General features: G+C 45.3%; 2 protein-coding genes across 5 annotated transcripts; one reads left to right on the forward strand and one right to left on the reverse strand.

Annotated features, from left to right (window-relative positions):
* Positions 1 to 60236: 60236 nt before the first annotated feature.
* GDAP2 (ganglioside induced differentiation associated protein 2) lies at positions 60237 to 88945 on the reverse strand. 4 transcript variants are annotated; one of them, XM_008147229.3, is made up of 14 exons: positions 88797 to 88945; positions 84981 to 85214; positions 83659 to 83798; positions 83077 to 83230; positions 82582 to 82670; positions 80665 to 80741; positions 78382 to 78541; positions 77387 to 77543; positions 75425 to 75501; positions 74517 to 74593; positions 72946 to 73085; positions 71159 to 71213; positions 62533 to 62676; positions 60237 to 60694 (listed from the first exon to the last, which is right to left on the reverse strand). In XM_008147229.3, exons 2-14 carry the CDS (start codon positions 85145 to 85147, stop codon positions 60647 to 60649), a joined length of 1485 nt encoding a protein of 494 aa, XP_008145451.2. In that variant the 5' UTR covers positions 85148 to 85214; positions 88797 to 88945; the 3' UTR covers positions 60237 to 60646. The 4 variants fall into 4 exon arrangements, with proteins under 4 accessions (XP_008145451.2, XP_054567578.1, XP_054567579.1 ...); XM_054711603.1 differs by lacking the exon at positions 88797 to 88945 and having other exon boundaries at positions 84981 to 85250; XM_028154176.2 differs by lacking the exon at positions 60237 to 60694 and having other exon boundaries at positions 62601 to 62639.
* Positions 88946 to 89094: 149 nt separating this feature from the next.
* WDR3 (WD repeat domain 3) lies at positions 89095 to 119861 on the forward strand. Its single transcript, XM_008147230.3, has 27 exons — positions 89095 to 89136; positions 92218 to 92419; positions 93468 to 93677; positions 96376 to 96494; positions 98185 to 98263; positions 99382 to 99477; positions 100616 to 100729; positions 100900 to 101001; positions 101418 to 101515; positions 102620 to 102727; positions 103249 to 103479; positions 105717 to 105810; positions 107630 to 107731; positions 109019 to 109104; positions 109269 to 109404; positions 110549 to 110605; positions 111595 to 111695; positions 112130 to 112241; positions 112375 to 112509; positions 112791 to 112841; positions 113304 to 113369; positions 113788 to 113880; positions 114343 to 114390; positions 115234 to 115277; positions 116620 to 116748; positions 118180 to 118273; positions 118509 to 119861. The coding sequence occupies exons 2-27, from the start codon at positions 92249 to 92251 to the stop codon at positions 118662 to 118664; spliced, it is 2832 nt and encodes a 943-aa protein (XP_008145452.2). The 5' UTR covers positions 89095 to 89136; positions 92218 to 92248; the 3' UTR covers positions 118665 to 119861.
* The last annotated feature ends 2035 nt before the right edge of the window (positions 119862 to 121896 follow it).

Consider the following 121896-nt stretch of genomic DNA (forward strand, 5'->3'; position numbering starts at 1 on the left):
AACAGATATCATCCCGACGGACGTGCATGGGCCTTCACAGTTTGCAAGGCACTTTTCCGAAGAGATAACCCTTTTGGAGACTCTGAGCTAACACGGTATGTGTTGTTCTATAATCGCCTGTTCCCATCTCATTCTCCCAGTAATCCTCCAAGCTAGACGCCATGCCATTCTGCTGACAAGGAGACGGACACTCCAGAAGAGTCACTAAACTGTGAGCGGCCCCCACAGCCAGGACGTGGCAGAGCGAGGTGCCTCTGACCTTAGGGCCTACGCCAGATCTTGGGCACGGAGAGGCTGGCGGCACCCGCTCACAGGTGCTCAGGCTCCGTGGGACGCAGCGTGCCAGAGGTGAGTGCCGGCCTGTGGGACGACGTGGCATCCACGGTGGAGGCGATTCGCATTTGCCCCACGCAGGGCTCCTTCCACCCCAGCCCACGTGAATGGAGATCGGGGCTCTGCCCAAGTGCGTTTGGGCTCCGGGGCACTTTCGGCACCGTGGGCCAACCCGCCCCAGGGCTGGACTCGGACAGTCCCACAGCCCTTCCCGTCTGCGAGGAATCCTCCTGTAACTTACCCACCTCCATCCCATCGGGGGATCTTTTCCTCCAACACCACCCCGCCCAACGCGGCTCTGGTTTGCTTTTTTGTCCCCCCAAAGCCAACATATCCCGGACGGGGTGTGGTGCCTCTTCTGCCCGCACATCTGATGCATCGCTTAGACCTGTCTCGTGCCTGCCTATAGTATAGGCCTATACCCGCCCCATCCTCTAGCACATTACCGCACCACGAGGGGCTCGGCCAGTGGTCATGAGCACGTGTTGAAGGAACTGGTGACTTTTAGCCAGTCTTAGTTGCATGGAGAGACTGGGCTGGTTATTATGTGGCCACAGCTGCCTCACAAAAGAGAAAAGTTTCTCTTCATTTTTCCTACAGTCCGGGTCATGACGTCAGTGTGGCCTCTGGTATCCAGCAAATATTTGTGGCCTCCGAGTATTGTTGCTTGAAGGCATTTCTGGAGGCTTTGGGGCCCTGGCCCCCCTGAACTGGACACCGAGTGTGAGATGGCTGGGGGTCTGCGCCAGCTGAGGCGTCTTGGTATCTTAGCCACACCCGCCCACCTGCTAACGAAACTGAGGATTTGGGGATGTGCAGGAGGACACAGAGGGAGGTGCCTCGGGGCCATGTGAGATGCCAAGATAATGGACGTGTCTGTGGCTCTGCGGCTTGGTCCTCTGTGAGGCTGCTCCGTCCCAGGAGACCAACCTTGACAATCAGCAGTGCGCCTGTCATTGGGGTGGCCCTGGGGTTGGCTTTCCCGGGAGGGTCCGCCGGGCCACAGGGAGATTGCTGCTCAAACAGCTCCCCGTGAGCGTCCCTTGCACAGACCCCATGACAGAGGGCCAACAGCCAAGGAAAACACACCTGTGGATTCTCCAACACCAAGGTTTGGTTGGGTAATCTCTTTACCGTAAATCTCTGGTCCCGCCCCACCCGATAAAAGTCTATTTTTGTCTACAATTCTACTTTAGGGCGATCCTCATCTAACTGGTGGCCTGAGGGCTAACTAAGGTCAAAGGACTCTTTTTTTTTTTTTTGGTCCAGAACACGATTTTTTTTTTTTTTTTTTATGAAATGCTTTCAGGCAGGATAAGCTCTTTCCAGTTGTCCCAGTTCCCACCGGCCCCTCCCATGTTGTACAGAGTGTGTTAGAAGCAGGCAAGTGGCTGGGAGCATGGCCACATCACCTGTGTCTGAGCCCTGGGTCCACCCCTCAGCTCTCTGTTCTCCAGCCTTTTCACCTGCAAAGTGGAGATAATAATAAATATCTCATAGGTGTGTTGTGAGGATTACTGCGTTAGTACATCTAAGTGTTTAGTGCAGTGCCTGACCTTGGGTTATACAGTGAGTATTTACTGGGCATGTACTAGGGCCAATAGTATGGGGGATACATCAGGGAACAAAACAGACAAATCTTTGCTCTTATGGGGGCAGAGTGGGGGACAGAAAATAAAAAAGTAGATTATAGCCCTGGCCAAGTGGCTCCGTTGGTTGGGGCTTTGTTCTGTGCACCAAAAGGTTTCGGGTTCAATTCCCCATTGGGGCACATACCCAGGTTGCAGGTTCAATCCCCCGTCGGAGCACACAGAGGAGGCAACTGATCCATGCTTCTCTCTCACATTGATGTTTCTCTCTCTCTCTCTTTCTCTCTCTCTCTCTCTCTCTCTCTCTCTCTCTCTCTCTCAACCAGTGGAAACATATCCTCAGGTGAGGATTATTTTTTTAATAGATTATATAGTAAACATCATGACAAATGCTGTGGAGGCAGATAAATCAGGGAATGGGGTGGAGAACGCTGGGGGTGCAATTTGAAAAGGCCAGTCAGGGAGACCCCGCTGAGAAGAAGGCCTCCACAAGACTCCAGGGGGGTGAAGTGTGAGCCAAGGGGAGCTCGGGGCAGCTATTTTTATTGCTACCTGCCTGGTCCCCTGAGGCCTTTGAGTTTGTGACACTGCTCTTCACTTTTGTGGACAGAGGCTGTGGACGCCGGTCCAGTGATTCTGATCTTGATTGGAAAGGGCAAGGGCGGTGGGGTGCGGATAGGAGCGTGGACAGTGCAAAAGAAATAGCCCGAGAGCTGTGTCTATCTCCTCTTCTTGAGGGAGGGCCGGGGACCATGCCCCCCAGGCCTGGGCTTGACCGATGCCATCTATCACTACTAATGAGGGCCCGTGGGCAGGTGTAAGAGCAGGAGTCCCGGACTGCGGACTGGAAACGAGTGAGGAAGAGTGATGGAGAGGGCAGGGTGGACACAGCCAAAGGCCCCGGGCTTCTGGTTGAGCTGATGATCCCGGGCCAGAGGCTGGGAGCCGTAAAGGGAGCTCTGTTCCCAGCTCATTAGAAGCATCAGTGGTTTGACTGCAGGGCCGGCTCCTGATGGGACGCACATCCAAGCAGATGGAGACGTTTCCGCCCGAGCTGCTATTTTAACAGGCAACAATTTGTGTGCCCACCAGGAAGCCGGGTTTGGTATGAAAATAGAGCCTTTCCCTGGCGTCTTGTACTTGGGGACCAGCAGTAGCTGGCTTCCTGTCCGTGCTGTTCTGGTGTAGAAAACAAGGCCCCAGTGCAGGCGGGGGGGGGGGTGGGAGCCACGACTGCCAAGGCTGCTGCTTTTTTTTTCTTTCTTTTTCAGACACAAGAGAAGCAGGAGGAATAAGGAGGCTGACCATCCCTGCCTCGCGCGGTGACTGTCGGGATTACAGGAGATGTCCCACAGAAAGGTGCTGTTCCCTTTTCTCCCCTCAGACCCCACATACAGCAGAGGAACCCCTTCTCTGGGATAGGCAAGCCCTGGGGGGTGGGGGGGGCGGGGGAGGCAGACGGATAGAGAGTGACAATCAGCCTGGAGCTGCAGGTCTGTGGGATCCTCTGGCAAGGCCAGTCCCCTGAACCCCACTCTAAGGATGAGACCTATAATTGGGAGCAGAGTGAGCAGGGAAAAGCGGTGGGGGGGGAGGGGGAGAGCGGGGAGGGGGAGGATGTTTCACATCCTGGCTGGCAGTGGCTTTCCCATCTTTCCTCTCCTCCTCTGCCTTCGGCCCTGCCTTGTGTAAAAATGTCACTGGGCTGTTATCCAAAAGATCCCATTGTTTCTCAGTGCCTCCCTACGTCAGGAGCTGCGCTTGCTCACAGGAACTGCAAAGGGTTCCCCCCTGCGAACCACGAGGGCGGGGCGCAAAGCGCCAGGTGCGGAGCGCACAGCCGGACATGGCAGTGGGGCCTCGGGTGCCGAAGGGCCCAAAAGAGTGTGATCACTCCAGCCCCGGCCGGGGAAGGGGCCCGTAGAGCGTGAGCTCCTGTCTCCGCTCCTGGGCCAGCACCTCCTTTCTGCTCTGCTTTAGCGAGTTGTCTCACTCTGTTGGCGCCGAGGGCCCTGGGCAGAAGGACCTTGGTTTGGGTCCCCGCCCGGAAGGCTCCGTAATGAAGACAGTTGTCCCAGGTGTAGACGCTGAGAAGGCGCACGGGAGGTTTGCAGGAATGATGCCGGGTCTCTCGCACGATCCCAGGAAGCTGTGGGACGGGCAGAGCAGGGCAGCTCTTAAACTCCGGAGCAGTTCATGCACTTGGACTCTGGTGTGGTTCTCACCCAGCTCAGCATCCATGCCTCTAACCCCATGTCTAACCCTCAGCCCACAGGTCACATTGCCAGCACTGATGGGTCACAGCCGGCTCAGGTATGGGCCTCAGACCAACCGGTCAGTGATTTTCTTGGCATCTTAGACACCTGGAGTAGATCTTTTTATTTTTATTTCTCCTCATCTGCGGATATTTTTTCCATTGATTTTTAGAGAGAATGGAAGGGAACAAGGGAGGAGGGAGAGAGAGGGAGAGAGAGAAGAGAGAGAGAGAGAGAGAGAGAGAGAGAGAGAGAGAGAGAAACATCGATGTGAGAGAGAGACATGAATTGGTACCCAAATGGGGAGGGGGAGATGGGGGGACTGACCCTGCAACCCAGTTATGTGCCCTTGACAGGAAATTGAACCGGAGCCCAAGACCCTTCTGTGTGAGGGCCAACACTCTACCCACTGAGCCTCACCAGGCCAGGGTGGAGTGGATCATTTTTAACATCCTCCTCAACAAAGTTATTTTCAGTAATAATCATGAAATACAGCTAGTAATAGTAATAGCATAAAAGAAGCACAGTGAAAAAGGTTTATTATTGAACTTTGTATGTGTATTCATGCTAATAAAATGTAATTTTAAAAGCAAGATGCAAACTAAAATACCTACTGCAGTGTAATAAAAGAAAAAAGATAATGAAATAGTACTCTTGATTACATTACTGTGCTTTTTGGAAAAAAGGAAAATAAATTTGTACTTGCATATTGGTCTGTCACCAGTGATGAGTAATAATATTTCAGTATTTATTTTCAGTTGTAACTTTCATAAACTTGTAAGTAATTTTGTTAAAAATTAATATTTACATATTCATGTTCAACAGGCAGTGTAAGATAGGTCCATCTATCTTTGCTCATGGTTGACCAAAATACAGTTTTTATTAATTTTAATTTAAAATTTTTTCTTTCATATGAAGTAATATATAAAATAAGGATAAATTTAGCAAAGATTCCCAAAAATCCCATTTCACAATAAATTCAAGGAATTGCAATACTATTCATGTCTGTGTCTTAGGTATTAATTCTAGGAGCTTTCAAATTTGACACAGTTGAAAATTTTTCTAGTAAAATAGAAATTTCATCAAACATCTTAATCATTTTTCATTAAATCTCCCAACGTTCTTGTTTCACATAAATCAGAGTAAATGTCTGGATAATAGCAAACATTAACCTTATTTGACCCATTCATTGCTTTATATTAGGTATCCCGTTCTAATATAACGGGTGGTCACGATCAAGCCATTCAAACACGGCCCTTTGGATTTCTTCTGTCTCCTAAGACCAACATCTTTCCTCTTGGCATTCACGACAGGACAAAATTAAAGTAATTCAAGTCCTGTTTCTTCCTGTTGGTAATCACTGTGCTATTATTGCTTCTTTTGAGTCTGCAGTGAGATAAGGAGTTGGTAGCACTGCAGCGCTGGGCACACCGAGTGGGCTTGAATGATTCCCAACTGTTGAGGACGTACTTGAAACAAGCTGTGTGGTTGGATCTGCGTACTGCGTGACTGAGCAAGAGGGAGTCCTGCAATTAGCTTTCATGTAGAATGTAAGTTCTAAAGGTAAGTAATAAAAATGTGCTAATTGGAAGCTGGATACATATGATTAAAACACAGCAGCAGGGTGGCAATTGTTTAGAACTTAGGCCAACAAAGGATTTTTTTCAGGAAGGGGCTCTTTATCATGGACGTTGTTTAGCATTGCCAGCACATGGTGGTAATAAAAAGCACATTGACTTCAGTTAGTTGTATTATTGCTTTTCAATTCCGTGCCGACTTCCTCATTGCCGGCACCCAGGAAGGTTCCTCCCCTTGCCCAGCCGTTGGCACACCACGGCATGCAGCTACTGGTGCTGGTGGAGCGTGTTGGTGGGTGATAGAGACAAAGACGGCATGGCCCACCCTGAGTTTTCGGGGCTGTACTCAGAGAAGGGGGCGCTGTTATGACTTAGGTAACTGCTCCACGTGGTGTCTATTACATTCTCCCCCTTAGTTGCTTAGCATAGAACACACACACACAGAGTTCACTTCAACCCATATGTCCTCCTGCCCAACATGATCTGACACGCCCACAGACAACCACAAATGCAAAGGGCTCTGAGCAAAGTTACATTAGCTGCTGCATCCAAGGGGATGCCACGGGGCCATGTTCTCCATTCCTTCGCTAGTTAGATTGAGATCCCAGCTGATAGTCATCAGGCTAACAAACAAAGCCAGTAATAACACACCCCATCCTCAAAGTCTACACCAACACAATTTCTCTCATCTTAGCAGTAACCCTCAGCCAGTTCTTGTGTACAACTTCTTTCTTCTCTACGTTAATTCCACAGAACGCCCTCCAGACCGCATGGAGTTCAAATGCTTGCCATAGAGTGGGCCTTGCTGGCGGTGGAGCCCAGTAGGGTAGATGGTGGGTTTCCTCCAGTGAGTGGGAGTGGGGTGCAGTGAGGAATGTTCCAGAGAGGCTTGAAGACTTAGGTACACCAGTTCCTCTATAGCTCCTCCTGTATGTCACAGCTTCCTCTGCCAGGATCCCATTTTTCCCTGATCATGTACGAAACCTAGTGAGTTCATAAATGCAATTGTCTGGAATATCAGTTTCTGAACTTGGTTTTTAGTGGTTTCAGACCAATAGCGAGTGGGATCACATGAAGACCTTGGCTTTGGATTTAGGCCTACAGGGAAGGTCTCTGGGACTGAGTTTGCAGTAGGTGTTCCGAGGCACTCAGAAGCATCGCTGTGTGAGACAAGCAAAACTGGGAGAGGAGAGTCACATCGCAGGCCCTCAGTCAAACAAAGAGTCTCACAGTCCTGTCCCCACCCACCTCCACGTTTCTCTCTCCCCAGACTTTTCCCTGAAGCTTGCTCTTCTTAGAGTAGCATGGGCAGATTTAGAGTATCTGCAGTCTGCCTTTGAGTAAAGACAGCCCATTTGGAGACAATGTTGGGGCTTAAACCTCACATTACTAATTCTTACCTGTGTTCTTTCTCTGTGCCTCAGTCTCCCATCTGTAAATGAAGATAATAGTTCCTATCTTTTAGGGTTATTAAAGATCTAAAGAGCACTTGGCACATATGAGTACTCAATACACATTAGCTCTCATTTTTATTGGGCACCTAATTATTGGGTACTCACTATGTGACAGTTACTGTGTGTGTGTGTGTGTGTACACACAGTGTATATATAGACACCCACACACCATGTAATATTTCTTTGCTCATCAAGGTAGGTACATAGTCTGTTTTATTTACTGCTGGGTCTTGGTATCACAATGCCTTGGCATAGAACGCACCCAAAAACATTATTTGAGTAAATAAATGTTTCGAGAAATCCCTAAACATACACACATATACGTGCGCACACACATATGATTCCACAGCATCCAATTTCAGGAAATATTTCAATATACAAACTCTGAGGTTTCAAGAGAAGACATTAACTCAGCAACTTGGAAGGACTGGAGGAGGGAGTGGGAAGTTGTCCCCAGGGAGGAGATAATGCAGAAGAGAGAGAGAGAGAAAGTCGCCAGGGGAGTCCTGGGAATCTGGACTGTTAGCACCTTGGTGCTGATTGGCTGGCCACCCCTAATGGGCCCCTGACTCAGGCCCCCCAGGGGAGGCTGCCCTGACTCTCACAGGGTGGGGTGCAGGTTTCCAGCGCTTCCTCTGGACCATGTGTCTAGTGAAACAGTAGTTGCTTCCCTCTAGACATCCAGAAGCTGCTTTTCTATTTAGGCCGCTCAGTGTTCCAGAGCCCTAGGGGTTGCTTTTAATGACAATTCCCGGGCATTCTGTCATTTGCTGAGTCACTGCTTAAGCACATTCCTGCAAAGGAGTCTGGGACTCGTCTAACTAAAGCCACAGGCTCAAACTCACCGCAGCTGATCTCCAGGGTTAGTCCTGCCAGGTGAGCTTCCCACTTCCCATCTGGTGCTTTTCCCAGGACTCACAGGCCGCCGTGACCTTCAGCTGGAGCACTCCACCGTCCCGCTCAGCTTCTCCTAGGACAGTGGTCGGCAAACTCATTAGTCAACAGAGCCAAATATCAACAGTACAACGATTGAAATGTCTTTTGAGAGACAAATTTTTTAAACTTAAACTTCTTCTAATGCCACTTCTTCAAAATAGACTCGCCCAGGCCGTGGTATTTTGTAGAAGAGCCACACTCAAGGGGCCAAAGAGCCACATGTGGCTCGCGAGCCGCAGTTTGCTGACCACGGTCCTAGGACCTTCTGCCCATCCACTTCTCCATCCTAGTCTCTGGAGACAGTCCAAGCCTGAGCGCTCAAACGGAAGAATGTGAGGGGCTGGTGTGGATCACTTCTTTCTATCTGCTCTCTAGAGAAACAGCAGGCACCCCCATAAAATGGAGTTTAGCAATCTCACACTAAGTCACAAATCCTTAATAACGTAGTCCTTCTCATTTGGGAATTTTTAAGGCTTAAGAGGTATTCAGGATAATTCTGTTAGTTTGGCATATGGTTGATGTAGACAGAAAGCTCTTTATCCATTAATCAGTACACTACTTGAGCAGCAAGCTTTCATCCAACAGCAATAAATAAGCAAATTACAAATGGCTTTATGTAGTTAGAAATGATGGGCCTGCAAAATGAACTCATTCATTTAAGCATTCGGTCATCAAAAATATAGTGAGAACTTGCTTGCTATATGGAAGGCTGCTAGGCAAGTAGGAAATACTGAGACAAATTAGGAGGAACAAATATTGATTTTGCTGCACATAATCTTGGGTGCTTTCCCAATCTTTGCATTTACACTTTGCAACAACTTTGTAAAGTCGATGTGGCAAAAACTGGTACTTGTCCCCTCCATAGTCATTCTTCCAAAATATTTCTTAATAGGATGATGGAAGAATCAGATACTCAGGTCTGCTAAATATTTCCTAAGCCTCCCTTGCAGCTAGGTGTGGTTATGTGACTAAGTTCTGGTCGACAGGATTGGAACTAAAGTGATACGTGCAATTTTGAGGTGAAGCCCTTACTAAGGGAGCTATTTCCTCTCTCCCCCACCTTCCTGGGAATTGGAAATAGATGTGGCTAAAGGGCTGGTGAGTAAGCTTTAGTTCACCTGCACAGCATTAGAGTGATGAGGCAAAAAGAACCTGGGTCCCTGGCTGGCCTCAGAGAACAGTCTCCTACCTGTCCTCAACCACCTGCCCACCAATGGGTCGTTACATAAAAGGACATTAAACGTCTATCTTATTAGAGCTATTCTACTTGGAAGGAAAATGAAGAAGTTAAGCAAATTTTCTAAGATCACTGAGGTACTGCGTGACAGACCCAGGTCTGACGTGTTCTGCTACCTCATGCCACTGGCCCTAATGTAAGCAGAGAGCCTCAATTGTGAAACCCCTGAGTTTCTCAAGAAAAGCAGTTGTCCTGCAGGGATTTTAGTGGGTCATCTTGGAAAAAGCTCGATGCAAAAGGGGAGACCAGCATTCCCTGAATACCTGCTAGTGCCAGACATCCTGATGTGCACCTTACATACGCTGTTGCGTGAAGACCCAGGTGTCACTCTCAAAATGTGCACAATCTCAGACAACATGTGCTTAAACGACAGTGAGTTCTACCCAAGAAAGAGCCAAGTAAGTGCTCAGTGAGTGGAGAGCGTGGAAACGGCGTGTCTGGCTGCACAGGATCGGGAACAGCTTCAAGAAGGAGGGGGCACCGAGCCTGGGCTTGCAGAACAGGCAGCATTAGGGAGACAGAGCATCGCACGTAGAGAGAGAGGAGCCTGAACAAAGGACAAGAAGCTGGGCAGCACCAGAAGCTGTCCCTCAGTGTGGCCGGAATGGAAGATCCATGAGGGTGACAATGACAGATGGGCTGGGTCAGATTAGGGTGGGCTTCCGGGGGCAGGCCAAAGAGCTCAGACTTCACGTGCAGGGTCCAGGGACGCCTGTAGAGTTCTGAAAAAGATGATAGAAAATTCAGAATTTGGGGACTATATCCTAAGCCCCTCCTGGACCCCAGGCACTGAATAAAGATGAACACGTCTGTCATGTGGATGGCAACGACACCGTGGAGGAGGCCAGACAGGAAACCAGGAGACCAGCTAGGAGGCCAACTAGGGAAGCAGCAGCGGGAGGGAGAGAAGAGGCCGGACGGATGTAAGAGACGTAGGGAGGGCAGCACCCACGATGCTTGGCAGCCCACTGGGAGTGGGAAGCAAGGGAGAGAGAGGAGCCTGTGACAACTAAGAGGTTTGTTTTCATCTAGAAACTGGAAGGAAAGAAAATGACTTAAAGAGGCTCTGACCAGCTTTTTTCTTAATTAACAGGGTAAATGAGACGTTCCGCACTGAACTGGAAAGACCTCCCTTTTCTGGGGAATGGTTTACAAGTAGATAAGTAAGAAGGGTACAGACGTGGGTGGCGTATTGCACTTCTCTGAAGACGAAAGTGGTGGTGGGACGCGGGGATTAACTTCTGAGGAGAATTCCCGCGGGGCCTGGGAGCTGTCAGGGCTGAGCCGAGGAGCAGTGTTTCCGAAGCCCTTCTCTCTAGGACTCTGCTTGACTCTTTTTTTAGCTGTCAGATACCTTTTTAATCTGTGAACGTATTCAAAGCTTGAAAATACCTTGAGGAATCTTAGGAATCCCAGTAATCAGCGAGAGGGCTAGCTATCTGCATAGACAGGCTCCCAGGCACCCACTCAGCACGCTTCCCCGGGGGTAAATGAGAAGTCAGTCCTTCTCCTTATGCCCGGAGGCCTCTCTCTTTGCCCTTCTCTCTCCGGACTCCCGATCACCTGGTATCCCAGGACACGGACGGGTAGTTGGGCAGGGGTCAACTCTGGCAGCAAAGCAAAATCAGAGCTCAAGGCAGATGTCGAAGCCATCCTGTTCACACACCAGCTAGTAAATGAGGAGTGTGAGGCTCCAAGAGCCAAATATTCTGCATTCCTGAGAAATCTAATCAGTTTCTCATTCTGGTAGACATTTTCACATTGCACTTTGCTGCCACAAACCAAGTGGGCGTACCTTTTGTAAAAAAAAAAAATGTTTTTATTGATTTTTAGAGAGAGAGGAAGGGGACAGGGAGAGACAGAAACATCAATGAGAGAGAAATATGGATCAGGTGCCTCCTGCACGCCCCCTTCTGGGGATTGAGCCCAAAACCCAGGCATGTGAATTGAACCAGCAACCTCTTGGTGCATGAGACGATGCCCCACCAACTGGCCCACACCAGCCGGGCAAGGGAGTACCTTTTTGACTTTTGACTTATCACTAAAAGATTTGAATTGGGAAACTGAAGTATAATAGTTTTATCTCTTTGTATTTTTTAAAAATTCGTCCACAAAAAAGAAGCCAGGCATCAGCTTTCGATGTAAGGGACGTCCTCTTGGAGGCTCCATAAAGCCAAGTCCACATACTTTATTTCTTGTTCTTTAACAGAATCTGTGGGGCCACCGTTGTCCTGTTCGGGATCAGGAAGCTTATTCAGTGGCATTGCCACATCCTTAAGGCATCTTGTCTTCCTGCTGAGGCTTGTCCATCAAACCCATCTCTGTATCTCACAGTTCAGTCGCACGCAGTTTTCATCTTGTCAGATTGGCCCCTGGCCCACCACAGCACGTGCTTCCCCCGAGCCTGCTCTGGTCGGTTTGTGTCCCCTCTCATGCGTCCTCCACTGTCCAACGACTAGACTCCTGCATCTCAGCTACGGTCACACTGGAGCTGGGGCCTCATCTCTGCTGGGTTAGGGAAGCGTGGGCACGGGGGTGGGGAGCAACTGGCTTTGTTTCTTCAGCAATCATTATTTTATACTTTCCACTCTGCCACTTTGTTCTTATAGGGAACCTAGTGCTCATGCAATAACTGTCTCTCAGTACAATTGACTCAGCCCAGGAGACCCGGAGCCAAGAGCTCAATCATTGGACACCATCCCTCTTTCTGCAGCCTCAGCATGTACCGCCATTATGACAAGAAACTCGTCCCTAGACTTGCGGTCCTCCTAACTGGCTTCTCTCCTTCCACTCATGGCGGCCAGAGTAAACTGTTAAAATGTAAATAAGATCTGGAAACACGCCAAGTGCCCATCAGGAGATGAGTGGATAAAAAAGCGGTGGTCCATGTACACAGTGGAATACGATGCAGTTGTAAAAAAGAACGCTCTCTTACCCTTTTGCAATAGCATGGATGTGCTATAGGCAGTTAGACAGACATGAGCAGAGCAAGGTCGATGGGCCAGGTACAGAAGGTCTCCAAGGATGGAAAGTCCAGGTGCCTAGCGATGGGCAATCAATTATAGGGGGGACCTTGCCTCCAGGGTGACCTTCCCTCCCCTAGCACTTCGCTGGTCATGCAGTTTGGAACCCTTGACCTTTCCTCCCTAGAGATAGCATCTATCCCTCGGTTGTATTTCAGCTCCAGGCCCAGATAAGCAATAAACCCAGCCATGGCTGACCTCAGGGCCAGCTGAATTGCATAATGACCCCCTGCGCTGGTGTCGGCCAATCTATCAGTGGAGACCACAACCCTAAAAGGACACACCTGGAAAACCGCTGAATATTAAGATCTTTCCCCTCAGATCTCCCCTAAAATCGACACCCCTAAAGCCCTTAGGACGGAGGACCCAGAGGACCCAGGATCCTGAAGCACGCTGTGCCTTTCCCTCCCCCCACCCGCAGGCTGTTGCCTTGAGCTTCCCCACTCCCAAGCTCCCAGGGCGCTTCCTTTACCTCTATAACGTGTTTCCTAAGCCCATTCCTTCTAGGAGTTACTTCTGCCTCTGTCATTTACCCAGCACGCGTTCTCTTACCGTTTGGCTCTTGCTCTGAAACCTTTCCGAGCCAGAACCCAAGTACCGAGGTTGCTGAACCCAGGTTTGGTCTGACGGGTCATGATGCCGTTCCTGCTGCCTACAACATGTTGGCGTGTGCTCGCCACTCTCACCGCCCATGCAGAAAGCCAGGTGTCAGCTCTGATAGCTCCTTCTCCTCCGCGTCCTGTTCTATTACCTCCTCCATTCCGCGCGCTCCCCCTTCATGCCCAAAGCCCTGGTCCAAGCCACCATCACCTGCCAACTGGACTACTACACCTGTCCCTGACTGGCCTCCCCCCTCCCATCCACTCCCGTCCGTTTCACACTACAACCAAAGGGACCTTTCCAAAACGCTCATCGGATCGTTTCACCGCGCCTACCACACCTGCAGGGCGGCCAGCCTCCGCTCACAGCCCATTCCCCTTTGCTCTCTGCTCCACCACCAGAGACAACATTGACATTTCAAATCAGAGCATCCTTTGTTGTAGGGGCTTGTCCCGTGCACGGTAGGGTAACGGGCACCATCTCCGACGTCTGCCTACTAAAGGTCAGCAGCAGCTCTCCCCCCAAGTTGGGACACACAAATATTTCCCGACATGGTCAAGTGTTCCCTGGGGGGCAAAGTCTACTACCCGCACTGAGAACCTCCCCTGTGCAGTTCTGTCTTCTCTCCTGAAACGAGGGACCACGCTTCCCCCTCTGCCTGCAGCTCTCTCTGGGTCTGGCCCCTGTTCCTAGTTAACCTCTTCTTGGCCTCCCATCCCCATGCCACCAGCACTTCCTCAGGAGAAGCCTCTCTGGCCCCCCATCCTGAGCTCTCCTCCTGTGGGGTACGGCTCCTGTTTGGTTCTTACTGCATGGTCATCAGATCAGACGGTTACTGACATAGTTGTAATTTTGCTTTTACTCACATGGGTATTTGATTAACACCTGTCTCACCCAACGGACCACAAGCTCCCCGAGGGCAGGACCGGGGTTGTGTTTGCTGTCACTGTACCCCTGGGATGCACTGTATCCCCTCGTTCCTGACCCACGGTGGGCAGTCCCTCAGTGTTTGTGGAATGAATTAATGCATGAAGATGCAGCCCCTGCCCTCACAGAGGCGTTTTCGGGGAGACGCTGGGCAAATAAGCAAATTCAACACAAAATTCTGTGGTGAAGTCATTATACACTGGGAGTGTGCAGGGTGCCTACCACCACCTCAGGGAGGCTGGGGTGATCCTGTCAGGAGATCTGAAGGGAGCTGAAGAGGTAAGTGAATGAGGGATGGAAGAGAGCCATGGGGAAGGCAGGGGACGCCAGGTAGAAGGTCAGCTGGGCAGAGACAGAAGTGAGACCCCATGGCTCTCAAGTCCCACCACCTTCTTTCCTGCTTGTCCCAGACCAAGGCCCCATCAGGAGGGGGGAGCCCCTGCTGCCTCACAAGTAAGTAACCAGCCACCCCTGTTTGTCCAGAGCGGCCTTGATTTTAGCACTAAAAGTCCACATCCGGGGAAAGCCCTGGTCCCTGAATAAACCAGGCATCTGGTCACCATGCTCAGAGCTTGGACGGCTGTCCCAGCCACCTGGGAGAAACAACTGCAGTAGGCAGTTAGACCTGAGCAGAGCAAGGACAACGGGGCAGGCACAGAAGGTCATCGGAGTGGAAAGCCCAGGTGCCTAGCCATGGACAATCAATTGTAGGGTGGAACCGTGCCCCGAGGGTGACTTCTCCTCCCCCAGCATTTCCCTGGTCATGGGGTGGGACCCCCTGACCTTTCCTCCCTAGAGATAACATCTATCTCTAGGTTGTATTTCAGCTCCAGGCCCAGATAAACAATAAAACCAGCCACGGCTGACCTCAGGCCCAGCTGCAAGGAATAATGACCCCCCCCCCCCCTGCCCTGGTGCAGGCCGATCCATCAGTGGAGACCACAACCCTAAAAGGACACACCTGGAAAGCTGCTGAACTATTCTATCGAGAGCTTTCCCTGGGACCGCCCCTAAACTCTCCGCCCTTAAAACCCCTAAGGAGCGAGGCCCACTGCTCTCCCTGCAGCAAGCACGCCAGTGCTTTCCCCTTCCTCTCCCTCCCCCCAGGCTTCTTACCATTAGCTTCTCACTCACAAGCCTCGATGGCCTTTCCTGCACCTCCATAACTCGTTTCCTAAGCCCATTGCTTCTCGGAATTACTTCTGCCTCTGTGACTTAACCAGACTGTGTTCTCTTACAGTTTGGGTCTGGCTCTGAATCCTTTCCTAGCTAGAACCCAAGAACTATGGTTGCTGAAGCCAGGTTTGGTCAGCCACATGGGCCCGTTCTCGCTGCCTACAACACAACGAGGCATCTGACCACCTTGGAAAGGTCTCTGGACTGAGGCCCAGGCGCCTGGGTTTGAGTCCCGGCTCCATTCCTCACAGACTCCTAATTCCAGGGAAGTCACGGCTCCCTCTCCTCGGGCTCCCTGCCTCACACCTGCTAGAAGGGCTACTGAGAATGCCTATAAAGAACGCTTTGTCCGCTTTGAAGTGGAAGGAATTTTTATTATCATTCCTTTCTGCATCATTTGGGCCTGAAAGGACCTGAAATCTCTGCCAGTCCCTGTCCCGGGCTCCGGGAGGCTGCTCGGGTCAGCGACCTCCCTCCAGGCGGCCGCAGCCAAAGCCCTTGGAAGGCCGGCTCCTGGGCTCCTGGGCTTGCGCCTCCTTTTCCTTTAACAAACACATTTAAGAGTTTAGAGCGATGAAACCACTCTATAAAGTGCTCCTCTGAGGGAAGAACAGCTTCCCATTTCTTCCGAGAGCACACATGCCCCAGAGCAGCGCTTCCCGGTGTGATTCTCCAAGAAAAACACGGGGGAGACCTGGAGCCAAGATCTCGCACTCGGGCGGGCCCGCTCATAAAAGCAGGAGCCAGCATCCTCTCCTCTCTCCTCTCTTCCTGGAAAGCCCGGGCTGTTGTCTCGGGTTCCCCTCCCCAAGGGGGTGCTGCACATCCACGCAGCCCACAAGGAGGTGGTGTGTGACCCGGGCCTGCCTCTCAGGCGCCGGGCTGGGGAACAGACCCTGAGCACCCGGCAGGTCTGCGGCTCCCTTGAGTGCCACGTGGGCTTGGCAGCAGCTCCTAGGCCTGGGGACAGGGTGGCCTGAGCCATCACGGCAAGCTCAAACACCACACCGGCCACGCTTATCCTAAAATGCGTGTGTTGTTTATCTGAAATTCAAGTCTAGCTGGGCAGCCTGCATTTTTATTTGTCAAATCTGATAGCCCACGTCAGGAGCCGGTTCCTGAGTCCATGTTTTACTTCCTGGTGGGACAGGCCATCCTAGCAAAGGACAATCAATTGTAGGGTGACCTTTCCTCCCCTAGGGTATCGCTGGTCATTGGGTTTGGACCCCCTGACCTCTCCTCCCTAGAGATAACATCTAGGCCTCAGTGGTATTTCAGCCCCAGGCCCAGTTAAGCAATAAAACCAGCCACCAGGCCCAGCTGCATGGAATAATGACCCGCTGCCCTGCTGCTGGCCAATCAGTCAGTGGAGACCACACCCTGAATGGACACACCTGGAAAGCTGCTGAAGATTCTATTGAGATCTTCCCCCTGGGACCTCCCCTAAAATCTCCACCCTTAGAACCCTAAGAGGAGGACCCAGAGCTCTCCCTCCAGGGGGCACACCTGTGCCTTTCCTCCCGACCCCCCCACCCCGCTGAGCTTTCTGGGCCCAGTCTTGGGCTTGTATTGCCTGGGTCAGCAGACTCCCCGGCAATGCCAGGGGGCTCCAGGGGTAACCTGCTCTGAGGGCTACACCTCATGAGCAGATAGGCGAGCTGAATGTGGGCTTGGAGGCCATCAGACCTGAGCATCGTGCCAGGTGTTGAAGACACACACAAGAATGGTTGTGGTTGGGTTCGGTGAGGGAGCCTTCCTGGGGAAGAAGTGAGGCAGGGCCTTTGGCCGGGCAGCAGCCTGCTGCTGAGATGCTGGAGAAGTGAGGGTTAGACATCACCGGGTTGTAACACGTCTTTGGCATCGGGTTTCAGCTACTGTCAAATGGAGCTTCGAGTACCCACGACTTTGCAAGGGCCTGGGGGGCAAGGTGTTGGCATTGCACCCTCTTTTCCTGAACTTTCAAAATAACGAAGGCTTGTCTGATGAACTAAGGTAGGCTTGGCTGAGGCCAGGTAGCAGGAAAGGCAATGGTGGTGGGGGGACCGGGAGGGAGCCCCACGAAGAAACACTCCACCAAAGAAGGAGGTGGGAAGAGACAGAGCCAATGAAGGAAAGTGCTGATTCTAGACACAGCGTGTAGCTGACAGGGGACTCCATCTTGCCTCTCACCCAACTGGCGCGTCTTGGAGGGTGGGGGACAAGGCTACGTGTGTGAACTAGAGCTGGGCCACTAAGCGTGTACACCTAGGGCGCAGGCAGTTTTCCGGTTGAAGTCCTCATGGTGGCTACCTCCTCCCATTCCTGAGGCTGGACAAACAGACATAACCTCTCCAAGCAGCTGTAGAGACCAAGCTGGGCTCTGGGGACAGCGGGAGTGGTGACTCCATCAGTGCACGTCTGTACCACCACGTACAGCATTGCTAACGGATCGCTGTCAGGGAGTCCCGGTTACCAGAGAGAAGCCACATGCCTGGTTAGCTCGGAGTTTTTGTTTGGTAATCAACAGCAAGGGGAAAGTCACCCCATGTTCAAGATGCCTAGCGTCTGTAGAGTATCAAGTTCAAGGCAGAAGTACAGCTATTTGCAGAACTAAGATAAAAAGGGGGTATTACCAGTCGGTCTTCGAAGAGCCACTTATCCAAGGTCTCACAGCTGCTCAGCCAGAATGTCGACCCCAAAGATAGGCCCAGAACCCACAACCTCAGGCGCGGCCCACACTGCCTGTGGAGCTGGACCGGGTGCTCTTACCGTGTGTGTTGAATGAATACGCGACCGTCCCGGGGACCTGGGACAGTTCAGGAGTGTCTGGGGCAGCGGGAGGGCAGCTGGATGTTGTGGTGGCCACTCTGAGGGAAGAGTCGTTGATGAACTCTGTGTATATGCCTCAGGGGCTGCCTGTATGGATATTAGCCTGAACACACTCGCAAATGGCAAAGCAAATGAACTAAGTGCGTTTCCTGGGAAAGGCAGCATGAACAGCTAGTGTGTGTCTCTCTTTCCTTCAGAACCTAAGAATGTGCTTAGACTCAACTGATGTGAATGAAATTTCACTTACAGGAGTTCCGTAAAGACTCAACCATATTCATATTCTCTTTCCTCCTCTTCCTTCTCCTCCTCCTCCTCCTCCTACTGCCCGAGACTGAGATGCACAGAAGGCCTGACATCTTCTAGACGTAGAGAGAGAATATTATTAAAAGCATAAAACTGGTTATAAAATTCTTAACAGCAACTGTAAAAAACATTGGAGACATTAGCAGCTAAATCCCAGTCCAGCTTACACGTCATTAAATAAAATATCCTTCAAACATGATAATCATTCAAAGAGGCCTGTGTCTGGCTGCGACATCTGTCACCCCATTGATCGCCAGGGTTGATTCGGCTGATCTGGCTGGCTAGGCGGGTGTCCCCCTCCTCCCTCACCGATCCATGTGCGTCCCTCCCGAAGCTGCGCGCTCGGTCGAAGAGGACGACCTTCCCCCCAGAGGAGAGGACCGGTCTTCGGTCAAGGGTATACGAGTAGCTGCGCTCCCCTGCTAGAACCTCCAAAACAAGCTCTCAAAGAGGCCCGTGCTCAGCAGAGCCGAGCAGACCCAAACCCACAGCAAGCGGGAAGGGAGCCGACGGCCTCAGACCCAGAAAAACCCAGAGCTCCACAGCCGAGCTTCTGCTTTCACCACACGGTGCCTAAGGCCTGGGTCGCACCTCTTCAACCGAGTGCCCGGAACGAAGGCGTGTGGAGAGAGACTACGGCCTGGCTACAGTCTGGCCCCGTTTCTGTTTTTTTTTCACACACACACCCTCCCTGGGGACCCACACAGCCCTGGTATTTAGGTTGGGCAGATAAAATTATCCCAGTTTTTACAGTTCAGAACACGGGCTCAGGGAGAGAAAGGAAGTTGCCGGAGGTTATAAGTGAGCAGGGACCCTCCTGAGAACAGCCCTACACCCAGAATTCAAGCCTGGACCCTCTGCACTCCTGTGCTCTGCTCTCTGACCTCTGACCTCCATTGAAGACGTGAATCCCCTCCCGCTAGAAGGTTGGAGAACTCTGATGGCAAAAGGGATGCCAGGTGCCAACTGAGCCCAGCTCCACATCTTCCCATAAACCTGCTTTTGTCTGGCCGGTGTGGCTCAGTGGTTGAGCATCTACCTATGAACCAGGAGGTCACGGTTCTATCCTGGTCAGGGCACATGCCCGGGTTGCAGGCTCAATCCCCAGTGGGGGGCATGCAGGAGGCAGCCAATCAATGATTCTCTCTCATCATTGATGTTTTTATCTCTATCTTTTCCTTTCTAAAATCAATAAAAATATTTTTTAAAAACAACAAAGACCTGCTTTCCCTGCTGGTGAGGAAGAGACATAATATCCACCTGTGTCTAGCCTTCGCCATCGACGATGTAAAGCACCGAGAGATTGCGCTGCTGAGCACACCTGGGTTGTTCACAAACCTGCCCGCGTATTAAGTCCTTAAAGAAGCCACCAGAATCAGCCTCATTCAGGTTATGTTCTCTAACAACGTATGCAAGAAAATTAGAAATGAATAACAAAAAGATTTTGTTTTTAAACACATGTATATGTCGGAAACTAAAGAGCGTCCCTTGGGTTAAACACTAACTCCTGAAGAAATAACAAAAGATTTAGAACTGACACTGAAACACTGTGGAACTTAAAGGAAAATGTGTTGTTGAAAACATTTATTAGAATGGAAAAAAAAAAAAAAGGAGTGAGCTAAGCCACCAACTCAGAAAATAGAAAAGCAGCAACAGAGCCAACTTCAAAGAAAAAAGATAGTAGGAAATAATAAAAACCAGAGCAGAGATCGGTGAAATAGAGAGTGACAATTACAACGTCAAAAAAGATTAGTAAACTAAAACCTAGTTCTTTCAAAAAAATTAGTAAGATCTCTGTTAAGACAGATCAAGAAAAATAATATAAACAAATAAATACAATACAGACAGATGTAACAGGAATTTTTAAGTCTAGTGAGCCCTCCCCTCCGCCCCCGCCAGATACAGTCCCGCAGGTGACGGTAATTGGAGGTGGACCCTTTGCGATGTAATTAGGATTAAATGAGGTCGGGAGGGTTAGAATCCCTGTCATCAGGGCACATGCCCGGGTCTCAGGCTCGATCTCCAGTAGGAGGGGGTGTGCAGGAGGCAGCTGATCAATGATTCCCTCTCATCATTGATGTTTCTATCTCTCTCTCCCTCTCCCTTCCTCTCTGAAATCAATAAAATATATATATATTTTTTTTAATTAGCAGAAGACACCAACGAAGTAACCCAAAACCATGCCTCTCTATCTGCTCCCTCTGGTGAGAGCTTCTTCGACATTCCCAAGCGGAGACTGGGTACCGGGAGCTCGCTCTCCATGTGGGTTTACCTTGGTGCGTGTTTATTTCCACAATCAGGTGGCAGGTTCCCCTGAGGACACCTCCAGGGCTCGCTTCCAACGACTTGAACAGAACCGGGCGCGTGTGCATGCTCAGGAATATTTGCTTTCCAAACACGGATCCCATTATCCCTCCGGAGGGCCGCTCTGCTCAGCCCCTCCTTGTGGCCCCGACCTTGGACACCGGTGCAGAGAGAGCCTCTGTAGGGTCCTTTTAAAGCAGCGTGCCCAGTGTACATTTTGATTTCCACGTTACCCTTAAGAAAGTGATACCAGAAATGCTATTGGCAATGCCTGGGGGAAACCTCTCCCTTTGTCTAAATATACGGTGTTCAACCTTCTCTGTCTCTTTTGCCTCACTCATTCGCCCCTCAGTGTGTCCTCCTATGTGCACACCTCTGTGTCAATGATAATTTTGTGCATCTCCCTGTCCCCAAGGAGAGTTTACACTGCCCTCCAATGTGGCAGGGGAGGCCGCTGCATAAACACAGACTTGATACTGTAGAAACCTTAGAGGGTGGCCAGGTGCCTCTGCCTTGATCAGATTCATGGGTCTGCTGAAAATAAGACCTGTTTTGTCAAATAAGTCGTGTCCTCTCGCCGCTGCCCGCTGCTCGCTCGGAGATCTCTTTCCTGCATGTCTGACTTACGCTGCCTTGACGACAGCTCCTGGGATTCTGGCTCTCAGTTCCCTGCCGGCCCCAGCCCCTCCTCTGCTTTGCGTAGTTCACCATCCGTGAACAATGGCCTGGTCACTCCCCTAAGAAAGGAATCCTTTGTGAGGCCAGAGGGCCGTGCACGCGCCGTCTCTTTGGTAGAAAAGAGGCGCTGAAGCACCTGGCTCAGGAGCAGGGCACCCTGCAGCCTCCACCCCTGGCAGTGCCTCCGGGCCTGGCCGCCCCACACCCCGACCCTCTGATTCTGAGCTTTGCCCAGCAGACCTGTCCGTCACGTGTAGCCACCTCCGTCATCAGCTCGACTGTCTCAGTCCCACAGGGTCTGTGTTTAAATCACCCTTATTTTGCCCTGACCGGTTTGGCTCAGCGGATAGAGCGTCGGCCTGCGGATGAAGGGTCCCAGGTTCGATCCCGGTCAGGGCATGTACCTTGGTTGTCAGGGTGCCTCCCCAGTGCAGCGGGGTGCGGGGGAGTTGCAGGAGGCAAGTGATAGATGTTTCTGACTCTATCCCTCTCCCTTTCTCTCTGTGGAAAATCAATAAAATATACTTTTAAAAATCACCCTTATTTTACTTAATAATGGCCCCAACATGCCAGAGCAGTGATGCTGGCAACCCCTATGTGCCACAGAGAGGCCGTAAGGTGCTTTCTTTAAGTGAAAAGGTGAGCACAGCACAATAAGATCTTGAGAGGGAGAGAGAGACCACATTCGCATGACTTTGATTCTAGTATCCTGTTAGAATTGTTCTCTTTTATTATTGTTGTTGTCAATCTCCTCCTGTGCCTAGTTTATAAATTAAACCTTATCACAGGTGTGTATGTATAGGGAAAATACATAGTACACATAGGATTCAAGGCCTCCTGCCATTTCGGGCATCCACTGGGGGTCTTGGAACATAATCCCCGATGGATAAGGGAGGGCCACTGTATCTCATATTTCTTCTTCTTCTCCCTTTAGGCTGAGCTACCATCCTTCCTTGCCTGACCTACCGCCACACTCTTCTAACAGGTGTCCTGACCCTTTTGTTCCTTTACAATCCCTTTGTCAAAGTGATATTTAGAAATATAAACAAGATCGTGTTCCTTTTTAGTGTCCCTTCCGTGACCTCTCGTTGGCACTAGGAGAACAATGCAAACCTTGGCCTGGCCTACAAGGATCTGAGCGCTGCGCCTTCTTCCCTCTCCAGCTCTGCCTCGCGCTGCTCAGCTCTCCCTTCACGTCCCGCAGGCGCTTGGCCCTTGTCGTCCCCTGAGAGGTCACTCTCCAGGCCCAAGATCTGTTCCCTTATAAACGCCAAGAGAACAGGGACTCTGTTTTTTTTTTCTTTTTATCAGTTATACTGTGATATTCATTATGACATTTACTATTGTAATCCAGGGATGTGTAAATATTTGCTACCTAAACGAGTGAGTGATGTTTCCTTTATTTAGCATGTTCCTTCCTCGCTTATTACCTGCTTAAATCTTACTTATCTTTTAGGTCTCCTGTCGCTTTAAATATTACCTCCTCAAAAAAGTCTGCTGGTGATCCCCCTCGCCGTACTTTTTCTTCTTTCGGCAACAGCCCTGCTGTCTGGCTACAGGGACAGGCACTGACCCTGGCTGGACCAACCTGACGGTATCCCATTTCTCTGGTCCGTCAAGTCCTCTCCGAGGTTTTCCTACCTGGAACTGCTAGGGAAGGTTCTCTTGTCCTGGGGTCAGAGAGCTACTTGGCCATAGATCTTGTTCTCTGGTGTGTGGAGTGGGAGAGAATGAGGCTGATCAGAGAGACAGAGAGAGTTCAGGTGGTGTGCCAGTCCCTGGACTCGCCCTCCGCCCTCGAAGCCTTCTCCAAGCCTGGACTGTCAGCTCTTCCTTGCTTCACCGAGTTACCCCAATATCTTTTCAATCCATTCCTCCTTTTGGCTTAAACTATTCCCAATTGCCTTTCTGCTATTTGTAATGTAAAGACTCCTCAGTACACATTCCTTAGCCTCCCAATCTGAATGTGGTTCTCCTGTGACACTCCTTAAAGCACCCTATGCTTTTCCATCCTGACACTTATCAGAAAGTATAAATATGTATTAATCTGTATGTTTATTTGTTTAATGTCTGTCTCCCCATAGCTGAGAGAAGCCATATTTATATCCAACACACAGTGTGGTGCTTGACCCATAGCAAGCACTCAATTAATACCTGTTGAACTGATGACCACATCGATGACTCTGTGGTTGACTAGATAGGAAGGAAGGGGGGAAGATTAGGAGGAGGCTTTGGATGGCTCTGCATTTTCTGGCTTTGCCAAGAGGGTGGAGGAGGATGGCCGTGACTCCTGTTGGGAACGTAGGAGGAGGAGTCAGTGTAAGGGAGGAGGGACAGGAGTGAAGGTGGGACATGAGTTTGGGGTGCCCTTGTGCCCATGGTACAGTAGAGCTTTCCAGCAAATGGGTCCATCTCCAGCTTCCAAGGGAGGACATATTGGAGCTGGGACCTGGGGCCGTGGGTAACAGGGAGCAGTGAAAGTTTTGGGTCTTCATGGGAGAGACCTGCTGGCTGAGGAGAGGCCCCTGAGGACGACCCTGGAGGTGGGCCTAGACCCAGAGCTGCCAGGCGGTCCTCGGCGTCTGCTTGATGCCTGCTTCCAGCTGGGCCACAGGAGCCACCGCCAGGAAGTCCAGTGCTAGGTTTTGGGGAGTCTCTGGGAAGAAGGAGGCGTGGGGCTGACCTCTTTGGCAGACCAATGCCCTGCAGAGCAAGGCAGCGCTTCCCACCTCCTCAAAGCCCCTGCCTCTCAGCTCAGATCTGAGCAGCCTCCACCCAGGACTGCCGAAGGCCTCTGACAAGCGTCAGGAACTTTTAAAACTTTTCCATGTGTGCCCCGGCCATTGGGGCTCAGTTGGTTGAGCATCCTCCTGTGCACCGGCTCCATTCCCCCTCAGGGCACCTGCCCACATGCCCGGGTTGTGGCTCAATCCCCAGTAGGGGGCATGCAGGAGGCAGCCTATCCATGATGTTTCCATCTACCTCTCCCTTCCTCTCCCTGAAATCAATAAAAACATGAAAAGGAAAACAACTTCTCCACATGTGATCTCACTTCAACGTTAACCTTCTGAGGTATACACTGTGATGTACATTACACAGAAGCTCAGGGGTTGAGAAGGTAAAACACTTGCCCTGGGTCCAGCCTCGGGGCCAGCGCAGGCAGAGCCCCATGGGAGGCCGTGATGGCCCAGGTCCCAGGCTTCCTTCTGATCTCAGGTCTGTGCCATCGGCTGAGGGATCACAGATCTGTCCCACAGGAGCTGTGGGGACACCAGGTCCAGAGGGCGGGCAGCAGCCTGAGCGCTAACCGATGGTCCATTCTTGCCAAACCCACTTTTCAGAGGAGTGACGTCATGGCCTGCAGATCCTTCTCGCGCTGGCATTGCTCCCTTTGGGGCCGCCGGTGGGTCTAGATGGTAACTCCCCGTGGCCCTGGCTCCAGGGGGGTCCCCTCAGCCTGTCTCTGTAGCTCTGCAGGCTTCTCTCTGCCCAGGGGCCCAGCAGTACCTCAATGCGCCTCCTCCGTTTCCCCTGGGAAGTCCTGGCCATGGACACCCAGCACTCGGAACGGAGCTGCTCTCAGGATCCTTTGGCCCGTTCCGGAGTAGAGTCATTCACCTGGAGAAGCAAAGTTTCTGGAAACAGAAAAAGCAACAGACCAAAGAAAATCCTCTTAAAAGGAAAAGCAAATTTTTTTTGGGAAAAAAAAAATGACCATGCCTTCAAGTACTTTTTGGATGTCATTGCTGACCTAAAGCTATTTTATTAACTTAGAGCCATAAAACATATTAAAACTGAGTTTAAACGAAAAATATCGATCACATCTGGTATAGTTGGAGATGAGCGGGCCTGGAGAAAAATAGAAAAAATACAGGAGAGAACAGGGGATTCCCATATTTCTCCTTGAGATTTCCAAGAAAACAAAAGTTCTTCTCGGAAAATAAAAAATCCCCTCTGATGTTGTGACCCCACTTTTATGGTGATCCAGAAAACGATACTCACAAAAGCACTCTCTTGTGGTCAATACGTACCCTGTGTTTCCACATGGGAAGTAATATCATATTATTCACTGACTAGAGGCCTGGTGCACGAAATTTGTGCATGGATGGGGGGGAGGGTGTATCCCTCAGCCCAGCCTGCACCCTCTCCAAGCTGGGGCCCCTCAAGGGATGTCCGACTGCCCTCTCACAATCCAGGACTGCTGGCTCCCAACCGATCACCTGCCTGCCTGCCTGATTGCCCCTAACCACTCCCCTGCCAGCCTGATTGCCCCTAACTGCCCTCCCCTGCAGGCCTGGTCACCCCCAACTGCCCTCCCCTGCAGGCCTGATCGCCAACAACTGCCTTCCCCTGCAGGCCCGGTCCCCCCCAACTCCCTCCCCTGCAGTCCTGATTGCCCCCAGTTGCCCTCCCCTGCAGGCCTGGTCACCCCAAACTGCCCTCCTCTGCTGGCCTGGTCACCCCTAACTGCCCTCCCCTGCATGCCTGGTCGCCCACAACTGCCCTCCCCTGCTGGCCATCTTGTGGTGGCCATCTTGTGTCCACATAGGGGCAGCCATCTTGTGTGTTGGAGTGATGGTCAATTTGGTGGGGGAGGGAGGGGAAACCACACCCAAGCCCAGGTGTCTTCCAGAAACGAAGAGGGTTGAATCCTGGGCTGGAGTCACAGTTGAAGATTCTTGCTAAGACACACATAAGATACATTTCCTAGGAAATTCTTATTGTCATTTTATAGATTCATTTTTCAATAAAGATGTTCTAGGTTTCTTCCATGGTAGGAGTCAAATGAAGGGAGGGAGGTATAAAGGTGAACATGCCACAGTGCTCTCCCTGGAGGATCCTGATGTAACCCTTGGGAGAAACCAACAAGCAAACCAGCAATGCTGGGGGGTGGGGGGGGTGCACCTGCCTGAGACCCTGGGGAGGAAGGGGGGACAGTCAGGGAAGATTTCCCGGAGTAGGAGCTGTTTTCTGTCGGACCAAAAGTGATTGGCCCAGCAGAGTGAGGAGAAGGGCACTCGTGAGAGAGGAAGCAGCATGTGGAAAAAAAAAAAAAGTAGAAGAGAAAGCATTTGGCCCTTTGCTGGAGCCATCAATAGATAGTTGGAGTTGATGGAGGAAGTGAGGGAGGAAGGAGTCAAGATGAGGCTGGAGAGGAGGTAGAGGGCTCAGGATGAAGGGTTTGGGTGGTTGGATTTTATCTTATAAATCAGGCGTCAGTAAATGCTCTCTGTGAGGGGACAAAGCATACATAGTTCACATTTTGTGGTTCATCTAGTCTCGGTCACAACTCCTCCGCTCTGCTACTGCAGCATAAAGGCAGCCAGAAACAACATGTAAACAAATGAGCGTGAGGTTGTTCCAAGAGAACTTTATTTACAAAAACAGGCGGGAGGGAGGCTGGGTTCGCCGGCGGGATCCCGCGTGCCGGCGCCTGCTGTAAACCAAAATCACCCCCACATAGGCTAACCACCTTGCCATGATGTGCCCAGCACATCCCCAACGTCAGCACTGAAAACCCCGCTGCGTGGGAAACCCCTCAGTTCCAGGTGAACCAGGACGCTTGGCTGATCACCCTACCTCGAAGGCTGTTTAAAAACACAGACTCCAGTTGCGGGTCAAAAATCTACTGGGGTTGGGGGAGCTATAGCTGATGGGGCGCCATCTGTGGGCATGCCGGTGATCAGATTAGTAAATGAGATGGTTTGCTCTCAGGGCAGGAATACCTCAGACCCTCGCCGCCCCCCCCCCCCCTCCCCTGCCCACATGGCATGAGAGCAGGATCCCCTGGCCCTTTGAGAGGACACATTAGCCGAGGCCGGACCGTCCCTGGTTTCTACAAATGGCTTTTCGCTAAGTAGGCATCGCCTCTAGGGAGAGAGGAGGGTCCCCAGAAGCCACTTGATGGGACACTTGATTGGACCAGAGGAGCCACCCAGCCTGCCCCCCCCCCCCCCCCAGAGACCAAGGCTGATCGAGCCTAGGCAGGGCTGGGGGTTCGGGGGAGGGGCCGGGGTGGTGTGGGGCTCACAGTTTATCTGGAGCAGCCATTCCCAAGCATGGGCCGAGCCAATGCTCCTTCCAGAAAGAAAGAAAGAGGGTTGCTAGCCCTGGACCGGAGTCACGTTTATGTTTCCAGCTAAGGCACACACACAGATAAAGAAAACAAGCCGAGGGGAAGATAAACTTTTGGGCCCAGATGTCCATTTTTGGAAGCTTTTCACGGCCAGCCCTTATCAGCAATAGCTCCGAAAAGCCAGCTCTGAAATGTTCCTTTCTGAAGCAACAGGTGTTTGACTTCTGTTCAGAAATGGCAACTCTCTGGCTTGGGCAAACAAAGGGTTTTCCCTAAAAGAACTAATCGTACTCTTTCTACGGCGCTTAATCAGTTCCTACTTTAACTTCACAGCCACGGGGGAATTTTCCACGTAATTACAAATATTGCTTCCTATCGTTTGGACGGCTTGTTTCCAAGACAGGTGTGTCTGCTTCTAAGCCGGTCAGTGCGTGAAAACCCGGGCTCCCGGCACCAATAACTTGAATTACGTAAAAATCGTAATGTTGAGCATAGGGGGTTGATGTACGCTGGAGAGTTTATGAACCATTAAGCCCTTTAACTGTTTGGCCAGCATTCTTTAGCTATTGCCACGTGAAGAGCTATCAGAAATAACAACACAATATGGGGATGTAAAGTACAGCATAGGAAATATCGTCAATAATATCGTAATAAATATGTATGGGGCCAGGTGGGCATTGAAAAGGATATAATTGTCAACCACTACGCTGGCCGCTGACACAGAGCGGATGAGACAGCCCAGGGAGAGTAGGTGGGGAAAAATAAACAGAAGGTGGAGGGTCCGCCAAGAGCAAACCAAGAAGAGAGGAGGGGAGAGGTATCCAGAGAAGGGAGGAGCAAACCAGGACCGTGGTCACGAGCAATCGAGAAAGGCAGGGTTCCAGGGAGGAGGCCAACAGTGTCCAAGTGCTGGACTCAGCGATGTTCTGGGGATGTTCATGGGCTAGAGACTGGATACTTCGATGCGAGAAGAGGACAGGGCCCTCCAGCCACACCCTTTCTGAGAAATGCATGAGGGTGGGGAGCCCCAGGCAATGGAGAGTGGCCCGGGGACAGGGCTAGAGCCTCTGAAAACACCTGCCAGCTGCCGAATGTCCAAAAAGACAGCTTTTGATCTAGGAAAGAGTCGTGCCAATGGAGTGAGAGGGACAAGCCAGACTGCAGTGGGCTGAGGGGTGAGGGGTGGGGGGGTGGGGGATCAGGAAGTAGAGACAAAACATAGGCTGCTCTCAAGAGGCTTAGCTGTGAAGGCAAGGACAGATGTAAAGAGATACTGGGTAACGGGAGAATATCTTAAAAAGAATTTTAAAAATGTTTATGTTGAACAAAGAGACATCGAGAGGACTGAGCACATTAATAGGAAGGGGGAGAAGTTGTCCAAGAGGGAGAAGCTGAAGACAGAGGCTGGATGCAAGGGAACCCTCTCTGGCAACGGCCGTGCTGTCTGTCCCTCAAGGACATGAGCGCCCTGTCACTCTTGGAGCCCACCCGCTGTCCGCGATGCTGAGCCCACTGATACCTGCTAACTTCGATTCTTCAACGCGACAATGATCTGTTGCCCTGTTTGTGTGTGTACTGCCGTGCGCTGACCCAGGGTGGGGCATTCAGAGAGACTGAGGCTACATCGTGGATTCGATGGCCCAGTTCCGCCGTGGGGCTACCTGGCCCGGGGGGCCACCCCCCTGCCCCCGATTCAGGGTCACAATGAATGAATTCAGGACGGAGGTCATTCTGAGGGCAGCCATCTCCTTACCCACCTTCCCGCGTCTACCTTGGGGAGAAGCCAGGCAGAGCCATTTCTCTCCAACTTCTAAAGCAAGGCTTGGCTTCCAAGTCTGTCATTTTAATTCAACGCTACTCGAGTCGATCCATCAAAAACCCACTGAGTGCGTACTGTTTGCCAAGGTTGTGCGATGACAGGAGCAGGCTTCCTGCCCCAAGAAATGCAATCCTGCCCAAGCCATTCATCTTTCCTATGAACTGAAGATAAATAGAAGCTAAATTATTACCACAATCAGGGGCGTGTTTATCAAACGATGTTTACAGAGCCCTCGGAATTTAAGGAAGTTTTCCCTGACCCGGGAATGGGCGGAGGGAGAAGGTTAGGTTCCAGGCCTTCCCTTCAACTCCCAGCTTCAACTCCAGTAGCTCTACTTCCCTGTGTTACAAATTCGATGGTCAGAGGTTTTCGTTTGAATCGAGAGTTCCATTGCTAAGGAAGCTGAAAACCCCAACCAAAGTAATACTCCTGGATCAAAATTTTAAAAGGCATCACCCGTAACACAAAGAGTTAAGGCAGATCAAAAGCATACAATAAAGAGATGGACTTGGTCTTCCCACACTCTATTCATCAGTTAACTCATCCGAAAAACAAATATGCGGCAGCAGGCCTTGCCCCAGCCCTGGGTTAGGCTTTGGGGAAACAGGAAGAGGGAACCCGGTCTCTGTTATCAAGGACTTCCTAACCCGGTAATGGGGACAGACGGGTGTCACGATCAGGGTGTGGATCAAAGGTGGCGGAGAGATAGAGGTGACCAGAACACTGAGAAGAGGGGGGAGGGTTTGTCAGGGAAAGCTTCGCAGGGACCTGTGGGAGCTGAGCCCTGAGGATGAGGAGGGGTTTGCCCAGCGAGGATGGAAGAGGGGGGTGTGCCTATTCCTGTGACTGAGCAGGGGGTGCAGGGAGGAGGAGCGGGGAGAAGATGGCCAAGCGCCGGTGCTCTGTGACTGCGTGGGGACCGCTGAGTGTGTGATCTCGGCAGCTCTCGCCTCAGGCTGCACCTGGGCAGCCAGCCCTCGGTGTCCTTCCCAGTACTGCCACCTAGTGGCCACGCACAGCGCCCACGTTTCCCTGGGGAGTCTTGAACCTGGATGCAGACCAGGAGTCGTCTTAGTCTTCTTCCCACGGATGTTAGAGTTGAGGGGGCAGTGGACGTATACCAGTGACAGGCGACTTCCCCGGGAGCACATGCTCCGTGAGAGCTGGGGCTCAACTAGAACTTCGCTGTGGCGCCCGAGCCGGTTTGGTTCCGTGGACAAAGTGTCAGCCTGCCGACTGAAGGGTCCTGGGTTTGATTCTGGTCAAGGGCACATGCCAGGGTTGTGGGCTCAATCCCCAGTAGGGGGCGGGCAAGAGGCAGCTGATCAATGATTCTCATCACTGATGTTTCTCTCTGAAATCAATGGAAATATATTGTTCGACCCCAGCCACGCTGGCTCTGGCAGGCCTCTGCTGAAGGGCGAGTAAGACTCAACTGAGTAGATGCCTTGGAGTGTGCCTAAAGCCCCGGTCCCAGGCGTTTGTCCGGTGGGGACAGTTTCTGTGGGAATAAGGGGAAGCCAGAGAGAGCAGAAGAGCATCCAGCCTTCAACCACTTCCCTGAGCAATGAGAACATGTGGCTGGGATGCTGTGGGGACGCACAGAGACTGGGCCCTTCAGTGAGAGAAGGGGAGAGGGCTCTCCAGCCACATCCTCTCTGAGAGATGGATGGGGTGGGGAGCCCCAGGGCCATGGGCAAAGGAGAATAGCCCGGGGACAGAGCTAGAGGCCTCTGGAAACACATGCCAGCTGCTGAATGTCCAAAAAAGTGCATTCAAATAGCATTCTCTATTGAAGCTGCCCATTTACATGCAACTTGTTTCAGAAGCCCACCTGGGGTAACAAAACCTACTGTGGTTTCCACCTGGACTGTGACAGAGCCATGTGTGGGCAGGCGGGGCGGGGCAGGGGTGCGCGGAGATGAGCTTACTGTGCTGCCCTTGCAGATATTTTGCATATATGCAAATAAATAATGCATACATATAATTGTTTTATAACCAGCACCAATGCAGAATGGATTTTTAAGTCTTTGCAATAGGAAGAGGAAGACTAGCTGTGTCAAAAGAAAATAGGAACTAGATAGAGATAGCAAAGGAGGTGGGAGGAGAAAATCCCTACATTAACCAACAACAACTTTGGGCAGAGGACTTCAAGGCTGAGCCTCAGCTTGGACCCCTTAGCCTGGGAGAGGAAGGCATTGCCTCTGTCGAGTGCCAGGCATTTCATACATCATTGCACAACGTACTATCAGGTGGGTCTCTTGAGCTTTCTTTGCAGAGGAGTAAACCACAGCTCACAGGGGTTACTGGGTTTCCTGAGGTCATGCGGAGTCACGGTGAAATGGGGGGGGGGGGCCTGAAGTATTTCACCGGCACCCTAATCTGTTTACCTCTGAAACTCCGGGCCGTCTCTACTCCCTCTTCCTTTTCTTCCCCAAGCACCCCCAGCACGAGGGCTCTGGCACAAAGACAGGCTGGCAGCAGGCAGAGCTGGGCTTGCTGAGAGCTCGTGGGAGAGCCCTGGCCAGGGTGGGCGCCCAGAGGAACTCCCACAGCCACTCCCCGTGGAAAAGCTCCTTGAGTTGTTTTGCATGTCCCGCCCTGGAGGCTGGTGGCATGGCCAGGCGTCAGGGTCCCCGAAGCCCTCCGTGTCCCCATCAAACTGCCTTCCCAGAGAGAGGGAAGGAGGAAGGGGCGAGAGTGGGGGCTGCTTCTGAGTAGCTTACATCTTCTGCCAAAGTGGGATGTCCCCTCTCTGTGGACAATTAAGTGGTTCTCACGGACCCGCCATCTGGGCTCAGCAAAGTGTGGAGTGGCTGCCCCCTCTGTCCACCCTACCCTACCCTACCCCAGCCCGGCCCGGGGACCAGGCCCGTGCAATTCAGAAAACCTAGCCCTCTCCCCACCCTTCCTCCTTTCCTGGGACGGCTGCTGTCACCCAGTCCTCCAGCCCAGGAGCACACTCCTCCGGCGGTCCTTAAAGCAGCCAGGGAGCCACCCTGTCCCTGGACTGGACCTTGGGACAGGGACTGGTGGCCCCAAAGACGAAGGCAGCCTCAACTTTTCCAATCACTCCCAGGGAGGTTCTTAGGGAAGCGAAGCCCTGACTCAGTCACCGTTGACAGAGCAAACGTGTGCCCTGCTATTGCCGTTGCTGTGACTGGCACGTGGGTTACAGGGGAGGCCAGCCAGGGGAGGTGCCCCCAGCCAGGCTGAGGCAGAGTCCTCAAGTGCAGAAGGAGCACCCGACTCCCTTGTCCTGTCTTCTCAGGCCTCTTCGTCCTCCCCGACAGCCTCAGGCCCATTCGTTAGCAACCATCCACTTGATTGACTCCCTTTGGACCAGGCAGCAGCCCTGAGCTGGCCGTCTCCTGGCCAGAGGGGAGAGACGGCAGGTAAACAGACAGGACCGGAGAGATCTATAGAGAGGGCGCCCTGAGACCACGGAGGAAGACGTGAGAACAACCTCTGAGACGCATCTTACGGGTGCAGAGGAGTCTGTCTGGCTCAGGAGGGGAGAGATCAGTGCAAGAAAACAAAATACCACTGTAGGAGCTTTGGTTTCGCACAACGCTTCCTGCTAAAACTAAATAATCCAATTCGATCCTCAAAACAACCCTGGGGAGTAGCGGAAGGCAGGCATGATAGTCCTGGCCCGCAACAGGTGCCTCGTAAAAGCTTTCCAGGTGGATCAGTCTCCCTGTTACAGGCGCGGAAACGGAGGCTCCGATGAAGGTCATCTTCGTCCAGGATCACAGCACAGGAGTCAGGGAGCCGGGCGCCAACCTGGCCTCTGGCGCCGAGTCCCGGGTCCTTCCCACCACGTCGTGTTTTCAATGAGGCCCACAGACCCCCGAGTTCTCTCGAGGGTACATGCGTTCCCTTTGAAGATCTTCAAGTGCTGTGCTGATTTTGTTGACAACTTAACAGGCAAAACTGGGCATCTTCTGCGTCACCACGAGGACTCCTCATGGCCAAGTAGACAGAGGGGTTGGTGCCACATCTGTGTCTGTGTCTGCACACCGATCAGAGACACCGTAGAGCCCACCTTGTTGCTTCTAAGGAAAGAAGGAGGAGTAGACTTGGTGCATGAATGAAGCTGGTCACCCCTGAAGGCCAAGGGCCCACTGGGAGCACCGGGGTTCCCGGGAGTCTGAAAGGAGAAGCAGAGTAGAAGGAACACGATAGTACTAGTCATGCTCAACGCAAAAACCCAACACCACAGTAGAAATTAACGTATTTATGTTGCCAGTGCCAATTGCATTTTTTGCAAAACAACATCATTAGTCACATTAAATTAACCCCAACTGGCTTAAACAATAAAGGGAAAATTTTTTTGGTTCCCACAGCTGAAAACTCCCAAAGCCATTCCGACTTCAGGATCAGTTTGCGCAGGCCCAGCTCCGTTGCTCTCTAAGTCTCGGCTCGGCCCTTCCCGTGTGTCTGCCCTGACAGCAGCGTGTCCACCAGCAGGAACTGGGCCGGCCATGTGCTTCTTTATTCACATCTGGGGAGAGAGAGAAAGGACCTCTCCACAAACATGGAATGAAGGGCCCCGTCAACCTATAAACCGGGAGTCACATACCCAGGTTTCGGGCTCAATTTTTTTTAAATGGGCCTTTCCTCTGAGCTGCTGACTTGGGAGTTAAGGAAAGCAATGAATCTCAGCTGGGTCCTTCCAAACAGAGCTAGAAACCCTGTTGGGGCAGGTACACAAGAAAGTAAGGTTTGCTCCTCGGTGACCAGTCCCTTAGCCAAAGTCAGGTACCAGCAGGCATCGTAGATGCACTACAATTCCATTTTCATAGGCAGGAAAGGGGCGGGGGGGGGGGGGGGGCAGAGCAGAAGGTGAGACAGCCATCACTGTTTGCTTAAAACCCGTCTGTTCCTGGCTCTTTTTCTTCCAACCACAGAGTCCCCAAATCTCAAAGGTGGGAGTGTCTTTAGCAGCAACCCTCACCCCATTTCACTCAGTGATCTCAGATATACTGAGAATTCTCCAGAGCTTCCTTTCTTGTTCCCATAGTCACTGAGCATCTACCCTGTGTCAGGTTCAGGGCTGGGTTATGGGACTTCAAACATTCTAGGGGTCTGACCCAGGACGGCACAGCTATGCACCCTTAGGACGTGAATATTCTGGGTAAATGTCTGAAGACCGATCTGCACACTCCTGCCGTCTTTCTTTCCCCTGAACCCCAATGAATGGGTCCGTTATGTCCCATTTGTTGAACCACAGCCATAGATTTGCAGACCTCAAAACGGAACCTCTGTTCTGTGGACTTCCTCATTTCCATGTTATGTAGTTAAACGTTATGGGTCCCCTGCGGCCGCTTTTGGCCACCCTTACTTCCGATCCCTCCACCCCACCCCCACCCCTTCCCAGGCCAACCTGGGAGGGTGGCTGGTCTCCTGTTTCAGATCACTCTCCAGGCTGCCCTGACCTAGGCGATTTCCAGCTCCCTTAGGGGGTTGCTCTCATACATGTCCTTGCTGGTGGGTGTGTGCATCTCACCTACAGTGCCTGTGCTTTTTACATTGGCTGGGCCTTTGTTTGTTCCTGCTTTTAAGTCATTAGCAAAGATGTTAACTAAAACCAGACCCAGTCATCCTGCTCCCTGGGGAAGCGCCCTCAGCCCCCCACTCTCCTCACTGGAGCTCTTTCTGGGTATTTATGTCATTATCCTTCATTTCTGGTGGCCCAGCCAGTTGTTGAGTCCATGTGACCACGTTCTCCTCCAAAGCTATCTGAGCCGGGCAGGGAGTAGACATGGCGTGGCAGGCGGAGCAAAACCTTTTACCCGGTTCCAAATCCTTCACTAAAGCCCTGGCCTCCCTCTCGCTTTGTCTTCTGCCGAGTCTCTTGAACTCGCTCCTTTCCATAAATCCTTGGTGACTTTATCCTTTCCAGATGCTGATGGATGTTCCCTGTTAACATCTGTTTTATTGCTATGACTATCCAATTGACTGGCCAGTAATTTCCACAATTAGCTTTCTCTTTTAAACATCAACACTATATTTATGGCCTCTCCTCAGGCTCTGCCTTGGACTTTCAACTCTCTTTTTAGATCCCCGATGATTTTCCACACTTTTTATACTTTAATCCAGGAGAGCGGGGCTCAGGGCACCACTGCGGTGACAGATCTGAGCATTCACAGGGGTGTGGCTTATTCTGGATGTGGAGTGATTGTTGCTTAAATCTATGTTGCCCATTCATTGTCCAGGATTTTTTTTTTTAAACTCATTCAGATAAAGAGAGAGCAAAAAATAACTTTAATGATATTAATTGTAGTTCTACTTCTCTAGAAGCCACTGATCTAGTCACTCAGGTATCTATATATATAAAAGCCTAAGCGACTGGATGACTGGTTGACCGGTCACTATGATGCACACTGACCACCAGGGGCAGACGCTCAATGCAGGAGCTGCCCCTTGGTGGTCAGTGTGCTCCCACAGTGGGAGCGCCGCTCAGCTGACCGACGGGTGCCAGATGCAGTGCTCACGGCTGGCTCACTGTGGCGGTGGGAGCCTCTCCCTATCGGGACTGACTGGGCGCGAGCTGCAGCAGGCGCAGCAGGGCTGGGATGAGCGGGAGCAGCAGGCAGGAGCGGTAGGCAGCGTTGGATTGCCCGTTTCAGCCCGATCCCTGCAGGCCATGCTGAGGGACCCCACCAGTGCATGAATCTAGTCCAAAATAAGCAAAAAATATGCAAAAATCTAAACCAAAACCTAAAAATAAGCAGAAAAACCACATAGAGGCTGAAAAGGGTATCATGAAGTCCACATGTTGATGACACTGATCTTCGTCACTTTCCTAGCTCCTAGGTTTTATCTTAGCATTTTTCCAGGGACAGAGAGATACCGGTTATCTCTAGTTTTCCTAGGCATTGCCTCTAGCAGGTCACTACTTGTGTCCGTTAGGCCTGCCCCGCCCAAGGACCCGCCATCTGAAGGCTCAGCACCCTAGGATTTATGAGTGAAAGAAAGGTAAGGCTGGTGTTAGATTAGAACACCATTCAACCTAATCCACTTTATTACAACCGTAGTCCTCACAGCTGATAGCATTTTTTAAAACTGGAATTCTCATCTTCCCATCTCTGCTCACTGAATCCTATTTATCATCTGCAATCATCTGACTTCCAAGTCTCATCAGAACAAATAAGCGAATCAGATGGAAGGGCAGTGGTTGCTGTAAGGAGTCGCTATGAGAACAACAGACACTGGTGGCAGCTGGGGAAGAGAGAGAAAATCTAAAGGCTAAACCAAACCCCAAACCTCTGGAGACTCAGAAGTTTGGGAGCCATTTTGGAAAGGGACAGTGACTCTATAACCCCTATCACCCAATATCCTCTGTTGGAATGATGCTATTTAGGGACAAACCAATCAAATAATAATGATGACCTTGATTCAGACAGAAAGTTAAATTAGGTTCAGCAGCTATATTTACTGTAAGGAGGTGCCATTCGTTTAAAATTAGTAGGTAAAAGATGTACATCACTCAAAATTCAAACGGCACAAAAGGGTACATGGTGAAAAACAGGTTTCCTCCCTCTTCTATTCCTTAATCTGCAAATTGTCCTCCATGGATACAACCTCTGTAACCAATCTCTTTGGGACCTCTCCAGAGATATTCTAAATGCTTTTAGAAAAGTATGTTTTGGCTGAAACCAGTTTGGCTCAGTGGATAGAGCGTCAGCCTGCGGACTGAAAGGTCCCAGGTTTGATTCTGGTCAAGGGCATGTACCCTGGTTTCAGGCACATCCCCAGTGGGGGGTGTGAAGGAGGCAGCTGATCGATGTTTCTAGCTCTCTATCCCTCTCCCTTCCTCTCGGTAAAAAAATCAATAAAATATATATATATATTTTTTTAAAAGTATGTTTTGTAATTCATGTTTAATTTTTGGATTCTAATAAGCTCCAGTGATCTAGAGAATTCACTTTGGCGGAACTCAGGGTGAATTAGGCATCACTGAGTGTGAATTGAGTTTCCTAATTTTTTAGATTATTGGGACAGAAAGGGCTGTGGTTGACCTCCTAGAGACCAGAGGAGAGGCCTGGTCATGGCCTCTGCAGGAATGGGAAGGTTCTGAGTGTTCCTACAGACTGCTCTAAAACCCGTTTTCTCAACTCATTTCCCCAGCCTATTAGTCCTACCACGTGCAAATGCAGGTGGCTGGGCGGGAATGCATCCTGCTTTAAGGGCGGGGTGAGAAGTAAAAGGAGAATTAGCCATGATCTCTAAGTTACTTGGAATTCAATTTTTAATTAAAAATGTACTTCTTACAACATTCTGCAATGTCAGTCATACTGTTGACTACCGGATGCTGTGAGAAGAGAGAGTACCTGGAGCTGAAGGAATCCAGGAAAGCTCCAGGAAAGGGTGGCCCTTACAGTAACGCTGGGAAAAGAGCTGGGCTTCCCCAGGACAGAAGGCAGAGAACGTCCCAGGAAGAAGGCGGACGCAAGAGGACGCTTTGGGCACAACTGCTCATGGCGTGGTGACCTCGTGTCCATTCACTCTCTGAAACGCTTCCAGCCTGCTCCCAGGTATCAGAGCTGCAACTGGTCCTGGACTGCAGACCCCAGGGGTGTCTTTGGGCGGGAGCAGTGAGCACGTCCAGCAAGGCGGGGGAATCCAAGTGGTTTGTTTGTAGGAGAAGCCAACGATCTCCTCCAGCCTGACTCCGGCCAGTCTGCTCTGGGGACTCAGTGCTGGTCTGTGTGCCGAAGCCATGAGCCTCGTTACAGCTCCCCGTTTTCCTGGAACTGTCCTTGTTCTGTGGAATTCTTGGAGGGCTATGCCTAGAATGTCCCCGGAATGCCAGGCCATCTGCACACGACGGCTTGGGTTGGCTCACGGCCGCCTCACTCTCCCCGAGCAGAGGGTCCCGAGGCAGCATCCGGAGCCAGGGAAAGGGGACAAGGCCAGAAGGTGGGCTTTCCTGGAAGTGGGTTTGCGTTTTCTGACCAAGTCCCTTCCACGCTTTCCCGGGGGGTAAGAATGGCCTGAGCCCATGTGTTAGACATTTCCCTCTGGCGGAGGCTCACAAGAGCTCTCGTGTGCAAGATGGATTTGATTAATGAGGGAGCCAGGCACGTTCTGTTGTTTTAGGCCGGAGGGGTGCTTTCGGAGGTGTTGGGGTTCTTCCTTCCTTTGCACTCAGTCTCCCACCGTCAAACCCCAAACAGAGGAGGGCACAAGAGAACCATTTGCCTTTCTAGACAAAGGTCTGTTTTGGTTTTTGTGGATCCACCTCGTCTAAACCTCTACGCTCTGTGAGCCTGGTTATGCTTCTACACGTTAAGCCCCGTGAGGATAGGAGGCCATGTCTGCCTTATTTCCCGCTTGTATCCCCAGCGCCTGGTTCGTGGTAGGTGTTTGTGAGTGAGGGTGGAATGAAGACAGTGCAGTTTCTCTTGAATGTTTCCAGGGACCGAGTTCAGTCTCTTCCAAGGCAGCCCATCCTGTTTTTGAACATTCTTTTTCCTGGGGGGAGATATTTTGAAACTGATAAATTGATGTACTTTTTTTATTTCGAATCACACACAATTGTGTCTCTTGGCAACCACCATTACAATTCTAGGGAAAGGAGGGAGCCAGATACTAGCTTGGGAAGAAGAAGAAGATGCAGTAGGACTCCCACAGAAGTGCAAATAAAAAGGAAAGGGGAAAAAATAAACACGAACAAAACTTGTGGTTCAGGTTAGGGGTGAGGCTGTGGAGGGAAAATGTTACATGTCAATGTTTAAATTATTTTTACTGCCATGTAATTGACATTGCAGTAAGTTTAAGGTGTACAACATGTTGATTTGATACACGTATCTCAACTTTGGAATCAGGAAGTTTCTACAGCAAATCCTGCTGGGATTTTGTTTGCGATGGTGTTGATTCTTACAGATCAATTTGGTGAAAATGGGCATTTTCATAATGTTGACTCTTCCCATCCATGAGTATGGCATATCTCTTCATTTATTTAGGTCTTTAATCTTGCTCAGCAATGTTTTGTAGTTTTCAGTATACGGATCTACACATCTTTTGTCAGATTTATTCCTATTTCATATTTTGATGTTATTACAAATGGCCGTTTAATTTCTGTTTGTGTTTTGTTTATAGTATTGGGAAATACAACTGATTTTTGTAAATTAACCTTGTGTCCTGCATACTTGCTAAACTCAGTTATTTGTTTTTGTAGATTCCTTACGATTTGGTACATGAATGATCATGTAATTAGTGAATAAAGGCAGTTTTTACTGCCTTTCCAACGCTATACCTTTTAACTTATTTTTCCTCTATTATTGCACTGACCAGGATCTCCACTACAGTGTTGAAGAAGTGAAAGTAGACATTCTTACATTTTCCTCAATTTCAAGAGAGAAGCATTCAATCTTTCACCATTAAGTGTGATGTTTTGCTGTAAGTTCTTGCAGATGCCCCTTATCAGATTGAGAACGTTCCCTTCAATTTATAGTTTGTTAAGGGTTTTAATTCTTGATGGATGCTAATTTTTTTCCAAGTGCATCTTCTGCATGTATTGAGATAAAAACATGGATTTGTTTTTGTTAGCATGGTGAATTGTAGTGATTGATTTTCAAATGTTAAGTCAACCTTGTGCAAGATGGATTCGAGTAATGAGGGAGTCTGGCCCCCATTCTGCTCATTCATAGATGAAATGTGTTGCTCTGTAAGGAAATAAGCCAGTGAGAGAGAAAGCCCACTGGTGAGGGGTTAGCCTTCGAGAAGAAGGCCCAGGAAAGACCAAGCCTCCTGGAGGACCGCTGAACAGGGCACGTGATGCGGGTCTGAGGCCTGGACACAGACCAGGCTCTGGCTGACTGGTACAGCCTGCATCCTATCTGGAGTATGCCCTGAATCAGCCCCACTTCCCTAATCCTTTTGGGATGGGCATTGGGTGACCCTGCAGCTGACCCACAGTCTGGGAGGAGCCATTAGCACAGCACCTACATATACGAAGATGGAGACTTTGAAGTCTTTAGGAAGGAGACTGCTGTGCCAAGACAACCAAGCCATGGGCTGAGCAGCCTCCCCACATTCTCTGTATGTCAGACCCCTCACCCCTCTTGGGCGTGGCAGTCTCGGCCCCAGTTAAATCAATTCTGACCTTTCCAATGGTTTCTAAACCAAGTCCTTCAGACACTTGCAGTCATAGTTCATTCTTTGCGCTCTTGCCTGGCAGCGATGGTAGCCTCAGGCATTCCCGGACCTTCCTGGGCAGCTGAGTCCTCTAGAGTAGCGGTCCACGGACCACCGGTTGGCGACCGCTGCTCCAAAGGTTTCCTTAAACCAGTGGTCGCCAACCTTTCAGACCTCATGGACCACCAGTGGTCCACGGACCACCGATTGGCGGCCGCTGCTCTAGAGGACCCTTGTACAATTCTTCCTTTTGTCTCCTATTTGTAAAAAGCCCTTGCTTCCTCCAGGACATCTGCATTTCCTCCCTACTCAGAGGAGGAAACTCTTGCCCTCCACCCACACAAAGGGCTGCGAGGGGTAGGGTCACAGCAGGACAACTGGTTTAGTCATGCAATTCAAAATTGCTAGGTAGTCCAATTAAACTTAGGCCAGTGAAATATGAAATGTGCGCTCGTGTTTGGCATTATATAAGCTTCTATTATCATAGAATTTAGAATTTACATTCTTGTAGGATGGCATAAAGCCCCAAAGAAGCAGAGAACTGAAAATCCAAACCAGCTTGGCCTGTTTGAGGTGAACATGTGACTCTCACACAGGCCACCAGTCCAGCCAGGAGTGGCCGGCAGGGGATGAGCTCACACATGGTCTCACCTAGTGGCATGGAGATAAATGCCGCTCACACCGACGCCCAACTGGCTGTGTCTTTCTTTCAGAACCAAAGGCTCTCAAATAGACCATCCATATGGCAGGCCTATGACTTCCTATCCCGGAGTATGAAATGGCTTCTTGTCAAACATTTATGAGCAACATAAATTTTCAGTTTGCTTTCCCAAGTGAATCATCAACGCCTCTTGATGAGAAGGATTCATCCAGAGAAATAAAAATATCCCAAGTCATTTAATTAAAAGGAAATATACTAAGACATATTTCACGTTGGCGAGGAAGAAATCACATTTCAACTCTGAACTATAACAGAGCCTGCCAACTCTCAGTGGAAAGGGGGATTAATTTGATCCAGAAAAGTGTCTACCAGTTCTTCAAAGAAATTGGTGTGGAAGAGCAAGAGTTAAGGTGAGAACGCTCCCAGAGAGGTTTCCTGAGGTCAGCACTAGCATGCTGAAGACAAAGAGACTCATCCGGACAAGAGAATTCAAGATTACTAAAGATTGACACACCCAGATTCAACAAATGAGCACAGTAAGTGAAAGATTAACACAGGATTTTAGTAAATTCTTATCAAGGGTCTGTTGGATGATATGTGCTATGTTTTGTTGACAAAGGTCAAGTAGACTAAGGACTAGGGCGAATATGTGCTAACTCAAAACTTCTCCAGAAGGTGAAAACAACTCAAATATTCATCGACAGATGAAGAGATAAGCAGAAAGTGGTATATACATCGAAAGGAACATTATTCAGCTTTAAAAAGGAAGGAAATCCTGATGCATGCGACAACATGGATGAACTCTGAGCACATTGTGCTAAGTGAAATCAGTCGCAAGGAGACAAGCAATGTATGAGTGCACGTGCCTGAGATCTCTAGTCGGAGTCATAAACACAAAGTAGAATGAATGGTGGTTGCCAGGGGTTGGGGGGAGAGGGGAATGCAGTGTTATGAACTGAATGTTTGTGTCCTTCCGAAATTCCTATGTTGGAACCCTAACCCCCAATGTGATGGTATTAGGAAATGGGACCTTTGGGATAAAGGGTTGGAGAGAGGCAGAGACAGGAGGAAGAAATGGATATTTACTCCCAGTTCAACCTGAGGAAATGGCCCCCTAGGGCTGCTAAAAGAGCTGTAAGACTCACACTCTACTTTGCACATGTCTAGAATGTGCCTGGAGTTCAAGCCCAGTTTTGGACACCGGATTTGAAGAGGATGTTGACCAACTAGAGAAACTCCTAGAGGCAGGTCGACGGGGTATGAGTCACACCAGAAAGAGGTGAAGGGATTTTAGGATTTTATTTTGCTTAGAGAGGAAAAACCTTGGGGTGTGGTGACTACTCTTAAATATTTAACCTTGCCAAAGCCGGTTTGGCTCAGTGGATAGAGCGTCGGCCTGCGGACTCAAGGGTCCCGGGTTCGATTCCGGTCAAGGGCATGTGCCTTGGTTGCGGGCACATCCCCAGTGGGGAGTGTGCAAGAGGCAGCTGATCAATGTTTCTCTCTCATCGATGTTTCTAGCTCTCTGTCCCTCTCTCTTCCTCTCTGTAAAAAATCAATAAAATATATTTAAAAAAAAAACAAAAAAAAAAACATTTAACCTACTATCACATGGGAAAGGGATTAGACTTATTTCAGCTCCAGAGACTCTAACTTGCTTTGGTAAAAGGAATTTTCAGGAAGGCAGATTTTCTTTCCGCAAAACCAAAGAGACCTTGCTAACAATACCATCGGAAGGCTGACCTGCCTTCTCACAGAAGTGAGTTCCCATCCCTGGAAGCAATCAAGCAGCTCTGGGTGGTTTGGGGGGAGAATTCCACCACTTGGGGGAAGGAAGATTTGACTAGATGACCATCAAGATCTTTCCCACTGGTAAGGTTCAGGGCATCTACACCTACCCCTTCCCTACACTCTCAGCTGTGCTACTTCGATGACAGCGGAGAAACAGCATTTGGTGATCAGTGGACTACAGGATTCCATCTTCCGAGAACAGTTGCTTTGGGAGTAACAAGCTTTAAGCAAATAGCATGTAACCCTAACCTAATGTATCAAAGATTGGCAATATAGTCGACTCAAAAATCTGGAGGGAAAGAGAAAGAAATAAAAATATATCACTTTTATTAACAAAATATGATCATAATCACTGTAAAGGAATTTTTATGGCAGGAAAAGAAGTCACCCTTGCCCTATTGTCTTAAAACTGATTTCACTCCGACATTTCCTGCATCTGTCCCTCGGCACATTGGGGTTTTCTGGTGTGTGTTTTTGTGAGGATTTTTGTGTGTGTTTTGTTTTGTTTTGTTTTTGTAAATAGTGGTAGTCAAGAAATCTTTTTATGGGAGAAGGTTGGGGCATAGGCTTAGAGTTAAGAGTTAACATCCTGGCTCAGAGCAGAAGAGCTCTAAGAGCCCAGAAGTAAAGGAGTGGGGAGGTGAAGGAAGAAGGGAACTGCCTGGTGAAAGGACAGAACAGTGCAAAGGACCTGCTCTTGGCGGCAATTCTCTACTTGCTGGGTCCAGTGCTAAGCCGATGGAATGGCTGCTCCGTCCTTAGACAAAACCACAGGCCCTGCCCTCGGACACCCTTGCACCCTCTGTTGCTCCACCTCCTGCAGGGAAACCCAGCCAAGGGAGCCTCCTTTTATTGCAATGTGACAAGACACACTCCCAGTTCCAGATGTTGCTGGCATCAATTGAACAAAACTCACGGAAACCATAAAGCCAAGCACAAACCCCAGATGAACGTTTTCGCTGTTTTCTCTCTCTGAGAACTGGGACAGGGGTCTCGGTCTTCTTTAAGCCTTTCTCAAGTTAAAGCTATGCGATGGCAGGACAAGTCATCGTTTTCGACCAGTTGTGTTAGAATAGTGCAGGGCCAGTAGAGTCTAGTGAACATTACCAAGGGTTCCATAGGTGGTGCTGGTGGCGGGGGTGACGGGGAATTGGGCTTATTCTAGTTCGGTACAGTGGGGTGGTGGTCTAGGTCTATGGAGCTTCTGAAGACGTGACAAAAAGGCATTTTAAGACTCGTTTCCTTACGTTAAGCTAGTGAAATTCATCGGAGCGGTTTAGGGAAATATCCCTCGGTTAACGGAAGGGCCAACCCATGCCAGGATCAGGGGGACCCACAGTCTGTGTCAGGGGCAGTAGGAGGAGGAAGGAACAGCGCCACATGGTACAACCCAGGGGTCTGCGTTCCCCTGGGGGACACTGTCACCTGTAATGCTCAGCTTCTGGTGGGGTCCAGAGTCTTGGGCACTATGGGTGCATCTGAGTGCATCTTGGGCACTAAGGGTGCATTAGGCCCCGTAAGTCAAGGAAAACAGAGATAAACTTTTTTCAGACCTCTGTCTCCTATGCCTTCGGTCAACGTATAAATTGCTGCTCCTCCTGCCTGTAACTCTACCCCTACCCTCCATCCCTTTGCCTGGCTCCTGCTCATCCTTTAAAATGCCTCTCGATGTTAGCCCCGTGGGAAGTCCTCCTGAGCCATCACTCCAAGTCCAAGTTCCCACTGCACCCAATCCTCTATGCCTCCCGTGTGTTTTGGTCTCTCCCCTACCTAGCCTGCAGCCTCCTCGGAGGTCGGGACTGTGCCCTGTCCACTCTGTCCACACAGAAAGTGCTGGGCACTGTTCTTTGAATAAACAAATAAAGCAATGCATCCCAGGAGTCTGCGGAGCAGCAGCAACAGCAGCAGAGTCGTCCTAAAGACAGTATCTTATCAGAAAGGAGCAGTGAGGCTTCTCCCAAGGACCCCGAGACCAACAGTTCCCATCAAGGTCAAAGATGCTAAAGAGAGTGGAGCCCCAGGGAAGGCTCGGCGACCATCATACTGTTAGAACTGAATGTGCAGGTGGTGTAGCAGCTCAGAAGCAAATTCCAGAGCAATGATAATGAGGGCCCGTGGTAAGTTATGGTGTGGCTTCAAAACAGCATTGGGTGAGGCCCCCGAGACATCTGACTACGGCAGTGCCTCAGAGATGCTTCCAGAGCAGGACTAGTAGGAGCCCCAGTTGATCGGGATTCTGTTGTCAGATACAGGGCAGAGTCCGAGCAACCATGGGCATAGTCACTGAGGAGGGGGCGTGGCTTGATGTGACAAAGCGATGGGTGGAATCTGGCAGTACCCGAGTCATGTGGTAAAGTACGTAATTTCTGGCAGAGTAAGTCCCATGTGTGAGAGAATAGTAGTAGTAGTAATTATATCATCTATAATAATAAAAGCATAATATGCTAATTAGACCGGACGACCTTCTGGATGAAGCCACGGCTGCAGGGGCTGAAGCCAAGGCAGCCACTGTGGCTGCGAGAGCCGAGCCCCTTGCACGAATTTCGTGCATTGGGCCTCTAGTTATTAATATTGTGAATGAAAAAGGAGCCACATACTAACCCTGACAAGCTCCAGGGAGGCCAGCATGGCAGGCCCTACAAACTCAAAGACCAAAAGTAACCACAGAGGATAATGGTCTGAACATAAAAATCCCTAACTAAGAGCGGGTCATGGCAGGTTGGCAGGTCCTAGGCCTGCAGCTTCTTTGACAAAGGTCAATCCTAACTGAGCCTGTCTATTTGTTGTCTTTTGCATTTAAGATAATATACCCTTGAATGTCAGAGAAATCCCTTTTTTTCTGGACTCACCGTATCAGAGCATGAGACCACAGAACCCCTCATTGTTACCTTGTTCCCCAAATATCATTTCCACGTGCTGTAAATGTTGATTGTTAACTATCCTGTACCCACCAATGTGAAAGACATTTGCGTCTCTCCGCTTTTCTCTCTATCCAATCTCAGAGATTTCCCTGCTTTGCTTTCTCCCACCTCCCTAATCTACCACCAGTGGATTTCCTGTAACTTCCCCTTACATTTCCCACTTTGATTCTACTGGATCAAAATAAGCTGTAAAACTGCCATTCTCCAGAGCATTTTCTCAGTCTGTTGAGATTTTGCTTCCCAGCAATTGTCGTCAGTTTGGCTCAAGTAAACTCATAAAACTTCTCTACAGCTTTTTTTTTTTATTATTATTCATCAACAATATTATCATCAAGCCCACAATGAAAACGGCCCTACCCCTAAATGGCCAGTCCTGTGTGGGTGGAAGGGTTGACCATTCTTGACTCTCATAGTTGCATTGTGAGATGAGAGGAACAGGGAGCAAGTAGAAGTCCTGAACCCTTGATGAGACCTGGTCGCCAAAGGGCAGAGAGATCTAGTATTACACCAATCAAGGTGGCTTACTTTAGACAAAAGTCACAGATTTGTGTTACTGAGGACACTTTTGTTTCTGTCCCAGTGGCACCAAGAGGCTCTCACCGAGAGTAGTGGTGAGAAAATGGGGGAATTGTTGCCCTAGTCCAACTCCAGACCAGACTTCCACCCCCAGCTCACTCTCCTGGAGCAAGAATATCTATCCTCTTCACTATTGGGGTGACTGTGCTGTTTTGTGGGTGCAAGGTGGCAACTGTGTCTTCTTTTGCTACCAACTGTCTGTGGTAAGGCACTCACTCACTGATGTCTTTCAAAGGCTCAAGCGACTTCTGAAGAAAACGACCAAGAGCCACTTCCTCGGACACAACCACAGGACCTCATTCCAACAAGACTTCAGACCAGGCTGGGGATATTCTAGGTCAGAAGCTGCGAATGTTTCCTGTAAATAGCCCGAGAGTGAATATCGTAGGCTTTTTGCCGACCTTGTAGGCTCTGTCACCACTACTCAACTCTGCCATTGAAGCACACAGTAGCCCAGACACTATGCAAATGAATGGGTGTGACTGTGTTTCAACAAAATTTCACTTAGAGGAGGGCGGGCTGGATTTGACCTGTGGGCCATACCGGCTGCTGACCCCTGAGTTAGAACCACAGAAGGCTGAAATCGTACTTCCATCTTGGGGCAGGTTACTGGAGCGTTCTGGGTTCCTCTGGGGAGTGAGGCTGAGGATGGTTGACCCGGAGGGCTGTAGGTCAAAGGCAGGTCAATAGCTCCCAAGGCCATCTTGCTGAAGGGAGCAAAAGGAAGAGGGACTGGTCAAGGGCGTGAGGGAGAGGGAGAGGAAAAATCAAAATGCATGATGATAAAGGGACCCTGCTACCCGAGATCTGAGATGGTGGGACACTACAGGGATGGGGAAGAAGTTCGTGGGGGTGCGGGATAAGACAGGTTGGTGGCTGGGGACTTCTGCTCTAGCCAAATTAGCTCTGCAACCACGGAGAGCGTTTGCCTGGGCCTGGGCTGAGGGTGGCGGGGTGAAGAGAACATTTTTCTGGGACTTCCCCCAGATGACTTCTCCCAGCTCCTCCTGACCAAAGCCTCCACAAAGCGGGGCCAACCCTCAGCTGGTCAATGGTCTTGGGGGGTAAAGACCTGGTCCAATCTTCCTGCCATGTCCGTTCCTGCACTCCTTCCTAGACCCTGCACACTCACTCTCACAGATTTACTTTCATCTGAAGTCAATCAAACAGAAGGTGTGCTCAGAGGTGCCAGAGGGCAGGGCCTCTTTCCTAGATCTGCTCCCACTCTCCACGGTTGCAGAGCTAATCTTTACAGGCACTGAGTCCCCAGGATGGCCAAGGGGTCCCGGGGGAAGGGGGGGGGGAGGTGGGTAGTCCTGTGTTAGGTGCCCTGGGGCATGGAGAGAGGAAGTGGCCCGCTCCTGTCCTTACAAAGGCGAACATGGAGGCCGAGAGATGATGGCAACAGCTTGTGACGAGTCAGTGTCGCAGTCTGGACGTCTCTGCATAAACAGCGCTGGTTCTCAGAACCCGAGGGCTCCCATTCCCACACAGGGCTTGAGATGCCCCAGCAGTGTGGTGTGAATTCACGCACGACCCCCTCCAGCTGTGATGTAGCAACCCTCTGGCGGCGTGTCAGGGGGGCCTGGGGATTCGGTGGGAGCCAGAGAGCTGGAGGCCCCGTGCTCTGGGCCTGTGTCAAGAAAGAGGAAGCCTGTGGCAGTGGCTGCTCCATCTCCCAGCAGGACGAGGGTGGAGCCCACTGGCATCGTCTTAAAGCATGATGAGAAGGAGACGCCAGAGTCAGTTGGCTGCTCCAAGGCTCTAGGGACTGGGCCTTGGAGAAACAGATGACACCTCTCTCCCAAAGTTGGCTGGCGCGGTCCCAGGGAACAGCAGAAAAGCTTCCTGGGAGACGGGGGTTCAGGCTGAATTTCAGTGGTCAGGCCTGGCTCTCTCCCCTTTCTGCTTCTCTCGCCCTAAACCAACAGCGGAGATGAAACCTGGCTCAGACCTGCCCAGACCTGCTCTGTCAGAACAACCTCCATGGTGTCACTCGACAGGAAGCTGGTGCACCTTTCCCTAGCGCTAGAGGATAGGCCTGCTGTGTGTGCTGGGCCTGGGGAGGCCCCTGCCGATGACAGGAACCCTGGGGCACAGGTTTCTGGGCCACACCTACCTCTCCCCTCTCTCCTGGGAAAGAAAATCCAGTGGACTCAGTTTCCCACAGCCCTGTGGGCAGGCAAATCCAGTTTGAGATCCACCTGAGATCTGACCCTGGGTAGCTCTGGGGCCAGATTGCCCAAGATTTTGGATCAAAGCTCACACAACCAGCCCTGGCCAGTGTGGCCTATTCACCAAAGCATCATGGGTTGGATTCCAGGTCAAGGGCACATACCTGGGTTGCAGGTTCCAACCCTCATGCAGGAGGTAACCAGTTGTCACATTAATGTCTCTCTCTCTTTCTCCCTCCCTCCCTTCTATTCTCTCTAAAAATCAGTGGGGGGCGGGGGATGGGAATCCTTGGGAGAGGAGTAACAACAACAAAGAAAACTCATAGCCATACAAGGAAAACACCTAACTTTTTCCTACCAAAAGGTGAGAGATGGAATGGGAAGATGAGTAGGTTCTAGTGTCTCCCTTAACCTTCCCCTATGACCAAAGGTCACAGAGCATGCAGCTGAGTGTTGCTGATACCCCCGGGGAGTCAGCCCAAGGTCACAGGTCAGATGTCTGTTAACAGGCTTCCCAAACTCTTCTTCACCCTTCCCAGTCTTGGGCAGAGAGCATGGCCCCATAACCCTATGTGTCCTGTGACAAAACATGGCTTCTCCCATGGCCAGTCCCTCTGTGTGAGGTGCTTTCCTGGTGTGCTCATTGAACGATGGGGCTGGGAGAGAGAGAGATCGCCCAGGGTCTCCACACAGGGTCGCCGTGATCCAGAGGCTGGCCCTCAGCTTTGCCGGGGTGGGAACTTCATTCCCTAAGTTCCTCATAGACAAGCAGGCTATGGAGAACCGAGTCTCTCAAAAAGATCCTGAATGGCAAGGAGGGGTGTCTTGTCAGGGAGGATCATTGCCGCCCAGCCTGTTCTCTGGGTGCCCGTGAGGAGGATGCTAGCAGCTACAGCAGCTATTCTCAATGTGGACAGGAGCAGAGCAAAGCTTCGGGCGTGTTCGTGTTCTTAGGGGGCAGCTCAGCCTTCAGAGCACCTGGGTGAGCTGCCCTGCGGCACGTGGGGGGACGGTTCTGCATACACAGCGCTGTTCTCGGGACCCGAGGGCTCCTTCTCTGACCCGGCGCTGGAGACACGCCCAGCAGTTTGGTGTGGAGTCACACGGACCGCCTCCACCTGTGCCACCAGCTTTGCCTCAGACTTCACAGGGCACAACTGAGTTACAGCAACTTTCTTTACAAGCTAGCGCTTCCCAACGTTTTACGCGTGGGGCACCCAATCACAGCAGCAATGTCTGCGTGGCATACTGGGGTGGCCTGACAGAGGGACTCCAGTCACCCCAAGTCCTGTCCCTCCACCCTAAGTTTTCAAGGAAGTAAAAGTCCCCTCTCCACCCCCCACCTGTGACTCATTGCTGCCCATCAGGGGGCCTTGGCACGCCTGTAGGAAAGCTCTGGCACCTGCCACAGTCTTCGTCTCGAGATTTGGGAGTATTTAGTAGGAATGGTACGCATACTCCGGTCTCATCAGCAACATCCATTTTAGGGTCTGACTCTTACAATGCTAAGTCTTGGGGGGTTTTGTTTTATTTTTCTGACTCTGCCACCCCCCCCACCCCCGCCTTCCCCTCCCTCCCGCCCCAAATCTGGAATGCCTTCTCTAGAGAATACTTTTCTATCTTCTCCAAATCCCATCTTCAAGCCTGAGGCACCCAGCTCCCAATGGCTCACAGCTGTGTCCTTTACTAGGCGATGCCCTTGGCAGAGAACTGCCTGGCCCACGAATAAGGCCCCTCCAGGGGGTGGCTCATGGCCAATGGCTGGCTAACCCAGCGACGTAAAGGTCAGGTTCCCTTGCTTCAGTTGCAAATAATTCTGAAAGCTCGCCCCAGCTCCAGAGCTCCCTGTAGGACTAAGGCCTCCGTTACAGCCATATTGGGGGGCAGCTTCTCCCTCTGACCAGTCATATAGGTGTCTCAGAAGCAACCCAGGAAACACGCAATGCTCTGCTCCCAGGGAACCCAATCTGAGCCTCTCTCTCTCTCTCTCTCTCTCTCTCTCTCTCTCTCTCTCTCTGGGGTCTCTTTAGCACTTAGCACCATATACCTTTTCCCGCATATAATGACCAGATTTACATAATCACAGAGTACATTGTTACAGTTCACTTGACAGTGTGAGGACTGGTGAGCAGCTAGAACTTCTGGGGAAAGGATAATAATTCAAAAGGAAAACCATCGGAGCTTCCCTGTGAGAAAGGAGGGGGAACCCAGAGAGACCACAAGGTTATCTACCTCTTCTAGGACAAGTCCCCCTCTCTGTCTAGGCCTCCCTTCCTTCATATGACAGAGTTTCCACCTTCTAGATTTTCCTCCAAGGCAGTGGTTCTCCCAGCTGAGCGTGCAGCAGAACCTCTGGAAAGACGGCGAAAACCCAGATGCGGGGCCCCACCCCGGTTTCTCATTCAGCAGGGCAGGGTGGGGCTGAGAGTGTCTTTCTAACAGGCCCTCGCCTGGGTGATGTGGGAGCCAATGCTGGGGCCTGGGGGCCACACGGCGGCCTGGAGAGCAGCACCAATTCACAGCTCACCACACCATGGTATTGTCACTCGGATCACTTTAAAGAGTTAATCCAGCTTCTTTTTATTTAAAAAAATATACATATACATACATATATATATATATATATATATATATATATATATGTATATATATACATATATACATATATACATATATATATATATTATTGATTTCAGAGAGGGAGTTAGAAAAACATCAATGAGAAAGACTCATTGATCAGCTGCCTCCTGCACGCCCCCTACTGGGGATGAAGCCTGCAACCCAGGCATGTGCCCTGACCGGGAACCAAACCATGACCTCCTGGTTCATAGGCCGGCGCTCAACCACTGAGCCACACCGGCCGGGCTAATTCCTCCTCTTTACCTGCTTAGTGAGACGCTCCCTGAGAGGGAAGAGCGTTCCCAGCTCCGCTGAGGTCGAACTATCCAAAGTTTTATGTGAAAAGAGCTCACTTTTCCCCAGAGGCGACTGCAAAGATCAGAAACCAAATGGGGTGGATTTACAGCAAGCTCTTCCAGGCAGGAGACGGGGCGGGAAGAAGCCTTTTGGAGAGGGTCTTTCTGGAAGACTCTGGCTACCTAAGGAGGAGCTGGGATGCTGACAGGGCCAGGCGCTGAACCTCAGCCCCCCGGGGTTCGGGGAAAGTGCTGCAACCTTGTGAGGCGCCAGCAAGTCATCCCACGCGGGGCTGCCACGCTGGAAGCACCCGCCCGCTCTGGCCCCGGGCCTCGCCACCCAGGCTGTTTTGACTGGACGTCTGACTGGACATCGCGGAGGTCTGAGGGCCCGGCGTCAGGGCACTTCCTTCTCCAGAGCCGAGCGTCTGGGATGCTGAGCGCGGCCTGCCAGTTCCCACGCACGCCTCCAGGCCGGGACGCAGCCTGCTGGCCCGGCCGGCTCTCCCCAGTGCTGGGTTGGACGATGCCCGGAACTGTCTGTCCTCTGGAAGCACTCGGGCCCTGTGTGGGACCGGGAAAATCTGCAAACAAATCTTCCCTTTTCCTCGGAGCAGTTGACCCATCCCTAAAGCATCAGAGCAGCTCAGGACCCCGAGGGGCCTTGCGGGGGGGGGGCCATTCAGTTCAGCTCCTTCTCTTTCCATTCTCATGCGCCTCTCCCCAGCAGTGAGGATGGCGTTTCACAGCCGGCAAAGCCAACCAAGTGCTGCCACGTACATTCCATTTTCCCGCACATGCAGCGCCCAGTCTGTGGGGAAGCCCTGGTGACTCCTCCTCACCGGCCTGGCCCCCCGACCTGTGGGCCATCCTTCCTGCCGCCCGCTCTCTTCAGCACTTCCACTGAGTCTAGAACTTGCTCTGCAGACACTTCGTTCACGGGCTCCTCCGAGGAGGATTGCATCCAGAGGATTAGGAATCTCTCAGCCCTCCTCCCTGGAAGTTCTGCCCTCCGTTTGCAGAAGCCTGCTGTAGGGCAGGGGGCAAGGAGAGGAGGCTGCGAGCAAATGGGATGCTTTTCCCTGGGACCCAACGCCCTTTGGTTCTCTGTCTTCTGTCCCACGCCCTCAATCAAGTCAATGAGCAACACACGCAAGAGAAACACCAAGCCGCGTCCTCACTCGCGCCCACTCCCAGCCAAAGGAGCTGCCATTATAAGGCGCCTCCTGTATGCCAGGCCATCTTAAAGAGGAGGAGATACCCTTAACCCCATGTTGCACTTGAGAAAATGGAGGCTTGGAGGCTAAGCAACTTGCCAAGGTCACAACTTGTAAATAGCAAGACAGATGCAACTCCAGTCTGCACATCACACTCTTCTCACCAGACCACAGGGCCTCTTGAAAGAGGTCAAATCGGTGACTCACTTCGTCTGGACGCTCTTCCTACTCCTTTCCCGTCCTCTGCCAGACGGAAGCAGTGTGGTGTAGTGCGGAGGCCACGGGTCCCGAGAGAGGGGCCTGGTCCCTTACCAAGTCGGAACAAGTCATTCTGCGGTTTACTCGTGTATAACATGAAGACAAAGGATCGCCATGCAGACGAGGAGAGATGACACCTGTAATGCCCTCTGAGAGCTAGAAAGCGCTGTACATGGTTATAGCCTACACACAGCACTTCTCCCTAGATCTGAAGGAAAAGCTTAACGTGCGGGAATCCTTTTCTGATGGTCACAAGCCCACTGAACCACCCGCTTCGTGTGAATGCCTGGAGCATGAGCAATGACCTTTCAGAGAAAGTCGGCGTTGGCTTCGTGTCCTCAGGTGGATTGTTCACAAGGCAGGGATTGCATTTCCCATTCCCTTTCTATCCTCAGATCTTGCCCAATGCAAAGGTCTTCATTTAACAAGAGCTCAGTAAGTCCAGGCCGAGGGACTGACTCCAAATGAGAATTTGCTGGGAAAGTCTCGTAAATCTAGAAAGTGCAAATTAGGTCGGGAGGGAGCTATGTCCCTAAATGCATTAGCGAGGAATACTGGGGCTCCGGGGGACTGGCAGGGTCCTGAAACCCCAATGCTTAGACATTCTGAGAGGGCGGGCGTGGGTTCTTTCTGCGTTAGGGGTGGCAGGGTGCGGTGTGAAAATGACCGAACTAGCAGTCAAAACTTCTGGGCTGCAGCTCTGCAAGGCATTTAACTTCCTTAAATCGGTTTTTAAATGTGATGGTGCCGAACTAGGTTGCTGTGAGATGATTATTTCCAGCTCAAACGTGTGATGATCTCACAGACAAGAGGCTAATTTTAACATACAAACCACCTCCTACACACCAACTAAAAAAAAAAAGCCCATAACCCAACAGAGAGGGTGAAGGGTACAAGCAGACAGTTCACCGAAAAGAAAATAATAGGAAACTTGTAAACAGAAAGGGCAATGTGAGTTGAAACTACAAACACATGCAATGTTTCCCACAGTCAGCTTGAAAACAATCAGAGTTGCATAACACGTGGTGCAGCTAGGAGCGCGAGGAAGCCAGCACTCTCTAACGGAGGGGGGTCCTCTCGGGAGGGCAATTTGGGGATTCCTATTAAAATGAAAACTCCACGTACCCTTTGCTGTGCAGGCTCACTCCTAGGTGCTTATCCTACAGATACTCATACATGAGAAACCACCTGTGTAAAAGCATTCATGCAGCATTTCTGTAGGGTCCATGGATTTAACACAACCTAACTGTCCATCTGTATATTGTTATTGAACTAAGCTATGGTATACTGTATTCCCATACAAGGCAACAGTAGCAATCTTTTGTTTTTATTTTAAATATATATTTTTTATTGATTTTTTACAGAGAGGAAGGGAGGCTAGAGATGAAACACCAATCAGCTGCCTCCTGCACACCTTCTTAATCCTTTCACCTTTTTCACCCAGCCCCACAACCCCTCTCCCCTCTGACAGCTGTCAGTCTCTTCTCATCTATGAGTCTATTTCTATTTTGTTTGGTAATCTATTTTGTTCATTAGATTCTACATATGGGTGAAATCAGCTAGCCTTCCATTGGCTATTCAGGATGATCTATAACTTCTTTGCATTTCTAGCTTGGTCACACCTCACTAGAATCATGACTAAATAAGGATTTATTTAGTGTAGAGGGATGGCCATGTAGTCTCTCTGGAAGAGCCTCCAATTCAATTAAAGCTTTAGTCTCCTTAAAGGCTCAACTGCAACTGTCACACGACTGGTCCCAAGTGTTTATTTGGGAGGGAAGGAAGTGTTAAAGTTTTAAGACAAGAAAGTACAGTATTGCTGTCCGTAGGTCACCTAGAAGGACGGTCAGGACTAAGAATTCTCTGCTGGAATGTGTTTGTTTTTAATACTTCACAGCAAATTGAGGTCCTTCAAGTGAAATAATAATTTGGTACAAGAGTTGGCCAAATCTCCTGGCCTTCATTGCTGAACATGATGTCCTGGTCTACTCCAACTCATTCAATGACATATCTGTTGGAGGAAGCTTGACATTTTCATCGCTTCTTTTTTCTGTCTTCAGGTTGGTTGCCAGCTGTTGCTAACAATGCAACAGGATGTAATCCCCGAGCAAAACTCACAGGACTTCGTGAACCGTTTCTGTTGCATTGTGTCCTTTTCAGGAATTTGTCTTGGCTAAGCCCTTGCATTTATGATGTTAGATGTGAGCTGCAGAGGCCAATCCTAAAAGATGTAAATCCTTACAATAGCCACAGTCCGGGGGTTGGCCGTCTTGATTTATCAAGGACATGATGATGATGATACTTTATGAATTGGATATGGTGCTTTGTAGTTTACAATTTACCCTCAGCTACATTGTGAGCTAATAAAGTATAATTATAAGAAGAGAGTGAAGCCTAGAGATAAAGGCCAGATAGGTAAAGAAACTGAGAAGCTGGGGACCCAGGACTTCTAACTTGAGAGCTTGTGTTCTTTCTGTAACTCTACCAAGTTACGCGCGTTTGACAAAGACAAGAAAAAGAAAAAAAATGAATCTTTAATCCTTAACACACAGTGCACTGCTAAGCCTTTCTTTCTAAACTAGGCCAGGCACTCCCTCACTTGCCAAAAAATGCATTTTTGATAAAAAATATATTCATCCTTTATATCTTTATCAATATCTCTCTCAACACCAAAAGTCATTTAGAGACTTAGGTATTTAAACCAGGGCAAGGCATTGATTTTCCTGCCTTCTCTTCTTCCTACTCCCCACCCCCAGTTGTAATGCATGGCTTTGCAGCTGCATGCCTACTTATTTTTCCCATCACCCAATGAGAGAAAACAGCAAAATAATAATAATAATAGTAATAATAATAATAATAATAATAAACCAAGCCCGCATGTATGTTTGTTCATTTTTCAGAACTCCAGAATTTATTTAGAAAACTAGGAAAAGATAGAAGACTTACTAAAATCTATTTTAAAGAACAGTTAAAGCAAGTTTTTCAAATATGCTTCACAAATTTAAGATGCTTGCGTACTATTTCTCAGAACTACCAGGGAACATCAGGATAATACTGGTTGGGGGGAAATTCTTTTTCTGCAAAAACTGTTTCACGATTCAGGGTGAACCCCATGCTATCATTAGTTACAGATCATAAATGTGCAAGATAGACACGTTGGCCTCATGGCCCCACTGTCCCTTTACTAGACCACACCTAGCATGACAACTTGTAAATAAAGTTTGTATTTATTTTGTGTCAATTTGGTGATTAGCACATTCACACACTTGTTAAAAAGAACCTTAGCCATTTCCCCTCCACAGAAACATTAACTTTAAAACAAATATTGAGAAAATATTATTTAAGATTAAAAACTTATAAGCAACTGATATTGATGGTCTTTATTATTTTTCATAAGAGCATGAGCTTTGGAGTCAGACTTGAATTTGAATCCTGATTTTACTACTCAATATATAAAATGATATAAAGACCTTAGCAAAATGTTAGTTACTTTTTCTAATAAAAGCGATGGTAGCTACCACTTAATAAACACTATGCATAAAAAAAAATAGAAATAAACACTATGCATGCTTCATGAACATTATTGCATTCATCTCTCTTAATTATTCAAGGAGAATTATTATCCCTATTTAATATGAAAACTGAGGTTCAGAAAAGGTTGAGAAGCGTGCTCAAGGTCTGAACCCAGATATGTGAGAAACCACAGCACCGATGCTACTAACCATTGAAAATTCCGTGGGGATATTCTGGGCACCTACCTGAAAATTTGAAAACATTTATTCGTAAAGATACATGTACCCCTATGTTTATTGCAGCATTATTCACAGTGGCCAAGACATGGAAACAACTGACATGTCCTTTGACAGACGATTGGGTAAAGAAGATGCGGTACATATACACAATGGAATACTACTCTCCATAGAAAAGATGAAATACTGCCATTTGGGGCAGCATGGATAGATCTTGAGAATATCATACTAAGCGATATAAGTCAGACAAAAAATGATTTCATTGATAGGTGGGATATAAAACCACATGATTTCATTGATAGGTGGGATATAAAACCACATGATTTCACTCATATGAGGAAAGCAACAAATGAACAAATGAGAAAAACAAAAAACTCACAGACAGTATGATGGTCACCAGAAAGAATAAAGGGTCAAGGGGGTCAAATATATGGTGATGGAAGGAGAATTGACCTTGGGTGATAAGCACACAATGCAATATACAGAAATGTATTACATATCGTACACTTGAAACCTATATAATTTTATTAGCCAATATCATCCCAATAAATTTAATTAAAAAGTTCTTGTAGGGAGATAGGAGGGAGAGACAAAAGGAGGGAAGAAAGTGTGTGTGTGTGTGTGTGTGTGTGTGTGTGTGTGTGTGTGTGGTTAGGCCTACTAGGCAATCCTTATAATTTGAGTTTTTTATTTTTTTATATGGCCTAGATCACAGATAGAACCCTCCTTTATTCTTCATGGGCTCAGGCAATCGCAAACCAAGAATCAATCATCTACCATGAGGTATATACCAAAATTGTCAGTACAGCTAAAAAACTCTCCTGCATGTTAATTATAATGACCATAACTTAAGGGAACCACAATCAGAAACTTTCTGGCTAATCCCAACTTTAGGGGCTTATATGCTGTAGTCTTTTTGGTCCTTAATACAATCAATCCACTGCACCTAGAACCATACAATTCTTCTTTCTAATACTTCAAATTCTAATAATTTGTCACCTCGTAGGCAATGTAAATTCTATATACATACATACACACTGTACCAAGGGAAACACAAAAAGTGGTTTTTAGCTTATATTGAAGCTACACTTTATCGCTTTCCTATTAACTGTTGCAAAGAAAAGTTTAAACCATTACCTACAGTTTGAATTCATTAAACAATATCTGAACAAAGAGAAATAGGCTAACCATTTTTTTCTACTAAAGTGATTATACTCCACCCATCTCTACAAATAGGAGATACTTTAATCCTTCTAGATTTCAGATATTTGATAAAAAAATCTACATCCATTTTTCTTATCAAAAATATTCTGAAAATTCTCTGTTGATCACTCTCAAACTATTGGAGATGGATTGCTTAAAAAAATAAAAAATAAATAAATAGAGCACCAGCCAATGAACTAAGATATATATTAAAGCAAAATCTTTAAAATATGAACCACTTTGGCCTCTGAACACTAAGAGTCTAATAAAAACCGAGCTTTTTTCAAGAGGTTATTTTTGCTGTCAAGAAACTTAGATATAGTTGAGTTCAGGAGAATCCAAATATATGCTGAAGCAAGAAAGATACCTGTTTGAAAAATCATATTATGCCTTGCATGAATTAATTAATGGATTAACTTAACGTCTTATAAGTTGTTTCTTCAATTCAACTAAGCATTTGGCATGACCAAAGTTTAATTGAATTAAGGACTGGGTGGTGCTTCGAATTAACATCAGATGCTAGTGGTCATCCCCACCCAGTCACCCTTTCATCCTCAAGCCCGTCCTTGAACATGGCGTGTGTTGTCCAGGCACCCACCGCTCCACAGAGGCAGATAGACACTGAGCATTACTTAATCGTTTCAGTATCGAGGTCACTGTGTTCCACTCCTAGGATCGCAGTACACCAAGAAACAACTTCATTACATAACACTTCAGGCAGCATAACAGCACGAACTTGGTCCCACACCAAATTTAGTTTCATTGAGAAGAGTGGCCCTTAGCTTTAGTCTCCATTTAATTAGGAAATGCGGTTGACATGTACGTAGTCCTATACAACCTTTCTACCCTAGGACATCAATTGAACTAGAATCTCAGTATATGGAGACGCCTGCTTATGTCACTGGTATACACGCCACAAAGGGACAACCTTTCAAAATGATTGCCTATAAGACACTGTACATGTAAATGCATTTCCATTCAAATGGCAAAGTAGCTTGCAGCCTCTGTTATCTAGAGAGGAAATGATGCGGGCCAGGTGCCAATGTGAAGGAGCCAAGTCCAGCTCTAACCAAGAAAAGCTGGCATATTTTTATAACTGCCTCCAGGGAAAAGATGCCTCAAACATGACCTAACAATTGCCTGGAACAGATGAAGTTAATTTTTCAGATTCCCAAGGCTCAAGGCTCACGGGGTTAAGGGATTACTATTCGAGAGGAAGCTTAACACCAGACATCTGACTGGCTCGCTGGACCCGGTGACCTAAGTCATCAGGAAGTCCTTAACAAACAAGCAATACATAGGAACAAGCGGTTTTGATTTCCCACAGAAAGCAAATGTGTCCACTACACGCAGAGGACAGGCGCGCGTAACTTAGAAATGTAGAGCCCCGTCTCATTTATATGGGAAACTAGGGGATGCAGTTAACACAAAGGGGACTTCTCTATCACAAACGAGAGGCTGTTTCTTTTACTTCCACTGAAGAATTAGTTTGGGCAAAGGGAACAGACCCTTGGGAGCACCGATCCTGAGCACCTTAGACCGGAAGATGTCTACACTTCTCCAAAATGCCCATGGACATGCCAGGGTGAAGGAGATGGAGGGGACGAAGACACCCAGATGGAAATGATAGTGGCGTGACCTTAACTGAAGAAGAAATGCTTAAAATGGCTAGCAGATGTCTCTCATTAAAGTGCAGTGCTGGGGGAGGAGGACAGAAGAGATCTGAACGAAGAGGAAGGAGGTCCTCAGGGTTGGGATTTTGCTCTAACAGCTCTTGTCCCAAAAGAAAAGAAAGTCACTCTAAAGATGCCAAGGACAAGAGGAATGGCTCGGAGCACTCCCTCGAGCATAACTGTTATCACTGAAAAAGCTAACTGAAGACACCCTACCCCCAAAACTCCCCTGGCATTCTTCATTCAAAGACATCAAAGCCCTTTCTAAATGCTGCCCTCACGATAGCTCTGTGAGGTAGGGAGCATAGTTCCCCTTTTACCCATAAGCAAGCTAAGGCACAGGGAGAGCCTGAGTAACAAACGTGGTTTAGAAATTTGTTCCATGCGCACACTCCCTCCACACTGATGTGGGCAACTAGGAAGGGTCCTTACAGGGGGCAGTTCTAAGAGCCAAACATGACTCTGGGAAGACCACACATCTCCCAAGGCTCCCTGATGGAGTCCAGGAGATGCCCTCCACTTCAGGGTGCCAATATGCACGGTCCTCTTGAACAAGGAGACCGAATCACCCATGAGTATAGGAAAAAGGCTGAAGATACCTACCACCTTCCTGTTTCCCCCACTGCTGAGACCAGAACAATCTTAACAAACCATATGCTCCAAGGAACTTTAGTTCTTAAATCTTCATCTTAACTGGTGCAATAAAATTCTAAGACCTTTATTTAGCTAATGATGTTGACGTTTCTCAACAGATCATTTCCAAATCCTTGGTCCCAGACAATTCTCTTTTATCATAACCACCTCATCTGTATAAAACGTGATGCCAGGATCTGAAGCAAATAATGCATCCGGTCAGCATATACTGGTTCTATATATTTCGAGACAGGCTCAAGTACACAAAGGAAGCGTGCAATGTTAAAGAGAGGATATGAGTGACATGGGTGGCTTGTCGAATGGAGAATCCAGGGTCCTTTCAGGAAACTGAAGATACTCAAAAGTTGCTCCCCAATTTCTATGAACAACCCTCTACAAATGAACATTTTCATTTGATACAAATATACAAAGTTAAAATAAGTGTACAATTCAGAATGGCCTACCATTTTCAGACTGCTTATGTGCCAGAAAATATACAGTCAATAAAAAAATACCAGAGAGGCGGGCACAAAAGGCTCTCTGGATCTGTACGCAAAAATGAGTATCACTTCCGCAGGGAGTGATCCGTGGAGAGGGTGGGGTCCTTGAAACCAGGGCTGGGAGATGGCAGGTCACAAGTCTGGTGATGGGGGATACGATGTATAGTAAGGTCCATTTTCCTGTGGAAAGAAAAAAAGACAAGAACCCTACGTCATAAGATCACTTTAACTGGGAACATAAAAGGAAGGGATTTAGAGTCAACGACTTAATACATATAAATGCCTAGCGCAAGCCATCAGAGAGGTTCCCTGGTAATGAGAGTCGGTGCACAATAGGTAGAGGTGATCAGGATGATACGATTGTTTTAATAACATTACCACTTACTGAATATTCTATATGCTAGAAACTTTATCAGCATTTTCTTTCCTTATCCCTTTACATCCTCCCAGAATGCTATGAAGTAGGTGACACCCTCGTTTTACAGAAAAGGAACCTGAGGCTCACACAGGCCACGGAGCTAGTCACCAGCAGAGCCCGCGTTTGAATCCATGGCTAATGGAATATAGCGCACAGATTCTTTGTTGTTAGACTGCGTTATCTTACTGTGTGCTGAATCTTAACATAGAGTCGCAAAACAAAAGGAACGATTGCTGAAGCATTTAATAACCATAACTTTCTTGGCAGAAATGAGTCTTCTCCATTACACGCCTGAGCGTCCAGGCTTGTACCAATGATAGGTCTCAGGGCGCTTAGTTCAAGATCAAAATAGAGAATTAAATGCCAGAGCTTTAATGTCAAATATAGAAAGCACCGCATCCATGTCAGGGAAATTTCTTGACCTCATTCTGGCTAACTTTATCTTAATAAAAATCAAAGCAGTTAACTTTATAGGAGATGGACTCTAGATTCCATTTATAAGATTGAAGATTCATTTCTCATTTTTAAGGAAAGCATTTCTTTGACAAACGTATTTTTCAGGAAACCTTAAACAGAAAATGTGTAGCATCAATGTAAGATAGCAGTTGGAAATGGTAAGTGAGGGGCAGGATGAAAATGCACTGCTCTATGGTATATTTACATGATAGCTGGTGAGGAGCATTAAGTCTACCCAGTCTTTTTAAAAAATATAAATATATATACATACATATTTTTAAAAACTGATTTCAGAGAGGAAGGGAGAGGGAGAGAGAGATAGAAACATCAGAGAGAATCATTGATCGGCTGCCTCCTGCACGCCCCACACTGGGGATCGAGCCCAAAACCCCAGCATGTGCCCTGACAGGGAATCAAAATATGACTCCTAGTTCATAGTTTGATGCTCAACCACTGAGCCATATTGGCCATGCCAACCATAAGATTTTATTAGCCATCAGAACACATGAAATACTTTACTCTTAAAATAAAGTAGAACAGAAATAATAGCTGAAGTTAAAGACGTTAGTGAGAAAATGTGTTGCAGGATATTTATCTTTATCCATGCTATTCAATAATTAAGGAAGAATAATTCACTTCAAACTTAATATAGCCTTCCAATATCTTCCCTGGTTCATGCATAAAGATATGTAACCAGCAACAATTAAATGAGGAAACTGAGGATCTTTTGGCCAAGCAAAATGAAACTTTTAGTAAAGACTAAGACAGGCTACCTGATTTACAATTAATACTGAAAATGGACAACAATCGATTCTTCTGGTTCTATTTATGGAGATGAATAGCCCTTCAATCTTAAGATAAGTAGGCAGAGGTATGTCTGAAAGATGGTAGGAAAATTCACAATATAACCCAGGACTGACTTCAAAATTATTGCAGAAAAATCTGCCATTGAAAAGTTTATTCGGGGAGAAGCCCTCTTTTAGGATAAAGTGTTTCCCTAAGAATGTTAGCTGATACGATCAAGTTTACAAAAACACACTAATTGCATTAATATCATCTTACAAGGGACGGATGTCCCTATAAGCCCTGCGCTGCAGAGCAGTTAGGAGCCTGCAGCAGGGCAGGGAGAACTCCTGGTACTCACCCTGGCGTCATATTCAAGGACAAAAGGAGGAAAGTCGATCTGTTCTGGCGAGATGGCAGAAAACAGCTGGTGGAGGCTGTCCACATGGTGGACTTTGTCCTTCAGTCCTGAGACAGAAAAGGTGGTAAAAAACCATGTTGATACCTGATTAATAGAAGAGAAAATCATTTAAGCCAGTGGCCAGAGCTTAGAAATACAAACATGAGTTTGAGAATTTATAATAGGTAAAATCTGTATTTCAAAATTAAAACTGAGCTCAGAAGCATCTTGTAATAAGCAGTGCTTTTCAAAATGCAGGGTGCTGTCCGTCAGTGATGGTGTGATTTGTTTAGATGATTGTGACCAGCATTTAAAGAAAGAGACGCACGAGCGTGCCAACTACTAGGCACGGCAGTAAGGAGCTGTGTCCCGCGAAGCTTGGTTTCCATTGCGTCGCTATGCTCCTATGCGAGTAGCATATTGTGACACAAGTCTGTCTACAATTATAAAAATAAACTGTTCTTCAGTCTGAAACTCAGTTTCCTAATCCATAACATCGAGCAGGTTAGCTCTCAATAATTTTAAATGAATCTTAAATACACAAGTCTATGAAAGGACTCTTGAATGTGCTGCACCACAGAGACATGGGGGTAGGTGGGATATTCAAAGAGAAGATTGGGTCGGGGAAGAATCGTACAATCTTTGAAAGAAGATTCTCTCCCATTTCCTCCTTCACATCCTTCAGGTATTAGCAAGAGGAAATTACTCAAAGCAGACAGAAGGGGAAACCCAGTTAAAAGTTTTCTGTTCTTGAGGAGACTCAAGAACACTGTCTTTGCTTTTTCCATTTTAGTTTTATAAAGCTTGGTTTATTTATAAGTTATAAATACACATCTAGTTGGGTAAATTGAATTCCTTAGTATCTACTATTTTAAGAAACTGAAAATTAAAAATTTGAAAAGGACTGCTGGGATCGTTTGTGAATGCTAGAGATTATTTCATCCAGTTCTTTACAGACATAAAACCAAGAACACAGGATCACAAACAAGATTAACCAGGAAAAGATGGTTCACACAAGTAATGGTGTACACAGGAATCCACTGGAGCCAGAATCAAGGATGGGATTAAATTCCATTAGCTTGCATTCTATTAGTAAGTTTCAAAGGAGAAAAAGAGTAGTGATTTATATGTGCAGCCAATTATCACTCTGGGTGGAGTGGCCTGGAAAAAAATCTGAGGAGTGTGGAAATCAGAACAGCGTGATTCGATTGCTTTATTACCCCCCTGATTTCATCTCATTATTTTATAATGAGAAACACTCCAATTATAGTTTTTGACTTAGCATAAAACAAGAGTGGATTTCATTATACATGGGTTTTATTCTCTCACTCCCTCATTTTCCCAAAATATTACTGAGAGGCAACAGGATGGCTGTCACTTTACAGACCTGGTGCTCAAGCCTCTGCCCACCCTGTGTTCACTCTGACTCCTAGCTGAAGCCATTCCAATGGGGTGACAGCCAAGGCTAGTGGCTCTACCACTGAAATTTCTAGTGATGTCTCTCCATCGATGTCACATGAAGGACTGACATTTATTGACTCTCTAGTCAATCCTTGGGGTGGAAGGATTAAAGTAAAATCTTAGCAAACAGCCCTGGCCAGTCTGGGTCAGTGGTTGGAACATTGGCCTATGGACCGAAGGGTCTTGGATTCGATTTCTGGTCAAGGGCACATGCCTCGGTTGCAGGCTCGGACTCCAGTCCTGGTTGGGGCGTGTGCGGGAGGCAACCAATATATGTGTCTCTCTCACATAGATGTTTCTCTCTCTCTCTCCCTGCCCTCTCCCCTCCACTCTCTCTAAAAAAAAAAAAATCAATGGCAAAAACATCCTTGGGTGAAGATTTTAAAAAAATCTTAGCAAACAGTGGCTACATATTTTCATAAATATGAAATACGGCATTCATAATTTTAACTAGTTCAATAGTTGTTTAGTTTCTTTCCCTTCAAATTTACATTCGATGAAATGCACAGACTTTAAGCATACTTTCACTCTTAAGACAAAGGCACATCATCACCCTAGATCAGTGGTCGGCAAACTCATTAGTCAACAGAGCCAAATATCAACAGTACAACGATTGAAATTTCTTTGGAGAGCCAAATTTTTTAAACTTAAACTTCTTCTAACGCCACTTCTTCAAAATAGACTCGCCGAGGCCATGGTATTTTGTGGAAGAGCCACACTCAAGGGGCCAAAGAGTTGCATGTGGCTCGCGAGCCGCGGTTTGCCGACCACTGCCCTAGACAGTGCTCCTCTCTCCAGAGGCAAACACTTTTAATTTTTTCTACCACGGATTAGCTTTGCCTGCTCTAGAATCCCACATAAATGGAATCACTCAGTATGACTCTTTTGTGTGAGGCTCCTTCCACTCAGTGTAATGTTTAAGATTCTTTCATGCTGCTGTATGTATCAGGGGTATGTTCTCTTTTACTGCCAAGAAATACTCCATTACAAGAATATACCAGACTTAATTATTTCTAATTCTATTGATGGACACCTGGGCTGTTGGAAACAAGAGCTGCTGTAAATATTCTTGTAGAAGTCTTTTTTTACGTGTGTATGTTTTCATTTCACTTGAATAAATACCCAGCAGTGAAATTGCTGGATCACATACTAGGTATATATTTAGTTTATGAAAAAAATGTAGCTTTTTTTTAAAAACGGTTGCACAATTTCACTTTCCCACATAAAATGTAAAAAAATTCCACTTGCTCTACATCATTGGCCATTTGATATTATTAGTCTTTTAAATTTTAGCCAATCTAGTGGTATCTCAATGCAGTATTTTTTAAAACAATTAAGATAAAATAGACATACAATAAACTGCACAAATTGAAAGTATACAATTTGTTAAGTTTTGACATTTAAATATCCATGAAACCATCATCATAATCAAGAAATTGAACACACCTATCACTCCCAAAGGTTCTCGGGGTCCTATGTAACTCCTCCCACCCACCCCTACCTACTCCCTGTCCACAGGTAATCACTGCTCTGCTTTTTCTAATTATACACTAGTTTGTATTCCCTAAAATGTTATATGAATGGAATCATACATTACATAAAATTTTTTGTCTGCCTTTTTTTACTCAGCATAATTGAGATTCATTCATGTTGCTGAATATGTCAATAGTCCATTCTTTTTTTTTTTATGGCTGAGCAGTATTCTATTATATGGTTATACCACACTTTTATTATCAATTCTCCCAGTGAATGGCATATGGGATGTTTCTATTTATTGGCTATCACAAATAAAGCTGCTATGAACAATTGTATGGATATGTTTTCATTTGTCTTGGGTAAATGCCTAGGAGTGGAAAGGTTGAATCACATAGTAGGGGTATGGTTAACTCTTTAAACTGCCAAAGTGTTCCAAAGTCTCTCTAATGTTTTATATTCTCATCAGCACTGTATGAGAGTTTCAGCTCTTCCACACTCTCACCAACATTTGGTATGGTTAGTCTTTCAAGTTTAGCCATCCTAATAGAAATATAATATCTCATTTAAGTTTAATTTGCACTTAACTAATGACTAATTCTCTTAAACATCTTTTCATGTGCTTATTTGCCATAGGTATGTGTTTTTTTTACTGAAGTGTCTGTACAAATCTTTTGCCCACTTCTAAACTGAGTTGTTTGCTCATTACTGACACTTGAGTTATTTGCATATTCTAAAGATAAGCCCTTTATCAGATAAATGCTAAGATTTTGCTCTCAGGCTGTGGCTTATCTTTTCATTCTCATAACTATCTTTAAAAGGGCAAAGTTTTTAAATTTGATGAAGTCCAATTCTTTGGATTATGCTTTTGGTATTGCATCTAAGAAATCTTTGCTGTGCTCAAGGCCACAAAGCTTATTCTCCTATATTTTCTTCTATAACAGTTTAAGTTTTACATTTAGGTCTTTAATTCATTTTCACTTAGTTGTTGTATATGATGCAACATATAAAGCAAAGGTCATTATTTTGCATATCGATACCCAATTGTTCCACTATCATTTGTTGGACAGACTATCCTTTTTCCACTGATCTAACTTGGTACTTTTGTCAAAAATCAAGTAACCACATATATGAGTCTATTTCTGGATTCTCTATTCTATTCCACTGATATATTTGTCTATCCTTATGCCAGTAACTCAATGTCTTGAGTACTGTAGCTATAGAATAAGCTTTGAAAGCAGGTAGTGTTCGTTTTCTAGCTTTGTTCTTTTCCAATGTTGTTTTGACTATTTTAGATGCTTTGCATTTTGACTGGTCAATTTCTACAAAAAATCTTGCTAAAATTTTGGTTGAGATTAAACTGAATCTACAGATTAGCAAGAGTTGACAATTTACCGGTATTAAATCTTCTAATCATTCATTTAGATGTCTATCTCTTATCAATGTTTTCAGTATACTTAACTTCTAAGTGTACAAGTCTTTCACATCTCCTGTCATATTTTTCCCTAAGTACTTTGTGATCATGATATTACCTTTTAAATTTCAATTTGATTGTTCATTGCTAATATATATATATATATAATTAATTTTTGAATAGTGATAGTAAACCCTGAAACCTTAATAAAACTTACTCATTAGTTCTAGAAGCTTTTCTGGGGTACCATAGGGTTTTTCTAAATAGATGATCATGTCATCTATGAATAACGAGACAGTTTTATTTATTCCTTTCTAAATCTAGATGGATTTTGTTTTCCTTGCCATATTACACTGAATACAATACTGAATGGAAGTGGGGAGAGCAGACATTATTGGCAAAGACATACTGAAGATCAAGCCAATCCTTCTGTTTGTCTATATTAAAGAAAAACTTTTAGTAGCTACTAGATGAACAAAAAATAAATGGCTGATGAGACTTCAGGAAATAGTCAAGCATGTAATCAAAACTTAACTGAATGAAGAGAAGGAAAAGTCCTTCATGTAACTGACTTCACAAGCAGTGCTCCCATGAGCAATTAATTAGAACTTATTTTGCTGTTCGAACACAGGGGGACCAAAAGGAAATGTGCGATTTTGAAATAATTACTTAAAATACTTCATGCAAATTTTAATGATATTTGGATGAGAAATTCAACAAGAATTCTGTAAACCATGAGAAATCCCAAAGTGGGAAACATCCCTCACTGAAGTCTTCACTCATCTCTTAATTATGAAATACGACGAGGACTTTTCACTACTGCTCTTACTTAATTTCTCCACAATCCTTTAAAATAAAGACCATTTCCACTGTCTTTGATGCTTTTCCCATCCACTGGCTCCCACGGCATTAGTCAAATCTTGGTTTCCTTGTTGATTTTTAGATTTACTTCCCAGTCTCCTTCCCTGATGCCAGGGCTCCGTCTGCAGTTGTCCTCTTTGCTCTAAGCCTCTCTGATTTTATTCATGAACATTTAGGGCTAAAGCTCAGTTTACTTGATATCGACTCTCAAAAAATATTTCCCCAGCCCTAACCGGTTTGGCTCAGTGAATAGAGCGTCGGCCTGCGGACTAAAGGGGTCCTGGGTTCAATTCCAGTCGAGGGCATGTACCTTGGATGCAGGATCAATCCCCAGTAGGGGTTATGGAGGCAACTGATTGATGTTTCTCTCTCATTGATGTTTCTAACTCTCTATCCCTCTTCCTTCCTCTCTGTAAAAATCAATTAAAAAAATATATATATTCCCCAACCCATGATCCTTTATCTGATGCCACCTGGGAGCCACGGATGACACAGTCCTTTCTCTCACTCCTACTAACCTAATCAATCACTAAATCCTGGGTTTTTATGCCCAAATAAGTCATTTTTTCCCTTCTAAACCCCACTCATATACTCAGATTCTTCTTTTCTTTTCTTTTTGCCTAAGACCATGTCTTGGCAAACTTTTGCAAAGGACCCTACAGTAAATATTCTACAATATTAGCTTGGTAAGAAAACTTCACTAGTTAGGCCTGAAGACACAGGCATGGATTTGGATGACAGCAGGCACACAGAACTGATGTAATGTGGTGAGAGGTGAGGTAGGTAAAGTACCCAAGGATGCCTCCCTGGTTTCTGGCTCGGGTACCTCGGTAGACAGTGGTCCCATTTACTAAGATAGAGGATATAAAAAGCAGTTTAGCAGGGAAGGAGGACATGCTGAACTTCAGAGGCCTGTGGGACCTCTAAGTGAAGATATCCAGTCAGTATTTCAACATGCAGGTCTAAGTTCGGGGATGATGATGATAGCTAACATTTGCTGAGTGTTCAATCTGGGTCAGTGAATGTTTTAAGCATTTTACCTGTATTACTTTCATTCTTCCAACACCCTAACAAGGTAGGTACTATTATCACTCCTGTCTTATAGAAGGTGAAATGAAAGCATAACTTGCCTGGGATGAGAAACTGGTAATTGGTAGAGCTGGGATTAGAACCTACATATTACCCCAACCTAAACCCTTGCCTTTAAACATTAGGCTTTACTGCCTCTCCAGGACCTGTATTTGGGAATTGCATATACTCTCGAGGGTTGTTGAAGACCCAGAAAGGAAAGAAGGTACAGAATGAAAGAAGAGGGGAGAGGGTTTGGGAACACTAACACTCAAAGGAGGAGCAGAGACAGAGGGGAGCAGAGGAACTTGAGCAGGCGGAGCTAGGAGGAGGAGGAAAACAAGGCTCACCAGGTTTCAAAGAAGCCAGACAAAGTGTTTGGAGGAAGAAGTGGTCAACTGTGTCTAAGGCTACAGGGAAACAGGTTACACAAAGACAGAAAAGTGTCTACTGGGTTTAGTAACAGAGATGACCAGTGATTTTGGTGTGAGCAGCCACAGTGGAATTCGAACCAGACAGAGTAATTTAAGATGTATGAAAAACGAAAAGGGTGAGCATAGAACATAAATTACACTAAAAGAAGAAGAGAGGTAACTGGAGACTTTAGCATGTTTAAAAATGGATGAGTTAGATCCAGAACAGTGGGAAAGAGGAGAATTACTGGAGAGCTTCCTGAGGAGATGGAAATGTATTGTGTAGCTATAAGTGCAGGCCCTGGAATGGAAATCCCTAGATTCAAATCCTGCCTTTGCTACCTATTAGTTGCTTACCTTGAACAAGAAATTTAGTCTAAGCATCAACTTCCTTGTCTGTAAAGTGGGAATATGACTACCACCTACACAGAGATCTATTATTAAAGGCTTACACAAGATGACTCACAGGAAGAACTGGCGGAGAGTAAGTGCTCAGACAACGTTATTGTTATTGCCATGGGATCCAGTGCACAGGGAGAGGGACTGCCCTTCATTAAGAAACACTTTTGTGACAGAACAAGGAGGCAATGAAAGGACTAGATGGCAGGTAGGTTTGGGGGTGCGAGGGAGAAGATAGGGAGCTCCTTACTGAGGTTCCTATGATCTTAAGACCAAGGCGAGCATCTGCTGGAGTGAGCACTGCTGGCAGGTCGGGGCTTGAGGAGAGCAGACAGCCACACTGGGTCACTGTCAAGCGAACAATCAGAGGGCCTCTAGCAGATCAAGCCCCAAGTCCGCTCAGCAGTCCAAATCCCGTGGCTCGGCCGATTTCTCCATCAGTGCTCAGCAACCAAGATACGGGAGTGATGAAAGCGAATGATGTACTATCTCAAGATTAATGGGCAAGTGTGATGAAAGGGTGAGAGGTTATAGGTTATTTAGGCACTGACAAGAGTGGCTGAAGTGATGGAACATGGGTGTTAGGCTGAATAGGGGGGGAAATCAGGACAAAAAAGAGATGTCCTTTTCAGTAAAAGGACCAAAGGACTAGATGTCTTGATGAAGTCAAGATGTAGGATCACATATTAGGGATAGAGCTGTGAGCCAGATGGCTAGATTCTAACTCTCATCATCTTGGAGGCTAACATACAAGGCAGAAAATAAAACATGTGATTTGAATTAAAAACATCATCATGATAGAACACTATGAAATGTACCCCCTTAGCTTGCTCTGAATGTGGGTTTTATAAGGAAGCATCACGCCACTATAATTCTGCCTCTACCTCTAACCAACTCTTTAACAGGCCTCAACTGTGAAATGAAGAGTTTGTACTATTTCTCTGAAGTCCTCTCCAGTTAACCTTATGCGACCCAATGGTGATTAACAAGCTGTTGAAATAATTTCAGGCACGCCTGGGGAGGCTAGATAGAGTAGTGGATAAGAGCATGATTCTGGAGCCTTACTGCCTGCGTTCAACTTCTGGCTCAAGGGGGTACAATGCAGGAGTACCTACTAGGTACAGGACTGGTCAGGGAAGGTTTTCCATGCAAAGTAATTGTTGAGCTGAGATCTGGAGGACATGTAAGTTAGCCATGAGCAGAGGGAGGAAAGTGAATTCTGTACCAACAACATGAGCAATGTCCGGATGAACAAAAAGCAAGAAGAAGAAAAGATGGAGAAGTCATGGCTTGTGAGGATTGTCCACAAAGATACTAGAATTAAATGAGACCAACATCAGGACCACAGCTCAAGATCACTTAACAAGGAAGGGTAAACAAAGAAATCAGCAGTCACAGTGCGACAGCAAGAATTAGGATGTTGACATATATATGTCTTAATATGCTAGCATGCAGTGCATTTAAATTCATGATTTAGCTAAAAGGAAAAATACTGTACCTTTGAACGAAATGTTGGATGAACAAAATAAACAGCCTTCAAATTCCTCTTATACCTGATTTAAAATAAAAAAAAGGGTCAGTATAAGTCATGCCCCAAACCAGTCACCATTATGGACAATGAACTCTTTGCCTGAGTATATATATTCATTCACAGAGGGAAAAAAGTTTTTATATAGCTCTGGTTTATGTATTAAATTTTAGGTGAAATGTCAAAAACAACTCAGAGAACATTTTATTATTTAAAGTGTCCGTTTTATAGGAGATACTATGTTTTTCTAGGCCATAACAGCCACCTATAGGTAGGACAAAGGAAATTCATATTTAACAAGCATTTATTCAATGCTATTTTTCACATGAACCTAAAATCCCTGAGATTGGGTTATTAGAAACAACAGTAAAACCACTTAAAATTATAGCAAAAATAGAAACTAAAGTTTCAATGATCATGTTACGACAATAGTTATAGGAAGCTGACTGTGTCCCAGAAATTGTACGAAGGCTTTATACTTAATAATTCTCATAGCAATTCTATGAACTGAGTACTAACACTGTCTCTATTTTAATTTTCCAAAAGTTACGAGCCATCAACTGGTAGAGCCAGAAGTTGAATGCAGGCAGTATGGCTCCTGAATCATGCTCTTATCCACTACTCTATCTAGCCTCCCCAGGCGTGCCTGAAATTATTTCAACAGCTTCTTAATCACCATTGGGTCGCATAAGGTTAATTGGAGAGGACTTCAGAGAAATAGTACAAACTCTTCATTTCACAGTTGAGGCCTGTTCAAAGTTAAAGAGTTGGTTAGAGGTAGAAGCAGAATTACTAGTATAGCGGAGTGATGCTTCCTTATAAAACACACATTCAGAGCAAGCTAACGAGGTGTCTGTGAGGTAATGACAACTTTAATATTGCGAATTAAGATGAGATTTAAGGGGTGCAGTAAGACAGCTGGAAACCTATGGTAATCTGCCTTCTTTGTACACTAATTGCAATATAGACTTTTTAATGCAATCCACAAAGACTTTGTGACGCTACCAGTAATAAAACAACTACCAGGAAGGTGGATTGCATTTTTATTTAGGAAATCTATTAGTGAGAAAAAAATTTAAAGCAGAACATTTTATCTTTGCTGTAGTGGGGAGTCTATATATTCTGGTTAAAATGTCTATTACCACTTTAAGGGAAGTATAGTTTAATGAAAAAAAATTTCTGGCTCCAAGGTTCAAGTCCAAATTCTGCATTTAATGCTTTGAGACCTTGGGCAATGTCCTTCATCTTTTAGAATGTCCATATTTTCCCATCTTTCAAATGTAGATTTGAAATATATCTATATTTATCTAGCTAGAGGAAAGACGAAGTAAATTCATACTTAACAAATTTATGATAAGCTTTTTTTTTATATGACGATAGAATCTCTGGGATTAGATTATGAATTAACAAACTCACGGGTCACTAGATCAAATAAAACAATGTTTGTAAATATATTTTGATAAGTGTAACACCTTATAAATAGAAGGTAGCATTTTTGTTATTTTATATACAAAGGTTGGTCATGACCCCAAACATTTTCCAAGGTGTTTGAAAAGCAGGCTCAAGTTTACATATGAATTTACTTAAATGTGGTAAATTGGAGTTAAGGAGCACCTACAACTATTAAAATATCTGAACTATGAATGATAAAAATCTTTGTACATGAAATACACTTTCAGGAATACACAGTAATGTTTGCTTCAATTAGGAAAGAAAGAGGCTCTTTCCCTCTTCATAATTTGCAAAAAATAACTAACTTGACATCCACGACATCATAGAGTTTCTTCAGGAAGTCAGAGTCCAGGTGATTGTATTCGCTTGTCAGTGTGTGAAAATACACTAATACGTATTCCTTCACAGCGATGTGGTCCATTACATGGATAAAGTATAAAAGAGCCTAGAAGATAATGAGGAGCAAAGGTAAAGATCGTTTTGCACAGCAGTCTATTTCACAGAGAGAGGAAAAAATCCAGATTAAGCTAGTCTATGCCCAGGCATTGCAGATGGACATTTCTGATGAGCATCAGTTCTCTTTAGAAGGATCTCCAGGAGAGTGAATCATGCCACCGCTCAATCATTCTCATGAATGCTACAGTACGATCCCTTTCTCTCTTGTCCTAAGGGATGAAGGAGAATAACTAATCTCTATTCTAATAACTCTCCTATTACTCGAAAGAGTTCTTCGGTCAACTACCAGGTTTTCCCTCTCTAGGATAATAACATCAAAATCATTAGCAGAATTTCTAGACTTTCAATCATTCTTGAAGTTGTTGCTTGAACTCAATGAAAGTCTTTGCAGTCTCTACTGAGATAGAGGCTCATGGCTCTCTTATAACTGAGAATTACTGATAAGGATACTGTAAGTGACGCCTCACATGGTTCACTTTGAGGGCTAATTTTCTTAGCACCTTTACTGTTGACGTGAATGATAAAAATGAGAACAGGTTGAGCCAGTAGATGGCTGTGGGCTGGGCAGCTTTTCCAGAGCTCTGAAAGACTCAAATTTAATGTAACGCAGATCGGTTAGAGAAATATTCCATTACAAGAAAGATAAAATGTAAGAGAAACAAACACAAAGCAGACATACAATATGGGCAGGCCAGTATGACCCAGTGGTGTAGCTATAAACTATGGCAAGGAGGAAGCTGAGAGGTAACAACTGAAAGATTATTATGAAACAGGCTGTTTCCCAATTCCTCCTCAGGTGGTCCTTGGCATTCCCATGACTGGATTAACATGGATTAGGATCCAGTTGCTACCAGTTGTTACCTGGTTTGACCTTACAACACATCTCAGTATTTTATATGAAATGATACATGAATATCTAGACCCTCAGGGAAGTGTACACTGACATCAATGCACAATCTATGTTTTTATTGGCATCAATTACACTATTAATGATAAGAATGAGTGTTACACAAATTGAGGTTTCTTTCTCTCTCTCTCCTCCTTCCTCCCTCCCTCCTCTCTATCCTCTCTCTCTAAAATCAATAAAAATATAAATTTAAAAAGAAAAAAAAGAAAGACAGACTTTATTAGTACAATGATAATACAGAAAGATTCCAATCAAAAATTTGCCCGATACATGATATCCAAACAAAGCAGATGGGTTTTTGGAGATCATATTATGACATCCCAGTATTTCTGTCTCTCCCAGAGCAAAACCAAACCCCTAACTTACTGAAATGACACATGCAGATTTGCAGAACCCCAGGGCTGCCACTCTGCCAGAAACACACAATCATCTCACATTCTAAGCCCTGATTCCAAATTCCCATTCTTCTTTTTAAATCAACATTCTTTGTAAAACAGCCTTTCCATGGCTTACCTTGTCCATATCTATTAGTGTCACTGGAATGTTTCTTCCAACCACCACCATCACTGTGCGACCGCAGTTATCAACACCTATAAACAGGAAATGGAAACAGTACCCAGAAACTTCATTCCAGAAGGATTTGTCCTGGGCACCAACCTTATAAAAATATTCCACTCATATGTAAAAGACTGAAAGCCAGGAACATAAGTTTTCCAAATTCCATCTTCAGATTTCTTAGAAAACGCTTTTTAGTTTACCTTTAGGTTTCGATGACTGCCCTTATTACTTTTAAGATAAGGCCTCTTATGGGTTTTAAATCAAGGACAGTCAAAGGTTAAGGTTGTAGGCAAAGATCTTTTCAAATATAGCTTTTTGTTTAAACTTATAACTTTTAAAAACATCAGTAATCTGGGAAAACAAAATGGAACTCAAGTATCGTCTGAAAAAAATACAATGGAGAAAGAATGGGAGTCTGAGAACTTTCACTGTCTCCATTATCCTGTATAATAAAGTGGTAATATGCAAATGGTTGTTACGCTGTGATGGTAATGACTGATCAGCAGGAGGGCAGGGCAGTGAGCTACAGTGCTGTGGAGAGCTACTCCCATGCGCAGAGCCATATATATATATATATATATATATATATATATATATATATATATATATATGGTTTGAATTTTGTATAGCAAGTATATGGTACTTTTAAAAGCAGGAAAATGTGTAATCAGGACATTAAGAAGAAATGAAGTTGGCCAATATACAACTACCAGTTGAAATTTTCATAGGTTCCATCTTCATTGGTACAAAAACTCTTTATTCATATAAAATGGACAACAGCAGAGAAAAATGAAGTCTCGAACAGCATGCCAAGTAGGGTCCTTAATTAGTAACAGAATAAATTGCCATATCCTGAAGCTCACCTGTTTGGTATAAGGCTTTTAGAGAAGCAATATCCGATAGGTCCTCAGATCTTGCTTGACATAACCAGCGATTATAACTAGAGAAATAAAAGACACAATCATTATAATAAACCTTTGTAAATTAAATTCAACAGTTGGGACCTGTTTTTATCTTGCCCTGTTTTATTATAATGAGGAAGGAGTTAAGGGTTGCCTTTATACTATGTGGAATCTCTACTGTGTATTATTGATAAAATAAGCACAAACGAGTTACTGAGAAAAGGTGTTCATACATATTTAAGAAACCCTTTATGATCAAATGAAAACTATTCACATTATTGGTTCAGATACCAAGTCTCAAACTAACACTGTTTTTAAATACGATTACTCTCCTTTGCAAAAAAAATAAATAAAAGCAAAGAGAAAGCCTAAAGCAATAGCAGTTCTACAAAATAGATGTTCATTCATTTGACAAAGATTTGCTCTATGATAGGGATTGAGAATACTATAGTGAAAAGACACTGTCAGTGCCCTCCAGTTTACTTTGCAGAAGAAAAATGGGTGTGTTGTACATGTTATGTTATGTGGGACCACAAAGGAACTAGGTAACTTTATCTGTGAAGTCCTGGCTTCTTTAATGATTGGTTAAGCACAGTAGTTGTACTATGCCCCCTATACCAGATCCCAGGGACCACAGTTTGGCATTGGCTAAGAGGATATGCAAAGAAAACTGTTAGCCAGATGATTCTTACACATGGCCTAGAAGTCACTGAAAATACCACCTGATTGGAAAAGGCTGTTTATTGGTGACCCCTAGTGGCTACTGTGCTTTTGTTTATATAAATTAAACCAGAATAAAGTGAAGACCAGGAACTCAGGAGACACGAAATTCTAACTCTAAGGGACTCCAGAGATCACCTAGTCCAACTCCCACTTTACAGATGGAGAATGACAACAACCACACATCATTCACTATAGTGGATAAATGCTATGCTAGGCTTTGGTTAATTAGTCTGCAAAAGCATATAGGAGGCAGCATCTACTCCAGACTCTGTTCCATCTATTCCAACTTATCTCCAGCGAGGTATGTTTCCAGAAACAGTCCCTCCGGGGCTGACACCTGGAGAATGGGCAGGAATTGAAGGATGAGAGTATTCCAGTCCAAAGGGATGCCAAGTAGCAAAGCGCAAAGGTAAACTAGACCACGATCTGCTCAGTGTTGAGGAGAATAGCAGTGACCAGTTTTAAGAGCCTGCTAAGTATCAGGTGCTGTGCTAAGCTCATAACATCATGTTATTTAATGTTCACAACCATATGAGCTGTCATCCCCTCAGCCAACCCTATAAAGTAATGGATGATATTAACCATGTATAGTTTATGACTTTTTTCTTTCCTTTAACTTTTTTTTTTTTTTTTAAGCAGCTAGCTTTCCAAGAACTATCAATCCTTGGAAAAGCTTACCCAGAAGTACAAAAGCTACTTTTCTTTGTTTCAAAGAGGACTTTTTCAGAATTGCTTAAAAAAAACACACAAAAAAAACCTGAAAGAAATGAAATGCCTTTATAAGGTCCTGAGGATAAATCGAGGAGAAATAAAGCCTTTTAAATGTAATAAAACTGTAGATTATGTTTTAATTATAAACATAGTCAAGCCGGGTGAAAACTTTGTAAGTCTGCCCTTCCCGTCCCCTAGTTTCCACTTTTACAACAGAACCTCACCCAGCAGCACCACAATTATCATAGAAAGAGCAGGAACTCTGAAGTCAGACATGCATCTCAACACTGGCTTCAACACAGGCTAACTGTGGCCGCTGATAAATTAACTTTGAATTTCTGTACCACAAAACAGGGACAATATTATCCTCACGGGACTGTCATGAGGAATAAACTGGAATGTATTACACATGGATCAGTTAGCAGATGGAAGTCCCTTTCTTCCTTCTCAGTCCGTATGTGTCTTTCAGGCCAGAGGGGTTTGCCTTACTTTCTCTGATGCTGCTTCTGTAGGGCTGCCTCTGATAACTGTCCCTGAAGGATCAGTCTTCTCTGCTTATCAATATCTCCTTCCATTCGGGCAAAAGCATGAGAGCCAATGAAAGAGAGGTCAGCTCCCAAGCCTTCTTCCTCCTCTTCTTGGTCATCTGTAACACAAATACCAGCAATAGAGAGCTGAGGACAATAAATGCTCCAAACAGACTGTGAATGCCCAACAGGGATGACTATGAGCTAACTCAAAAGAATAGACTTAAGGGTATATTTTGAGAATGAAAATGAAATCCGATTTAGGCATCTGAAGATTTGAAATAATAAAGGACAGCAACAAATGTTTGGGGTCATTATCCAGAGCTGTTTAAGGAGGGAGCACCTGATTGGTCAGGTCACCAAGGAAGGAAGATGCTAGGTATGGTTTTAGAAGACCTTGTTGAAGCTGTTGAACGTTTTAGATGATAATGTACGTGACTACTGTCTCAACAGGGTCCTGTATCAACTTCATTGAGGGTAAGAATGTTGTTATACTCACCTCTGAATTTCTATTGCCTAACACAGACCTGACATATGCACGTGGGTGTATTTAAAATGTTTATTTTATTTAGAGAGTAAATCTTAACAAGAATAAGACTCTTGCCCTAACTGGTTTTGCTCAGTGGATAGAGCATCAGCCTGCGGACTGAAAGGTCCCAAGTTCGATTCTGGTCAAGGGCATGTACCTTGGTTGCGGGCACATCCCCAGTAGGAGGTGTGCAGGAGGCAACTGATCGATGTTTCTCTCTCATCGATGTTTCTAACTCTCTATCCCTCTCCTTTGCTCTCTGTAAAAAATCAATAAAATATATATATTTTTTAAAAAAGAATAAGACTCTTAAAAACCTCTAAGTGGGTCTTGATCTCAGTGTCACACTAACAGACACATACTACTCCCCACTTCTGTGATCAATCCCTTCACTTCCTTGAGAGGGAGGTTAGAAAGGCAGAACTCACCTTCCGGGGCACCAGGTTTCTCACTTATTCGAATCTGCCTTTCAGGTACCACAGGCTCCCCTTCTGCATTTCCAATATCTGCAGGCAGGTACGGCAATGACCGACCCTCCTCCTTTAATGACCTTGGGAAGTACAGAGGGAGCAGCTTTTGGTAAGTAGCCTGTGTCGGAAAAGCAAGACGTTCTGTGACAAATCACGAAGTAATGAAGCAGGCACCTCAGTGCTTAGTGCTGCTCAGACACTGAAGAGAGCCTCCATCAGGGAGGAAGACCTCCCTGCTCGAAGCTCAGCAGATGCTGTCTGGGACCTCCTTCGGTTTTGTGTGAAAGATCAGGACATCAGTAGCTGGTTAAACACGACTCCCATTCTGGCAATTCCCCGTGACCGAGCCTGGAATGTGTAGGTCCTGCCACTCCTGTCCCCTCCCCACCCTTCGCCTTTCTAACCACATGTCTTTCAAGATTCATCTCAGATGCTCCTTCACAATCCTCAGTGAGCCATCATGGTCCACTGGCCTGGTTTAATTTTTGAGTATTTTTCTTAATACTCATTATGGAGAATTGCTATTTCAAGACTTTTATTCTTCTTTAGAGGTTTCCCAAAGAACAAAGGAAAATTTTTTTTAAAAATTAGAATGAAACTCATTCCATTTTATAATTTCATATGAGTTGGTTCATTTGACTCATTTATAAATCCATGATACATTATAGGCATTTAGTGCTCTTATTTTTCCTGTATCTTTTTCATCATCCTAGAAATTATTTTATCATTAACCATTAATTATTCCCAACTATACTAAAAAACAAAACAACTAAAATAGTATAAAAAAACAAAGAATGATAGAATTGCTTAGAAAAACAATGAAATCATTCAAGTCATGTCAGTTTTCTTATTGTTCACCTGTAATCTTGCATCATCTTTCATGTATAAAGTAGACACATAAGAAGTAACACCATTTTTATAGCCTTTTAAAAAAGCTGAGATAGAATTCACATACTATAAAATTCACCCTTTTAAAGTATTATACTTCCATGGGTTTTAGTATATTCACAAAGTTGTAGAACCATCACCATTATCTAATTCCAGAATATTTTCATTATCCTAAAAAGAAAACCTAAACTCATTAGCTAGGTCATCCTCATTCCTCCCTCCCTAACACTGGCAACCACTAATCCACTCTCTGTCTGTATGGATTTGCCTATTCTGGACATTTCATAAAAATGGAATAGTCTGTGGGCTTTTGTGTCTGGCTTCTTTCACTTAGTGTAACAGTCTCAAGGTTCACCCCCATGGTAGCCTGTATCAGTACTTCACTCCTTCTTATAGCTTAATATTCCATTGAATGTACATTCACATTTGTCAACTCATCACATTTGGTTGTTCCCACTTTTGGGCTGTTATGAATAGTGTTGACATAAATATTTCATGTACAGTGTTTGTCTGGACAAATGTTTTCAATTTTCTTTTGTCTTTACCTAAGACTGAAATTTCTGTTCAACTTTTTGTGGAAATGCCACTGTTTTCCAAAGCAGCTGTGCAATTTTACATTCTCACTAGATATGTATGGAGGTTTGGATTGCTCTATGTCCTCACCAACACTTGTTATTATCTATGCAAATATAGCCATACTAGTGAGTGAAAAGTGTTTTTTATTTGCATTTTCCTAATGACAAATGTTGTGGAGCATCTTTTCATGTGCTTATTGGTCATCTGTATATCTTTTCTAAAGTAATGCCTATTTAAAACTTCTGCCCATTAAAAAAAAAAAAAGACTTTTTAAAAAAGCAATTTAAGGTTCAAAACAAAACTGAGAAGGTACAGAGATTTCTATATCCCCCCTGTCCCAACACATGCACAGCCACCAGAGTACTATATTTTTATAACTGATGAACCTACAATGTCACATCTAATCACCAACAGGTCTTTCACTGATGCCCTTTACCAGGTTAAGGAAGTTACCTTCTATTCCCAGTTTGTTGAGTGCTTTTATCATGAAAGGCTGTTAGATTTTTGTCCAATTTCTGTATCTACTGAGATGATCATGTGGTTTTATCTTTGATTCTATTATTATTCTATCCATTATTCTATTACTATGGTGCATTACATTGATTGATTTTTGTATATTGAGCCAACCTTACATTCCTGAGATAAATCCCATTTGGTAACCCTTTTATATGTTGCTGGATTCAGTTTGCTAGTAATTTGTTAAAGATTTGTGCATCTCTATTCATAAGAGATATTGGTCTGTAAGATTTGAACAATGCAACATAATTAGCAAAATACCTCTTCAAGTTCAGAGACAGCAAATACTACTTTTTCAATGGTCTCCCCATGAATCTCTAGAAATCTCCTTACAGTGCCTAAGGAAAAAAAAAGAAAGATTATTTTTTAAAAAAAGAAATTACTTCCACATGAAGAAAAATCAAACTCTTCAAAGTTTTATTTTTGTAATGGATCACTAATCATTTCATTCAGGTCTCTGCTCAATGAAAAGATAAGACCTCTGCTCCTCAAGAAGTTTAGTCTAATATAATATATATAAATAATACTCTATCTACAAATATATAAATTTACTATGAAATCCTTGAGCAGTAAGGAGCTTAGTTTTTAAAGTAGCTAATTATTAAAGAAGACTACTTAAGACTGAGGCCAAGCCCTTGCCCTAAATTCTATATTTGCTAATATCTTTGTAATTTTTTGGTGGCTATAAGACTTTTAGCTCCTCATATTTATTTTTTGTTTAATAATACATCAGATGTATTTATTAACTTATAAAACATGTATGAAATAATTGTTAATTCCAAAGATCATAAGACAATAGATAAGAAATGTCATTCTCCAGTTAATAAATCATATATCTATATACACACAGGGAGCAGGGACCTGGTTGCAGGTACAGGATTAAGACAAGAAAGTCAACTTTTATTCTATACTAGAGGCCCTGTGCACAAATTTGTGCATGGGTGGGGTCTTTTGGCCTGGCTAGAGATCGGGGCCAATAGGGCCATCTTGCCCAGTCCTGATTGGGGCCGATGGGGGCTGAATGTATAAAGAACTACTACAACTTGATAACAAAAAGACAACTAGCTTCTCATCTTTAAATTCTAGAAATAGAAACGGGCCTTAAAGATCATCTAGTATATTTTCCCTCCCAAATGAGAAATATCTGCAATAGATGGTCGTTTGGCTTCTGTATGAACATCCCAGTGACAAAAAGTTCACTTAAAACACCTTTCTATTACCATCAGTCTTATCTCAAATGGAACCTCATCTCCTCCCTTGCTACTGTCTCATACCTGCATTCTACTATTGGAGATTTTATCTATAATCCTTACAAGGACTGGTGAACTTCCTGAGAGAGCATGTAAATTCCATATGCATGTACATTCCTCTAGGGTAAGGGTCCCAGCTCTCTTTCATCAGATGCCTAAGGTAGTTTATGACTCCCAAAGAGGTTAAGAACCGTTACTCTAAGGACTTGGTATAGAATAAGTCCACAATGAGACTCCTCAGCACCTCAAGATGGGCCCCATAGATGGTAAAAGCATGCTCTTCTTTAGGAGCAATACAATAATGTTTCAAACCATCTGCCCTCCAGCTTGTCCGTGTCTCATGACATGTGAAATGCATAACTACATACAAAACTCTAGATGTGGAATGAACCTGCATATAATACAGGGAGATCACGAGCCCTCTCAAGCTATTTTTACGAGTATATTACTTAAGTGACGTTCTGGCTCCTAATGGTTGAGCACAGTCTTTTTTTAAACCGAACATCAGGGTTGTATATATACAAATGGCGCATCTGAAAGATGCTGTGGTTTAAACTGCAAAGTGCTACGTGAATCTGATATTATAAAATCTGTTTTGATTTTACTGCTGCAGCCCATTAAGATTATTCTGAATTAGGATTCAAATTCCCAATGTACTGGCCATACTTCTTAGCTTGGTCTCATTTTAATAGGCATATCTTCCATTCAAATGGATAAAAATATCAACATGAGAAAGTAAATTGAGACCTTTACACTTTATCAATACAAGCGTCCCTCCAGGTGCCATGGTCTGTTAACACCTCTTCTTTGGCTATAATTATTTCACTAGTGATATCAAATTTTTAAGATTCAATTTATGTCCAGCGCCTCCAATCCCATGTATGAAGTGCTAAGCCAATTTATGCACAGCATCTCCAATATTACTTACGAAGGGCTATGTGTGTGGCATCCTCTAAAGGATAACCTCGTTTTGCAGAATTGATGACACAGAATCCAACAGAAGACATTGACTGCTCTCTGCAACCCAACAGAAAACACAAAAATTACACTACAAACATTGACAATCCACAACTAATTTTAAAATGCTGTTTAACTTCTCCTTCCCTGTCCCTTCAACAAATCTACCATAGTAGTTAACGCAATTGCAGTATTTAAGAATTATATTAACTTATAACTTAATTGCACCATTTGGGGGAAATATATTCCACATAAAGACTGAGTAAAATGAGAACAAGTTACATTCTCAAGTCACCAAAGCCATTCCTTTTACTGCTAAGTTTGAGAAGACAATGGGCTCTATTTTCAGGGTCCTCTGAAATTATCTAAATCCCTCAAATTCTGACTTCCAGAGCTAGGCTTCCTTGTAAAACCAGGGCCTTTAGCAATGTATGGCCTGCTATGGCCAGGGAGCGAGAAGCCGTACTTGGCCAGCTGAAGGACGTTCCGGTAGCAGCTGTACAGGGAGCTCTCAGCTGCTGTGCGGTAGCGGCTCTTGTACTTGGGTCCCACCGTGTGAATGATGAACCGGGCCGCTAGATGAAATCCTTTTGTCAATTTGGCTTCACCTGTCCGGCACCCTGGGAGCAACGGAGCATATATGTCATGGTGGTGTTAGAAAGAAAACAACTAAACAATGCATGAAACAGAGACAATATAAGAACACTGAGAAATTTCAGCTAAAAATATGAGTTAAACACATTTACCTGTTCCCAAAATGACAGTGAGCAATACAATAGGTATGAAAACAGAGATGAAAAGAATGGGAGAGAACACGAAGCAAATAAGCATCAAAATTTTGGAAGGTAGACAGTCAATGACCTAGAAGTAACTGATTTAGCAACTCAGAGGAACCTAACTGTGTGCGGAAATGGGGCAACCGATGTGAAGAAAGGGGGTGGTACTGAAAGGCAGTGCTGGATTCGACTGCTTTCATTCAATTCCAGACTCCACCATGCTCCTGCCGAGCCTCTTCCTAAGCAATAAGTCCTTAAGAAAATCCACTCACCTTTAAGTTTCTGGAGCTCCTCCTTCAAATCAGGCCCTGCCAGCATGAAGATACTTTCTGACACAGGATTCTTATCGGTGAGGTTTTCATTGCTGGTATTCACAATGGCTGTACAGTTCAGCAATGCCACATCTCCTTTCCTGAGCAAACAATAAATAAAGAGCAAGTGTGGGGATGAGGAGGGAGATAAGAAAGCTAGTTTCTAATTCTTGCAAAACATTCTACTCTCAGAAAGACTAATCTGGCATCCTAGATAGATATTTAAAGCAATTCCTACAAGTCTAAAATAAAACCATGTTAGTCCTTTGCTTCCTTCACATTTGTTTCATTGTAACAAAATGCTCATAGTGCAGAAGTGGTTGGTTTAAAGAGTTTAGACACAGCAGTATTATTTATAATACCCCAAATGTGAAAACAACTGAACTGTCCATCCACTAATAAATTGATAAACTAAATGTGGTGTATCCATACAATGGGGTATTATTTGGCCATAAAAAGTAATGAAGTACTGATTCATACTACAACATGGATGAAGCTTAAAAACATTACACTAAGTCACAATTGATTCAATGTATATTAAATGTCCAGAATAGGTAAAGCTATAGAGAGAAAAAGTATGTTAGTGGTTGCCTAGAATTGAGAGAATGTGTATGTATTTGGGGGGTGGGGGGCAGAGAAAAGGGAAGTGGGTAGTGACTGCTGATGAGTATAAAACTTTGGGTCAATGAAAATGTTCTAAAATTGACAGTGGTGATGATTATACAACTTTGTGATATACTAAAAACCACTGGCTCGTATAATCTAAATTGGCGTATTGTATCTCGATAAAGCTTTTTATAAGAAATAATGTATTACTACTAATTCATTCAACAAGATAGATGAACTTTCAAATAATCATGCTGAATGAAAGAGGCCAGACTAAAAAGTAGTAAAACTCTAGAAAATGCAAACCAATCTATATTGACAGAATGGTCAATGGTTGCTTGGGGACGTGGAGGCAGGGAAGGACAGGAGAAAGGGATTTCAAAGGGACACAAAAAATATTTGGTGGGAGGGATACATATATTCACTACCTTGATTGTGGTGATGGGTTCATGGGTGTATACATATGTCAAAATTTACCAGATTGTACACTTAAAATGTGTGCAGTTTATCGTATGTCAATCATACCTTAATAGAGGCACATATGTCTATGCAAAGCAACATTTCAACAATGCTAGGGCTTACAAAAAAGTTTAGAAGAAACTCTGAGAAAAAAGAAATTAGGATGAAGTTCTGAGAATGTATTATCATATCGTGATATGATTTAACCAAAGAATTACCAAAGAATCACTTTTCCATTGATAGTCTTGTTAAAAAGAAAAGGTGATCTAATGGTGTCTGTTTCGGTTGCAGTATCAGAAGCATTTAATTCATCTTCACAAGAGTCACCCCAGCTTGGCAGTGTATCCACATCCACAAACTGGGAAGGTGCACCCAAGGGATCCATGGAATGGGAACTTCAGCTCGTCTTTTCCCAGATTCCTCAGCAACTCAATATTCACTGGAGACTTTAGCTTAAGAGAAAAAGAAACCAATGTTTTAATAGAGAAGCACAGATACTACTTTACTTCTATTAGAGCAAATAACAAAACACTACTGTGAAGTGCTCTAACAGTATATTGTATTATTATAGTCACTTAAACAGTCCATAAAAATCAATGTACAACAAAGGATCGCTAAGTTTTTTTCCTCTAATTTTTCCAGCTTTTCTAAAATAGGAAGAGGGATTATTTAAGCACAAATTCTTTTCAGAGAATTACAGCCACTAAAATAATCACAGGGACCACCAATTCTTCTTTCCAGAAACATGGGAATATTCATTCAACACTCACCAAGTGTCTGCTAAAGGGGGGAGGCAGGGGGAGGAGGAGAGTGCTAGGTGCTGCAAGAGATACAAAGATAAGTAATATGTACAATTTAAAGAGTTCAGTCTAATGATAATGTGGCGGAAATACAGATTGAGAAGCAGGGAGTTTACGTCAATCAAGCAGTAAGAGATAACAAAGGTTTAAACTAAGTAGAGAAGGAGATGGAGAAAGCATGAAGTTTAAAGGCCTACATTCCTGCTCTGCTCATGCCTAACTGTCTATTCTCTCAATACCAGGATAAAACTTCTTGAGAAGATTATTTTTATTTGCTACTAAATACTCCTTGAAATCATTTTGAAATAAACTAATTTTATCTACAAGATTGTACTTAAGCAATTGAATCGGCCTTTGAAACTGGAGGCACCACAAGTTCTATTGATCTGTTCACAAGTATTCAGACCTGAACTGCACAAGCTGAAGAGAGGACAAATGGAGACTACACTCACTTTCCACTTGACTCGTTCTTTGAGAGAATGCAGTATCCTCAATTCTCTTTCACAACATCTTGATCTCCTTCTCCTCAGTCTGCCTATTCCCAAAAAATGTCCCTACCCCATTTCTCCTTCGGAAATGGAAACTCTTTTAACTGCTTAACTTTTTAAAAGTAATCTGTTTTGCAGCTCTACTTCCTATTCTTCTCTTTATGCAACGTACTGCACTTTTGCTTCCATCTCTCCAACAATGCTAAAACTGCCCTTTCAAAGTCAGCAATAACTCCCCAAATGTGGAATCCAAGAGCTGATCAACTTTTAGCTACATTTACTATTGATTATTTCCTTCCTGAAACTCTACTATCTTCTTTGACAGTACACACTCGGGGGTCTCCTTTATCTCCAACCTCATCTTGTTAGCCCTTCTTCCCAGATCTTAAGTCATTGTGACCCACAAGCTACTGGATGTTAAATGAGTAATTAAGTAACAGTCAGAGTGCTTACTGTAGGGCAGAGTTTAATGGCATTTAAGGGCAGTTCCATGGCATTTAACAAAGGGTAAATTCTTTTTCAGCTCCATCTCTAAACAGAAATTTACTTTCTAACCAAAAAGAAATTTAAATCTCCTCCTCCCCAACAATGTAAATGGAGCCCCAAATCCAAGGTAGGCAGGAAAATCTGATTCCTTATCCTTAAGGAGCAATAATTTTTAACATTCTTGGGGTCACAGACCCCTTTGAAAATCACATGAGTGATAAAGACCCTTTCATCACCCAAAATGTGAGCACATAAGCTCATACAAGCACAGATTTCCAAATAATTGTGAGAGGGTTCCCAGACTCAGATTAAGAATCCTAGTGATGGGAAGAATGCAAACAGAGGGCCCAGGTAAGGAGAGAGGATGGGCTCAATCCCCGGTCAGTGCACATACAAGAATCAACCAATGAATGCATAAGTAAATGGAACAACAAAATTGATGTCTCTCTTTCTCCTACTTCCTCTCTATTAAAAACATCAATAAAAAAAAAAAAAGACAATAGAATTAAGCAGAGCCGAAGCCGGTTTGGCTCAGTGGATAGAGGGTCCCGGATTCGATTCCGGTCAAGGGCTGGTACCTTGGTTGCGGGCACATCCCCAGTAGGGGGTGTGCAAGAGGCAGCTGATCGATGATTCTCTATCATTGATGTTTCTAACTCTCTATCCCTCTCTCTTCCTCTCTATAGAATTAAGCAGAACTCCTTGGATCACTGTCTCAAAACAACCGGATTGTTGTCTGGATAAAAAGAAAACAGAATCATTTTCCATTTATATCTGTGTACTTATTCTTCAAAATGCTTACACTGATTAGGTAGGCCTAGATGAAATTACAAAGAGAGCTGGTCCTTGCTTTTGATCTCCCTTTAAAAAATGTTTTTATTGATTTCAGAGAGGAAGGGAGAGGGAGCCATAGAAACATCGATGAGAGGGAACATCAATCGGCTGCCTCCTGCACGCCCTCTACTGGGATGGAGCCCCCAACCCTGCATGGCCTGTGCCCCAAACGCATGGGGACGGTGCTCAACCAACTGAGCCACACCAGCTGCGCTTGACCTCCCATTTCGACCAGTTCATTTTCACTGTCTTTGCATAAATTACAGGCTTACCATTCTTTACGTCTTTGTATTTCAATATTTATTCAGGGTACACTAGATATTTGTGCACAATACCTGTATCCCAACATCAAATCTATTATATTTAAGTCATTCTATGCAAATGGAAAGAATGACTTTTTTCCTCAAAAAAATTACTTACATGGAAAACAAGCAGTCAATATGTCAACAATAAATAGAGTATAACAAAAATATTTCTAAAACGTGTCAATGGCACAGGTCAAATTCAACACCATCATTCAAAAACATCCAAAGCACATGCTGGAATGGCGAGTTAGTAGTACCACATTAAAAGAACTTTACTATCTTCAATTGTAAGTATTAATACTTTGAGCAATTTTAAATTTAAATAAGAAGTTAGGGTTATACTCTTGTATGGTGTATATATTGGGAACTTTATAAGATGCATAACCTTAGCACTCAGTCACAGCTGCTCTTACACCAATTTTTATTAAATTTGAGATTAGTTAGCTACAGTTGTAAAACAGCTTTCTTATAATCAGATAATCCAAGGGGTGTGATCTAGATAGCAGGTAGCCTACGAAGTTTTCTACTGAAGCATAGGTTAGCTTTCATTGTCCACAACTATAGACATCAGGACTCATTTCTGAACATTTCTAGGAAGCCCAACTATACAGGCGAATAGAACTGCAAGAGCACCGAAGCCTCAGTGACCCAGCGAGGGGGAGTCAGCTCTGGTCACTTCCCCCTCAAGCGGCCAGGGAGCGGAAACACAAAGCCGGACCAATGTCACTCCGGGGACGGCGGGGATCCAGACAATTCGGCACGGACCGCCCAGTCCGCCGGGGCAACGTATAGATCCCATTCTGGGGCTATCACCCGCAGGGCTCCCGCGCCCTATTGGTCCCGCACCCAGGGCACGCGCCTCCCCCGTGACCACAGCATCACGATCCCTGCGCCCGGGTCTGCCTACCTTCTCTCCTCCTGGATAAGCCGTCCCCGACGGCGCATCGGGAAAGAGAAACCCAGCAGCGGGGAAGGATCCTTCTTCCAGAGAACCCACAGAACTGACCCTCTGCCCGCACACCCAGCCGGGGTGAGTCCTGCGCGCCCCCACCGCGTCCCCACCGCGCCCCCGGCCCGCTCCGCCCCGCCTCCCCTCCCGGCCTCTGCCCACCCCCTTTCACCTCACTCCCGCGGTCCCATCCGGGCGGCAGGCGGGGCGGGTTAAACTCCTCATAGAAAGCCGCCGATCGGCACCCCGGACCACTCTTCCAGGAGCTGGAAGGGTAAGGCGATCCAAGTCCCTGGAAGCCGGAGGGACCAGCTGCAGAGGCTCCGGGCTGCGAAACACCGACTTCCGTTCCCGGCCGGTGCTCACCAATCAGAGCCCGGGTCTTACGTCATTTCCGCCTGGAGAGGCCTAGAAAACGTCGGATGGAAGAGAGTGGGGGCGAGGACCGGAAGGGGCGGGTCCCGAGCGCCCGGAGCCTCGTGGGAGCTGAGGTGAGGACTCCGGCTGCTGAGGTGAGGACTCGGGGCGCTCCGCTCCTCAGCTTCGTTTCCTGGCTGAGGCCTTCGTGGCTGCCAGCAGCAGACGAGGGGAGAGGGGGTTGGGGTCGGTCGCTGGGGTGGAGGGGACACCTGGGCGGTGGAGCGCCCCACCGCCGTGGCGGAGGCCGCGCGCGGACGCCCGGGGTCGGCGCGTGGACCGGCTCGCCCGAGGTCGCTCCGGCGGCGTGGTCGGTGCGCGAACCCCTCTCACCCCCTCCAGACCGAAGGCTCAGTTTAGGGACGTCCCAGCCCTTCCGAGCAGCATGGCGGCAACGTGTTGGGGGCGCGGGAGGACCGCGCGGTGGCTCAGGAAGCAGGGGCGGTCGGGGCGCCGAGGAAGGTCAGGCGGTGAGGCCGGTGATGATGCCTGATTGTGTGGAAGACGGTGAAGCATGGAGGCTGCGGAGAAGGCCGTGAGAATGGCGCCGATTCAGATAGGCAGAGGGGGGAATGCTTGGGGGTGTAGGTGACAGGGACGGTGCGAAGGCAAGGTGGCAGGACGCGCGGAGGGAACCCAATAGCCCGGCCTGAGCGAGCTTCCGTGAGCCGTGAGGAGGGACAGATAGGATGAGTTCTTGTTGGGAACGGCACACCATTTCGTCTTTGCAGGGCATTTGGGGGCAGGGCAGCGCGTGTGAAAAGATTAGGCTGGTAGTATTATTACGACTTTTAAGTGAAAAGACTTTCCTAAAAATGCAGGCGGCGGTGCTAGGTGGGGAACTGGTGCCGGAGCTTAGTGATGAAAAGGCTGGAAGCGGACGTAGTGGGGGGAGAGGGGGGAAGGGTGCTCCCTCTGAGACAGTCGGCGAGGTGGGAGTTTCCCACCAACGCGGGCGGGGGCCCCGAGAAGCTTGGCGGTTAACAAATGTTGGCGTTAGCCTGGCTGGGAATCTGCCTCTGGCATGTGAAACGTGCTCAGTGTCTGGGGGCCAGCCGTTTGCCATCTCCGCCCGGTTTCCTGGCCTGTGAAATGGAAAATAACAGCAGTACCTGCCTGGTTAAGGTTATGGTGAAGAACTTTTTTACATTGATATTTACAACATGCGAGGTGCTCTAAGTGCTTTACGTATATTAACCTACTTAAGTGACTCAATTGCTGTTTGTTACTAGAGAAATGGATACGTTTCTTCCGTTAGATACATAGCTAGTCAACATACACAGATGGTCCCGACTTAGGATTTTTCTACTTCACGGTAGTGGGAAAGGGGGGTATGCATTCCATGCAAACTGCACTTTGAATGTTGATCTTTTCCCAGACCCACTCTATGCCGTAGGATGCTCTTCCGTGAGCTGGGCAGTGAGCCCCAGCTCCCCGTCAGCCACCGATCACAAGAGCAAACAGCTGATACTCTCCATTAGATGGGTCATGTTAGATCAGTGGTCGGCAAACTCATTAGTCAACAGAGCCGAATATCAATAGTACAACGATTGAAATTTCTTTTGAGAGCCAAATTTTTTAAACTTAAACTTCTTCTAACGCCACTTCTTCAAAATAGAGTCACCCAGGCCGCGGTATTTTGTGGAAGAGCCACACTCAAGGGGCCAAAGAGCCGCATGTGGCTCGCGAGCCGCAGTTTGCCGACCACAGTGTTAGATGATTGTGCCCACATATAAGCTGAGCTGTGATGCTCTGTAGGTTGGGTGTATTAAATGCGTTTCGATGTACAGTAATACAGTGGGTTTATTGGGAAGGCCCTCCCCCCCCTCCCCCCAATCGTAAGTCGTGAAGCTGTTATAGTAAGCACCTGTTGGCTGCTATAATATTTTTTATTAATGAGCCAAAGGTTACTACAAGGTTTTGAGCCTGAATGGCTAGGAGGTTTGTGTGTCTTAAAGTCAGAAAACAACAACAACAGGTTCAGGAAGCAAAGTAGGTATGTTTTTAGACGTGTTAAACGTGATGCTGCAAGGTATTCTAATGGGGATGTCTAATCAGTATTCCCGGATGTGGACAGGACTGGAAATAAAGATGTGGCAGTCCCTCGGCGGAGGCGGTCTCTATGACGTCTCCGAGGAAAACACTGTGGAAAGAATCGGGAGATGGCCAAGGACTAGCATGAGGAACAACTGCAGTTAAGGAATAAGATGAATTGGGGAAGGGTTGATAAATGGCGTAGGTTAAGGGCATTATCACCACGTGAATGTTATCTTTCTTTGATTTTTAACTGGTTTTACGGTGGTTACTGTGCTAAGAAAAATGGGGCCAGTGAGTGGTTACTGTGTTTTTTAAGTACATGGGTGTTTGGGGGCTTACTTTTCACTTTACCATGTCAAGAGCACGTGGGCTTGGCTTGTTACTTCCTTCACGTGTTGTCTCTTAGCCATAACCAGTGTTTTCAGTGAATTTGACTTAGTGCGGGAACTGTGGCATCTTTCAAAAAGAGGGTGCCAAGTTGCTGTGCCATTTTCTGTGCCAAGAGGAGGTGGCGACCCAGACTGTACTAGAACAGTAGGTCTCAAAACGAGGAGCGCAGCAGCAGGACTTGGGAACTTGTTAGAAATGAAACGTCTTGGGCCCCACCCCAGACCTACTGAATCACAAATAGGCCTTGGGAAGGGGAGGTGGTGGGTCCCTGCAATCTGTTCTCCTGAGCCCCAGGTGAGCTGGGTACTTAGGGAATTGAGAATCACTGTGCTGAAGGTAAGTGCTGCGAGGTCAGGGAGTTTGTTGATCTGTAGCTAGCATCTACAGCAGTACCTGTCTAATTAGTAAGTTTACAATAAATGTTCGTTGATAAATATTTTCAGTCCCAGGCTCTCAGTCTCGGTGTAAAAACTTAAGAGGGTGATGAAATGGACAGAAGCTAATTTAGCGACATTGAGGCCATACATCAGATATTTGTGAGAGGGGCATGACAATGTGAACAGTTTGCAACTTGATGAATGAGGGATTGATTACATGTTGAATCGTCAATGAGTAAAAAAGTAAGATGTGCAGGTATTTTATGCCATGAATTATTGTATAAGTTAACCATGTGATAAACAGTTGGTGTTTGCTAGCCGAGTAGAACCACCGTGCCCAAAGGACTGAGTTTTCTTCGTTTGCCTGTGCAGCTGCCTCACCTGTGGTTTCAGAGCTTCTAACATGGGGCTCACCAAGCAGTACCTTCGCTATGTTGCCAGCGCAGTCTTTGGCCTCATTGGCAGCCAGAAAGGCAATATTGTCTTTGTGACACTTCGTGGGGAAAAAGGCCGCTACGTGGCAGTACCAGCCTGTGAACATGTTTTCATCTGGGACTTAAGAAAAGGAGAGAAGGTAAGCCAGAAATCACCTGGGTCAGTGTTGACATACGGGTATTTGAGGATGGAGAGGCAGAAGCAGGAGAGCTCCGATTTCTCGTGCCCAGATTCTGTATGTGTGTGCCCCTAGAAGGGAAATCTTTTTTCTTTGGTTCTAGATAGCCAGGTATCAGGTTCTAGCGTGTTCTACACAAAATTCTGGAAACCACCACCAAAGAGCTTACCTCTTAGGAATCTATTTGTAGTGATACTTAAGGTAATTATTTGTAATCATTATTCCCTACATGTGTGGAATGTAGGGAATAATGCTTTACCACTCCTCTATTTGTCAGATTCTTCTACTTGCCCTCACAGCCAGTTATAAAATTGAGGCATTTAAAAGGAATAGTTCTCTGCTGTGTTGACTGACTCTTTTTCTTATTCAGCTGAGGCTCAGGTTGTTAAACTAGGCTTTGATATTTTGTGTAACTCTAAACGCATAAGCCTACCACTTCTACCAAAACAAACACAGGCCTTTTGATCTTGTCTGCTAAAGACAAGGTGACAGGGACGATGCGAAGGCAAGGTGGCAGGACGCGGGAGGGAACCAAATAGCCCGGCCTGAGTCTCACTGTGTGACTTCCAAGAAGTTAATACTTGGATACTTGTTGCTGCGAAGGGTCCCTTGGGGATAAACCGCAATAGCACTCTGGTGCCACATAGGTTGGTTTCTTAGAAGATGGGGCTGTGTTAAGCCAAGGATGTGTTCACAGCCCTTTATGGAAAACCACTTCATGACATAGGATAAGAACTTAGTAATTCATGCCATTGCCTGGGAAATTTCTGCATGTATTATGCTAATGCAGAGCTTTGAAGAAAATAATTTTGCGTTTTCTTGAATGATTCATTTCCCAGCACTAATAATAATTCCTATATTAAAGAAGTTGAGATGGATTCCGGTTTCATTATTATCTGTAAGACTGATTTGGAGTTTCTGGTGCTCTTAATTTTATGGTGCTTGATTATTCCCACTCTTTCCTTGATGACATGCTTAATTCCTCTTATTTTTATTGTTATGATTTCAGATCCTTATCCTTCAGGGGCTTAAACAAGAAGTCACTTGCTTGTGCCCCTCCCCAGATGGGCTGCACTTAGCTGTTGGTTATGAGGATGGGTCTATTCGAATCTTCAGTCTCCTGAGTGGGGAAGGAAATGTAACCTTCAATGGACACAAAGCAGCCATCACTTCCTTGAAGTATGATCAGCTGGGAGGCAGGCTGGCATCTGGGTCCAAGGTGAGACCTGGAATCAGGTGCCCTGATTTTGATCTAGTAAAGGACTGTAATCCTATGCTTAAGCAGGATGTACACAAAAATTGTTGAATGAACAATGGGCACATCGTGTACACAACAGTGTAAATGGTAGAAACAGAGCAAGAAGGATGGGTCTGAATGGGGAGGTTCATTTTGTTTTCTGTCATAGTCTTGATTAGAGCCCATTAGCTATAGGAACAAAATGAGTATGCCCCTGGTAACTGCTATATAACATCATTGTGGAAGTGCTACCCAAAATAGTACACGAGGGCAGAGACAGAATGATCATCTTTGCCATTGAGTTTAGTAAAATTGGTAGCTTTCTTATATCTCAAAGTTAGAAAATGTAAAGATTCCGTTTACAATGGTTTATTAAGTAACAGAAAAATACTATGAAACTTGACTAAAGAAAGTAACAGAAGATTTGAATAGACACACAAACCATGTGCTTGAATAGAAAGACAGTATTAGTGTTTTCTAATTAATTAGTATAGTAAAAGCAATTTAAATAAGTATCCCAATGGGTTTTGTTGTTAGAACGTGATCAAATAATTTAAAAACATCTATGGAAAAAACAAATGAATCATAAACTCTAGAATTTTGGGAAAGAAGACTAATAAAAGAGAGTTTGTTTTGTGGCTTTTTTTTTTTTCAGGATTAGATTTTTTTTTAGGATGTTTCAGATATTAAAATGCACTATGAAGTAATAATTGAAAACATATTAATCTTGTATTAGTACAAAATAGGTAATTATTACAACTTAATGAGAGTTCCAGAAACAAATCCACTTTCTTATTCCTAATGAGTATATTTTGGAGATGATATTTCTGATGAGTAGAAAATAATGGATGACTTATAAAATGGTACTTACACAATTGGCTAACTATGTGGGGGGGGGGGATTTAAGTTAAAGCTTTACCTCATGCTATAATATTAAAGAGTGATTGATATTTCAAGTCAACTAGAAGGTATATAAGTAAATATGTACCTGGTGCCAAGTGGAAAAAGATTTCAAACATATCAGCAAAGAAACTATAAAGGAAAAAAGATCAATAGATTTGAATACTTAAATTTAAACATTTGTACTTTTAATACTATATAGGAAAGCTGTTATGAGTAAAGCTTAAGAATTATCACAGGAAGAAAATATTTTTCCTTTTTTTTTTTTGGTATCTATATGAGAAGATGGATGTTAGCTCAACCTATTGTGGTAATCATTTCACAATATGTGTACATCAAACCATTTTGCTGTACATCTGAAACTTACAAAGTGATGTATAACAATTTGTTCTCAATAAAACGAGGGGAAAGCATGTAATATATTCTATATCAAAAGAAAGCTTTAATATCATTTGTCTCTTAATAACTTACAATAAAGTGAAAAATAAGACCCAAAGGTAGACAGATGACATGACTTGGTAGTTCGAGAGAGGTATAGATGGTCAGTAATCACCCCAGACCATGTACAGAATTTCTCATTGGTATTCAGAAAATACAAGGCAAATAAATATTGAGACAACATTTTTTTTTTCAGAGATGAAGGAAGAGAGAGAGAGAGAGAGAGAGAGAAAACATCAATGATGAGAGAGAATCATTGATGGGCTGCCTCGTGCACATCTTCCAGTGGGGATCGAGCCCACAACCCGGGCATGTGCCCTTAACTAGAATTGAACTCAGGACCCTTAAGTCCACAGGCCGACACTATCCACTGAACCAAACCAGCTAAGGCAGTGGTCGGCAAACTCATTAGTCAACAGAGCCATATATCAACAGTACAACGATTGAAATTTCTTTTGAGAGCCAAATTTTTTAAACTTAAACTTCTTCTACAGCCACTTCTTCAAAATAGACTCGCCCAGGCCGTGGTATTTTGTGGAAGAGCCACTCTCAAGGGGCCAAAGAGCCGCATGTGGCTCACGAGCTGCAGTTTGCTGACCACAGAGCTAGGGCAAGGCAGCATTTTTAGCGTGTGAAATAGGCATTGGGTTTTGAGAGGCTCATAGTGCCCAGAGCTGAGCGGATGGGAAAATGGGTCTTATCGTACTACCCTTGCTGGACATAGAGATTGGTGCACCCTTTCTGGAGAGTACCTTGATGATAGGAGTTGCAAACCTGAAAAATAGGGATACTTTTAACCCAAGACTTTCCCTTCATAGTATTTACCCTGATCAGAGATATATACAAAGGTGTGTGTGTGAAAAAAAAAAATATATATATATATGTATGTATATGTGTGTGTGTATATATATGTGTGTGTGTGTGTGTATGTGTGTATATACACACATATATATATGTCCATTTCCACATATTTATAATGATAGAATATTGGACACTACCTCAATGGCTAAAATAGAAAAAAAATTAAATAAATTATTGTATATCCTTAGGATTAAGAGACCATTAAAAAATGAGAGCAAAAAAAAAAAATGAGAGCAGTCTGGAAAGACATGGAAAAATGGGAATGCATTAAGTGAAAAAAGGGGGAGGGTTTTTTTTAATGAATAGCATTTTAATAGGAAATTATCAACCTGGATATATACATCAAGACTGGAAGAACATAAAACAAAGTATCTGTGGTGATTATAAGGACTATATAATAAAAATTTGTAACAAAAATGTTACATCCTATTGTTAGGCCTTTATATGATAAAGAAGGTTCTGTATTATTTGATCCCTTTAGGACACAGATATTATTGTGTGGGACGTGATCAATGAAAGTGGCCTCTACCGTCTAAAGGGGCACAAGGACGCCATCACACAAGCATTGTTCCTACGAGAAAAGAACCTGCTAGTCAGTAGGTAAAGAAAAAGTTTCGCTTCCAGTTCTTCTCTAGGTGGAGGGTTTTAAAGAGGGAATTTGCTCCATTGCTTACTCATTTCTCCACGCTACACTCAAGCTCATGTTCTAGTTTCCTCTGTTCTCTGCTTTTCTCTCTGCTTCCCTCCACTCCCAAACAGTATCATATAAGCTATCTGGAGTTACTCATAGTATTTTTAAATTCTATTTTCTGATACCAACTTTTACATGTTCCTTAACCTCTTGATGTGCCTTCTATATGAGCTGTGCACTTTCTGGATCTCCAGAAAGTCAGGAAATCACAATATGGAGCAGTGGGCAGAGGTGAATACTAAGTATTGGTTTAGCCCAGCGGTCGCCAATCTTTCAGACCTCGCAGACCACCAGTTGGCGACTGCTGCTCCAAAGGTTTCCTTAAACCAGTGGTCACCAACCTTCCAGACCTCATGGACCACCAGTGATCCACGGACCACTGGTTGGCAACCTCTTTTTAGCCTGTCGAGAAGAGACGTGCTCTGTATTTAGGCCTTCTGACATCTACTAGGTTGAGTCATTTGAAATTTCCATTTGTGTAGGTCAAAAAAGATTGGTCAGATATCAGCAATTGCATAGGGTTAACCTAATGTAACAATTATCATTCCTGAGGAATGGCCACCCAGGGAAGTTTGGGGTCCTGAGATTTGCCAGGCAGTAGCTAGAAGAGCCGTAGGAATGACTGGGGAACTTGTGAAGGAGCACGCGTGCTAATGCCAGTGGCGGGCTGTTCCTGTGGGGAGGGTGGAACACCAGTGTGTCCTGTTCAGATAATAGATTCCGTGAGAGCAGGAATGACTGCAATTCTACTGGAATATGCACATTATAGTTTAAGGAAAATGAGGTGGGATTTTGTAGGAAAGACTTTATAAATGGGATTTTTGTTTTGTTTTTCCCCACTTTGGTAATGAAAGGAGACTTAATTAGATTTGTATTAGTGAGCGAGCAGGGCAGAGTAGAGCCCATTGGCAGGGAATTTTGGAGCCAGATGATGGGAGGTTTTGAGAAGGGTTTTGATGAAGAGCCTGATTTTGAGTCTGGTGTGAACTTAGTAAATTGAGATTATCGGACAGAAGTGTATTGGATGTGACAAGGGAACAGGAAAGGGCAGAGCAGCCAGACGAAGAGCTGTTAAAATAATCCAGGCAGTAGGCCTTAAATATAGAAATGGATTGGAAGGAATCAAGGCTTATCGATTTCACTGAGGCGGCATTTTTAGGACGTAGAGAAAAATGACATGGGAGCCTAGGGAGCAGGGAGATCTAAGAAGTTTCTGTTAGTGTGCGAGAATGTGCTGTGATGATAAACATGATGGGCTTACAGATGAAACGTATTATTAATGATTTTAGAGAGAGTGAAACCAATCAGTGGCCTCCCCACGTGCCCTGACCAGGAATCGAACCCGACACTCTTTGGTGCATGAGACGATGCTCCAACCAATTGAGCCATACCATACCTAAAAATATTCACATGGAGAGCTCAGATTCTTTACTTTTTAAAAGAAAGTTGGGTAGAATAGCAGTGTTAGTGAAAGTCTGATTACTAATAGTTGGGTAGAATAGCTGTACGTTATCTGTTTAAGGTTACAAATGAGACCTTGGTCTCCCTGTTAGTTTCAAGATTCTTTCTAATAATACTTTTTACTGTTTCTTCTTTTAGTGGGAAAGATACCGTGGTGAAATGGTGGGACCTTGATACCCAGCACTGCTTCAAAACGATGGTTGGCCACCGAACTGAGGTACATGTGGGCTCCCAGGCCCAGGGAAAGAATTCGGGGCAACAGGAAAGGCTGTTTTCTCCCCCGGTCCTTTCATGGCTCTTTGCTTTCAGCAGCAGTAATCGTCCACTGTTACCTGGAGAGATAGTCAGTGTGGTTGGGGAGGTGCCAGCCATCAGCAGATACTGGCATTTACTTAAAATTGGCTTTGGATATGTTTTAACCCATGAATATGTGTTTCATCTTTTTTTTTTTTTTTTAAACCCTCATCCAAGGATAGGTTTTTATTGCTTTTTAGAGAAAGAGGAAGAGAGAGAGAGAGAGAGAGAGAGAGAGAGAGAGAGAGAGATCTCTGAGTTGCTCCCGTACATGCCCTGACTGGGGAACAAACCCACAACCTAGATATGTGCCCTAATGAGGAAGCAAACCTGCAACCCTTCGGTGCAACCAACTGAGCCACCTGGCCAGGGCTAGTTTCATCATTTTCAAATAGTAAGTGTCCACCTTTATGATTGTAGGGAGGTTTAATGACACTGAGTGTACAGTACCTGGCCCGGTGACATGTGAATAGCAAATTGTAGTCATTATAAAAGTTACCTGAACTTAGATCTCTTCAATAGAGATCAGGAAATATTACACATCTTTGCATCCTACTCTGTTCAAACATCTTACGCTTTAAAAGCATATACCTGGAGTAAATGAGGAAATGCTTGTTAGATCTCTGGTTATTGATTTGTAATAGTACTGCTATTTTTATTGTTTAGTTCTTGGGTATTTGAGGCTGAATATTATGCAATAGATACGAATGGAGCTCCTTTTATTTGCGAGGTAAGGAAGTATCAGACTTAAAAATCTTCATTTGAGTGGACTCTTGTTAGGATTTATGTTGAACACCGTTCTCTAAATTTAAGGATAGCAAATTGCAGAGAAAAGTCAAATTATCAGACAACAATTCTGCCATAGGCCATTTTTTCTTTCTAACAGTGGAATTTCTCACAATCCATGTTGCCAGAATTACCTTAATATTAGACTTTGCAAATGCCAAAGAGATGTCACTACAGTATACTGAAGCTTTTGGAGTGTCACGTCATACATCCTAGGGTCTTAAAAGTTGTATTATTGGAATCTCTATACTCTAGGTGTGGGGGTTGGTTCTGGTGTCAGAAGAAAAGCGACTCATCACGGGGGCTTCGGACAGTGAGCTGAGGGCCTGGGACATAGCCTATCTGCAAGAGGTAATTCCTTTTTCTGATCACGTGCCTATCATGTTGCACCGGTTTTAGGGGCTCATTGACTTTAGAAGAGGATGTAACTACTGAGTGCTTCACACAGTGTCACGTAGTACTGAAGGAATGCTATCCCATTGATAACCTGCAACTTCTAAACAAGTTTTTCTTCATTCTGTGCTCCATTGCCCTCATGGGTTCGGGCTTGGAAGAATAGCTTTAGGCATCTAGCTTCTGACCATGCTAATGTTTTAGTTTGTGGGATTCTTAGCCTAATACTCCTGGACCTTCGGTGTCCATGGATGGACTTGAGAATATCAGTGACTCTTTCCCCTCAAACAAAAGTCTGTAAAGTTTGTGTATTTCTAAATACATATATTCTGAGATCTATAACCTTTTCTCAGATCCTCAAAGATTTTGTGAGGAAAAGGTTCTGGACTTTAGGTTTGTTTGTTTTGTTTTTTAATATAGTTTTATTGATTTCAGAGAGGTAGGAGAGGGAGAGAGATAGAGAAACATCAATGATGAGAGAGAATCATTGATTGGCTACCTCCTGCACGCCCCCTACTGGGGACCGAACCCGCAACCCGGGCATGTGCCCTTGACTGGAATCGAACCCAGGACCCTTCAGTCCGCAGGCCTGACACTCTATCCACTGAGCCACACCAGCCAGGGCTGGACCTTAGGTTTAGCTGGAGTTCGGTGTGTGGTGTGTCCAGCAGACACTTTGATAGGTTCTACATTAGTAGGCGAGGGCTTAGCTTTTCTTTATTTGAGGGGAAAGTATAACCTCTCTTGCAGTGCTTTTGCAGTTCTTAATGCCAGTTTGAATCTTTCCCTCTAGAATACCATTTACCTAAGAAGGTTTTAAGGTTAATGAAGAGTCAATCATTTATTGTCACCTTGTTACTAAATAATAGTTCTTATACTCTGGATGTTACTGGAGATAGGATAGCCAACAAGGTTTTGTATGCATTTGTTACAGTCAGTCTTTAATATATCCTGATATAAATGTCCTGCCACTGAGGAGGTTTGACCAGAGAGATCACTGAGTGGAGGGTACTAGTGGCCATCAGGTTCCTAAGTCATTAGGGTTAAGAGTCATTTCCTAGAACATTATTTCATATTTTCCGTTTTCGTAAAACAGATTCAAGATCTAGAAGAACCAGAGCCCAAAAAAATCAAGGGGTCGTCCCCTGAAGTACAGGACACACGCGAAGCAGAGGATGGTGCCCTCGAGGTGGACGAGGCTCCTGAGGATGTAAGGCATTTCTGTTTCTGATCTCTAATTGAGCCGAGTGGTGGGGAAAGGGGAAATTGTTATTGAATTTGTAATTCTTGGCATTGTTGTAGGGAATGACTTTGTTATCTGCATTTCTTAGTCGTCTTTTCAGAGGTTAACCTTCCTCTTGCTTGTTGCTCCTTCTGCAGCGCATCCTCACCTGCAGAAAAGCTGGTTCCATCCTGCGGGAAGGAAGGGACAGAGTCGTGAACCTCTCGACCGACAAGACAGGCAGGATGCTTGCTTGCCATGTGAGTTCCAGTCTCAGGAGGAAGAAACAAGAACTAGGCGTTCCTTTCAGAGACCTGTTCTTTCATAGTCTGTGTGGAGATGAATTTTTCTTTGGTCATGCTAAAAATCATGATACTGTGTGGACCTATAATCCCGAGCTTCTGTCAGCCACCACATTACTGTCAGCCACCACATTAATAATGGCTCTTATGTTCTTACGAGCAACCATTTATTACATGCTTGCTTTCCTAAGCAGTGCTCTGAGTAGAAGGTGGTGTTCCCCCTTCACAGATGAGACAGTGAACCCAGAGAGATTAAGTTGTCCAAGGTGATACAACTAGTAAGGGAAGAAAAGGAAACTGGTTTAGTTCTTACTGAGAAAAAGCTAGCTGACAAATTGCCCATCCTGGACTCAGTCAGCCTTTTGTCTTTCTAGGGAACTGATTCTGTGCTGGAAGTATTCTGCATCCTCTCCAGAGAGGAGATTCAGAAGAAAATGGATAAGAAGATGAAGAAGGCCAGAAAGAAAGCCAGGTGTGTTTCCTTAATACTTACTAATAGTCAGGTATCCTGGGTGGGCCCGTGTAGTAGCCATAGAAAAACTGGGTTAAGGAAATATTTACTCTGTTTCCAGTTACTGTTAAAAGCTAGATGTTGAGACATGCTGGTAGTCCCAAGTTTACACTTCTCCTCTTTAGTACAGCTTTTTAACTGTTGCATTCCAGACTTGAACTCAGCCACACATAGACAGATTTTTAAAAATCACACCTAAAGGCCTTAAATTTCCAGAGGGCAGCCCTGTGTCTTCAGTGACAGCAGCCTGTACAGAAGGAAGCGGGTTGCATGATGCTCACCTGTGGGGCTGTGAGAAGGAAGGCTGGTTGGACAGTCATGTAACTGAAGTATGGAGGCTGTATAACCCTGAAATAGGACATTATATAGTCATAGAAGTTGGTTCCTGAATGGTTGAAACTTACCACGTCGCAAAGAAATAAAAAGTCATCTGACCTGGCAACTCTTTTGAGACCTCTGGTTTATCTGACATGATTGGATTGAATTTTTTAAAAATCCAGGTTAATGGATTTTCTAAAATGTCCTGAAGTTAGAAAAATTTACCAGAAACATTTTAGTGGAATAGTTCAAATTACAGAGACTTGTCCTAGGAAATTGTATGGGGTCTTGCATTCAGAGCCTCCCACCCCCCATTTTTTAAAATACATTTTTATTGATTTCAGAGAGGAAGGGAGAGGGAGATAGAAACATCAGTGATAAGAGAGAATCATTGATAGGCTACCTCCACCTAACTGGGAATCAAGCCTGTAACCCAGGCATGTGCCCTTGACCAGAATCGAACTCAGACCCTTTAGCCTGCATGCTGACGTTCTATCCACTGAGCCAGACCAGCTAGGGTGAGCCCATTTTTTGAGAGAACCCCTTAAATGCAGTAATACCTTACATTTGTGACACTGCAGTGCACAGAGCTTTTCTCCATCCACTACATTTGTAGTTCTCACAGTCATCCTGTATGGTTACGTGCCACTCCCAAGATCACACAGGCTGTGAGTCTCAGAGCCAGACTTGATTCAACTAGTAGCACAGCTGCTGGAAGAGTGGTAGCATGACTTTGTTTCCCTCTAGAGTAAACTCTGGCAAAGGGGAGGAGGAAGACCTTGAAGTCACTGTTGAAATGACTCTGCAAGATGAAATCCAGCGGGTGACAAACATCAAAACATCTGCCAAAATCAAGTGAGTACTCATGCAGTGTGTGAAGTAGCTGAGGGGTTCCTGCAGTGTTGTAGGAACAGCGAGTGGTAGCATTGTATTGGCTTGGTCACGCTACTTGTAAGCGGTCTGTACGAATTGTGTATTTGGAGACAGTGATCGTGGGATGCCTGTGTCACACTCAGCTCCTGCTCCTCATAGGGGGCACACTTACTTGTCATGTCATATTAGTTTTACCTTTTATCTATTTGATTACTATTCTTTCCTGCTGCCAGTTTAAAAGAAAAATGTATCCCTCATATGCCGAAAGGATTTAAGGTCACTTACAAAAGATACACAAGAACAACATATATGCCAGGTCCAGTGATTAAGCCCAGATTTCTTAAAAGCCTATACTCAACTAGTATCTAATACTCAGACTTCTCTTACATGTAAAATTCTTTACACTTGTTCACACTCGTATAGATTGAGGACATTTCAAAGTCTTTGTCCTAGAAACAGTTAACCGTGGGAGCTGAGACGTTTATGAATATTTCCACATGCAGATCCTTTGACCTGATCCTCTCACCGCAAGGAGAGTTAAAGGCTGTCTTCCTGCTGCAGAACAACTTGGTGGAGTTATATTCACTGAGCCCGTCAGCGCCTGCACCTCAGCCTGTGAGGACAAGCAGGGTCACCCTCGGGGGCCATCGCAGTGACGTGCGGACTTTGTCCTTCAGCTCGGACAATATCGCTGTCCTTTCCGCGGCAGCCGACTCCATTAAGATTTGGAACAGGTTTGTGACGTGATCTTTCGGTAGCTTTATCCAGCATGTTTTCTTCCCTTTGAATCGTTCTTAATACTCTTCATGGTTAGTTATTAGTTTCTTAAGGCCTTAAAGACAGTGCCATCCAAATGTATCTTCAGTGTTTTTTGAGTGTATGTCTGTGGGGTTTAGGAAAAGTTGCCTTTTTGTTTCATGCAAAAAAATTCAAACTTGTTCCATGTATGAAGCTTGTAGCTGAACATGGATGGAGAGAAACAAATACACTGCCTACTTGTTAAATTCAGGTAGGCTCTTCGTGCTGTCCAGTAATGCCACTAGACGGCTTCACTCCTCGCTTTGCTAGGTGACTTGTTCATGCTTTCTTTTCTCAAGCACCTTTAAGCTGGTGGCCTTGCTTCCTACTTCACTGGAAAAGTGGAAACTTCTAAAAAACGTTCATATGCTCCCATTACACCTGCCACATAGCTGTATCTATCTCCACACAACCTGTCCTTCCTCACAGTGCTGTGTTGGGGCTTCTAACAAAATTAATCATCATTTGTGTGAGTTTCTCATCTCCTTTCCTGCAGTTTTCCTTCTCCTGCATCATCAGTTTCCCTTTCCATCGGCCATTCCATCAGCATATAGATGGGCTGTACTATCTCCCGTCTTAAAAGTAATAACCCTGTCTCCTCCTCCTCTCCTCATTCAGCTCCCCGTCTGATTTCTCGTCTCCATGCTGTCTGCATCTGTCTCCACGAGGCTTTACCCTCACCATGCCACCAAACCGCTCTTGTCACCACATCAGACATCTTGTTTCCAAACCCAGTGACCTGTGAGCTGCATTTGACACTCCTTGAATTGAGCACTTTCTCCTCTTTGAAACACTTTCTTTGATTTTTATTCCTCTTCTGGCTGTTTTTTTCTTAGTCTTTTCTGGATCCTTTTTACCTTTCGTGTTGGAATCCTTCGTGGGGGAGTCTTTGGACCTTTTCTGTGTCCCCTCACTCTATGTGACCTCTAGTCACAACTTTCTCTGTGTGGTGACACAAGTTTATAGCCTTACCCTCTCCCTCCCCATCAGGCCCATTTATCCAAATGCTTTGCTTGTGTCACCACTTAGATGTCTAGTAAGCATTCAAATTTTTATATGTCCCGAACCAGACTTGTGATCTTCATTTCTTCAACAATTTTCCCACCCGCTTCTTACAGACTTCCCCATCTTAGTACATAATTACTTCCTTCCAGTTGTTCTGGCCCCAAATCCTTGTAGCCATTCTTGATTCTCTCTCATATCCCATGTCCAGTTCATTAGCAAATCCTTTACCTTCAAAATGTACCCAAATCCAGCCACCTCATCACCTGCCCTGCCTGCACCCGATTCACACCACCATCATCTCTCCTCTGGACTGTTGAAATAGCTTCCTGACTGGTCCCCCATAGTCCACTCTCAACACATCAGGCACGGCAGTCTTAGTGGGAGTTACGTCACTTCCAGTATCTCCATCTCCAACCTGAAGCCAAAGCCCTTCCAGACCTCATCTCTCACTGCTGCCCCTTCTGCTCCCCTGCAGCCTCACTGGCCTTTTTGTTCTTCCTTCAACACAAGAACATGCCTGTGTCATGGCTTCTGTGCTCCCTGTTCTTTCTGCGTGGAACCATCTTCCCCTGTTCCTCTAGGCTTTCTCCGTCTTCTCATCAAAGGGCAGTCCTGCTACCCTCCCCCACCCTTGCACTCTGCACACATACTCCCCCCCAGCTTTGTGTTTCCCCATAGCACCTGCTACCACCTGGTAGACCAACATTTATCTGTCTCATTCCTAAAGAATGCTAAGCTTCACGAGATCCTGGCGCTCAGTAAATCTTTGATGAATGAAGTGGGCATTTGATATACATTTGTTGAATGGATGAACGTTTATGGTCCAGTGTTTATGTAGGGATAGATAGAAATAAGCTAATTTGACTTGCAGTCCTGAGCTCACTTCCGTGTAGTGGCAGGTGGGGTCTCTGAGCCAGCAGATGCTTTTTCTGCCTGCTGTTGTCTAATCTCTGCTCCTCAAGGTGAGGAGGCTCCTCCAGTGAAAACAAGCTTTTCTCCCTTGACTGCAATTCAGTCTGAGCCAAGGGTTCTTCTGGCTTGGTCCTCTCTCACGTTGATCGCTTTGTGTGGCTAAGTGTGCATTGAACACACACCCTGACCTCTAAGGTGGGGAGGCAGGTTCTTTTCACAAACATATTTTTGTTATGTTCCGCCTTCTTTCTCACAGGTCTACACTGCAGTGTATCCGCACAATGACCTGCGAATATGCGCTTTGCTCATTCTTTGTACCTGGTGATAGGCAGGTGGTCATCGGAACAAAGGTAAGTCGAGATTTTTTTCTTGGATTTTGGTATCTATCCTACTCAGTATTCTTAAAGGCATTTAAGAAACCTGGCTTCTTTTTTAGCATAGTGGAAGTGTGTTAGAGCTGGATAACATGAAGTGTTCATTGTCCCTGTTTTGAGGGTTTTGTTTTGTTTGTTTCTAAGAAATCAAACTTTATGTCAATTATGAGGAAGACAAAGTCACGACCCTGAGATAACTGTCACTAACATTTTGGTGATCAGCTTTTGTGCATCTTTTTGAGCACGTATGTAATTGTGTTTTGAGAAGACTAATGATAAATACATTAAGAACCTAGCTTCATGCTTGGCGATAGAAGCCTCAGTAAAAACCTAACCAAGGCCTCATTCCCAGCTGCTCATTGGATTGGGGATACCATGCAGGAATGAGCAGATGTGGATCTGGAGTCAGAATCTCTCCCTTAAGAAATAGTAATTTGGAGCAAGTCCCATAACTTCTCTTAGAGTTTCCTCATCTCTCTAATGGGATAATGAGGCTTGCTTCTGACTGCTTTCCCCCAGATGAACCTTGGTTTGAATTCCACACAGCCCTTCCACTCACTGGCTATGAGGCCTTTGGGCAAGTTACTTAACCCTGTAAGCCTTGGTTTTCTCATGCAAAATGATGTAAATAACCTACCTCCCAGCATGCAAAGCACTTAGCACAGAGACTGGCTCACAGCATGCTACTAGTAAGAGCTGGTACCTTAAGTAGCAATGATGAGTAGGAGTGAGAATAAATGGAGTAAGGTCTATGGAATGTTTGAAAAGTGCTTTGCAAGTATTTGTCATTTTTATCTCCGTAAACCAGGGCCGTGTGTGCATGATTATTTTATTAGAAAACCTGTGTAACACAATGGATATCCTTTGCCCAACACAAAGTGAAAAATCAGCTGGAGAGATTGTGGGGTCATTGTCAGGGAAAGCATTAAATTCAATTAAAAGTCACCCTTGTTTTTCATTCTTCTAACAAATATTCACCTGCCATTTGCTGTTGGGAGACCATTTTGCATATGGCCTTCAAGGCCACCTGTATGACTAAAATACAATCCCTAGCCTAGCCTCTGTGCTACGCAGATAATGTACATTGTCTCAATGAATCCCCAAACAGTGTAGAAAGGTGGGCTTTTACAGATTTACAAAACGGGCCCATAAAGATGACTTCACCAACAGTCACTGAGTTGGAAAGAGGCAGCCCTGGGACTCCAGTCTCCACCTCATGCTCTTCCCACTGGGCGTGCAGAAGCTCAGAGCAGATTTTGCCACTGTGTGTGGTCCGTGCTGGCACCATGGCCATGGCTTACACAGGGTCTTAAGCAAGCGTGGCTGATGCTTTCTAAGCCACTACAATATTTTTAAGGTTCATTGCTCACCCTAGCATGGTAGATAGTCAGTGTAGGGTAGAGAGGAAACCAAAGCTAGATGGGGAAGGGTTGGTTAAGCCAGTTACCACAGACATAGTCCACTTACAAGACTGGTTAAACTTTAAGGGTTTCCAGGTTTGCCAGTTGCTGTTAGGTTTATTCTGATTTGCCTGTGGCCACGATGTTTACTTTTTGAAGATGGGGAACCAATGAAAATGGCAGGAGTACTACAGGAATAGCCACCCTGCCAGGGTTCACTCCACACGTCAGCAGGGGTTCATCACATTGATTCGGGTAGGAGTGCAGAGCATGGACGTGGAGTCCATTTCCAAGCAGTGGCCGCAGTGTTGCTGCTTGGCGGTGAAGTCTCTCCTGCCCCGCGCAGGCAGGAGTAGTGGGTGTGCTCAGCGCTGTGCTCGTTCTGTCTCCCACAGACAGGACGGCTGCAGCTGTTTGACTTGGCCTCGGGGACCCTGCTGGAGACTGTGGATGCCCATGACGGGGCTCTGTGGTCCATGTCTCTCTCTCCAGACCAGGTAACGTACAGATGTTCACATCTGGACTTCAGGACTCTGCCGCATTTCCCATTTCTTCTGTCAGGTTTCACTGCTGCCTGATAGATTTCTCTCAGGGTTTCTTTAAAGAAAGCATGTTTTGTCTAATCTTTCGATTTCTTGTGTGATGTCCTCCTATATGTCATTGTGAAATGAGTCCTTGATCAGCTGCTCTCAGTCATCAGTTACATGGCATCACATTCCTTGCCTTCATGGTTTTCTGCCAGTGGCTTATGATACTTCTTAAGAGGACAGTTCCTTGGGCAGCGCAGTGCAGAGGGTAGAGTAGGCTCTTCTCCCCTTTTAGTCCGTTCATCTGTGACTGTAAGTCTAGTGTTTTAGCAGATAAGTTGGCCCTTTTGAGTCATTCACAGTGGGCTTCCTTCAGAGGCGTCACCCTCCATGAGGGTGCAGTGGCTCAGAACATTGGGAGGTATTATTTGAAAATATCTTAAGAGATTGTGGCCCATTCATTTGCATATTCTGAATGGTGGTGAACCCTCATTCATTGAATGTAGACATTTTTGGAAAAAACTCAATCTGGATTTTAGAGTGGGTAATGTTGTTGGAGTCAGAATGCAGCAGCATGTAAATTTTAAATGGTTATACCATCTTGCATTTGTACAGTAGTCTAATTTTCCAAAATATTTTCACATCCATTATGCAGTTTGTTATTTTTGCGATGAGTTTGTAAACTAGGTGGTCTTTATCACCACGGCAACAGTAAGTGTCTCTGTAAAGTTGTTTCCTGTTACAAATCTCTGAATTGAGATCGTTTCTACCTCAGTGTTCTGGACACTACACCAGCCCTGCAATGGGACGAGGCTAATTGTCTTGATATTGGAAAGCGATTTTAACATATTTTAAGCAGAGATATTGTAGGGGTACATTTATGCTCTTAGGTGAACAAACTTATTTAGATGATCCTGCCTGTTTATCTGTGGAACTGCTTTGCCACTTAGTAGCAGATTCCTTAGACTGTTGTCTTCTCAGGTGGAGCACAAGCCCCCAACGCTCACTGCATCTTTCCTCCTGATGCCGAACGGAAGTATAACTAGGACTTTCTACTAGTTGTCATCTGTCGTTAGTGTCGCTAGGAATCCTCATACGGTCTGTAGCAGCAGCCCCTAAAGAGAGTGAAGGAGTTAGAAACCATATTTAGTTCTTATCTCATGCCATTGAAGACCAATGATCTTTATACTATTTTGGTATTTTATCCAGGTTTCTATGCTAAAATTCTTTTTAATTGGGATGTCATTTGGTTTTCAGCGTGGCTTTGTGACAGGTGGTGCAGATAAGTCTGTCAAGTTCTGGGATTTTGAGTTGGTGAAAGATGAAAATAGTACCCAGAAGAGGTGAGTAGACGTTTTTTATTTTCCTCCATTTCTTGGACTGAAAGTGGGGACTCACTGAATGGACTTTTTTGAGTATTTCTGTTGAGCCCCAGAGTTTTTTGGCATTTTCGTCTGCCTTTGTAAGGTACTCATTATTTTTTTCTGGGTGATTTCTGTGATGCTAGGCTTTCTGTGAAGCAAACCCGAACCCTGCAGCTGGATGAAGACGTTCTGAGTGTCAGGTACTCGCCCCATCAGAACCTGTTGGCTGTGTCTTTGCTGGACTGCACTGTGAAGATTTTCTATGTCGACACCTTGAAGGTACCATGGTCGTGCCTTTCTTCCTTTCTGACTGGCCTGAGTGGAGATCGTAAAGAAGTGGCCTTGTGCCCGGCCAGTGTGGCTCAGTGGTGGAGTGTTGACCTATGAACCAAGAGGTCACGGTTCGATTCCCAGTCAGGGCACATGTCTGGGTTGCAGGCTCGAGCCCCAGTGAGGGGCCTATCAATGATTCTCTCTCATCATTGATGTTTATCTCTCTCTCTCCCTCTCCCTTCCTTTCTGAAATCATTAAAATATATTTAACAAAGAAGAAGTGGCCTTGACTGCCCAGCAGGAGCATATATCTAAAAACTTGTATGTGGATCAAACATTGTAGGTGCCCTAGGAAAGCCAGAGTTTTATGTTTTATTTTTTTTAAATACATTTTATTGATTTTTTACAGAGAGGAGGGGAGAGGGATAGAGAGTTAGAAACATCGATGAGAAAGAAACATCTATCAGCTGCCTCCTACACACCCCCTACTGGGGATGTGCCCGCAACCAAGGTACATGCCCTTGACCGGAACCGAACCTGGGACCCTTCAGTCAGTAGGCTGACACTCTATCCACTGAGCCAAACCGGTCAGGGCAAAGCCAGAGTTTTAAAAGAATCCTTTGGTTTATAACTTTTGTTTAAAGCAAGTTATATTGCATATGTTCAGAAAATCCTGTCCTAGCCAGTAGTTTCAAGGGCATCGCTGGGTGTCCCGGGCAGGGATTCCACACTCGGCTTTACATCAGGGTCTTTGTGTTGCTTTAACAACACAGTTTACTGGGCCCTACCCGCGGAGTTGGTAGGACTGCGTTGAACCTGGGAATGGTGTGAAATAAGTGCCCCAGGGTCTCTCCAGCTGAGAGATCCAGAGACCATCTCTGCTCTGTTCAAGGGAGGCTGGAGGCTTCCGGGGCCTCCCGGCTCCACTGGGCTGCCATGTCCTTGGCAAGGGCATGCTGGGTCTGAAGCGAGACGGGTGCAGGCTGCCGTCAGTGGTTTGCTTTTGAGAATAAACACATAAGGCGACCCAGACAGTGTTAGCATTGGATTTTGGAGTTATATTTTAGATTAACATGTAATAAATTATGCCTGTATTTTATAGACAAACATGAAATATTTATATTCTTTTTTTTTTTTTTTTAATGTTTAGTTTTTCCTCTCACTGTATGGACACAAATTGCCTGTTATATGCATGGACATCTCTTATGTAAGTAAAATTTAAATAGTATCTCAGTAACAAGTTACTTTTCTAAAGCATTTTCTTAGTTCTTGGCTTGATGGGTCATTTTAGAATATTTATTTTTTCATTCTGTTGTATATCTCCCTCCACACCCAAAAGCAAACTAATATATATTTTAATCCTACTTCTTGTATATACGTTACTTTAATGTTTTTAGAATGTTTTCACAAATTAATCCTCATAACTAGCTCCCTGTTGTGGATTTCTCAGGTAATATTTTGTGTAAAATACTATAATTGATAGAGCACCCTAACATATGAAAGACTTTAAAAAGGCACCCCCTCTGCTTTGAAAGCAGGTAAGGAAGATGGGCCTTAGCTTTCTATGTGGACATCCACGGTATTTTCCACTGTGTAAACTTTTAGTCTCTCCACCAAAATCCTGTCTGCAATGTCTAGTTGTGATCAGGATGGTGATATGTACTTAAAAACATCATCCTGTCGGTATGAAAGGCGTGGGCCTGTGCTCGAGTGATCTGCACGTTAACAGAACAAGTTGGTGCTGAGAAATATTTCCGATTTTCTTGTTAACAGCCATTTGAACTAGGCATTGAAATAGGAAAAGGAGAGAAATATGATAGGGAACATAGGATAAAAGGCTAGGTGACAACATTCTAGAAGATTCTTTCCTGGCCTCATTCTTTCCTTCTCTCTCCCTCTCTTCACCCAAATTCTGTGGCAGATTAGAGATTCTTTTTCCTACCTACTTAACAGGTCAATAGACATTCTCCATCAAGGCACAACACAGCCCTGTAGCCATAAAGAAACATTTAAGCTTTTGCTTAACAAGCTTTTAAGTAGATTTGTGGATAAAGGCAAAGTAGGTGCTCTTGGTAGAGAAATGGCATTGATTTTCATGTTTTGGAGAGAATGGGTTAAATGTTCTGGTAGCTTGTCTTTCTCTACAGAGTGTTGAATGATCAAGTTGAAGCGATGTGTTTCCTCTCTTCCTCGTAGGACGGAGCACTGATAGCAACCGGCTCTGCCGACAGGAATGTGAAAATCTGGGGCTTGGACTTCGGGGACTGCCACAAGTCTCTCTTTGCACACGATGACAGGTGGGCGCAGTCTTTTCAGAGACCTCCCTTTGCGTCACCTGTACCATTTCCCTTGAGCATGTGTCTACATTTAGTGTCTCAGATCGTCATACATTTAAAATTCTCAAGTATAAATAAGACACTAGAACTAGCTATTCAAAAGCTATTGATGTATGTAAGACTTTTATTTTAATATTTTTTTTATTGATTTCAGAGAGGAAGGGAGAGAGAGATAGAAACATCAATGAGGAGAATCATTAATCGGCTGCCTTCTGCACGCCCCCTACTGGGGACCAAGCCCGCAACCCGGGCATGTGCCCTTGACTGGAATCGAACCCGGGACCCTTTAGTTCTCAGGCAAAGGCTCTATCCACTGAGCCAAACCAGCTAGGGCTGTAAGACTCTTTTCATAACGTGGAATTGGATGACATTTGAATACTCTTCTCGCCTTTCAGTGTGATGTACCTACAGTTTGTCCCCAAGTCTCACCTCTTCTTCACCGCCGGGAAGGACCGGAAGATCAAGCAGTGGGACGCGGACAACTTTGAGCACATCCAGACTCTAGAGGTAACTCACCTGCGTGCTTACTCTGGACTGAAGTGCTTCGAAGACTGAGTGCTGGCTCCCCTAATGTGAGTAGGTAGCAGTCTGTGAATAACATTCTGACTCCCGGTTTGGGGTTTGTTTTTCCTCTCTCCAGGGGCACCACCAGGAGATATGGTGCTTGGCTGTAAGCCCCAATGGAGACTATGTCGTGTCATCGTCCCATGACAAATCTCTGAGACTTTGGGAGAGAACACGGGAGCCTCTTATTCTTGAGGAGGAGAGGGAAATGGTAAGGACTTAGGTCTGGTTACAAATGCGCTGGTGGGTGTCTGACACGCTGTCCCCACCCAAGTTCTCTGTCTGGTGCAGTCACCCCTCAGGCAGTGCAAATCCAAGGACCGCCTGAGATCGGGGATGTTCCCACAATGACTGCCACCGTTCAGCAGCCGGCAGAGACGAGGCCACAGGGGTGGGACTTAAAGCAGCAGCTCCTCACTGTCTCCTTCTCATTTCACTTTGCATAGAGACCATGTTTTTTCTTTCAGATTAATTTCCGTCTGTCTCTTGCAGCAAAGGGAAGCAGAATATGAGGAGAGTGTGGCCAAAGAAGACCAACCAGCAGTAAGTAAACTTGGGATCCTGGGATTGTGCCTGTAATTATCTTACTGGAATTTAGCCTAATTTCAAGAGTTTCTGAGGGAATTAGAATTGGGGCCAGATGCCGAGGTATCACCAGCTGAGGTGAGACAGACTCTGAGTAGTCCTTTCAGTTACCTGTATTCTGGCTTTTTTTAGGAGACTTCAGGGAATTATTTCACTATAGACAAAAATTAAAATCGGGAAAATTGAGAAATTGGGCGTTATTTTAAAACATTTGTAGAGAGAGAAAGATATTCTTATAATACATGTAAAATACTCAACATGGTGTCTGGCCCTGTCTCAGTCCTCAGTGAGTGGCAGCTGATGACCAGTGTTGTTGTTATGAAACCATAGTGCCTGTTCTTTTAGGGATGGTAGGTTAACGTATTGGCTCTTTAATGCTTGTCAACAATGTTATTCAAGGATCTCTTTGTTTTCTGGCAGGTTCCAGGGGAGACTCAAGGAGAAAATTACTTTACTGGAAAGAAAACTATTGAAACAGTCAAAGCAGTAAGTTGATATAGAATGCAGTACCTCATTTTTTCATAGGATCTGGACTTTGTAGTAAAAGTCTTGATCAACCAAATAGTCTTTTGTGGGGGAAAAAATGAATACAAGTTGATTAAATTTATAGGGAGATCAAACCTGTTTGCTTTCTAGAAGGGAAAGCTTGGTCTCCTGAAAGTAGCGCCTTTCAGCCGTTCCCGGGAGCTGCCCCTCCCAGGTGTCCACGCCCCTCTTCCCGGAGTCCAGAGCACTGAGTCCCTCCCTGAAAACTAAAAAGAAAAGAAGCACCAAAGATGCCTTTGCACGCAGTTTGCCACTCTGTGGGCTCATCTTTACTAAACCGGCAGGCCCTCCAGGTGCAGGGCTCTGGGGTGAAGGAGCGGGTCGTGGTGACTTCTGTCCTTTGGCCTCGTCTGTGTAGGCTGAGAGGATCATGGAGGCTGTTGAACTGTACCGAGAAGAAAGTGCAAAAATGAAAGAACACAAAGCCATTTGTAAAGCTGCAGGGAAAGAGGTAAGATGCCCATTACGATACGCTCTGGGAGACATTTATAGGTAGAGAATTCCTGAGAGGAAAACCATTGTTCAGGACTTAACTCAGGTCAGAAATGAGAGAAATGGAATAGAATTCGTTCTCATTCAAACATTAGAGCGAATTGAGGAAGTGGGGGAAGCTTGGTCTTAACAAACGGGAAGGAGAGCAAAGTGAGACTGTTGTATTGAGTAGACACTCACGCTCCTACTTTGGTTCGGAGGCAGGGTACCCATGTCAGATTTCTGGGGAAACCTGTTGTCCAAACTCACTCGTAAGCTCTATCAAAACTGAAAGGCCTGATGCTTCCTTACACTCAGTCTTTCAATTTTTAGGGTCGCTGTTTTCTCTTCTAGAAATGTAAATACTATTATCTCCCTGCCTGTGACAAGCACTATCGAAGTCTCATTTTTTAATGACTGGATTTAATAATTTTCTTCTTAGGTTCCTCTCCCCACCAACCCCATCCTAATGGCTTACGGCAATATCTCTGTGAGTATGTCTAAGTCTCCCCTTCTTCAGTCAGAGGTTACTCTCAGGGGTGAGGGAGGAGGTAATACTTTGTCGTTAAAAATCCCTCCTGAAGGGTGGTGTCCTCTATTTAGAATTTGTAAAGGACCAGTTTAGTGTAACTTCCAGGTCATCCTTTTTGGTTGGACTGGCCTGGCATTCTTCAGTTTTCTAGTGCTTATTCATGTTTCGTGACCAAAGCCCTCTGAAGATTCTGTTCATCTAAATGAACTTTGAAATTAAAGGTGTGGGAGGAAAAGTTGGCATAAATCAGATACAGGGGAGAGAGGGAGAGTAATGCGCAGTGCAAGCTACCAACAATGTCCAGTTCCTTAGAACTTGACTTGCATGTCTCCTTCCTCACAACAGTCCTGTGGGTCAGGGCATCTTCCTTTTACAGACAGGAAACTGGCCTTAGAGCTACAGGTAACGTAGTTGGTAAGTGGCAGAGCTGACTAACACTGGGTCCATGCACGTCTTGCCATTTCAGTACACTGTCTCATGAGAGAGAGGATCCTGGGTTTTAGGAAAGTAGAGATTCAGTGGAAACCAGTCAAGACTGTCGCTAGCCCTAGCCAGCTTGGTTCAGTGGATAGAGCGTCAGCCTGCGGACTGAAGGGTCCCAGGTTCGATTCTGGCCAAGGGCACATGCCTGGGTTGCAGGCTTGATCCCCGGTGGGGGGTATGCAGGAGGCAGCTTATCAATGATTCTCTCTCATCATTGATGTTTCTGTCTCTCTCTCCCTTCCTCTCTGAAATTAATAAATATATTTAAAAGAAAAAAAAAAAAAGACTGTCGCTAATGCCTTTGTCCTTCCTTTGCAGCCTTCAGCTTACGTGTTGGAGATTTTTAAAGGAATCAAGTCAAGGTGCGTCTCAAGGCACAGTTATTATCACTAGTCAGCTAACTTTTATTGTGTATCTAAACATGAGATAAGGAGAAATTATAATTGATGGTTAACTGTGTCAAAATTTTGATGGAAAGTAATTTACTATAATCTTTTTGAAGTAGAGGTAAGGCTCTACTTTTAAGGACAAATGAAGGGTAGTATTACTTTATATTTTAGGTAATGAAATCATCTATATCAAGCATGTCAAACTCATGGGCCGCATGCCTCATTTATTTGGCCTGTGTTAGCCTTTGAGTTTGACATGCTTGATCTATATAATTCAGTCGCAGCAGCAGTTAACATTTTTTGTAGTGTGTTTCTTTCCTGTGCACATACACAGAACCATCTTGCATACAATTTTGTATCCTGTCCTTTTTCACAGAATATTTTTTGAGTGTTTACCAATATTCCATTGTACAAATAATTACTACTGGAGTTTGTGTGTCTTTTGCTATTATCAGTATTGCTTCAATGAACACCTTTACATAGAAATCTGTCATTTTTCTGAAGGTGATTTTTATCTCTTGATTATTGATGAAGTTAAAATGTTATATTTGTTAGCCCTTACTGGTTTTTAATAATTTCTATGTCTTTTGTTGTATATTTTTGGAATAATGTGTATTTGTGATTTCCCTTTTGATTTTATTTATGAGCTTGAGCTACAGTGTCTAAGTGTGTCCCTTACAAGTAGTAAACAGGAGCCTTCACTAGAGACATGTAGCGGGAGCTCAGATCCATGGAGGTGCAGTGCATTCCCAGGCGGGAAGAGGCTGTGTTTTAAAGGTTTTGTTTAACTTACAATTTTGTGATTCCACTTGAAATCCTCTTGGAATTGCTGAAATAATGCTAGAATTAGTTCAGGAAAGGTAAAACAAACGAAACCAGAGCAACAAGGGGGAGCTATTCACCTAGATTTAAAAACAAAAACCTGTAAATTGGCAAAATTTAAATAGTACAGGGTTGTTGTCAGAATCAATTGATCATCAAAACAGACTCAGAAGGCCTCAGACTATTTTTATAAGGACTCAATAAATGGTAAGAGAAGTGTCATATAAAGATGGAATAGTTAACAATAGGCTTTGGAGAAATTGGTTAATAGAAGAATAAAAAGTTAGATTCTCCTGCCATGCCATGGACCAAAATGCATCCAATAGATTAAACTATTAAATATAAAAAACAAAACGTTGAAAAGAGAGAACTGTCTAGAATATTGAATTTAACTCCACATGGGTAAGGTCTATTAAATAAAAGCAGTAGGAAGAAATAGCCTAGGAGAGATTTCAGGTGGCTGCGCTAAGGAATGTGACGCTTCCTTCCTCAGTGAGCTGGAAGAGTCGCTCCTGGTGCTGCCGTTCTCCTACGTCCCGGACATCCTGAAACTCTTCAACGACTTCATCCAGCTGGGCTCTGACGTTGAACTTCTGTGCAGGTGCCTCTTCTTCCTCCTCAGGTAACTCCTTTTCCAGGGCAGACCCTGTCTGCTCAGCACAGCTGCTCCAGTAGACCTTCACTGGAGCTGTCACCCCTCGGGATGAAAAACCCGGATGTTTTGGTCTCAGGGACTGTTACAGAACCTCAGTGCTGCCTGGCGTGAATTACTCCTTGTCCTTGGGACTAGTCAGAACCAGTTTTGCCTTAAAACAAGTACTAGGAGGTTAACGCTGCTCAGGAATGCTTCGTCGGGCGCGGGTCTCCAGGCTGCAGTCCAACAGCCTGGGTCTCATCAGTTTGCCTCGTTTGTTAGTTTAAGTCATGGTCGGCAAACTGCAGCTCGCAAGCCACATGCGGCTCTTTGGCCCCTTGAGTGTGGCTCTTCCACAAAATACCACATGCGGGCGCGCGCGTACAGTGCGATTGAAACTTTGTGGCCCATGCGCAGAAGTCGGTTTTCGGCTCTCAAAAGAAATTTCAGTCGTTGTACTGTTGGTATTTGGCTCTGTTGACTAATGAGTTTGCCGACCACTGGTTTAAGTTAATGGTTTCGTCTTGTCCTCCTACAGCCTTTTCAGGAATAATGGGTTTATTTTCCAGATCTGTATAGGTATAGATGCAAAAGAAGGACATACATAAACTAAATCGGAAAATATGGTCATTAGATTATATTCTCAAATATGAGAAATTCTTGTTCATATGTAATTGAGAGGACTATTTACAAAGGCTTAAGAATGTATTATTCTATCTCCCACATTCTGCCCCTCTGTTTCAAGCAGTTAGAACAGAGAACATGGACAGAGACAAATTGGACATTCCTTAAAATGCTGTTAGGAGGACAAAATAAAAACTGGTCAGCCAATACCAAGTAGTTCAAAGAAACAGGTATGTTTAGTGAAGTTGGTGAATTGGCCTGTTTTCATGATTCTTAGCCCTCCATTCTTTTTCTATTTGGATATTAGGAAAGAATATATTTACATTGTTCTGTTGTCATATTTAGAATTTGGGGCAAGTTGTAAGGACTTAACAGTATTACTAATAATTTCTTGTTGCTGTGGCATATGTGCTGTTGAATCAGGATTACTCTTTCTAAAAGAAACACCCTGAATGCCAGCACATCCCAGGGTTGTAGGTGGGTACTGGTTACCTCCCAGGTAGAGATGGCAGGTCACAGTCGCAGGTGAGTGTGCGGTTGAAGGGGCCAGTGCTCATGAAGGGTGTCCGGGTACTCCAGGTCTGAGTCTGAACCTGATAAATGGTTATCAGATAGGACTGAATAGTAGGGAAGAAATTCCTTTCGCTTTTTTACTAGATACGTCTCTATATTTCCATGATGCCGTAAAAAGTGTTTTTGCTTTGCTGTTGTGTCTATTTGCTATTTGTGGAAGGGGTAAGTAGAGCCAGCCCCACTATCCCTCTTCAAAATATGGCTGTTTTCTTTCTCTGTTAGGATTCACTTTGGGCAGATCACTAGCAACCAAATGCTTGTGCCAGTGATTGAAAAATTAAAGGAAACAACTATTTCAAAAGTCAGCCAAGTCCGGGTAAGTATGTCTGTAGAGCTCCAGCAGCGAGGGCGAGACCCTAGGGTGTGACTTAGAAGTAGCCCCGGGTGCTGTTGACCAGACACGGTCTGTATGTGGGATTAGCTTGGCGGTGGAGCTGGTAGGAATAGGAAAACAAGGCCTGAGGCTTCCTGGCCCCTGACTCACATATGCTGATACTTAAGGTGCTGAGCTCCAGTGAGACAAGTCTCACCTTTCTCGTCTTCCACCCCAGGATGTTATCGGCTTCAACCTGGCGGGTCTGAACTATCTCAAGAGGGAGTGCGAGGCAAAAAGTGAAGTTATGTTTTTCGCTGATGCGACCAGCCACTTGGAAGAGAAGAAGAGGAAGAGGAAAAAGAGGGAGAAGCTGATTTTAACACTGACCTAGAACTGAAGTGTGGTGCTTTTTCTACTTTTTAAAAAGGACTTCTAAACTAAGCAGCATTAGAGGCCAAGTCAGCTTACAAGGAGCCAGATAAGAGCTTACCGTGCTGCCGAGGATCCCAGGATGCGGCCCTGCTTTGCCTGTGGTTCCGTGTCTTGGACTTGACCGATGAGTAGTTTGAAATCTTTTCTGTGCCTCGAAGGTTGGGCCTTTCAGGAGTTGCTCCCCTTATATTCTAACAGAAAGCAAAGAAATTTTTTAACTAGGTGTGTGTTTCCCTAGAGTTGAAATTAATGTTTCAAGAGTGTCTTATTTCTGCCCTGGCAGATTTGTGACCCTGCGTTCTCCGGCGGAGACAGGTGCACAGTTGAATGTCCTCTGCCCACAAATGCAGAGTCAAGGAGAGCTGAAAGGACCATGGAAATGATCTAGAGCGGCCTCCTTAACACATTGTGGACCAGTAGTTTTATTGCTAGCTTTACCCAGGGGCCAGATGAGTTTCTATTGAACGAGTACAAAAAACGTTTTACATAAATGTTCAAGGCACGCTTTAAAATTAAATGCCCATTGCATTTTGAAGTTAGTTATTACGTGTTCTTACAAGCTAATATATTTTTAAAGAATTCTTGTGACCCGTCCGCAATGTGTTAAACTAACTCTTACAGGTTATTTCTATATAGAAATACCCTGCTTGCTAATTGCTTATCCTTCTCTTAATAAATTAGTTGTTTCTAACTAAAGTGCAGTCGAGCTGAGACGCCTGGCTGGGCTTCTGGGTGATTAGTGCCCTGTATGTGTAATGTGTGTCTAGATGGCAGCGAGTTGGGACTTCGGGAAAGAAATTGACAAATGGCCTTTCATCAGAGCTTTGACCTGGTTGAACTCTTGAGTCACAGAAGTAGATTTTACACTTCTTTTTGGGGGACTGGGGATATCTCATTTGCCCTTATTATTGACGGTTGGGCTTAAACAGATGCCTTATGAAGCCTGCTTGGGCAGGTGACTATACAGGAAGATCGAGACTGCTGCTGGCGGGTGCTGGGATGGGTGCGGCTCTGTTTCTAGTGAGAATTCTGATTGCCCCACGGAGTGTGTACATAACAGTGTCAGACATCTGTTCAACTTGGCATTTTTATTCAAGTGTTATCTCTTCGAGAAAAACACTGTCATTTATGTGGCAGTGTTCCTGCTTTACTCTAATATGTACATGTACATGTCTCTAACATGTACATGTCTAAGTAAGTTGTGTCGTTTACATGTTTCATCTTTTAAAAAAAACATTCAGAGAGGTTGTATTTATCTTCCCATGGCTGGAAAGCATGGGAATTGCCCAGATTTCTAACTTTCTACTAAAGGAATATGTATAAGTAGAAAGTTATATGTGTAAGTAGAAAGTTCATAACTACTTACAAATATATTGTGTGTATGTGTATATATAGTGTGTAAGAGCTGCATATTGATTTTTATATCAGAATATTTTATGATGTAATATTATATCAGAATGTTTTATGATGTAATACTAAATTATAGGCAACTGCCTCCCCCTGCATTTGAAGAGCAGGTTTCCATTTATATGTATTTTGGGGGGATAAAAAAACAATGAAATTTGTAAAAATAGTGCCATAAAGTTGCTTTGATAATTCAAGATCATTTGCATTTATATGTTTGTACTGATTAAATCAGAGAAACATGGATCAGCTGCCTCCTGTGCACACCTGACGGGATTGAACCCAAAACCTGAATATGTGCCTGACCAGGAATCGAACCAGTGACCTTTCGGTGCATGAGTCCACACTCAACCAGCTGAGCCACACAAGCCAGGGCCATGTAAATTTTAGAATTAGCTTATAAATACCAAATACCTGCTGGAATTTTGGATTGTTTTAGATCTTTTGACCAATTTGGGAAGAATTGACATCTAAACCATATTGAGTCTTCCATAAGTTTTATCTATTTTATTTAGTTCTTTAATTTCTCAAAGTAGTGTTCTGTGATTTTCAGGGTACTGATAAGAATGCAGTATTAGAATTGGTCAAAAGAAGATATATAAATGACCAAAAAGCCCATGAAAACATGCTTACCTCAGTCCTCAGGGAAGCAAATGAATACTACAGTGAGTTACCTTACACGCCCATCACCATGGCTAAGATAACCTGGAAAGTCCACATGTGCTGAGGATGTGAAGCAATTAGAGGTCTCCTCCACTTATGGTATGAACGATGGTACAAGCACTTTGAAAAGCTGAGTCACAAACAGCAATCATGACTAGCCCTTCCACTCCCAAGTATTTATACAATATGCTCATGCAAAAGTCTGTAATTGAGTATCCATTAATAGCTTTATTCAGAATAGCCAAAACCTGGAAACTACTCAGATGTCTGTTAAAAGGTGGCGATAGATAGATGATATAGATATATTTATATAGGCACAACACATACATATAAAGGAATACTACTCAGCAATAAGACGGCATGAACTGCTGATGTAGTGTATGGATGTATAATATGCATGTATAAGATGGATGGATTTTAAAATCATACTATAGAAGAGTCCTCTACAGCCCCTAGTGGAAAGGTAACATACCGAAGACACTACTTATGTAACACAGACCAGTTTTGTCAGCGAGGACATCAAAAATGCCCTGGCCCCGTGGTCGGCAAACTGCGGCTAGTGAGCCACATGCGGCTCTTTGGCCCCTCGAGTGTGGCTCTTCCACAAAATACTACGGCCTGGGCGAGTCTATTTTGAAGAAGTGGCATTAGAAGAAGTTTAAGTTTAAAAAATTTGGCTCTCAAAAGAAATTTCAATCATTGTACTATTGATATTTGGCTCTGTTGACTAATGAGTTTGCCCACCACTGCCCTGGCCAGTTGCTCAGTGGTTAGAGCAGGCGTCCTCAAACTATGGCCTGCGGGCCCCATGCGGGTGTTTTTGCCGTTTTGTTTTTTTACTTCAAAATAAGATATGAGCAGTGTGCATAGGAATTTGTTCATAGTTTTTTTTAAACTATAGTTCGGCCCTCCAACGGTCTGAGGGACAGTGAACTGGCCCCCTGTTTAAAAAGTTTGAGGACCCCTGGGTTAGAGTGTCGGCCTGCGGATCCCGATTCCTGGTCAAGGGCACATACCTAGGTTGCAGGTTCCTGGCCCCTGTCCAGGTGTGTGCAGGAGGCAACCAGTCAATGTGTGTGTCTCTCTTTGCCTGCTGTCTCCCTTCCACTCTCCCTAAAAATCAG

The sequence above is a fragment of the Eptesicus fuscus genome, chromosome 22, assembly GCF_027574615.1.
Source record: "Eptesicus fuscus isolate TK198812 chromosome 22, DD_ASM_mEF_20220401, whole genome shotgun sequence".
In the NCBI taxonomy this organism is placed as follows: domain Eukaryota; kingdom Metazoa; phylum Chordata; class Mammalia; order Chiroptera; family Vespertilionidae; genus Eptesicus; species Eptesicus fuscus.

Coding starts and splice junctions, on each gene's coding strand:
- GDAP2 (XM_008147229.3), bottom strand. CDS start 85,147: ATGGATCCCTTGGGTGCACCTTCCCAGTTTGTGGATGTGGATACACTG. Junction 80,742..82,581: donor TGCCACACACATAGCCCTTC/GTAAGTAATATT, acceptor TTTTTTCCTTAG/GCACTGTAAGGAGATTTCTA. Junction 74,594..75,424: donor AAAAGCCTTATACCAAACAG/GTGAGCTTCAGG, acceptor TCCTGTTTATAG/GTGTTGATAACTGCGGTCGC.
- WDR3 (XM_008147230.3), top strand. CDS start 92,249: ATGGGGCTCACCAAGCAGTACCTTCGCTATGTTGCCAGCGCAGTCTTT. Junction 101,002..101,417: donor GCAGGATGCTTGCTTGCCAT/GTGAGTTCCAGT, acceptor TTGTCTTTCTAG/GGAACTGATTCTGTGCTGGA. Junction 105,811..107,629: donor AGGTGGTCATCGGAACAAAG/GTAAGTCGAGAT, acceptor TGTCTCCCACAG/ACAGGACGGCTGCAGCTGTT.